This window comes from Oncorhynchus nerka, linkage group LG24 (assembly GCF_034236695.1).
Source record: "Oncorhynchus nerka isolate Pitt River linkage group LG24, Oner_Uvic_2.0, whole genome shotgun sequence".
Lineage (NCBI taxonomy): Eukaryota > Metazoa > Chordata > Actinopteri > Salmoniformes > Salmonidae > Oncorhynchus > Oncorhynchus nerka.
The window spans coordinates 38,506,646-38,611,645 of NC_088419.1; the positions used below are offsets into that span (position 1 = coordinate 38,506,646).

Below are 105,000 nucleotides of genomic sequence, written 5' to 3' on the forward strand. Positions count from 1 at the left end.
CATGGGAAAAACTAAGTGCTGCTGACTAGGTTGAAAGAAATGAAATACGGGTCATGCTATACCATACATTGTGGATGTGTAGGCCTATAGTAAAAAAAGAAACACACAGTTGTGACTGACAATAAATCTGACATGTGCTTTTTAAATCATTTATTTAAAAACAGTTTAAAAAATATATATTTTTTTTAAAGAAGAAAAAGCATTGTGCTCATTTAGAAATCTGTTTAGGCAATAAAAAAATAGTGATAAATAAAAAAATCTCTGCTGACTTCATTCACAATGGGACAGCAAAGAAAAACGTACATTATTAGATCACGCTAAAAAACAAGAAGACTCGTGTATCAATACATCTTCCAGCACCTTATGGGCTATTATCAACATTGTAAAACATTTATAATCCTCTCTTACTCAAACAGTAAAGCTACAGACGATTCAATGTCTTGGTCCAGCTCAGGGAGAATTAGTGAGGAACAAGGGATCATTCCTGAGGACCTGCAGCTCAATAGCAGAGGATTCTTCTATACAGAGAACAAAACAACAACACACACATCAGACATGTCAGACCATTCATTCTACAGCAGACTGTGAAGATGTAATAGTTAATATGGGTTTAGAAGGACAACATGGTTGTCAAAGGACTCTTTCTGACTTCATTCCATTTCAATTTACAGATCTGAAGAATAGAATATGTGAGAGCAGATAGTTGTATGCTCCAACTGGCCTATGGATTGTGGAACTGTCTGTAATGTTTAGGTCCATTCAGTCCTTTGGGATCTGTGAACACTGAATGTGTGGATCCTGGGGGAGCTTGGAACCTAAATTGAACTGGGGTGCATTCAGTTCGATGAAATGTTTGCTACGTTGTGTGACGGTTTGTACTGAATGACAAGTTTCCCCAAATCTTTCTTGAACAGACAACTCAACGGTGGAAGGCCTGACCAGGCCTAAAGGGGGGATGTCTGTGACCTGGCAGTGTGGTGATGGAGCAACAACCTCTCCCTCAATGTCAGCAAGATCAAGGAGTTGATCGTGGACTACAGGAAACAGTGGGGGTGAGCACGCCCCCGTCCACATCGACGGGGCGGCAGTGGAGCAGGTAGCTAATGCTACTCTCTGTTTATCATATACAGTGGGGCAAAAAAGTATTTAGTCAGCCACCAATTGTGCAAGTTCTCCCACTTAAAACGATGAGAGAGGCCTGTAATTTTCATCATAGGTACACTTCAACTGTGACTGACAAAATGAGAAAAAAAATCCAGAAAATCACATTGTAGGTTTTTTAATGAATTTATTTGCAAATTATGGTGGAAAATAAGTATTTGGTCACCTACAAACAAGCAAGATTTCTGGCTCTCACAGACCTTCTTTAAGAGGCTCCTCTGTCCTCCACTCGTTACCTGTATTAATTGCACCTGTTTGAACTTGTTATCGGTATAAAAAACACCTGTCCACAATCTCAAACAGTCACACTCCAAACTCCACTATGGCCAAGACCAAAGAGCTGTCAAAGGACACTAGAAACAAAATTGTAGACCTGCACCAGGCTGGGAAGACTGAATCTGCAATAGGTAAGCAGCTTGGTTTGAAGAAATCAACTGTGGGAGCAATTATTAGGAAATGGAAGACATACAAGACCACTGATAATCTCCCTCGATCTGGGGCTCCACGCAAGATCTCACCCCGTGGGGTCAAAATGATCACAAGAACGGTGAGCAAAAATCCCAGAACCACACGGGGGGACCTAGTGAATGACCTGCAGAGAGCTGAGACCAAAGTAACAAAGCCTACCATCAGTAACACACTACGCCGCCAGGGACTCAAATCCTGCAGTGCCAGACGTGTCCCCCTGCTTAAGCCAGTACATGTCCAGGCCCGTCTGAAGTTTGCTAGAGAGGATTTGGATGATCCAGAAGAAGATTGGGAGAATGTCATATGGTCAGATGAAACCAAAATATAACTTTTTGGTAAAAACTCAACTCGTCGTGTTTGGAGGACAAAGAATGCTGAGTTGCATCCAAAGAACACCATACCTACTGTGAAGCATGGGGGTGGAAACATCATGCTTTGGGGCTGTTTTTCTGGAAAGGGACCAGGACGACTGATCCGTGTAAAGCAAAGAATGAATGAAAACCTCCTTCCATCAGCAAGGGCATTGAAGATGAAACGTGGCTGGGTCTTTCAGCATGACAATGATCCCAAACACACCGCCCGGGAAACAAAGGAGTGGCTTCGTAAGAAGCATTTCAAGGTCCTGGAGTGGCCTAGCCAGTCTCCAGATCTTAAACCCATAGAAAATCTTTGGAGGGAGTTGAAAGTCCATGTTGCCCAGCAACAGCCCCAAAACATCACTGCTCTAGAGGAGATCTGCATGGAGGAATGGGCCAAAATAAATACCAGCAACAGTGTGTGAAAAACTTGTGAAAACGTTTGACCTCTGTCATTGCCAACAAAGGGTATATAACAAAGTTTTGAGATACACTTTTGTTATTGACCAAATACTTATTTTCCACCATAATTTGCAAATAAATTCATTAAAAATCCTACAATGTGATTTTCTGGAGAATTTTTTTTCTAATTTTGTCTGTCATAGTTGAAGTGTACCTAATTATGAAAATTACAGGCCTCTCTCATCTTTTTAAGAGGGAGAACGTGCACAATTGGTGGTTGACTAAATACTTGTTTTGCCCCACTGTATACATAGTCACCTTAGCCATATCTACATGTACATGCTACCTCAATCAGCCTGACTAACTGGTATGTATGTAGCCTCGCTACTTTTATAGCCTCGCTACTGTATATAGCCCCGCTACTGTTATTTTTCACTGTTTTTTACTGTTGTTTTTATTTCTTTACTTACCTATTGTTCACCTAACACCTTTTTGTTTGAAATTGCACTGTTGGTTAGAGCCTGTAAGTAAGCATTTCACTGTAATTTCTACACCTGTTGTATTCGGCGCACATGACAAATAAACCTTGATTTGATTTGAGATAGCTTCAAGTTCCTCTGCCTCCAAATCACTAAAGACTTAAAATGGTCCACACGCAACAGTCATGAAGAAAGGCTCCCCCTTAGGAGGTTGAACATTTTTGGCATGGACCCTCAAATCCTCAAAAGGTTCTACAGCTGTACCATTGAGAGCATATTGACTGGCTGCATCAGTGCTTGGTATGGCAATAGCACCGCCCTTAATCGCATGGGGCTACAGAGCGGGAATGGCGCTACAGTGCAGACAGCCCAGTACATCACTGGGGCCGAGCTCTGCCATCCAGGACCTCTATATCAGGCGCTGAAAATCGTTAAAGACCTTAACCACCCAAGCCATAGACTATTTTGTCTGCTGCCGCATGGCAAGAAGTACCGGTGCATCAAGTCTGACACCAACAGGCTCTAGAACAGCTTATATCCCCAATCAATACGACTGATAGTAAATAGCTACACAGACTATCTGAGTTAACCTTGTATGTTTATTGACCTTTTATTTCAGTTTTTGGACTGTCTCTATGCACACTCACAGGGCCCTACACACTCACACACACTGTGAATCAAGTGATCTGGATACCCTAATTGTGAAGAAGGTGGATTTTGTGGAATTTATAGCCACAGTGATTAATTGTACAGCACAAGTGTCTAAGAAGCTGAAGTCCAAGAAGCTGGATATCATTATATCTGCAGCCAAAAAGTTTGTGGGGCTCCAAGACTTCATGGTAGAAACACAAAAAGGACTATTGTCGCTGGGAAATGTTCTGCCCTCACAGGAGGCTTCTGAGCCTGATTAGAATTAGATTTTTTTTACAGAAAATAAGGTTCATTTTGTTTTGTTAATACATTTTTTGGTAGTTTGTATCATATTTGATTTATTTTTACCCAAATGTTTTCCTTTTTGGGATCCTTATTATTCACCAGCACAGTAGGTGGCGGAATGCACATGTAATTGTTGCGAACGCCATTATACCATAGAAGAAGAAGAAGCAAAATTGTCTGGAAACGGAAATAAGCTGCGTCTGTCCGTGTTGTGTCGACGGCCAAAGCTTTACGCAATTTTTGTTCTTAGATTTTTGTACGGAAAATATACAACTATGGCTATGCAAGCAGCTAAACGAGCTAATGTAAGTTCACATTTGTCATGTTTTTTTGTGTTCAAATGATAGCTACAATCAACTGAGTCAGGTTTTCTGTCTAGAAATACAGAACTAGCGTGGTACCTGGATGGCTGACGACGCGTACTGTCAGCTAGCTCGCTAACGACGTTAGCTAGCCACGTTAATGTTAAGAAACTAAATACCGGCGGGTGGCTTCATCGATTAATTGGAATTTTATTAAGACATTAACTATAAAACACAACTTAAATGTATTTTTTGTAGGGAAATGATAACTTGCCATTTTTACTGAAGTCTCGAGCTAGAAAGTCTCGAGCTAGAACTGCGAGTGAGCTAGTAGTAGCTTGCTTTCAACTGCGTAACTAACGTTAGTAACGTTGACATTACTGTTTATAACTTGGCACAGTTGTTGATATTTATTTTACTTGATTTTTTTTTATTTTTAAAAAGCCCCGTTTGCACCGGCACTTAAAATTAGGGCCAAATTAGAGTTGTAATGTAGAGAATGTAATTCTCAAATTCGAGCTGGGTCGAGGGAAACTCAGGCCTGCGCAACTGGTGCCAGCTCAATTAGAATTCGGGCTGGTGACGAATTTATTATGCTACCATCAAGCTGATCACTGCTGGATGCGCCACAGCAGTCTAAGGCACTGAATCTCCGTGCTAGAGGCGTCACTACAGACCCTGGTTCGATTCCAGACAGTATCACAAGTGGCCGTGATTGGGAGTCCCATAGGGCAGCGCACAATTGGCCCAGCATCGTCCGGGGTAGGCCGTCATTGTAAATTGGAGTTTGTTCTTAAGTAACCTAGTTAAATACATAACTAGTGGTGCATGACACTGACCCTTGTGATTGGAGTCGTAGGAGTCAACTCTGGCTCTACTCCCTAAGAGCGCTGAAACAATGTACACACAATACACCATCTCATTATGGAGTCCTACTAGGAAGACTCTATTTGCGTTCTAGTGGAATGACATGAGCATGATTCTGCCCATTTGCCCATAAAAGGCCTATTTTTGTTTGAATATAGAAGGTGATGTGTGAACTAGAATATTAGTGATATTTCTGCTGTGTGAAGCCTTGATGGATCCCATTGGATGATGTGTGCACTCTACGCTGATAAGCCTATTCTTTTCCATGTTATAGCCTTGTTCAGGCAGGCATTACCAGAGATGTTGGTTCTGTAATTATTATCCAAGCATGTGTGTTATTCCAGAGGATGATTCACACAGGATTTGTTTTTCCAAAATGCCCCTTGTAATGATTTTTCTTCAAATTGAATTGACCGACAGAAGCCTGGAGGTTATTGTCGGCGTGAAGATATTTCAAAGTCATGTCTAGATGATAATAGGCTACACTGATAGCTCGTGCTTGGCCGCCTAATGTATAGTTCTCCCATACTATTTACATTGATGAAGTGTGCTCATAATCATTTAGCAATCCATCCATGGTAGATGTCCTTCCTGATAACAATGCCCCCACATCCTGCTGATTTGAGCTGCTGAATCGCATTTGCGCTTGACTATGTTTATGGACGAGAAAGTGAACTTGCCATTTCCAACTAGTTTAGCGGGGATGCTGCTTTGTGATATATTGCCTAGGGCATTGCTCTCCAACCCTGTTCGTGGAGAGCTTCCATCCTGTAGGTTTTCACTCCAACCCTAATCTAGCGCATCTGATTCAACAATTAGCTGGTTGATAAACTGAATCGGGTTAGTTACAACTTGGGTTGGAGTGAAAACTTACAGTAAGGTAACTCTCCAGGAACAGGATTGGTGAGCCCTGACCTAGGACATCAACAGCCATCCAGTCTTTCATTAAATAAGCTATAGGCAATACTTTTTATTGCACATTTAGGCCTAATTAAACTGATGCATGTGGCAATGTTCAACTTCAATTCACTGGCACTATGAAGAATAGCTTAGCCATTCTCATTGATAGTCTAATATATACTTTTGGTAAATTTACAAAGCGTTGCTAAATACAGATTACCAAGATATTGTTTATGTGCACGGTTCTGACTGCCTGGCCTGATCCTCTCTCCCTCGCCTGCTCCGCTTTCTCTTTACTATGAAGAACGCTAGTGTGTGTTTGATCTTAGGTCTGTTGCGTGTAGAATAGCTCAGCCTACTCATTGATAGCCCCTACTTTAGTGAACTTGCGCAAGGCATTGCAAGCCAAGAAATACAGCATTGCGATAGCCTACATCTTTTGATTACAGATCGACAGTTCTATCTGACTGGTGGCCGACAAGCCTGACTGTCCCTCCAATCTCTTTCCCTCGCTAGCTCGTTCTTTCTTTGCTCTCCTGGTGAGGGTGAATTCAATTCTCCAATATCTTGCTAGCTAGCAATATTAGCAAAGCCAGCTGCAGTCACATATTGGCTATCTTTCAACATAACATATTTTATTTCTGGAGGCAGTGGAAATGCAATTTGAGCCAGCCCAACCTGGGGTGATTTCTAAGTGCCAATGGAAACATGGCTTAAATGGAGCTTATCAGTTATGAATTCTGTTTTCTTTGCAGATTCGATTACCACCTGAAGTCAACAGAATACTCTACATTAGAAATCTACCATACAAGATCACAGCTGAGGAAATGTACGACATCTTTGGGAAATATGGACCAATACGACAGATTCGAACGTAAGTTGAAGATTGGCTCTGGGTGGGATCAGCCCAATTCTAGGTATAATCTTCTCGTATGTAGTCTGCAGAACTGTGGCAGGTGTTCAACCACAAAGTCTCATCCTTGTCTTCTATGTCTTGTTGTGCCCTGTTGTCAGTGGAAACACACCGGAATCAAGAGGGACAGCTTACGTGGTCTACGAGGACATCTTTGATGCCAAGAACGCCTGCGATCACCTGTCTGGATTCAACGTCTGTAACAGATATCTTGTAGTTTTATACTACAATGCAAACAGGGTACGTAGATCTATGTATGATCTATTCTATCAAGGACTTGGCAAAGTCTCTTACCACTGTTGATAAATCATCTCAAGGGGTATCTGGTAGGGATTAATAACTTTCATCACTTTGTAGATGGAGAAATTATACTGAACAAACAGTGTAGTCAATGCTGGTACATTACATTTGACCCTGTAGGTGTCTGGCGGAAGAGTCCAGCTCTGTGATAATTTTATTTAAACTGAGACAAAGCAATTTGATGTGCCACGAGCAACAGGATGAACCACAGATATTGCAGACAAGCGATGCAAGATGATGCACTCACAGAGAGGATCTGCATGGGTGCGTTACTGCACTTCACTCTGCAATGTGAAGCTGCGGTACCAATACATCGGAGAAGTTTGGCCTCGCTCTTCGCACTTGTTATGACCAAAGTTGCAGCGTACCATCTCCGTAACGTGAGCCGCAGTTTTAACAACTCGCGCTGATCTATGAGACATGATATACCGCACGCAAAAGGCAGCATGTCTGCGAACCAAAGCTAGCTTGAAGTAGTTTTGCCCTTTTAGTCTATTTTTCTTGGCAGCCAGAGCATTGCGAGATGTAGCTTCACAGAAACACAATAGCAAATATGAATTCACAAATCTCTAATAGTACAACTAAATAGGAAAATGGCCCTTGGAAAATCCCTTTTGGGGCGGAGCCTTGCCGGCGTCTCGGGGAGGGTAGGGTTGAGCGTGGTGTAATTGTATCTAATGTCCAATGAAATTGGGAGTTAAGCAAGTGAAGTGATCAATAGAGCTAGCTAGATCATCCAATGTAGAATGCACTTTGTCTTGTTTTAAATACACGCCTAAAATGTTGAAAGTTTCAGTGTGCAGGCCAGGGTGAGTTGCCATTTTCCTACTAAATACATATATTTTTAAACCAGGTTACTTACCTGTAAAAGTTTTGCTTTGAGAAAAGTTTAATGTTTACTGTTAACCAGAGAAAATCGCAGCTATTGCGTCACTGACGTTTGTGGCCACATCTCGTCACGCTCCCAGTGCAGCACCCTGAAAACCACGTTGACGGGGGTATGACGGTACGCTCTCCTCACGCTGTTGTAGTTTCACTGCTCGTTGTTGTGGAAGTTGGCCCGATATTGCGGTTTACTGTGTACATCACTGACTCTACCATTAAGGCGCTAGGTAAATGTTTGCCGGACAAGTCTGCCTGTCTGATTTGTGGAAGAAAAAAAACAATGTATAGTTTTGCTCTTGAGCGTGTATAATTCATGGTTTCCATGTCACTCTTTCTCTCTCAGGCGTTCCAGAAGATGGACACCAAGAAGAAAGAGGAGCAGCTGAAGCTTCTGAAGGAGAAATACGGCATCAACACAGATCCCCCAAAATAGACTCGCCTTTTTCCCCCTCTTCCCCATTGTCCTTCCCTAGTACAGAATGTGCATTTCGACAAGTGTGAAGTTGTTTGTCGCAAAATTTAGCACGCAGGTCTTTTCTACTTTTGTTATATTTCATTGCGTTTGGCAGGCCTGTTTTTATTTTTTTTACATTTATTTTTAACTTTGTTTCTGTGGTGCATATTGAACACATACCATCTTTGAAAAATCTTCCACAAAATGTATGCATCAAATCTATTCATACAAATTCACTTTTAGATTTCAGATTCTGTCAAATAAATGTATTTTGGTAAAACTGTCCTTTTTTATTAAAGCTGCTGGCCATACGTCTTGCGTGAATGCACATCTGTTATAGCACTCTTGGTGAAAAGGTAACGAGTTCCAGGTCAAAGTAGAGGTATAGGTCACAATCGTTGCATACAGGCACACACGACTGCCTGCAGTTCTATTGTATATTATATTCACACACAGTCTTTCACACTATCCTGTACCGGGGATCTTTGCAGTCAGTATTTCACAGTATAACAGCCTGTTTTTATTTTGTCTCAGCTAACACCATATTTGTCATGGGGATAGTTCAGCTTGTATTTAGAGAACAGATGTTCTGGGAGTTGGTAAATCTATATCCAAGACATCAACAAGAGGACAATCTCTACCATTGGTTTGCCTGCGTATTCTAATATCACTTAACACAAGTGACATCTGGTGGCTATATGCAGTACACATTCAGAAAACAGACCATAGTTATTTTATTAGTTTAAATCACAACACGAGTAGTGCAGCCATGTTATCAGGGACACAATACATGCTACATGTACAAAATAATCCTTCAATTGACACTGTTGCCTTTGCTTACATTTGGTATCGGATTAATAATAGTTTTAAGTACAAGCATTTCTGGGCGAAGATGTTCATGTGAAGTTTCAGATTTCCAGACGGTCAGCCTAATTTATTGAGGAATGATGGTGGACTTGGTCTTCCTATCGCAGTCAATTTGAAAATAAATTAATCAAATAACTCCTCCCAAAATGTGCAGATGACATGTGAAACAAAATGGGTAGTTAGTTACAAATTGCAACTAGTGATTTCTATAAGCAGTGTCTGCAATCTTTCAACAAGGCAACAGTAAACATGTCCTCCCCCACCAATGATACAGCGCCCTCCCTTGGGCCGATTGGGATCGTGTGACAAACACATTTCTGTTAATTACTATAGCGCCTGCCTTGTGCCAATCGGTGTAATTTAGTAAACGCTGGATCTCAATGGCAAGACGCATTATTCACCCAAGTTTTGTACAAATCGGGCCAGAGCTGTCTGTGAGATTGCGTGTGACCATCGTACGGAGACAGATCCACAGTACCGGGACAACGAAGGTGTACAGGTGAATTACTTCATATTTCCAGTCAAACTGGGGTCTAATAGGCTGCTGCCGAATCTGTTTGTGCTGTCTTGCCAACTCCTATGTCGCGCCGTGACAAGATGGCACAAACCGATCTGGGACCAGGCCAGGGGGTCTCGGGCTATTTCTAAGCAGTTGTCTTAATGGGAGGACAGGATACACTGCACCTGAAAAGGAGCTACTATACAGTGTGTATGCTTCAGTGAGGGGAATAAAAAAGTACAAAAAGTTGATCAATAAAGAGGAGCGCGTCGTTGGGTACACATTGGGCAAACTGTATAGCCTACCAAAACATGAAGTGTTTTTGTCCTCTTGGCTTGGTTCATAAAGAATGGCATTCACTTTGTTCTTTCAACACATTGCTCCTTTTTTTACACTCCTTTTTTAAACTGAAAGAGACAAACAATATGAGATCATATCAATCAATGTCTAACACAATGTCGCTCTGGCCTTAGATCATTTCCTCTTTATATCTATGAGTGGTATTAATAAACTCATGACAGGAACTTCATTGAATTCAGCACATTGATATGCAACCTGTATCTTCATTGAAGAGATGGTGTGATGACATAGACCAAAACTAAGTGGAACAATAATATGTAGGATGAAATGCACTTAAAACCTCTACATTGTTATTGGGCTGAGCTAATTTTCAGATAGATGTTACATTGCCTCTCATTAGTTATGCCTCATAAGCTATACTTCCTCCAACAATACTGATGAGGTGGTTTTATTTCAATGTATTTCATTTCTTTCGGTCCAATTCAGCCAAATATTTTTCTTGTATTCATACAGACTTTTGGTTTTGTCATTAAATATGCCACATTCAATATCTCCTCATTCAAAATGGTTCTCATGAGATGGTAGATTTTAAATAGGGGTATGTTGACTATTATTATTATGAACTATCATTATCTACAAGGAACATGCTCCCACAAAAATAATGTCTTGACAAATCACAAACAATACATCCCATTCATCAATACTTGTGACTTATACTGTCATATGCTTTTCATATTCAAATATTGGATGTTTAACTGTTGAACGGCATTTCGTTGACAAGCTTTGTCTTCGTTATTCTTATAGGATGCAAAATAAGGGGATTATTTTTAAGGCAAAACCTAAAGGCATGCAAATGAACCCTATTTATATTCACCAACAGTACAAGCACATTTGGAAGGAAAACGTTTGTGATGAATAGGCTACTAATCCATCTCTTTATCTATCCAAATCTAATCTTTTAGAAGAATAGATACTTGGTTTGTCAGAAACAGTTACGTTACCATAGGAATTTGACTTGGTTGACATTGCTCAATATATGAAACACGTAGCTAGCGTCAGTAAACTCAGAATAATAAGTTGTAGCGTAATTCAACATAGCACATCACTGATGCTCAAGCTCCAGTGGAATGAGTGTATGGAAAATACTTTGCACACTTCACATTTTGGCAGTTGATTTTAAATAATTGAAATATAATATTTTATATATCTGTATATTTGTGTGTATTGTGAATATGTAGTGAGTGTGCAGTTTGTTTGTATCTTGTGGGGTGTGTGTAGCTCGTTATGTGTGTGTATATGTACGTATAAATTGTTTCTAGCAAATAACATTCTCATGCACACAAGTGTTTCAAACATCAAGAAGCGGATCCATTGAAAGGTAGTCCAAGCATATTTTTTTTCAGTGGAAATAGCTGCAAACTGAATGGAACATGAATCTTCTGTGCAGTCTGTGGCGGTTCTCAAGCTCTCCTTCTCCTCTATTTCTGCAGGTCACACTGCAGGAGTAATACAATGGAAGGGTCGCTCTTTGCTGCCTCTTTGAACTCGTCCAGTGATATCTGGTCGTCGTTGTTCTTGTCCATCTTGCTGAAGATCTTGTCCACTCGCTGCTCGGGCGTCAGGCCGTCCTCGTTCATCTTCATCATGATCACAGTCCCCACCATCTTGTAGATGGCCTTCACAGAGGAGGAGAAATTGTAGTTCAATCATCAAAGTAGAGACATTTATAGGTCAAACACGTTCTCCGAAAAACCCAACCTGATTTGTATTCAAGGCACCTACTGTACAAGGGCATAAAGGGCAAAAGGAGGAAATGTAAAAATTCAGATTGTGTAGAGTCAAATCTAAAGTGCAGAACAAAAGGAATTTTTTGAGAAAGACCCTGTAACCATGACTAATATTTCAACACCTTAAACTCATATGACAATGAATAGCTGAACCATAGAGATTTGGTTGCATCCTAAACGGTACCATATTCCCTATTGAGTGGGCCCTGATGGGCCTATGGGCCCTGATTAAAAGTGGTGTACTACGTAGTGAATAAGATGCCATTTGGGACACAGATTATGATTCAAGCTTAATCTGTACGGGCTGAACTCTACCTCAATGATCTCCAGCATCTCCACTCGTGTGATCTTGCCATCTCCATCCAGGTCGTACATGTTGAAGGCCCAGTTGAGTTTCTGTTCGAAGCTGCCTCGAGACGTGATAGACAGGGCACAGATGAACTCTCTGAAATCGATGGTGCCGTCCCCGTTCTTATCAAAGGTCCTGAATGCATGCTGGGCAAACTTTGAAGCATCTCCGTAGGGGAAAAACTGAAAGCGAGAGAAAAAGAACAGAAGAGATCCCATTTGTATTAGTTAGAAGGGGAACCCCAGCCTCACAAGCAGGTTCATCAATCATTCAAGACGATACCACATGTAGCTGTCTATACCTTTGATATTAGTTCATGGCACATACAGTACTGTACAGTACATGATGTGCCTGATCGCCATCCTACTAAGCAGTGTGTGTGTGTGTGTGTGTGTGTGTGTGTGTGTGTGTGTGTGTGTGTGTGTGTGTGTGTGTGTGTGTGTGTGTGTGTGTGTGTGTGTGTGTGTGTGTGTGTGTGTGCGCGTGCGTGCGTGCGTGCGTGTCCAGCCACTGACTTTAACAGTGCCTGCCTGCCTACTTTAGAAGCTATGTTGTCTGCAGCTCAAATGGCTCCCCACTAGGTCTGGTCAAAAGTAGTGCACTTTTCATTGCACCCTGTTCCCCATTAGGGTGGACCCTTCAGTGTTCCTCCGCCCAAACTCACAGCTGCAACAAATGCACCCAGTGATTAACAATACACTGTTGAGTGCAAACCCGAAAAGCTTGATAATATCATTTAGAATTCTACCTAAATCTTCCACTGCTACTTCCACTATAGTCCAATTACATTCATAATCACATCACAAGGACAGCATTAACAAATCATAAATATTTGTCATGTTTTTAAGGAGGATGATGTCCTTAAAAGCTAAAAAAAAAAAAAAAATCGTTCTACACAGCTCATTTTCACTGAAGCTGTTTTTATTGAGTGTTAAATAAACACATATTAGGATTTTTTTCAGATATCCTGGTTGAAGGATTCTGGATTTCCTGCTTATCCCACACTGATTCTGGGAATATTCAAACTGGGATTTCTGTAAAACATTTTTTTAAATTGGGAGAATTTTTGACACATCCATTTTCCTATTCCTGGACCTACTGTGGTTCAGACAGTGCATCCGTGGACAATACACAGACGGACAGGGTAGAGGCTAATGGGCTGTAAAGAAACACCATGTAAGATATGATGAATTTCTGTAGCTGTATTCTAGTTGGGAGGCTGTGGTTCAGTTGGGTTCTCCAGGGGGAAAAGGCAAATTCATTAGAGCAGACCTTCCACTTGCCCTCTCTGATAGCAGGAGTAGAGGTGTTGGAGAATATGAGCTCTGCTCCGCTCTCAGAACACATGCCTTACAATGGGATGTGCCACTGCCAAAGAAATCCCTACAGATCTAAACCGGTTTCAAAGTGTTGCCCTGGTTTGTCCTGTAGCTGTTTCTCACACTAAAAACAACAAAAACACTCACTCCTTTGAATATAATGAATGTATGAAATGCATGAAGTTCTTATGAAGGTACCCTTCAAATAAAAGTCTAACACTCGCTGCCTGTCTTGGCATAATGACACTTCCAGAACCCACACCCTGTTTAAAATCTGAACACAGAGCCCAGAGCACAGGACAAGGCTATGAATTCTAATGGCAGCTAGCAGAAGGCAATAGTCCTGGGGAGTGAATTCTGCAAACTGTCCATCTGCAGAAATGTCCTCCCATAAAAAAAATCTGCCGCAGTGGCAAACTGATCAGACTGCAGTTGAAAGTTAAAGGAAAGAGAGAGGGAAGCGGAAGATGGAGGGAGAGGGAGAGAGGGGAAGATAGAGGGGTAGAGAGAGGGAGGTGGCGAGAAGGGGGACGAAGAGAGGCAGATTGAGGGAGAAAGAGAGATGGAGGGATAGAGAGAAAGAGAGAAAATGACACAGAGTGAGTACAGTTACATGCACACAATAATACTATTATTGTAAATAGTCAGATTAATATAATTGTTTGATTGAACTTTTACATGCTTTGCAAGAATAACTATTTCCATTATTATCCTGTTTAAATTGATACACCCGAAGTCAGGCTACCTGATGGGACTTTAGTAAATGCAGAAAATCGTCATTCAAAATAAACGTTCTATATCACAGCGACCATGTTATTTTTGGGAAGCCTATTTGATTCTGGGTTTAGACATACTGAAAGTCTGTATAGTCTGTATGTGAAAACTATTTCTAAGATACATACTTATGCATACTTCAGTTATGACCTTATGCTGATGAAGATAACCAGAATAAAGTGTTAAGATGACTAATGTCATACTCGGCCTAGAGCCATAATCAGTTTAATATCGAATTATTACCGTGAATGCAGTCGTACTCAGTGAGAAACAGAGAGATAGCGAGAGAATGAAAGTGAGAGAAGAGGGAGAGACAGAGATAGACAGAGTGAGCGAGCCGTGAGCAGTTGTGGGGTCAGCCTTTCAGTTCCCAGAGAGCCTGGGTGTTCTCTGGGTGTTGTGGGTGTACCAGAGCCTTGGGCCAGGCCTGTGTAACCCTGCCAGGATGTAAGGCACACTGTGATACAGCATGCACAAATGCAAATTGACTCCCTCACAGGGCTGGGCCTGCTGATCCATATGGCTTGGCACTGTTTGGCTGTTCCTGCTCAGTCAGGAGGGACTGGAGAGACGGGAAGAAAGAAACAAACCAAAGTAAAAGTCCTGCAGAAGTGGAGAGGGGTGGGGAGAGTGAGAGAGGGGTGGGGGAGAGTGAGAGGGGGTGGGGAGAGTGAGAGAGGGGTGGGGGAGAGTGAGAGGGGGTGGGGAGAGTGAGAGGGGGTGGGGAGAGTAAGAGAGGGGTGGGGAGAGGGGTGGGGAGAGTAAGAGAGGTGGGGAGAGTGAGAGAGGGGTGGGGGAGAGTGAGAGAGGGGTGGGGAGAGTGAGAGGGGGTGGGGAGAGTGAGAGAGGGGTGGGGAGAGTGAGAGAGGGGTGGGGAGAGTGAGAGAGGGGTGGGGGAGTCTGCAGGGTGCCGCCAGAGCTGCCAGTCTGCAGGGAGCCGCCAGAGCCGCCAGTCTGCAGGGAGCCGCCAGAGCCGCCAGTCTGCAGGGAGCCGCCAGAGCCGCCAGTTGGCAGGGAGTCGCCAGAGCCGCCAGTCTGCAGGGAGCCGCCAGTCAGCCAGGAGCCGCCGGAGCCGCCAGTTAGCCAGGAGCCGCCAGTCAGCCAGGAGCCGCCGGAGCCGCCAGTCAGCCAGGATCCGCCGGAGCCGCCAGTCAGCCAGGATCCGCCGGAGCCGCCAGTCAGCCGGAGCCGCCATTCAGCCAGGAGCTGCCGGAGCCGTCACCAGCCTGAGCTACCCCTCGGTCCTGAGCTACCCCTCGGTCCTGAGCTACCCCTCGGTCCTGAGCTGCCCCTCGGTCCTGAGCTGCCCCTCGGTCCTGAGCTGCCCCTCAGTCCGGAGCTGCCCCTCAGTCCAGAGGAGTTTGTTTAGTCCAGTGGGGCCCTTTAGTAGGGTTGACAATCCTAGGTTGGCGGCGAGGGTCGCTGTTCCTAGGAGGAGACTAAAGCGGACAAAGATAATGGTGGAGTGGGGTCCACGTCCTGCGCCAGAGCCGCCACCGCGGACAGATGCCCACCCAGACCCTCCCCTATAGGTTCAGGGTTTGCGTCCGGAGTCCGCATCTTGGGGGGGGGGTACTGTCACGTTTTGACCATAGTTCTTTTGTGTTTTCTTTGTTTTAGTGTTGGTCAGGACGTGAGCTGAGTGGGTATTCTATGTTGTATGTCTAGTTTGTCTATTTCTATGTTTGGCCTGATATGGTTCTCAATCAGAGGCAGGTGTTAGTCATTGTCTCTCGTTGGGAACCATATTTAGGTAGCTTGTTTTGTGTTGGGTTTTGTGGGTGGTTGTCTTCTGTCTTTGTGTATATGCACCAGATAGGACTGTTTTTTTTTTTTTCACATTTGTTGTTTTGTATTTTGTAATGTTAACGTTTATTGTCCTTATTAAACATGTTGAATACTAACCAAGCTGCATTTTGGTCCTCCTCTCCTTCAACGGAAGAAAAACGTTACAACATATAAATGTGCCCATCTGGAGATCTGATAGTGTTTCTGATTGGCTTAACGCACCACCACTAATGAATGACCTGTGGAGCTTCTCAAAGTCATGTTTTCTTCACCTCAAACAGCAAGCAAACGAAGTCTGTTTTTACATCCATTGAGAATAACAATAGATCCTCAATGTATTTGAAAAATCATTTTAGCTCCTCTCCCTTTCGATAACCACTCAGCATGAAAGGGAAACATGTCATGCTCTGATCCAGTGGAAATGTCGTAAAATAGGCCTACCTGATGACTTCTTATCAGTGCATGACTTGGGCTGAAATAGGTTCCAGTACTCATTTTGGGTGCTGGTGGTGTTTATATTTAGGTGCATGAGCTCCATAATACTTTTGAGCTAATATTCTATAAGAAGAACAGGAGCTTAAGCACTGTGAAATTTTGAGGTGCCAGTACTCAGCCGTGGTGTAAAGTACTTAAGTAAAACTACTTTAAAGTACTACTTAAGTAGTTTTGGGGGTATCTGTACTTTACTATTAATATTTTTGACTACTTTCACTTTTACTTCACTACATTCCTAAAGAAAATGATGTACTTTACTCCGTTCATTTTCACTGACACCCAAAAGTACTCGTTACATGTTGAGTGCTTAGCAGGACAGGTCTCACACACTTGGTCATCCCTGGTTATCCCTATTGCCTCTGATCTGGGGGACTTACAAACACAAGCTTCGCTTGCAAATTATGTCTGAGTTGGAGCTTGCCCCTGGCTATCTGTAAATAAATAAAAAACAAGAAAATGTGACCATCTGCTTTGCTTAAGGAATTTGAAATTATTTATACTTGAAATGTGATGTTTCCTTCCATGAAGACCTGCAAAATGAACTGCTTTTAGTGTAATGCATCAAAGCTCATAGCCAACAGCTGTTTTTCAATCTTTTTTTATTTTTATACTCTTGATACTTAAGTACATTTTAGCATTTACATTTACTTTTGATACTTAAGTACATTTAAAATACTTTTAGACTTTTTTAGACTTACAAATACTTTTAGACTTTTACTCAAGTAGTATTTTACTGGGTGACTTTCACTTTTACTTGAGTCATTTTCTATTAAGATATCTTTACTTTATCAAGTATGGCAATTGGGTCCTTTTTCCATCAGCCAATGTGATTTATAGGATTTGTTTTATTTTTAATTCGGATATTTTCTACCTGTAGGCTGCAATATTTTTACATAGTTGGCAATGACAATAGAAGTTAGGAAACTTTTTAGGTTAGTATCATTTTCATTTAGATTTGGATGGAATTTTGATTAACCACATGACAATGATTTTGAGATATGAAGACGTTATTATAAATGAAATGAAAATGTTTCACAAGAGTGTGCACATGAAAACCATAACTGGCACGCAGATCAGTAGAGATGGTAAGATAAATTGGCATTCCACATGGGAATGGTTGCCGACTCCTTGTGTGGCCTATTACCGTCAACTTCAGGAGAATAATGGCAGAATCTGCGAAAGCCAGCAGGGGCGTGAGGAGAATAGTTGGGTCTGGTTACGTTTTATTTTCTTCTTTTGGTTATTTCGATCTCTGTCGCCATCTTCAGGCATTCGTCTTACTTCATCGAACAGAAAACTTTAAGCGTCAGACAAGCTCAATGCACATAGTTGCTTTTATTGAAACACACTGGGCGTGTCTATATATGGAAAAATGCAGGTAAAAAAAATTTGAACAATCAATTGGTTGAAAGAACAGACAACTTTCGGCAGCCCTATGCTGCCTATAGTGTGTGCCAAATACTGGTTGCGCATTGTGCATAATTAATTGTCTATTAAAACCATTTAAAAGTAAATGCTACAGCCAGCCCACATTATGCAAAAGACAAACTTTTGTCAATAGATGATTGTGTTTCTCCTGTCTTGGAAGAGGCTCAGAGATTAGACAGGCTATAATGAGGCACTCCTATCTGACAGCAATACTGCAATACCCCATAATGTCTTGGCAACCGGTCTATTACTTTTGAGTTGGCTTGGCTGTTGAATGAGCAATGAACATGCTAACCTCTCACCTTTACAATAACAGGGGAGGTTAGCATTTTTGGGGTATTTGTGCGTCTGTAACTTTCTCACTCATCATTATCCGTAGTCATGGTAGCATCCAACTTATTCTATTCTTATTTACAAAAAAAGTGACTCCAAAATGACACAATACATTATTTACCAGCCATTTCTGGATGAAAATACCCTCAAATAATTCAAGCTGACAGTCTGCACTTCCACCTCATAGTCATTGTATCATTTCAAATCCAAATAGCTGAAGTACAGAGCCAAAACAACAAAAACACGTTCAGTGTCCCAATACTTTTGCAGCTCACTGTAATTCCGTTTATGAGGTCCAGAAGCTGCCCCACCAGGCAGCAGCCGCATCCTAGCAGGGAGGCTTTAGTGTGTGTGTGTGTGTGTGTGTGTGTGTGTGTGTGTGTGTGTGTGTGTGTGTGTGTGTGTGTGTGTGTGTGTGTGTGTGTGTGTGTGTGTGCGTGCGTACTTGGGTGCGTGCATGCGTATGTGTGTGTGCATTCGTGTGCGTGTGTGTGTGTAGGCCCAGGCAGCCACAGCTGGCCTAATAAACGTTGATGTCTGTCGGGTAGAGAGAGGAACAGAGCAGTGATGACCAATGCTCCAAGCTTAGCCAAGAGCCCTCCAGACACAACCCAAATCACACAGCACTAAGTGGAACATAAAAGCCTTCATAATCAGAGTACAAGCTGTCACCTCCACTCTTTTCTGCTCTGTCCTCGCCCTATCTGAAAGAGAGTGGGAGAGAGAGAGGGATGGGTAAAGAGGGAGGGAGGTAGGGAGGGAGGGAGAGGAGTTGGATATAAGAGAGGGAGGGTGTTAGAGGAAGCGGTAAAAAGAGAGAGAAGTGGCGAGAGAGATGCAGGGACCTTGCTCGTCGTGGCCACATTAGCTATGCAGTCACACTCCCAACGGAGGCCATTTCACATTATCATAACAGCAGTGGCCATGATCAGGCTCTGGATGCAACAAGGCTTATGCAAGCAGAATGACAACAGCCCTGCCTGAGGCATATCACCCTACTCTCTGACACACACACTGTCTCATAACCACGATAAGAAGAGAACATTCTCAGAGTAAAAGCTTTTGCTGTTGCCTACATAATATGAAACAGTTATGATCTTTTCCAAATGCTATTTTAGTGGCATATTAAGTGGAAGAGGATCATACTGCCACAACCATTACTAGATATATACTGTAACAACAACAATAACAACAAAACAACAAACTAACATTTATGGAGACTTCTTACTTGCTTCTGTACAGGCTCCTATGATGACTCAACTCTGGCTGGCACCCTGTCCCACATTCGTCAGTGTATTTTGACAACCGACAGGACAGGGCTGGACTGCGTATAAGCCCTGATCGAAAGTAATGCACTATATAGGGTACAATTTGGGACGCACACCTAGGTTGGGCTGCCCAAATGGATGACCTGCCCTCTTTCCAGTCTCTGCCCTAATGGCCAATAATGCCTGGGCTGGATGGGTACCATGGCGACTCTCTGTCTCAGTCATACACAACATTTTCCATTGACAGTGTGTCACATGGAGACATGGAGAGGCAGGGCCTTCTAAAGCTGCATGAATGGGTCAGTGATATACAGTGCCTTCGGAAAGTATTCAGATCCCTTGACTTTCTCCACATTTTGTTACGTTACAGCCTTACTCTCAAATGGATTAAATTATATATTTTTTCCTCATCAATCTACAGACAATACCTCATAACGACAAAGTGAAAACAGGTTTTTAGAAAATGTTGCGAATTTGTTAAAAATAAAAAACAGAAATACCTTATTGACATAAGTATTCAGACCCTCTGCTATGAGACTCTAAGTTGAGCTCAGGTGCATCCTGTTTCCATTGATCATGGAAATCCGTGGAGCTCCGAGACAGGATTGTGTCCAGACACAAATATGGGGAAGGGTACCAAAACATTTCTGCAGCATTGAAGGTCCTCAAGAACAAAGTGGCCTCCAACAAACTTAAATGGAAGAAATTTGGAACCACTAAGAAGGGCCCTGGTCCAGGAGCTGACAAAGAACCCAATGGTCACTCTGACAGAGCTAAAGAGTTCCTCTGTGGAGATGGGAGAACCTTCCAGAAGGACAACCAATCAGGCCTTTATGGTGGATTGGCCAGATGGAAGCCACTCCTCAGCAAAAGGCACATGACAACCCACTTAGAGTTTGCCAAAAGGCACCTGAAGGACTCAAATCATGAGAAACAAGAGCCTCTGGTCTGCATGCCAAGAGTCATGTCTGGAGGAAACCTGGCACCATCCCTACGGTGAAGCATGGTGCTGGCAGCATCATGCTTTGGGGATGTTTTTCAGAAACGGGCTGGAAGACTAGTTAGGATCGAGGGAAAAGATGAGCGGAGCAAAACACAGAGAGATCCTTGATGAAAACCTGCTCCAGAGCACTCAGGACCTCAGACTGGGGTGAAGGTTCACCTTCCAACAGTACAACGACCCTAAGCACACAGCCAAGACAACACAGGAGTCGCTTTGGGACAAGTCTCTGAATATCCTTGAGTGGCGCAGCCAGAGCCCGGACTTGAACCCGATCGAACATCTCAGGAGAGACCTGAAAATAGTTGTGCAGCGACGCTCCCCATCCAACCTGACAGAGCTTAAGAGGATCTGCAGAGAAGAATGGGAGAAACTCCCCAAATACCGGTGTGCCAAGCTTGTAGCGTCATACCCAATAAGACCCGACGCTGTAATCGCTGCCAAAGGTGCTTCAACAAAGTACTGAGTAAAGGGTCTGAATACTTATGTGCATGTAATATTTCAATGTCTAAAAACCTGTTTTGCTTTGTCATTATTATTATTATTATTTGTTTCACCTTTATTTAACCAGGTAGGCTAGTTGAGAACAAGTTATTTTACAACTGCGACCTGGCCAAGATAAAGCATAGCAGTGTGAACAGACAACACAGAGTTACACATGGAGTAAACAATTAACAAGTCAATAACACAGTAGAAAAAAAGAGAGTCTATATACATTGTGTGCAAAAGGCATGAGGAGGTAGGCGAATAATTACAATTTTGCAGATTAACACTGGAGTGATAAATGATCAGATGGTCATGTACAGGTAGAGATACTGGTGTGCAAAAGAGCAGAAAAGTAAATAAATATAAACAGTATGGGGATGAGGTAGGTAAAATTGGGTGGGCTATTTACCGATAGACTATGTACAGCTGCAGCGATCGGTTAGCTGCTCAGATAGCAGATGTTTGAAGTTGGTGAGGGAGATAAAAGTCTCCAACTCCAGCGATTTTTGCAATTCGTTCCAGTCACAGGCAGCAGAGAACTGGAACGAAAGGCGGCCAAATGAGGTGTTGGCTTTAGGGATGATCAGTGAGATACACCTGCTGGAGCACGTGCTGACCATCGTGAACTGAGATAAGGCGGAGCTTTACCTAGCATGGACTTGTAGATGACCTGGAGCCAGTGGGTCTGGCGACGAATATGTAGCGAGGGCCAGCCGACTTTGTTGCGGAATAGAAAGCCGACTCTAGATTTGATTTTAGATTGGAGATGTTTGATATGAGTCTGGAAGGAGAGTTTACAGTCTAGCCAGACTCCTAGGTACTTATAGATGTCCACATATTCTAGGTCGGAACCATCCAGGGTGGTGATGCTAGTCGGGCGTGCGGGTGCAGGCAGCGAACGGTTGAAAAACATGCATTTGGTTTTACTAGCGTTTAAGAGCAGTTGGAGGCCACGGAAGGAGTGTTGTATGGCATTGAAGCTCGTTTGGAGGTTAGATAGCATAGTGTCCAAGGACGGGCCGGAGGTATACAGAATGGTGTCATCTGCGTAGAGGTGGATCAGGGAATCGCCCGCAGCAAGAGCAACATCATTGATATATACAGAGAAAAGAGTCGGCCCGAGAATTGAACCCTGTGGCACCCCCATAGAGACTGCCAGAGGACCGGACAGCATGCCCTCCGATTTTACACACTGAACTCTGTCTGCAAAGTAGTTGGTGAACCAGGCAAGGCAGTCATTAGAAAAACCGAGGCTACTGAGTCTGTCGATAAGAATATGGTGACAGAGTCGAAAGCCTTGGCCAAGTCGAGAAAGACGGCTGCACAGTACTGTCTTTTATCGATGGCGGTTATGATATCGTTTAGTACCTTGAGCGTGGCTGAGATGCACCCGTGACCGGCTCGGAAACCAGATTGCACAGCGGAAAAGGTACGGTGGGATTCGAGATGGTCAGTGACCTGTTTGTTGACTTGGCTTTCAAAGACCTTAGGCAGGGCAGGATGGATATAGGTCTGTAACAGTTTGGGTCCAGGGTGTCTCCCCCTGATTTGTACGGGTCCAGGTTTTGCAGCTCTTTCAGAACATCCGCTATTATGGGATATTGATGTGTAGATTGAGGAAAAACGATTTAATCAATTTTAGAATGAGTCTGTAACTTAACAAAATGTGGAAAAAGTCAAGGGTTCTGAATAATTTCCGAATAACATCAATCATACAGTATATAATTATCAAATAGTAAAATCGTAAACTAGCAAAACACTTAATATAATACATGTTAAAATATGCAATATATACAAGCCAACAATACCACAGCAAGGTTTGGGTGTCTGCTTTAGAAACTCCGTCTTTAGAGTTCTTAGGAAGGCCTTTCTAAGTCCCGGGTTGCCCGTCCAGTAATCTGCTGTCTGTTCAGGGGTAGCCAGTCTGCTAACTGGGAATTCTGCAGGGATTTATTGATAATTTATTGATCAGTAACTGTCAAATAAAATCCTCACATTGAGACTACAGGGAAGAGTATGCAAGTCGAGATTGTCATGAAACAAAGCCTTGTGTTCAGAATAAATGAATACACAATATGTAAAAACCAGCTCCTCTCTCGCCAGGGACTGATCATCTCGAAAACTAAAGCAGATACAATGCTTCGGGCCTATCACCTATCAAATCAAAATCACATTTTATTCTTCACAATACAACAGATGTAGCCCTTACAATGAAATGCTTACTTACAAGCCCTTAACCAACAATGCAATTATAAGAAAAATACCACAAAAAAAACACAAAAAAAATAGTTCAAGAGCAGCAGTAAAATAGCAGTAGTGAGTGAGTGAGTGAGTGAGTGAGTGAGTGAGTGAGAGAGAGAGAAGCCACCATGACTGTATCATGAGAAAAAAACAAGCTAATTATGACAGATTATACAAAAGGCTGTACACTACAGATATCCTCCAAAACAGCAGGGAGGATGGCAAGGAGATGTTGGATTTGAAACCACATTATTGTGTCAACAAATTGACTAAGGCTGAATCCCAAATGGCACGCTATTTCCTATACAGTTCCCTACTTTTCGCAGGTGCTCTGGCTAGGATTGGGGAACGAGATAGCTGATCATAGATCTCTACCTAGGAAAAACTTCACCCCAGAGCATCATCTTGCCACTATACTGTCAGTCTGTTTATCAACCAGCAGAGGGAGTCAGTGAGAGAGTACGTGGAGGGAGCAGGGCTAGCCTCCCTCCCTCTGACTCAGCTTTTAGTGGCTGCCAGGTAAGCCCGGGGACAGCCCTAGTCTCCCTTATCTGTTCAGGAGTGTTGATCTAGAATCAGGTCACCCCTGTCCATATCTTCTTATTCAATATGATCTAAAAGGCTAAACTGATCCTAGATCAGCACTCCTATTCTGAAATGATTTATTCATGCGGGCCCTGGGGTTGCCCCTAGTCTACTAGCCTAGACTAAATGTGCTCAGGTCACCATTGCTCCTCCATATTCTGTGACCCTGTTTGCGCTGCACTACTCACCACAGTCCAGTCCTCCTCCTACAGTATACCAGAGCATGGATTCCAAATAACAGCGATGGGGATGTCTGTGCGTGTCTAAAGGCTACACTGCTCGCTTAGTGAGTACTGCTTCCCCCTGACTGAGCTTATACTGAGGCCCTGACTCAGGACACTTGCCTCGCAAACACACCTGACCGACCTCCTGAAAATGCTTCTTCAATTGCACAAGGGGTGACACTTCAGGCTGAGTGAGTTTCACAGTTCCCTATCTTTCAGTCATAATATAGACTTGACTTATAAGCCACAAATTATTCCGCTTCCCCCTGACATAATAATGTAGAATAGTGTTGCTGGTTTGGTGCCCCCCCCATTGGGTTGTGCCGTGGCGGAGATCTTTGTGGGCTATACTCGGCCTTGTCTCAGGATGGTAAATTGGTGGATATCCCTCTAGTGGTGTGGGGGCTGTGCTTTGGAAAAGTGGGTGGGGTTATATCCTGCCTGTTTGGCCCTGTCCGGGGGTATCATCGGACGGGGCCACAGTGTCTCCCGACCCCTCCTGTTTCAGCTGCCAGTATTTATGCTGCAGAAGTTTTATGTGTCTGTTATATCTGGACTATTTCCCCTGTCTTATCCGGTGTCCTGTGTGAATTTAAGTATGCTCTCTCTAATTCTCTCTCTTTCTTTCTTTCTTTCTTTCTTTCTTTCTTTCTTTCTTTCTTTCTTTCTTTCTCTCTCTCTCGGAGGACCTGAGCCCTAGGACCATGCCTCAGGACTACCTGGCATGGTGACTCCTTCTTGTACCCAGTCTACCTGGCCATGCTGCTGCTCCAGTTTCAACTGTTCTGCCTGCGGCTATGGAACCCTGACCTGTTCACTGTGATTACTATTATTTGATCATTTATGAACATTTGAACATCTTGGCCATGTTCTGTTATAATCTCCACCCGGCACAGTCAGAAGAGGACTGGCCACCCCTCATAGCCTGGTCCCTCTCTAGGTTTCTTCCTAGGTTTTGGCCTTTCTAGGGAGTTTTTCCTAGCCACCGTGCTTCTACACCTGCATTGCTTGCTGTTTGTGGTTTTAGGCTGGGTTTCTGTACAGCACTTTGATATATCAGACGATATAAGAAGGGCAATATAAATACATTTGATTAGATTTTTTTTTCGTTCTTCTACTTTTTCCATACGAGAACATGAAAAACGATACTAGATCAAAAAATTCTAAATAAACTTTCGGTACTTCTGTCAAACGTCTTTCACATCATATACGGATTGAGAGGATCGAGTCTGTCTAATACTTTGTCCGAATCTCCTCAAAGGGGCAGTAGTAAGCTAGCCAATCTACTTGTGCTTGAGCATGCAGCTGAAAGCAACTTTTGCGAAGCAAGCAAAAAGAGAGAGAGAGCAAATGCTGTGACAGCATGGCTTCTTCTTACGAAGGCATAATACTTCCATGCCCGCAGCTTGTTGGCAAAACTGGCTCCAGAAGGGAAATGTGGGAAAAGTTGCTTACAGAGCAGATGAGGGCCACGCCCACTGAAACAGCTATGCAAAAGAGGTTACAAAGCAGTGCAGTGCAGTGCAGACATAGAAAACAATTTCACACATGGCATTTGCGTGGTAATAATATTCGACTAGCAACTCAATTCAAATTGTTTCTGAGTGACAATGACGTGAACATATATTCAGCATGACATTCATGGGAAGCATTATAATATGATTACAACGCAAAAAAAGTCATGTGAAATGCACTCCTAACTTAGCCATGGCAGCAATATACTTTGATTATTTCGCATTTGTCTGGGCTTGCTAGCAGTAGCCACTAGCCAGCCAGCAGCCCTGGGTGCGGAGTATTGCACCCTGGGAGTTGAAATGCACTCTGGGAATCGTATTATGCTGTGTAAAATCCATCATAAGGTGTGTAGACTATTGCAATATACACGCAGGGTCCAGTTTATTAGGTGCACCATCCGTTCACAAAAATGGATCACTCCTACAGACAGTGAGCCACATGGGCGTGGCTTGCTATATAAAGCAGGTAGACAGGCATCAAGGCATTCAGTTACTATTCGATTGAACCTTAGAATGGGCAAAACGAGTGACCTAAACGACTTTGAGCTTGGTATGATCATCGGTGCCGGGCACGTTGGTTCCACTATCTTAGAAACAGCCGGGCCTCCTGGGCTTTTCACACACAGCTGGTGTCTAAAGTTTACAGAGAATGGTGCGACAAACAAAAACACATCGAGTCTGTGGGCAAAAACAGCTCGTTGATGAGAAGTGGAAGGAGAATGGCAAGAATTGTGCAAGCTAACAAGCGGGCCAGTACAACAGTGGTGCGCAGAATTGCACTCGAAACGCACAACTCGAACAGGTCCTTGTCACGGATGGACTATTGCAGCAGACGACCACACTGGGTTCGACTCCTATCAGCTAAATACATGAATAAGCAGCTCTAGTGGGGATGCAATCACCAACACCGGAAAATTGAGGAGTGGAAAAACATTGCCTGGTCTGACGAATCGCAGTTTCTTTTGTGTCATGCTGATGGCAGAGGATTTGGCGTAAGCAGCATGAGTCGATGGTCCCATCCTGGGGCGATCCTGGTGTCTATGGTACATGCTGGTGGTGGTGGTGTAACGGTGTGGGGAATGTTTTCCTGGCCACGTTAGATCTTTTGACCTTGTTTTTTTAAACCAAATGAGCAACCATGCCCCAAAGAATTCGGGCTTTTCTGGAGGCAAAAGAGGTCTAGATGGGTGTACCTAATAAACTGGCCACCGAGTGTAGAAGCTTCAGAAATGAGCTTCAACGTGTTGGTTATGTCGTTTTGGAACTAAACTATTAGTTGTGATTAATAATTAATCATAGGTCTAGGGAATGTCATTTGACCCAATATTATGGCCATAGATGAACAAATTAACCCTGATATGTATCAAATTCAATTTTTAAACAGTTTAGATGTAATTGTAATATGATTTTGTTTGCTGAGAGTCTCAGATAGGGTTTTGCATAAGGATAATTTAAGATATTCTTCTGTTATTTAATATAGTGTTTTATTTTAGAAAGAAATTGAATATAGAATACATACTATTTGTTAATTTGGTTGTTCTACCAGTTATTTTTTACATATTGTTCAATGTAAAAATAAAAATAAAAGTTATTCTGTGATTTGAGCTAATACGCGTAATTTTTTTGTCGTCTTATCATTTTGGTATCGAGTATCGTTTTGGTATCAAGTATTGTGATACTAAACCTGGTATCGGTATCAAAGCCAAAATTCTAGTATCTTGACAACACTAATGTAGCATAACACAGAATTGTTGTCTCCTTACATAACACTGAACCATGTCTCCTTACATCTCCTACCATTGCTAAAAACAGACCATAGGGAGCACTAATTAAGAGAACATTCACTTTGTTATGTGGTGAATTAAAAAGAAAGAGTTCAGTTCACACCATCATCCTATTTAGTGTAGCATCTCTCTCTCTATCTCTCACACATTCTCACTTTCCCATCCTCTCAACCTCCCTCCCCCCTCTCTCTCTCGCTCTCTCTTTTTTTTTCTCTCTCTCTTTTTTTCTCTCTCTCCCCCACCCCCTTCTCTCCTTCTCTGCAGCCAGAGTCAGAGGAGCAGTGGACGGGCATGTTGCCCTTTCTCTAGTGATTGAATTAGATGGGCAGTTGGCCTGGGGGATAACAGGGCTTGGCTGGCACAACACAACCCCCCCTCTACTCTGCTGCTCTGCTACAGTCCCAGTCCAGCACACACACACTAGAGCTGGGACGATAAGATGAAAATGATCGACACAGACAATACCGATCACTTATCGGAGGCATTTGGCTGATATCATTCATTGCGATAAGTAGCCTATACTAGAGAAATTAGAAGTTTGAAATGAAATAAGTTTGCTAATATGGGTGATTGTTAATGGGACAATTGATGGCTACAATCAAATAGTAGTTTAAAGAAGAATAAAAAAACTTTAAAAAACTGTGGTGCACATCAAAGTTATAAAGGAATCCTTCTATTTATCATTATCGCATCAAGTTAGGAAAATTATCGCAATATGGATTTTTGTTTATATCGCCAAGCGCGCACACGCACACGCACACACGCACACGCACACACACACACGCACACGCACACACACACAGTCCCAGACACGGTTAGACCTACAGTATATAAAAGCTTTTTACACCTCTAAAGTGGCCGTAGCTGAACAAACTTTGGCAGGCAAAAGAAATGAATACTTTAATGATTTTCTAAAAATGTTATGGTCGGAAAAGTCATTGATGATTCCTAGATCGTTAAAGCATATCGTTTTTAGATTCATTTCATTGATTTAAATGAAGTGCCAATGTTTGATCATGAACTCTCTGGCTTTATTTTTACTTGATTGTTTACTCTCTATAACTGGGAGGGATGTATTATATATTGGGTCAATGAATGCAGCTAGTCACAATGCAGTCAGTCTAATAATAACACATTTCCTGCATTGGGGGATGAGTTGATGATTAACAACATGAACATAACCACAAGTTATTTTGCACAATTCAACAATGATAAGTTAATGCATTTTCTTAGCGGCTCAAATCTAATAACGAGAATTATAAATCCAAGTGAACCATGCAGTGAAGCAGTTGTATTGCTGCTCTTCTGTGAGAAAATGACATCGCTTAGAAATCTAGGGTGGGGCTCTATCCCTATGTAGTCTCTGGTAAATGTGATGTTTCTCACAACGCAGGCTCTCAGCCCCAGCTTATCTCCAGCCCTGACCCCAGCTCCAGCTCCAGCCTCAGCCTTAGCTCCAGCCCTGTCCCTAGTTCCAGCTCCAGCCCCAGCCTTAGCTCCAGCCAGTTACCCAGCCCCTAGCTCCAGCCCCAGCCATAGCTCCAGCCAGTTCCCCAGCCCCTAGCTCTAGCCCCAGCCTTAGCTCCAGCCAGTTCCCCAGCCCCTAGCTCTAGCCCCAGCCTTAGCTCCAGCCAGTTCCCCAGCCCCTATCTCCAGCCCCAGCCTTAGCTCCAGCCAGTGCCCCAGCCCCTGGCTCTAGCCCCAGCCTTAGCTCCAGCCAGTTCCCCAGCCCCTAGCTCCAGCCCCAGCCTTAGCTCCAGCCCCAGCCTTAGCTCCAGCCAGTTCCCCAGCCCCTAGCTCCAGCCTCAGCCTTAGCTCCAGCCAGTTCCCCAGCCCCTATCTCCAGCCCCAGCCTTAGCTCCAGCCAGTTCCCCAGCCCCTAGCTCCAGCCTCAGCCTTAGCTCCAGCCAGTCCCCAGCCCCTGGCTCTAGCCCCAGCCTTAGCTCCAGCCAGTTCCCCAGCCCCTATCTCCAGCCCCAGCCTTAGCTCCAGCCAGTTCCCCAGCCCCTAGCTCCAGCCTCAGCTCCAGCCAGTTCCCCAGCCCCTGGCTCTAGCCCCAGCCTTAGCTCCAGCCAGTTCCCCAGCCCCTGGCTCTAGCCCCAGCCTTAGCTCCAGCCAGTCCCCCAGCCCCTGGCTCCAGCCCCAACTCCACTCTCATCCTCCATGTCCATTCCTGAGCCCCATCACTAGACCCAGCACTCTCTCCCAACACCATCCTCCATCCCCAGCAGCAATAGATCACAGCCACTAGTGTTGGGATGGGGTGGACTGACAGGGCTGGTGGGAGACATTAGGGTGACAGTAAGAGTAGACCAGGGGAGGATGTGCCAACCGTAGTTTAAGTGGTGTAAGGTAAGCCTAAACTGGACTTCATCCCAAAATTGCCAACTGTAATTTAGAGAGGGAATCTGAGATTGGTACATCTATATTTCAACTTTTGACTTAATGACATGTAGCCATTGATTCTTGAAGACTATAACTCTCCATGTCTTCATTCCAGCACATGGGTTTCCTATTGATTAGGGAAGCAAGGCCAATTTATGTCTTTTAGAAAAAATGATAAAACCTTGTGTGGCTTTGACTTTCTATCTTTACTCTGCAACGCTGCTGCAACAGCTATCATTTAACCAATAGATAGTTCAATTCAGTTAGGGAGCTCAGCTAAGCCACAGAGGTCAGAGAGGAAGTTCCCTTGCCAATAGGTTTAAATTAGGAATGATATACAGTATGTATCTAATCTGCTTTGCATTAGCTAATTAGGCATTAAAAGTCTAAACATGGATGCACCAATCCCATATTCCCCCTTTAAATTAAAGTTGGCAATTTTCTGTGGTCTACCCCTTCACCAAGACGCTTCCACTAGCTTCCATGGAAGCTTGTGTCCCACACTGACAAGCCAATATCAAGATACACTTCAATCTCATCTAATCATAACTGAAAGAAATATGTAACCTACCGATGTTACCTCTGCTGATGCTGCCTCTATATTTATGCAGCATCTCACGCAAACATTTCCACTGCTGTACGAAATACTGAGAAATGACTCCAGTTCAGACCAAACGAAGTGAACAATATACTACTGTTTTCAATTCTCCCTCTGTTGTGACAGTGATGAAGCATGGCGTGTGAGCGCTCCGAATGACAGCCGCTATTTTTAGACCACCATCACTACAGACATACTGAGGCAGAGAGACAGGGAGAGAGACAGAGGGAGAGAGAGAGAGAGACAGAGGGAGAGAGAGAGAGAGAGAGAGAGAGAGAGAGACTCCAGGTTTGTTGTGGGGACAAGTATGAAGAATGTATGCACTCACTACTGTATGTCGCTCTGGATAAGGGTGTCTGCTAAATGAGAAAATATATACAGCTCTTTCGGAAAGTATTCAGACCCCTTGACTTTTTCCGCATTTTGTTACATTACAGCCTTAAAATGTATTTAATTGTTTTTTTGTCCCTCATCAATACCCCATAACCAAGCAAAAACAGGTCTTGCAAAAATGATTACAAATAGAAAACTGAAATATCACATTTACATAAGTATTCAGACCCTTTAATCAGTACTTTGCTGAAGCACCTTTGGCAGCGATTAAAGCCTTGAATCTTCTTCGGTATGATGCTACATGCTTGGCACACCTGTATTTGGGGAGTTTCTACCATTCTTCTCCGCAGATCCTCTCAGGCTCTGTCAGGTTGGATGGGGAGCGTCGCTGCACAGCTATTTTCAGGTCTCGCCAGAGATGTTAGATTGGGTTCAAGTCGGGCTCTGGCTGGGCCACTCAATGACATTCAGACATTTGTCCCGAAGTAACTCCTGGCGTTGTTTTGGCTGTGTGCTTAGGTTTTTGTCCTGTTGGAAGGTGAACCTTTGCCCCAGTATGAAGTCCTGAGCGCTCTGAAGCAGGTTTTCATCAAGGATCTTTCTGTACTTTGCTCCGTTCAAATCCTCACAGCATGATGCTGCCACCACCATGCTTCACTGTAGGGATGCTGCCACCACCATGCTTCACTGTAGGGATGGTGCCACCACCATGCTTCACTGTAGGGATGGTGCCAGGTTTCCTCCAGATGTGACGCTTGGCATTCAGGCCAAAGAGTTCAATCTTGGTTTCATCAGGACCAGAGAATCTCTCATGGTCTAAGCGTCTTTAGGTGCCTTTTGGCAAACTACAAGCGGGCTGTCGTGTGCCCTTTACTGAATAGTGGCTTCTGTCTGCCCACTCTACCATAAAGGCCTGATTGGTGGAGTGTTGAGAGATGGTTGTCCTTCTGGAAGGTTCTCCCATCTCCACAGAGGAACTCCGCAGCTCGGTCAGAGTGACCATCGGGTTCTTGGGCACCTCCTTGACTAAGGCCCTTCTCCCCCGATTGCTCAGTTTGGCCGGGCGGGCCAGCACTAGGTAGAGTCTTGGTGGTTCCACATTTCTTCCATTTAAGAATGATGGAGGCCACTGTGTTCTTGGGGACCTTCAATGCTGCAGACATTTTTTGGTACCCTTCCCCAGATCTGTGCCTGGACACAATACTGTCTCGGAGCTCTACGGACAATTCCTTCAGCCCCATTGCTTGGTTTTGGCTCTGACATGCATTGTTAACTGCGGGACCTTATATAGACATGTGTGTGCCTTTACAAATCATGTTCAATCAATTGTATTTACCACAGATGGACTCCAATCACGTTGTAGAAATCTCAAGGATGATCAATGGAAACAGGATGCACCTGAGCTCAATTACAAGTCTCATAGCAAAGGGTCTGATTACTTATGTAAATAAGGTATTTCAGTTTTTTAATTTGGGTAAATTAGCATGCATTTCTAAAAACCTGTTTTCGCTTTGTCATTATGGGGTATTGTGTGTAGATTGATGAGGAAATAAAACTATTGAATCCATTTTAGAGTAAGGCTATAACATAATAAAATGTGGAATAGGGGAAGGGGCTTGAATACTTTCTGAATGCACTGTATATTCTGGGGTAAGACAGTTATATTATACTAAGCTCATTAGGTACTATGTTATATTCTTCAAGAATCAATGGGTATACATCATTAATTGAATATCAATAAATATTTCAGATTGCACTTCTAAGTGTCTACGCTCCATTTTCTTCTTCATTTTCTTCATTTAGCGGACACTCGTATCCAGATCGACTGACAATTAGGTCATTCGTTGGGACCCTTTGTGTGTTTTTTATTTTTTGAACAGGTATTTTGATTCATTTCATCCAGAGCCACTTGTTATGAAAGTTGTCATTCATGCAAAGTGTTCTGTTTCTGTGGTACTCAGAGGCTGAGAGATGGATCATTGAGCTAATCTGATATACCGGTAGGACCTACTGTAAGATGGCCACCGATATGGGCGTAATAGGCGATATGGGCTCCGGTGCCATCAGACGTTTGTTTATCTCTAACTTTGTATCTGAAAGGTGAGACTCTAAACTTGGTATGAAGACATTGACTGGAATGTATTTATATTTTTCAGTTATTTTTGGGGTTATAGTGTCTGACACGCCCCCCAGGGGCCAAATCTGGGGTGGGTCCATATCTATATATTTTCAGTGTACATACAACTACCTTTGTGCTTTTATCACAATGTTTACTATTATGTCCACATTTTTCAACTTATTCGTAAACCACTAGTATACAAAAGAGATTATTTTCTTTTCTCCATATTAACACAGAACCCTTGGGGTCAAAATTGACCCCTGTTGGGGCTTTTATGGTTAAGATATCTAGGTGAGAACCACATATCACAGTCTTAGTAAGTACATGTTCCCTCAGTGCTAGTAGGAAAAGACAAGTGCAGGTAATTTTTTGGGGACCGGGGGCTCCGTGTTTTTTTTTAACGATACTGTACTCTTTGAAGAGGTATGGTTTCAGAAGATTTTTTGGAAGATGGGAAGGGACTCCTCTGTCCTGACGTAAGGGGGAAGCTTTTTCCGCCATTGAGTTGCCGGGACAGAGAAGAGCTTTGATTGGGCTGAGCGAGAGCTGCTTGTCATGTTATTGATTGCTGCTGCCATCGTCTCTCTCTGTCACTGATCATATGACTCTTTCCATTTGTGGAAATAAAAGCACCGACAACGTCATTCATTCTAAACTTGTGACAGTAATATTCCGACTGTCTGGGAGGTGTGGGGGGGGGTCACACACACACGCCCTCTGCATCAAACACCCTACAGCAATGGAAGTGAGAAGCTCCAAACCAGAACCTATCTATCCATCCCATCAATCCAGGTCAGCTTACTGTTCTGTCTCCTGGTGTGGTGCAGCGTGTGTGCATGTGTGTGCGTGTGCGCGCGTGCATGTTAGACTGAGTTGGATTGGGTTTTCATCAGCGTGTATGTGTGTGTGTGCGTGTTAGGCTGAGTTGGATTGGGTTTTCATCAACGTGTATGTATGTGTGTGTGTGCGTGTTAGGCTGAGTTGGATTGGGTTTCGATCAGCGTGATCCCCTGCTGTGTAGAGAGGCCAAGGTCCTGCAGACTACTGCATGGTGCTCTGTGGGGTGGCAGATGATGTCACTGCGAGCCTTTCATTGGAAACGAAGGCCGGTTGCCAATGCACATTGCCATTTATCTCTTTTCAGTTACAGTATTGTGTATTGTATGCTAGTGATGGACCGAGTTTCAGATGTAGTCATGTGTAAACTTTTTACACCGAAAAGATTGACAGTGTTGACCAAATCCTCATCTTCCTCTTCCTTCGTCCTCCACCCCCCCCACCTACTCCTCATCTTCCTCCTCCCCAGCAGCATACCACCGTGCACCCCACTGCTGGCTTGCCTCTGAAGCTAAGCAGGGTTGGTTCTGGTTGGTCCTTGGATAGGAGACTAGATGCTGCTGGAAGTGGTGTTGGAGTGTCAGTATGAGGCACTTTTTCCTCTGGTCTGAAAAAAATATAACATCCCAGTGCCCCAGGGCAATGATTGGGGACATTGCCCTGTGTAGGGTTTTGTCTTTCGGATGGGACGTTTTAAACAGGTGTCCTTACTCTCTGTGGTCACTAAAGATCCCATGGCACTTATTATAAGAGTTGCGGTGCTAACCCTGGTGTCCTGGCTAACTTCCCAATCTGGCCCTCGTACCATCATGGCCACCTAATTCTCCCTATGTTCAAATTGGCTCATTCATCTCCCTGTAACTATTCCCCAGGTTGTTGCTGTAAATGAGAATATGTTCTCAGTCAGCTTACCTGGTAAAATAAGGGTAAAATAAAAAATCCTCATCATTAGAATACAGCACATTTGCTCCCCCCTTCTCCCCCAGTGCATATGCTCCCCTTAGGCTAATTACAGTGTGAAGGCTGTATTCAGCAGGAACCATACATTAACTTCATTACTCTGCTGTTCATCACTGATGACTCGGCAACATCTACATCATCACAACAAGACCAAACACACACTGGCAACCCAGTCACTTACCTGACACCACTGCCATTACCCCGGAACCTAGATAGAGTACCGCAGTATGAGTCAAAATACCCATAAAACCTGGTGGTCAAACAAGGAAATGGTTACAATCGTATTTTTAGAAACACTTAAAATAAGGGCTGTGTTTCGTGTAGGCTTACCCTGGTGTGACGTTTTGATAACCGTGTAAATCTCTCTTGGACAAGGTGACTTTTATCTATTTATTTAGATAAAATGTTAAAATTGTGCACAACATGACTTGAACATATCTAGCTACAACCAGGCCTGCCTTGAGAATCGTCATGGTTTCCACTAATGCAATTCTTCATGCAGAGTGGGGGACAGAGAGACTAGCAACTAATGGAGGAAGTTATTTCTGATTTCTGCACGTAAAAATTAGCACGGGAAAGGAGTGGTTTTTATCAGGATCGGACAGAATAAATCCGGGGAAAATACGGAAAAATGATTTGACAGGACAAGACGGGACAGGAATGAATTTTCACTCCTTGGTCGACCTCGGGTCAACAACGTGGTAAGAAAATGCATGACATATTCTGCTATTCTTTCAGGCGTGCAATGATGTCAGAGGGGGAAAAAAACGGTGTTTGTTGTTTGCAGTAACTTTTTAGCTTTTGTAATATCGCAAACAAATGCAAGCTTCACGAATAAGGATTCCATCTTTAACATGGGAAAGGAGTGGTTTTTATCAGGATCGGACAGAATAAATCCGGGGAAAATACGGAAAAATAATTTGACAGGACAAGACGGGACAGGAATGAATTTTCACTCCTTGGTCGACCTCGGGTCAACAACGTGGTAAGAAAATGCATGACATATTCTGCTATTCTTTCAGGCGTGCAATGATGTCAGAGGGGGAAAAAAACGGTGTTTGTTGTTTGCAGTAACTTTTTAGCTTTTGTAATATCGCAAACAAATGCAAGCTTCACGAATAAGGATTCCATCTTTAACAATGCAACAGAACAGAATAACAGGAATGACATTTACTGTCTCGTGTGGCCAGAAACAACTGTCTGAAAGCCACGCTCGGACTAAACCAGTAGATGGTATAGAGTACAGTATATACATATGAGATGAGTAATGTAGGGTATGTAAACATTATATTAAGTGGCATTGTTTAAAGTGGCTAGTGATACATTTTTTACATCAATTTTTCCATTATTAAAGTGGCTGGAGTTGAGTCAGTATGTTGGCAGCAGCCACTCAATGTTAGTGGTGGCTGTTTAACAGTCTGATGGCCTTGAGATAGAAGCTGTTTTTCAGTCTCTCGGTCCCTGCTTTGATGCACCTGTACTGACCTCATCTTCTGGATGATAGCGGGGTGAACAGGCAGTGGCTCAGGTGGTTGTTGTCCTTGATGATCTAAGAAAACAACCCAACTAAGTGACCCAATGCCTGCAACCCAGCAGTTGGGTCATCCAAACAACCCAGCATTTTCGAGAGTGTAGGCTAGGTTGAAGCTACTGTAGTTGGCTAGCGATCTAAGCCAACAACTACTAATTATCATCATAAACAAATGTCATTACCATTACAAAAACTTTTCAGAATTAAAACAGGAGGCTACAGTAATATAATAGTCTGTAGTTGGCTTGACAGCCAATATTGTATTATTCAACATTGCTATTAAAATACTGTGCATTCAGAAAGTATTCAGACCCCTTCTCTTTTTCCACATTTTGTTACGTTACAGCCTATTTCTAAAATGGATTAAATAAATAAAAATCCTCATCAATGTACACACAATACCTTATAATGACAAAGTAAAAAAACGTTTTTTAGACATTTTTGCAAATGTATAAAATAAATAAAATAAAAAAAGAAATACCTTATTTACATAAGTATTCAGACCCTTTGCTATAAGGCTCGGAATTGAGCTCAGGTGCATCCTGTTTCCATTGATCATTCTTGAAATGTTTCTACAACTTGATTGGAGTCCACCTGTGGTAAATCCAATTGATTGGACATGATTTGGAAAGGCACACACCTGTCTATATAAGGTCCCACAGTTGACAGTGCATGTCAGAACATAAACCAAGCCATGGGTGCGGAGGAATTATCTTGTGTCGACTCACAGATCTGGGGAAGGGTACCAAAAAATGTAGTTACCATTGAACATTCTCAAGACAGTGGCCTCCATCATTCTTCTTATTACCCCCTTTTCTCCCCAATTTCATGGTATCCAATTGTTAGTAGTTACTATCTTGTCTCATCGCTACAACTCCCGTACGGGCTCGGGAGAGACGAAGGTCGAAAGCCATGCATGCTCCGAAACACAACCCAACCAAGCCGCACTGCTTCTTAACACAGCGCACATCCAACCCGGAAGCCAGCCGCACCAATGTGTCGGAGGAAACACCTGGCGACCTGGTTAGCGTGCACTGCGCCCGGCCCGCCACAGGAGTTGCTAGTGCGCGATGACACAAGGATATCCCTACCGGCCAAGCCCTCCCTAACCCGGACGACACTAGGCCAATTGTGCGTCACCCCACGGACCTCCCGGCCGCGGCCGGCTGCGACAGAGCGCGAACCCAGAGTCTCTGGTTGCTAGCTAGGGCTGCGATGCAATGCCCGAGACCACTGCGCCACCCGGGAGGCCCCTCTCCATCATTCTTAAATAGAAAATGTTTGGAACAACAAAGACTTTTCCTAGAGCTGGCCGCCCGGCCAAACTGAGCAATCGGGGAAGAAGGGCCTTGGTCAGGGAGGTGACAGAACCCAATGTTCCATCTGACAGAGCTCCAGAGTTCCTCGGGATAATCTTCCAGAAGGACAATTATCTCTGCAGTACTCCACCAATAAGGCCTTTATGGTAGAGTGGCCAGACGGAACCCACTCCTCAGTAATGGGCACATGACAGCCCGCTTGGAGTTTGCCAAAAGGCACCTAAAGACTCTCAGACCATGAGAAACAAGATGCTCGGGTCTGATGAAACGAAGATTGAACTCTTTGGCCTGAATGCCAAGCATCACGTCTGGAGGAAACCTGGCACCATCCCTACGGTGAAGCATGGTGGTGGCAGCATCATGCTGTGGTGAAGTATATCAGCGGCAGGGATTGGGAGACTTGAAGGATTGAGGGAAAGATGAACAAAGGAAAGTACAGAGAGATCCTTGAAGGTTCACCTTCCAACAGGACACCGCCAAGACAACACATAAATGGCTTCGGGACAAGTCTTTTGAATGTCCTTGAGTGGGCCAGCCAGAGCCCGGACTTGAATCTTATCGAATATCTCAGGAGAGACCTGAAAATAGCTGTGCAGCGACGCTCCACATCAACCTGACAGAGCTTGAGAGGATCTGCAGAGAAGAATGGGAGAAACTCCCCAAATACAAGTGTGCCGAGCTTGTAGCATCATACTCAAGAAGATTTGAGGCTGTACTCGCTGCCAAAGATGCTTCAACAAAGTACTGAGTAAAGGGACTGAATACTTATGTAAATGTGATATATGTAAAAAAAAAGAAGAAAAAAGGAATAATTGCTAAAAAAATCTAAAAACCTGTTTTTGTTTTGTTATTATGGGGTATTGTGTGTAGATTGATGAGGGAAAAAACAATTACATCAATTTTAGAATAAGGATGTAACGTAACAAAATGTGGAAAAAGCCACTAGCTTAAGTTGAAAACAAACATGCTAGCAGTTCAATGGGTTGGCGCCCCCCTTGAGTTGTGCCGTGGCGGAGAACTTTGTGGGCTATACTCGGCCTTGTCTCAGGATGGTAAGTTGGTGGTTGAAGATATCCCTCTAGTGGTGTGGGGGCTGTGCTTTGGCAAAGTGGGTGGGGTTATATCCTTCCTGTTTGGCCCCGGGGGTGTCCTCGGATGGAGCCACAGTGTCTCCTGACCCCTCCTGTCTCAGCCTCCAGTATTTATGCTGCAGTGGTTTATGTGTCGGAGGGCTAGGGTCAGTTTGTTATATCTGGAGTACTTCTCCTGTCCTATCCGGTGTCCTGTGTGAATTTAAGTATGCCCTCTCTAATTCTCTCTTTCTCTATTTCTTTCTCTCTCTCGGAGGACCTGAGCCCTAGTACCATGCCTCAGGACTACCTGACATGATGACGCCTTGCTGTCCCCAGTCCACCTGGCTGTGCTGCTGCTCCAGTTTCAACTGTTCTGCCTGTGATTATTATTATTTGACCATGCTGAACATTTGAACATCTTGGCCATGTTCTGTTACAATCTCCACCCGGCACAGCCAGAAGAGGACTGGCCACCCCACATAGCCTGGTTCCTCTCTAGGTTTCTTCCTAGGTTTTGGCCTTTCTAGGGAGTTTTTCCTAGCCACCGTGCTTCTACACCTGCATTGCTTGCTGTTTGGGGTTTTAGGCTAGGTTTCTGTATAGCACTTTGAGATATCAGCAATGTACGAAGGGCTAAATAAATACATTTGATTTGATTTGATTCATTGTGTTCACAATGACGCATCTCAATCTTTACAGCCGATCGATTTCTGAGTTCGGTCTGGAAAACTATTACTGGAAATCATTGGTACGCAGCTGCGCATGCAAACAGGGATAACAGAGAGGATCAATATAGAATCTACCACCACAGAGGCAAAAAAAAAAACCCACCAAAGCTATGCCTTCAGCATGCACTGATATTTTGATTCTGATATTTTGCTCACCCCAAAAAAAGGTTTACTTGATTCCTACAAAAGGATTGCCACTACAAATACAGTTGAAATGAAAAAGGAGTGATTTGAAAAGAAAGATTGAATGTAGTTTTAACTTAGCCTATTTGAGCACACTGGGACTCCAGAGAGTTGACAATAGAAGTAGAGATACTTCAGTATTTAGCACTGTGACAGAAATGGCATCTGGACAGTTGTCTCAGGTGGATGGTTTGTGAACCATTCAAAAGCATTATGTCATGGCCGACTGCCCCTATCCCCCGTTCTCTCACCCCTCCTCCCCCCCTTCTCACGATCACTGAACATACACTCCCCTACATATTTAGTTGAACGGTGATGCTGAAATGTGTACATTTGGCTCTATACTTCAGCATTTCATGAGGCGACGGAAGAGAATGTCACCTTTTATTTTAGGTTGTTTTCATACCTATAGTGTGGTCCAAAATGATTGGATCCCTTGATGAAGATGAGCAAAAAAGACTGTATGAAATAAATAACACAAATACTGTGGTATATTGTCTGCTCAAAATGTTTATTTTTTACAAATTATATTATTTTATACTATTACAATTGCTATTTATTTAACTAGGCAAGTCAGTTAAGAAAAAAATTCTTATTTTTCAATGACGGCCTAGGAACAGTGGGTTAACTGCCTGTTCAGGGGCAGGACGACAGATTTGTACCTTGTCAGCTCGGGGGTTTGAACTTGCAACCTTCCGGTTACTAGTCCAACGCTCTAACCGCTAGGCTAACCGCTAGGCTACCCACCCCTAAAAGTGACTCCAAAATGACACAATACATTATTTACCATTAATTTCTATTGGGCACAACATAATCAAAACACAACCAAAACGAAAAACAAATGCATCCAACAAGTTTGTTGCGTCACAAGCTAGATGTAGTCATTGTGTGCTAGGAATATGGGACCAAATTATAAACTTTTTATTTCCTCAGCAATACCAAGCCATGAGGTTGAAGCGATTGTCTGTAGACCTCAGAGACAGGGTTGTGTTGAGGCACAGATCTGGGGCAGGGCGCTAAAACATTTCTGCAGCGTTGAAGAACACAGTGGCCTCCATCATTCTTAAATGGAAGAAGTTTGGAACCACCTAGATTCTTCCTAGAGCTGGTCGGCCATCCAAACTGTGCAATCGGGAGAGAAAGGCCTTGGTCAGAGAGGTGACCAAGAACCCTATGGTCACTCTGACAGAGCTCCAGAGTTCCTCTGTGGAGATGGGAGAACCTTCCAGAAGGACAACCATCCCTGCAGCACTCCATCAATCAGGCCTTTAAGGTATAGTGGACAGACGGAAGCCACTCCTCAGTAAAAGGCACGTGACAGCCTGCTATGAGTTTGCCAAAAGGCACCTAAAGACTCTCAGACCATGGGAACAAGATTTGCTGGCCTAATAAAACCATGATTTAACTATTTGGCCTGAATTCCAAGCGTCACATCTCGAGGAAACCTGGCACCATCCCTACGGTGAAGCATGGTGGTGGCAACATCATGCTGTGGGGATGTTTTTCAGAAGCAGGGACTGGGAGACTAGTCAGGATCAAGGAAAAAATGAACGGAGCAAAGTACAAAGAGATCCTTGATGCAAACCTGCTCCAGAGCGCTCAGGACCTCAGACTGGGGCGACCCTAAGCGCACACAGCCAAGAAAAGACAGGAGTGGCTTCGAGACAAGTCTCTGAATGTCCTTGAGGGGCCCAGACCAGACTTGAACCCAATCAAACATCTCTGGAGAAACCTGAAAATAGCTGTGCAGCAACGCTCCCCATCCAACCTGACAGAGCCTGAGAGGATCTGCAGAAAAGAATGGGAGAAACTCCCCAAATACAGATGTGTAAAACTTGTAGCGTCATACCCAAGAGGACTCGAGACTGTAATCGCTGCCAAAGGTGCTTCAACAAAGTACTGAGTAAAGGGTCTGAATACTTGTGTAAATGTTTTATTTCAGTTTTTAACATTTTTCTAAATTAGCAAACATTTGTAGAAAACAGTTTTTGCTTTGTCATTATGGGGTATTGTGTGTAGATTGATGAAGGGAAAAACAATGTAATTCATTTCAGAAAAAGGCTGTAACCAAACAAAATATGGAGAAAGTCAAGGGGTCTGTGTCACGGCTCCCGTCGTAATGAGGACCGGACCAAAGCGCAGCGTGGTACGTGTTCATGATTTTATTTGATCACAAAACACTCAAACAAAATAAACAAGAGGGAAAACCGAAACAGTTCTGTAAGGTGCATAAACTATACAGAAAACAACTACCCACAAAACACAGGTGGGAAAAAGTCTGCCTAAGTATGATTCCCAATCAGAGACAACGATAGACAGCTGTCCCTGATTGAGAACCATACCCGGCCAAAACATAGAAATAAAGAAACTAGAATGCCCACCCTAGTCACACCCTGGCCTAACCAAAATAGAGATTAAAAGCCTCTGTCACGCCCTGGCCATAAAGTCTGAATACTTTCTGAAAGCACTGTATGTACGCAAAAGGTGACATTGTACTTTCTCCTTATATAAAAGATTCTATCTAAAATCCAAAATGGAAGAGTGTAGAGCAAAATTAAATGTTTTTGCTTATCTGTCCAAATAAATACGTAAGGGGAGGGTATGTAAGTCACATGGAACACACACACACACACACGTGAGCGCTCCCACGCATTTGCACAAACACACCGTTCCTTTTCACAGGAACAGTCTGTCCAGCTAACGTGACATCATCCATTTAATCACTATCTGAGATTTTGGATTGAAATAAAACCTTAACATTGATATCCTGTTGCCTGGGAACAAAATAGAATGCCACAATAAAAGGTTAACATGTCAGCAGCCATCAACCTTTAGAACCTCTGTGGAACGCCACTCTGTAGAATGTATGGTACATAATGTTCACCCACAGTGCACCCAATGTATTGATTGTGTTTTACAGTAAAATGTTCTCCAAAGTGTCGGAGTACAAAACCCTCTCAGCCAGGCACACAGAACCCCAATTGGGGCTAAGAGGGTGTACATGTCGTCCGCCTGCATGTACAGTCGAAGTCGGAAGTTTATATCCACTTAGGTTGGAGTCACTAAAACTCGTTTTTCAACCACTCCACAAATTTCTTGTTAACAAACTATAGTTTTGTCAAGTCGGTTAGGACATCTACTTTATGCATGACACAAGTCATTTTTTCCAACAATTGTTAACAGACAGATTATTTCACATATAATTCACTGTATCACAATTCCAGTGGGTCAGAAGTTTACATACACTAAGTTGACTGTGCCTTTAAACAGCATGGAAAATTCCAGAAAATTTTGTCATGGCTTTAGAAGCTTCTGATAGGCTAATTGACATCATTTGAGTCAAATGTAGGTGTACCTGTGGATGTATTTCAAGGCCTACCTTCAAACTCAGTGCCTCTGCTTGACATCATGGGAAAATCAAAAGACATCAGCCAAGACCTCAGAAAAAAACGTGTTCTGTCTCCTAGAGATTAACGTAATTTGGTGCGAAAAGTGCAAATCAATCCCAGAACAACAGCAAAAGACATTGTGAAGATGCTGGAGGAAACAGGTATAAAAGTATCTATATTCACAGTAATACGAGTCCTATATCGTCATAACCTGAAAGGCCGCTCAGCAAGGAAGAAGCCACTGCTCAAAAACCGCCATAAAAAAGCCAGACCTCGGTTTGCAACTGCACATGGGGACCAAGATTGTACTTTTTGGAGAAATATCCTCTGTTCTGATGAAACAAAAATATAACTTTTTGGCCATAATGACCATTGTTATGTTTGGAGTAAAAATGGGGAGGCTTGCAAGCCGAAGAACACCATCCCAACCGTGAAGCACGGGGGTGGCAGCATCATGTTGTGGGGGTGCTTTGCTGCAGGAGGGACTGGTGCACTTCACAAAACAGATGGCATCACAAGGAAGGACAATTATGTGGATATATTGAAGCAACATCTCAAGACATCAGTCAGGAAGTTACAGCTTGGTTGGAAATGGGTCTTCCAAATGGACAATGACCCGAATCACACTTCCAAAGTTGTGGCAAAATGGCTTAAGGACAACAAAGTCAAGGTATTGGAGTGGCCATCACAAAGCCCTGACCTCAATCCTATAGAAAATGTGTGGGCAGAACTGAAAAAGCGTGTGCGAGCAAGGAGGCCTACAAACCCGACTCAGTTACACCAGCTCTGTCAGGAGGAATGGGCCAAAATTCACCCAACTTATTGTGGGAAGCTTGTGGAAGGCTACCCGAAACGTTAAACAATTTAAAGGCAATGCTACGAAATACTAATTGAGTGTATGTAAACTTCTGACCCACTGGGAATGTGATGAAATAAATAAAAGCTGAAATAAATTATTCTTTCTTATTATTCTGATATTTCACATTCTTAAAATAAAGTGGTGATCCTAACTGACCTAAGACAGGGAATTTGTTCTAGGATTAAATGTCAGGAATTGTGAAAAACTGAGTTTAAATGTATTTGGCTAAGGTGTATGTAAACTTCCGACTTCAACTGTATATTTTAATGTGTGTTTATGCATATTAGCGTGTTCTAAAGCCTCAGCTAAAGCAGACTAGGCGTGCATCCCTATTCCCTTTATAGTGCACTACTTTAGACCTGGACCCATAGTGCTCTGGTTAAAAGTAGTGCACTATCTAGGGAATTGGGTGCCATTTCAGAAACAATCTAGAGCAGAGTTGGTATTTTGAGCCATGCCATTAGAACTCTGTAACATGGCTAATGTAATGGTCTTTCATTACGGGGCATTTCCTGAGAGGACTGACCAGGCTAATGATGTAAGTGACTATATATCCACTAATCAGAAATCTACCCTCATATGACACTGTACACATGGTCAATATTCATGCAGCATAGGAAACAAAGTGGTCTAAGGGAATAAGACCTTAATGTTCTTATTTCGATTCATTAAATAGAAGATTATAAAGATTGAACGTAGTTTTAATGAAATGTTAGCTATCTAATGTACTAAGAATTAAAACATTTATAATTCATGGGTTCTAATTGAATTGATTTCCTTTTTTGAAGACTTTTCCCCCGAGTAATAATATTTAAGGAGATTTTGATCAGTGCTCAGTTTCCTGCCCAGATACAAGAGGGAACGAATAACATAACAGATACAGCTGAGGGAACGAATAGGAGAGGAGTATGATATCGCGTACTGTAATGTTCTCGTTACTCATGACAGTACTTTCAGTGAGCTTGCCATAGTATCATGTTGGTTCGATTGCTCTGCCACTGCGATGACATACACTTCTGTTATCCTCACAAACCACCAAAACCTTTGCATTTCTGCTAGTTCTCAAAATGTCTGTAGAGTATTGAGTTATATGGTTTTAGAAAATGTGGACTTGTGGGGAAATTGAAACCATGTAGCACTGTGCTTCTCTTCTCCACTCCTCTACTCAACTATATAGAGACATTGCTGATAAAAATGTTTGTGTCTATGCAGATGTTGGCAAAGTGACAGTGATAGCCTGCATCCCAAATGGCACCCTTGTTCCCTATATAGTGCACTACCTTTAACCAGAGCCTGATGGGATCTTGTGAAAAGTTGTGCACATTATAGGTAATAGGGTGCAGTCAGATGAGGGCAGTGACAGTGTTCTGTAGCTACCTTCACATAGAGTTGTTGGAACTCGTCTAGATTGAGTCGTCCACTGGGGCAGTCTTTCAGGAAGCCTTTGTACCACTGTTTCAGCTCGTGCTCATTAAATTCCGTGCTCTTCACCAGATCCTCCATCACCTCCGGGGTCAGCTTGCTGTTTTTCGCTCCCATTTTGCCTGGAAAAAATGTCAGAATAATTATTTTCGAATGTCAGCGGGGGAAACAGTATGGGACGGTCACGGTGTTCTTTTCGAATGTCTGGATGGAAAGAATGACGCTGAACTATTTTTGGAAAGTCTGCAAAGACTGAATTCCAAATATTTTTCTTTACATTGCTTTTCTACCAGACCAGGTTAAATACCTGGGACAGTCTGGACAAACAATGACAGAAATCAGCAGAGTCATCAATCAGGCCTGCTTTGAACGAGGGAGAATACATTTTATTTTACACACCTACTCCACCTCTGTGGCTAGAAATGGCTGTAATGTGTCCACGACACCTGTAAAACTAAAATATCACCCTAATACATTATGTGATATTTAGCGTTGAACACTATGTGTGGATTTATATACTGTGTCTATATTTAGCTGCACCAGGGACAATAAAACACAGATGATCAATGGACCAAAGCATATTCTTGGATAGCTTCAATGATTGTCTTATTTTTAACCCAACAGGTTTGATACATTGGTAGAGTTTAGGCCTGCATACACTAGGGAGTAGCCTACCTACTAGTAGCTGGCTACTACATCAAAGCATACTGTATAATGCAAACAACAATGCAATCCATCACTTCTGCTCTGCCTAAGTACCTAAAATCACTCAACAACACACATGCACCAGGTCAGACCACTGGAGATTGGAGCAAATTAGTCTGTATCCAACAGCAATCCCTTGGGATTATTAGGCTGAGCGGACCCTAGTCGCTCGTTTTTATGTGATGCCATAACTGTGACTTGATTCATATTTTTGTTGTGCCTAATTTCCCCATCGGCCCACGATGCTTAGCCTTAGCCCTATCTCCACAGCCTGCAGCTGTTTTCACCAAAGTCCCTGTATCCGCCCAGCTCACACTACTTCACACACACGCACGCACGCACGCACGCACGCACGCACGCACGCACGCACGCACACAGCGCATCACACTGATTCTAATTCAGCCAGATGAGTTAATTAAGCACCATGTACTTAGCATAATTAGCAAATACATTTTAAAGTAAAACATCCGTGTCTCAGCATCAGGGTTGGGCTCAATTTGAATTGAAGGCAATCACTTCAGGAAGTAATTTGAATGAAAAATTCTGAAATCTTTAACTTTTGAAATAAATAGCTTTTCAGTTTATAGAGAAGTCATTGAAAATAAATGTCATTTTTTCGATTATTGAAGTATAATCTTAGTTTACTTCCTGAATTGACTGCCTTCAATTTGAACATCAGCCCAACCCTGCTCGGCATCACTCTGTTAGCTTGGAAGTGCCCAGATGTAATGGTTGTGTAATTCTTAGCGAGTTAGATTAATGTAAAATGGGGGAAGTACTCAATGTCGGAATTGCATAAAACAATGAGAAATAATAGGATACCATCGGAAAGGCCATATCAGTTAATTAATTTCCTCCTGTAGCAAACAAAGAGCAGCACTTTAAAGGATAAATTCTATTATTTCTGATTGAATTATCACAGATATGACAAAGAGTATTCTCTAGAAGATAACAAATGGCAAATTCTGATTTAATTACATGCAGTATTTTAACATTGCCTCTGCTAAGGGGTAAACAACCACATAAAAAGTGATTATTCATCCAACACCAACCAAATACTAATAACACAAGGAATTCAGAACTAAAAAAAATGATTATTTAATTTCATGGCTTAGAGGTGAAACCGAATGCATGACAAGCGGGACTCACAATCAAATTGCCATGCCAACAAACAATTAATAGGGATTGTGAGCTAGCCACAGAACAGAACTGAATAACAATGGCAAGACATCACCAAAAGAATACCTAACCTAGTGCAAGGTAAGGCCTCAGATTGCCTGATAAATGAACTGGATGTCAGCCTCTCTGATCTATGGGGTGAAGTGGATAGATGCTCTCTGTCCTTAGTGATTACCACAGAATGGCCTATTCCCCTGAGACATAGAGAGTACTATACACTCCCTATCATCTACGCCTTAGCTCACACTGCAGGCTAGGGCAAAACGACCCTGATGCCAAGTCAAGTCTCAAATCCTTTCATTGTACCGAGTGAGGTAGCTATGGTACAAATACTCTGTCCCATACTCTTTCATTGGACTGAGGTAGCAGCATGAGCCAACAAAGACTCCTTCATGACACCGAGTGTTTCTTGATATCTCAGAATGATATACAGGGCCTTCGGAAAGTACTCAGACCCCTTGACTTTTTCCATATTTTGTTACGCTAAAGCTTTATTTGAAAATGTATTGAAACAAATAGAACATCTCATCCATATACACACAATACCCCATAATGACAAAGCAAAAGAAATTTGTGCTAAATTATACAAAATAAAACAAATATTATTGAGTATTCAGACCCTTTACTCAGTACTTTGTTGAAGCACCTTTGGCAACGATTACAGCATCTTCTTGGGTATGACGCTACAAGCTTGGCACACCTGTATTTGGGGAGTTTCTCCCATTCTGGGGAACGTTGCTGCACAGCTATTTTCAGGTCTCTCCAGAGATGTTCAATAGGGTTCAAGTCCAGGCTCTGGCTGGGCTACTCAAGGACATTCAAAAGACTTGTCCCGAAGCCATTCCTGTGTTGTCTTTGCTGTGTGCTTAGGGTCGTTGTCCTGTTGGAAGGTGAACCTTCGCCCAAGTCTGAAGTCCTGAGAGCTCTGGAGCAGGTTTGCATCAAAGGTCTCTCTATACTTTGCTCCGTTCATCGTTGTCCCGATCCTGACCAATCTCCTAGTACCTGGTGCTGAAAAACATCCCCAAAGCATGATGCTGCCACCACCATGATTGCCCGTAGGGATGGTGCCAGGTTTCCTCCAGATGTGACGCTTGGCATTCAGAGCAGAGGATCTTCATCAGACCAGAGAATCTCGTTTCTCATGGTCTAAGAGTCCTTTAGCTGCCTTTTGGCAAACTCCGAACAGGCTGTCATGTGCCTTTTAATGAGGAATGGCTTCAGTCTGGCCACCCTACCATAAAGACCTGATTGGTGAAGGGCTGCAAAGATGGTTGTCCTTCTGGAAGTTTGGCCCGGTGGCCATCTCTAGGAACAGTCTTGGTGGTTCCTAACTTCTTCCATTTAAGAATGATGGAGGCCACTGTGTTCTTGGGGACCTTCAATACTGCAGACATTTTTTGGTACCCTTCCCCAGATCTGTGCCTCAACACAATCCTGGCTCGGACAATTCCTTCGACCTCATGGCTTGGTTTTTGCTCTGACATACACTGTCATCTGTGGGACCTTATATAGACAGGTGTGTGCCTTTCCAAATCATGTTCAATCAATTGAATTTACCACAGGTGGAGTCCAATCAAATTGTAGAAATGTGTCAAGGATGATCAATGGAAACAGGATGCACCTGAGCTCAATTTTGAATCTCATAGCAAAGGGGTCTGAATACTTATGTAAATAAGGTATTTCAGTTGTTGTTGTTTTAAGACATTTGCAAACAATTCTAAAAAACTGTTTTTGCTTTGTCATTATGGGGTATTGTGTGTAGATTTCTGAGGACGTTTTTTATATTCATTCCATTTTAGAATAAGGCTGTAATGAAAGCGTCAAGGGTTCTGAATACTTTGTGAAGTCACTGTAAAGTGAAAAAATTATGAATATATGACATCTAATGCTGACCCAAGTGAGTCTTAGTCTCAACAGAGAGGGCTTGAGTGAAGGCGACTGTTAGGCTACATCCAAGGAACATCAACAGGCCCCTTGCCACATTAATGTTACGGACACATTAGCAGTTCTGACAAGCACATACTAATTGCCTTCCTCACAAAACAACTCTATCATGTTATTCTTGGGGATCTTAGAACAACTGAAGATCACACTCCACTTAAACTATTTCCGGAACTTTCATGTCATGGCATGAAATGGAATTAGATTGTGCTCTAATTACAAATCATCAAAGGGAACATATACCAAGGTGTTGGAGGTAGTTTGGAGAACATTGCTTACGTGACGAGTAGCCGTAGCTATACTTTAGCTCAGTGGGCTATCAATCTGGCCATGGCACAGGCCTAGTAAAGACCATGATACTGTAACTGTCTCCATACCTCTGATATTATTGTTGTTGGCTCCTTCTTAACTAAAGCGCAAGAGGACTGAACACACCCACAAAAGGACCATGCTATGAACCCCAAAAAAAGGGTAGTAGCCTGGCAGTGTATGAAACCAACATCAGACTATCGATCTCCTGACCCAGCAACGCAGCAACCAGTTTGGTAGTGAAAGTCAACACACATCTCCAGAAGAAGCTGTGTTGTTGTGAGCATACCCATATGACAAACATCAGGCGATGGATGGATGGGGCTGGATTGTCGACGCAAGCAGTACATTCTGACACAAATTTAAGGGAGACTCCAATGAAGTAGACCCCAAAACAACAGCAGCAGCAGCAGACCGACCTGTCCCATTAGAGCAATGATGAGCATACATCGTCCACTACCGGGCTACTACCCATCCACTCTGAGAGGTGTGACACTTTAAAAGCTCCCCCATTCACACCCTGCGAGCACAGCGAGTCTGATAATGGGTACTTTCTTTGCAAAGCTCTCGAACACAGCACCGTTGCCAAGAGCCGTAGTCGGGAAACTAGGCTATCCGCTGATGACAAAACTGTACATATTTCCAAAGTACAAGTTCAGTTCAGAGCATCAGCATCAGCTATCCACAGTGAGTGACTAGATGTGACATGCAGGGATGTGGTGCTGCCGTAGCACGGGGGAGCGGCGCTCCCTCACCCTTTTCAATTTGAGAATACATGGCAGTGGCTGTCAGTGAAGTTTAAGATGAGGGAGGACGATTCTTTTATGTAGTCTACTTCAGAAGAACAGAATAGCATACTCTGAGTTGTCCGTATGTTAGGCCCTGATCTGTCTATATATACCATATCATATGAATGTTGGCTACACTAGATCATTTAGCAGACAATATTTGCTTAGAATTTCGTGGAATTATTTTATATTCTTTTATAGTATGAAGAATGCAATAGCTGAATGAAATAGAAAGGATATTTTATCCAAGTGATTTGAGGGAGTGTTCTGTGTTGAACGGTTAACAAAGAAACAAGTACTCCAAAACGCTTAATTTAGACTTACTTATGTAACTTCAGTTGTGATACAAACGTTGGGCTTCATGTTTTGATTTTTAATACATTCGAAGGTCTGAGTGATGCGACTCTAATGAGCTCTAAAGTCGCACGAAAGGCATGAGCTCTGCTTAGTTTTTTTTTTGCGCAGGCTGTACACACTTCATCAGTCTTTCATTCACAATTTGACAAGCGCTTGATAATGCCTCTCATTTCCCGGCGGCATCCCCTTTGTGTGGCCCTACAAAAAAAAAACATGCCTTTTGCGGCTTTGTGGCAGTTGTGGCCGTTGTGCCCTTGGGCTAAATATAATCATCATAATTCCCTTCTCTCAGCTGCATGCTCCAAGGCACTTCTCACTCACATGGCACTTGGTCGCCTGATCCAGTCGTTCTCATAGGCTACAGGTGAAGACAGACACATCGGGATGCAACGGCGCGTGTCCTTATCCAATTCTGAGGTGCATATTGAAGATATTGGAAGAACTATCCACATTTACTTTTCGTCAGCCAACAAGATGAGTAGGCCTAACGAACAGCAAAAGCACTAGCCTATGTCAATGTACTATCCACCAGAGTACAAATGTTGACCTATTCTATTCTGTGCGAGAAATAAATATTCCAAACATAGTCTGGGACAGTTGTGGGATGCGATAGATCCCAAATGAATACAACCACTGGCATAAAAAAAAAGGTTTTTAAGTAATGAGGCTGACACAACAGATCAGAACATTTAGCTTAAAATGTTGATAAACGAACAGGCTATTTCTTCGCGTTATAAGCACAGCAATGCGCACACAGCTGTAGGCTACAAGCACGAATGTTCAATTAGCAGGAAAACACCATTCTCAAACATGACTGCAAATGCGATTATGCATGTATTGCTTTTATTAGAAAGGTGCATTTTTATGTTGAAAATTATATTCCACAAATTTAAAACTCAAGTGCTGTATGTGTTTGCCAGTTAGGCTCTACACCTTTTGTAATGTGGATTAATGTGTTTCATTTTAAGTTATTCAATTAAGTTATTTGGCCACTTTAGTCGTGATACAAACCTTATTAAACCATATAGGCCTATGGGCTAGGCTACATTAGGTGTGCGGCTATAATTTGAAAAAGTCGCAAAAAAGGCATACTCTGTTTCTTTCCTTAAGCTGGGCATCATTCAGAAGTGATAATGTATCATTCACAAGCGATGCACAAGTGATCAGACACACACATCAGACTATTCCTGATTTAATCTTGTCTTTACATATACTAAATATTACATGTAAAACTTGTTTGTATTTAGAATGGACCATTATCATGCACCTGTCTCAAAACAGGGGCAGGGGAAAAAAGGACGAATTGAGGACGCTATTCCCGCAATGTGCTTAAACTTAGGAAAGATGAGAAATAAATATAGTTGGCCTAGCCTATAGAAAGGTGATGAGAACCTCCTCTTTCTAATAGAGGCCATCACTCTGTTTTCTCACACAATTGCATAGCCTATAGAAATGTTGCTCAACATGAGCTCATGGGCTCTCATGAAGTGTTTGATTTGATTTTTGATTGCATTTACATTGATGGCAGAGTGATTAGAGGGATAATGGAGCCCTGAGTACCAGGCAGTTATCAAGTTTGGTAGGCTACTAATGGCCATCAGCAGCATCAGAACTTGGACAAACCTAATTACCGTGACTAAACGGTCATGTGGAATTTGACTGCCGTTTCTAATACAAAATATTGAATGACTGTCATTCATATTTCATTCATGCAGCTCAATGTAACATTGATAGTCTTAGGCTACTACATGATACTCACATTTTCCCGGCACCCATCATGAGGTTGCTACAACCTAGCCTATGAATTAAATTTTACAACGTAGATGCACAGGTCGAGAGAAATTTGAGTATTCAAGGTGGCAGACGGTGACACATTCAATACCGCCTTTTACAATCTTGCCTGCATCTAGCTGATCTAGGGTGTAACCATTAGTACAACAGTTGCAAACTAGTGTTTCTACTGGACAAATTCAGTTATGTTTTATCCCCGTTTTGCTCTATTTGCTTCGTTTTAAGATTTTATTTTACAAACACAGTTCACCTTCATAGCAGCCACATACAACCAGTGTGATCCCTTTGATCGTTAAATAATTTATTCTCTCATCCACGCTCTCTCATCCTTTCATCTTTTCCCTTTGCTTGTGGACTTCAGTGCACAACACATCAGCTGTCTGTGACCAGTCGAAAAAACCTTCCAAAGCCAAACCTTTACATCATAACCGCTACACACAGCCTACATCGTTGTCACATATTCGCTAACGTCAAGTTAACATAGCTACAATAACTAATTTGCTAGTGAACCCGCTACAATCATGCAGTACAGTGTATAGTTAAAAAGCAGTTTAGCAGTGGCACTACATTAATAAAACCAAAAGCTTACCTTGACTTGGAAGAATTCCATCATTGGATAGCCATAGCCAGATAGGTAACAAAGATCCCTCTCTGTTTGAGCTGGGTGTTTGAGTAGGCTAAACTAGCTAGCGGCATTGGCTAGCTAAGTAAGTGAAAATATTTGTATTTGTATATAGCTAGCTCTCTCTCTCTCTCTCTCTCTCTCTCTCGCTTCTCCTTCATTTTTTAAGAACATTTATTTTTCCTAACTGTTCAACAATTGTCTTTCTCTCTCTTTGAATCAACTACTCACCACATGTTATGCACTGCAGTGCTAGCTAGCTGTACCTTATGCTTTCAGTATCTAGATTAATCAGTTGTTCCTTTGAACAACATCTCAGTTCAAATCAAGCGCTTTGATCGGTTGGAGGACGTCCTCCGGAAGTTGTCATAATTACAGTGTAAGTCTATGGAAGGGGGTGAGAACCTAGGTTTGTATTGAAGTCAATGTATCCAGAGGACAGAAACTATCTGACCTCCAGCTATACCATGGTGTCACCCTACAGAGTGCTGTTGAGGCTACCTTAGACCTTTATTGCAGAACAGTGTGTTTTAATCTATTATTTGGTGAAATGTGAATATATTTAGTAAAGTTTTATCTGAATAGTTTTCACTATTTTTATTTCTATGAAAATCTCTGAGGAGGATGCTCCTACCCTTCCTCCACTGAGGAGCCTCCGCTGATACACCCAGTCACTACAAAGATACAGATATCCTTCCTAACTCAGTTGCCGGAGAGGAAATAAACTGCTCAGGGATTTCATCATGAGGCCAAAGTAATACTGAAAAAAAATATGGCAAAGAAATTAACCTTAAGTTCTGAATAAAAATAATTATCTTTGGGGCAAACACAACACATCACTGAGTACCATTCGACATATTTTTAAGCATGGTGGTGGCTGTATCATGTTATTGGTATGCTTGTCATTGGCAAGGACTATGAAGTTTTTTAGGATAAGAAGAAACGGAATAGAGCTAAGCACAGGCAAAATCCTAAAGGAAAAACTGGTTCAGTCTGCTTTCCAAAAGACACTGGGAGACAAATTCACCTTTCAGCAGAACAATAACCTAAAACACAAGGCCACATACACACTTGAGTTGCTTACCAAGACGACATTGAAAGTTCATGAGAGGCCTAATTACAGTTTTGACTTAAATTGGCTTGAAGATCTATGGCAAGACATGAAAAATGGCTGCCTAGCAATGATCAGCAACAAACTTGACAGAGCATGAAGAATTAAAAAAATAATAATGGGCAAATATTGTACAATCCAGGTGTGCAGCCAAAGACAGAAAACTCTACCAGGGGTTGCTAAAACGGCTTTCCTCAAAACATTTTGTGATGGACTTGGGGCTCATGTACGACGCACTTGAACTCGCTCTCCTGCCCGAGTGCTTATTGCGATTGCAGACAAACTGATCCACCGCATGAACCTCATCGTCACTCCAACGAGGTCTAGGATCCAAATTCACAGCGTGTCTGCCTTAAATCACTTAGTTAGGGTGCTGTCCTTTCAGCACCACGATTAGAAGTGCGCTCAAATTGCTTAGAATAACCCTCATTAAGATCTGCTGCCGACACCTAATAGTCATACTCATCACTTATTATTATCATTATTACAAATACAAGATTAGCACTTCTCACAGTGGTGCTTGTTTAGTAAAGTTAGATCAAAGCTGAATCAATGTCTTGCAAGATCACATGATTCATTTGCATTTTACATAACAAAACCAAATAATAGCATATACTGTAGCATAGTAGGCCTAAAAACACCAAAAACACCTCCTCAGCAGGGCCGATCTATGCTGTTCTGCCGCCCTAGTTGGTTCTGAATGAAAGTTGAAAATAAGTCATTTATAAACCTGTTTGGACCAAATCAAGGCTGGTCCAGACCAGACAAAATCTGAACCAAACATAGAAGTCTATGATTCCGGACCGGACAAAAAAAATCAATGTCCGTGGACGTTGAAATCAAGGCCTGTCTGGACCGCACCAAATCTGAACCAAACATGACATACAAAGGTTTGGACACACCTACTTATTCAAGGGGGTTTCTTTATTTGTACTGTTTTCTACATTGTAGAATAATGTAGAAGTCATCAACACCATGAAATAACACATAAAAGGCAAAGGGTGGCTACTTTGAAGAATCTAAATCTAAAATATATTTTGATTTGTTCAACACTTTTTTTGGTTCCTACATTATTCCATATACTGTATGTTATTTAATAGTTTTGATGTCATCACTATTATTCTACAATGTAGAAAATAGCAACAAAAAAAATCAAGAAAAACCCTTGAATGAGTAGGTGTGTCCAAACTTTTGACTGGTGCTGTATATGATTGGTTCAGAGATGGTCCGAACCAGACCAAATACCAATGTCCGTGGATGTGGAAACCAAGGTTCAGTCTGTACTGCACCAAAAAAAGAAGTCCAAAAGGCGTCGCCGTCAGTCCGTGCTTACAGAGGTGTAGCCTACGGTGTTGCCTGAAATTGAACCTGACCTCGCTTAGGGCCACCAAAAGACTAGAGGTGGCACTAGAGGGAGGAGGAGAGACGTTTCAAACTGAACTTTCCAAACTGGAAGGCAGCTAACAAACATATTAGCCAATGCTTTAACTTCATCGTGACTTGTTCCAGTTTATCAAATCATTCCCTGAAATCATTTTCTGAATCTACTGCTGTAGCATTAGTCATGTTATTACAAAAGACCCAGATAGTGCAACTCTGCCACATGAGGTCTGTCTGCAGGTCATTGCAGAGAGAGATAAGCATGTTGACTTATTAAAACCTCTTGTCAGTACACTGAGGCAGTACCGAATTGCATACAGTGTGTTTCTAAGGATCTGGGGCCTATTCGTAAAGAATAGTCACTGGTTGATTCTCTTACAGTATATGAACTAGCAGACCTCTCTGTACATTGGCCAGGCGCATTATGTAACAGCATGTCCCTATTCCATCATTTTCCAATAGGGAATGACCTTGAGTTAAAACCCAGGACAATACCAATAGCCATGTATACATGAATAAATGCTTAGTAGTTGTACTATAGGCCTACATAAAATCACTATCTATGACATGTGTCATATGCACTGCAGGTCTTGCAATCATGACCTCTTAGCACCACCACAAACAAGAGCAAGGCTTCAGGAAAATATATCCGTTTCAGATGTTTAAACAACATAATATGATTTAAACACATTGTACAAAACAAAAACTGTTTTCATTGGTTGGATTGTTTCTATCGTTATTTCACCACACATGCTTTGTTTCTAAACTATTATCATCGGCCAAATAGTTCCCTGCGTGCAGCCCAGCAAGCGCATACCGACCTGCCAGTCGCAGGGCAGCATCTCCTAAACACATCAGAACCACAGTGGAGGAAAGCTGAGAGGAAAATGTCATATTACAGCTGCATTTAAAAAATGTCATATATTGCATTTGACAAATGAATGAAAACGACAACGCACACACCTCAAACTGGATACTATTGACATGTAGCCTTTTTCTTGTTGGACTCCTGATACTTTTGTTTTTGAAATATCCACCAGTGGACTAAGCTAACCCACTCCCTCCCCATACAGTATCAGGCTATTTGTTTGGGTCACAAAGTGCCCTAACTGACGTAACTGTTTTCTATAGCCTAAATGACAAAATTATGATTTGTAGTCGTACTGATGATCCATTATGATTTAGCATTTTCAGAAGATGGGCAATGCTTCCCCAATGTTAATGCTGCAAACGTCTTTATTTATTTCCAACTTTTTTTTAAAGACAACTAAACCAATTGTTAAATACATTATACTACATACTATGCAGTTGAGTCTAGCAATGAATGGCGTATCTGAATTCCGTATACAAATCATAATGGAATAGAGGGAGGGTTTCCCTAATGCATTTGACTATTATCCATAATAAAGAAAACATATTTACCTTGAAAGAGTGCGAAGTCAATGGGGCTTTGCGCTCTTCTTCAGAGTGGGTTATGTGTGGATAGACACGCTATTAGTCAAACGTTTACTTTTCTGTCGACCCCTGTGGTGAGGTTTTCTTGGGAAGAAATGAGCCTAGTCGGAATTCACTGATGCAGTTCCGAGGATGCTACAAGCAAGCAGGACTGTCTACACACACTAATACACTCGCTGAGGATACAATGAAGCGCAGCGTCAGACCGTGTGCATCACGACTCTCTCTTTCCCTCTTTGTTTCTATCTCTCTTTGTTTCTCTCTCTCTCTCTCTCTCTCTCTCTCTCTCTCTCTGTCTGTCTCCCTCACACAGAGTGGTTGATAATTGCAGAAGACTACTGTTTTGGTGGGGTGCTTTTTGAGTTTGCGCAAGATGAGGAAAGAAACAAGCCTTCTGCTGCACCTATGTTATGCAGAACTATGAAGTAGAATGAGCAGGTGGATTTTGATGTGGATTAAATGTACAGTCTTACAAGGGTCATTGTCAACAGATATAGGCTATGCTGTGAATATAAAATGCCTACGGCATGCAATCAATCTGCTAACATATAGTGATTATATATCTGCCAGCAATTGCTATCCAACCAGTCCTACTTTCTACAGAAACAACAGCAATTGATTGGAAAGGGAAAGGGGGATACCTAGTCAGTTGTACAACTGAATGCCTTCAACTGAAATGTGTCTTCTGCATTTAACCCAACCCCTCTGAATCAGAGAGGTGCGGGGAGCTGCCTCAATCGACGTCTGGGGAACAGTGGGTTGACTGCCTTGCCCAGGGGCAGAACGACAGATTTTTTACCTTGGAACAAGTGATAATGTAACTAAGCATTTCTTTATGCTTTTCCTTTTTAAAGGCTACCAAAATTTGGGCTGCTTATCTATCCTGTTATCATGGCATATCTGGTGTAACCAAGGACCTAGTTTCACTCTCCCATGCTTGTTTCGCGCGAAACAGCTGGTGGCAGCAGCATCAGCACCACACAGAGAGTGTTCAGTAACTATTTGTAGGCCAATTTGACGAAGCTAGCTGAAGTTAGCTTGCTAGGCTAGCTAGTACTTTCTCAAAGTTGTCTGAGAAGCCAAGTGACCTTGCTAAAGAATCTGTCTAAAACGGCTCATGAATTTGGCACCATCCCAGCGAACAACAAACATTCCCACAATGTTTGAGAACACCTCCCTTAAGAGGTTTAATAGGAATGTTCCCGTGATGTGCAAGACATTTTTCCCAGCGGCCATTTCCTCAATGTCAAATAGAACGTACCCAAAACATGGTAACCATGTTCTCAGAACTAACAGTCTTATTGTCCTAGACACAGACACGTTTCATGGGAACGTTGCAAGAACATTAATGTGTCCAGTTTTCTGTGGCTTAGGAGAATGTTCCAGCAACGTCCCACCAAACACACACAGAACAATTGATGTAACTATCAATGTTCCTGAACAGATTTCACTCGCTTTCCCAAACTAAACACTGGGTAGCTGCAGGAAAAATGGTTGGAGAGCCCATGGCATACAGAGTTTGGGTGGAACATCACCTGTTGGGCAGCGAGAGCATGCTCCTTAAACAGTGTTTTATGGGTGGAGTGAAATAAATGTTGTTATATTTATTTCTCAGCTGTTCATAAACCCGATGTAGCCTACAATTGAAGTTCAATGTCTCACCTGTGTTGAAATGTTTTCCAAATACATAGCTATGTCTAGCCTACTTGGGCACCGCGTCCCAACATTTCCCACTCTCCCACAACAAATAGCCTGAAGCCACAGGGCTGTTCTCGCAGGCTCTAATTCCCTATGTGGGAGCATTGCAAACCATAAATCAGGATTTATTTTAACCTGGCTACATGTACATTGAATAACACAGCAGCTTTTTGGAATGTTTTGTTATTTTGGTATAACAAAACTCTACAGCGAAGTTGCCTCTTTTACAATGGGGGTCCATAGGAAACAATGTTGGTTTTCCACAATTTGTGGGCGTGGTCGAGGGGAATTTATTGTTGTTACGTGAATATTGACTGGGACTATGTTCGGAGTAAGTTCTGTCTGGCATCAAGGGAATGGTCTCTTGGAAGCAGTCTTTGCACAGCACTGGAACATTCCTATGAAAACACTAGGTAATGACATGAAGAGACTCTAAAGAGAACGTTCTCTAAATGTGTGTGAATGTTTGTTGTTAGCTGGGTATATCTTTGGTTCTATACTATTCGCTATCTCCTAGCAACCCTGAACAAAAATATATATTCTACATGCAACAATTTCAAAGATTTTACTGAGTTACAGTTCATATGAAGAAATTAGTCGATTGAAATGAATTCTTGAGGCCCTATTCGATGGATTTCACATGACTGAGGATACAGACATGTAGCTGTTGTCTACTGAACTTTTGGCATACTAACTATGTATATCCATGCTATGAACAATAAGCATACTATATACTCAATTTACATCACAAATAGTATGGTTAGTGCGGTTAGTATGAGTATTCGAACACAGCCTATATGTATATCATCAACCATATTGAAATAAGAAGCTACAAAATATTCCCTTTGCTTTTAAATCATTAACTCATTAGTCAGTCTATTGGTGTTTGAATCTCATGTGAAAATGCATCTTTGATATGCCAAACACTCTTTGTAGACAACATGTCTTATCCAATGTGTGTTCTCAGAGTAAAAACATGGGTTGACGGTAAATCTGTCTTCACTTTAGGTTTAGTGGATGATAAAGGAATGGATAAACACACACAAGATAGCTGTTTTCCGTTTGAGGAAGATGATGCTCCTTTGTCTCCTAAACAACCACGGACAGATTGCACAATAACAAACAAACACAGTGGCAAATCCAAATTTCGACATCCCACAACTGTTGAGTTTCCAGAACATTGCCGGTTTCACGTCACTTCAGTGTAGACCTATTCTTCGGAACGATACAACACATGGAGTTGAATATGTCAAACACACAGATGTGTCAAACACACAGATGGGTCAAACACACAGATGGGTCAAACACACATGGGCAGGATTTCATTGTGAAGAAATGGGAACAGAGAAGAGTCAAGCTCTCAGAGATAATCAGGCAAGTGCAGGGTTGTGTGTCGTCAGTCCTCACGTTACAGAAGTGGACGCTCAAGGCCTACGTCAAGGGGAAGATGAGAGCAGCATCCATTTAGTCAAACAGGCACGTCTTCTTACAGCGTTCACCCTAGAGATGAAGCAGGGTGTGCGTCAGAAAAGTCTCACACTTCTGATGACACATCAACGGGTACATCCTCAAGTCATGGTTTCAATCAGTCTGGGAAATCACTTGAATGCACTCGCACCGCTACCAGTCCCTCAGTAGATAAAGCAGCAGTGACAGAACAAAATGGTGACAGCCACGACCCAAGTAACCGACCACAGCTCAAAGTGTGAGTGACGGCTCTGAAGGACCCGATTACACCTGTGAAAGCCTGCCTCTGACTTCAGCCGTTTACAGCATGGCTTCAGTATAGTCTCTGCTGAAGGTGAAAACAATCATCAGATTCAGAATGAGGAAGAACATGGATTTAATCAAAATATCAGCAATGAGAAAGATGCCGGGTATTACTCATTCCCCAGTGATTAGAGAGACGTCTTTACAGGAGGGGGAGGGAGGCGGGGAATGTAGCCAGATTGGAGAAGTGAAAGAGAAGGTTTGTGATAGAGAAGGAAACGCCCAAGTTAACAAGGAGGAATTAATGCATAATGACAGCTCTGCCACAGCTGAGACAGTAGTTGAATATGTAGATGGCTCGGTCACTTGTTATGCGGTATTAGACAGTACTATGCTGAGTGATGGGGCGATCAATATGGTTCTTAAGCACAATGATCTCTGTGAAGCGATGTGGGGGCACACTGTTGGCACGGTGACAGCTGAAACTTTGTGTGAACTGAGGGATTATTACAACACAGAAACTGCCAGTGTCAACTGTCCTCAGTCAAGAGCCAGCTGATGATGATCGCAATGAGTTTAGCCGAACATGCAGTTTGCTGTGACGTTGACAGAGTGTCATTAGAAACTTCTGATAGGACTGCAGACATTGGATCATCTCAACCAGTTGAAGAAAGTACGTCTCCTCTCCACCCACCATAAACACAATATTTCCCCTTGAGGCCCGCGGAATATGTCAGGAATGCTACGTTGGAGCTCGTCATTTCGATGCTCAAAATAGAACCTAACTCAAATGTGAATATGAGGACACCTGTCAGTTATCGGTGGAACAGCTAGGGGATCCATTATTGAGAGACACCTCTCAGCAGCACTCCTGGCCCTGAAGAGAGTTCTGATGCTGAAGAGGGAAGTGAAACATGTTCTGACACAGCAAAACACACGTGTGAGGAATGGGACCCAGCTGGCCAGGTTCCTACCAATCAAGACCACCTAAAGACACATGAGATTGTTATTTTCCCATCTGAGTGCGCAGGTCTGGATGGAATAACGGTGGAAAATAGTGACAATGTTACAGAAACTGACCTGCATGTTGATTCGGTGAACCAGGAATGATACCTAGAAGTGACATGGTAAACACAGGTATCAATAGGAGCATTGACTGGTGAGTGGATCAACAACTGGGCTGAAAGAGAACTCTGCAAAATTGACAACCTACCAACACTCCACCTTCCTGTAGAAGCTACACCTGGAACTGTTCTCTTGCAGGCCGCCAAGGAGGGTCCTGCATTTGGTCACAATGGCAGAACAGAAGCACTTCTCAAGATTGAAAACCATCATGCTGTCCCTTTCACCTCAGTACCCAACAATGCTGTCGTCCCAGGATCAGATTCAAACCCAGAGCATGACACAGTACGGGACTGAGAGGAGGACCGATCAGCCTCAGTCATGCCATCTGTGGCACATATCCTGTCTGACTGTGTGCCCGTTGGGTTTGAAACGTTAGAAAATATCCAGCTCTCTCCCCTTGACACCAATAACCTGGAGCACAGCCCTCTCCTCAGCAGTTTGCCCAGTGAAGCGTTTCAAACTGAGTTCCAACTTCACAGTGCTGGTGGCACTATGCCATCAGGAGAGCGTTAACAAGGACACATCAGAGGAAGTAGAGGACCAACGCCAAGAGAAAGCTGAGGGGTGCTTTTTCAACTGTGGAAAAACCAGGTTAAATGAAGTCCCTGTCCCCGACTTCATCCCACCCCAAATCTCCACTCCATCATTGAGTCCAGAAAATCCTGGCCAGACTTCTACTCTTCTCTATGGAACTTCCGAGTTTGATTCTCCCCCTCAGGCAAAACCCCCCACTTTCACCTCTAACAACAACATCCATCCAGTCTCTGAAACCCATGACTTCCCAGAGTTTGAAATGAAGGAGAGGTTCGACGTGGTCATGGAATAGCTCTGCTTGTCTTTCGAGATCAGTGACGGGCCAAGTGAGAATTCATCCGGAAGAAGCAACATCTGCACTGTGGAGCTTTAGGGATCCTGGAGCTGAGGACAACGCTGCTTTAAAATGACCTGAGTGTTTCTATGGAATTTATTACGGCTGCAGTATGGCAAACTCATTTCCCCCTGGGGATTAATAAAGTATTATCTCATCTCTCATCTTCTAGACAGAGCAGGAGTGACCGTCCAAGCAGCCAGGATGCAGGCACATCACTGGGAGATGACAATGCCAGACGGAAAATATATCAAGCTGAACCAGAAACCACATGTACCGCTGGGGGCCTTGACTGTGAGCAGGAGGTGTCTCTTGAATGCAGCCATCACTGCACAGAGGGAGAGAAGTTCATGTACTCTTCAGTCAAGCACAAAGGTTGGTGTGATTTGTAATTGAGCAAAAGGCCCTGGTCTGATACTTCACTCATTAGTCAACTGTCTTGCATAAAGACGTCTCAGAAAACAAGCTAAATGATGTAACCCTAACAAGAACGATCACTGAGTAGTTAGATTTTTTTTGTTGCATCAATCAGACACAAATATATATATTTTTTTCTCACATCTTGTGTCAATTTTTAGACAATCAATACATGTTCCAAAATTATTTACAGCTATGGCATTACAACACTATTATAGAAATATTTTTTGTGGGGACAGTGATGGTCTATCTCAGGAATTAGCAACAGGCGCCATGCGGCCCCCTTTTGAAGGCCCTCGGATCAATGCCCCCTCCCAATTAGTATTATTATTTTTCAGAACTCAGTCGGGGTATGAACTTACTGTTGCTGGTTAAAATAGTAGAATACACAAGGTGCAATTTCAAAATTTGGTTGTGCATCAGCAGTTTTTCTCTTGTTATGTCAGTCACTCAATTATCCCATGTCAGCTATATATTTTTTTATTGTTAAGTTAGTCTAGCGGCCAGCTATCTAAACTTGGTAATCATGGTCGAATTACAGATCGGGGGACCCCCATTGATTTTGTTAGTCAGTGTATTCACAGATGCCAGGCTTCCCTGAAACATTTACCAAGAAAAAAACATAGACGATAAATTATCTTTCATCTCTCTGCGTTTCATAATTTTCCTTCAATTTGCAAGAAGCTGAATGTATCTCACCAGAGAAAGCATCCGAGTGAGGAAAAAAGCGCCCCTCTTTCTACGTACTGTATGTGTAGCCCATCTATCTGATGCTGTCTGGTCAAAAAGAATATCACATTGTTCCCGCCTGTAGCATTGAATGCAAGGGAAGCCAGTGAGCATTTGGCCTCCCTTAATAAATAAAAATATATAATAATAGCCAATCAGCGTTGCGCTAAACTGAGTGAGCTCAATTGTGGATGGCCCTGGAGCACCAAAAAACAAGGGAAGGTGATTTGGTGATGTTGAATTAGAAATGGTGTTGAAATTGTGGAGGCAGGACCTGTTATCGTTTCGACTTGCAGTAACTCTCCGTGGTTCTAAATCAATGGTTGTTTAATTGTCAAAAAATGGCATTAACTTGCTTGACCGTGCTCTATGCAGGTCATGTAACTGTTGCTCTCTGGTTTTGTGATGAAACAAAGGTGTGGTTGAATTTATTCTGTCGCTGTGTCTTCTTATTGTCTCGGCCATTAGGCCTATGAATCACATTGGCAAGGCAGATGAACTGACAGGTTATAGAGCAAACACCACAATTATCACAACACATAGGTTGTAACATGCCTTTTTTTGAATGGGTTGGCTTCCCCAGTGATTTTACCCACACACCGCTAATGTTAGTCAGTCTCACTCAGATATTTTATTAAAACCTACAAACATTTCTCTACACCCTATGGAAAGATTTGTGGAATTGCAGGAAATTAGCTGTAAAACAGCACATTTTCTTCTCCACCCCATGGCAAAATAAGTAGAATTGCATGAAATGAATTGTGAAATTGCTAGATCTTCTCTCCACCCCATGGCAACATGTATAGAATTGTGGCAAAGCTGCTTTAAAGCTGCAAAATGTAACTTTGTTGGCATCCCGACCAAATTCCCATAGAAATTTCTATGGCTCCCTTTCCTAAGTTTTGCTTTTGTGTTTTTTACTTTCGTTTTTGTACACAAGCTTCAAACAGCTGAAAATACAATATTTTTGCTTATGGAATATATATTTCACAGCGGTTTAGATAGTGCAACGATTCTCTACATTATACTATACATGGTGGTTTTGTCACCTAAACTGAAATCATGCGAACTATTCGAATTTTAGCAACCAGGAAATTGCGGAGCGATTTCTGCGTAGTGCTTCATTTGGGTACGCAGAGCAACTGCGGCCCCTCATGATAAATTAAAATTGTTTTTGTGGCCCCCACCCTAGCAAAGTTACCCATCCCTGGTCTATCTTATCTTAACATGAACGCCTTAACATGAAGGTTTTGTTATTGGATTGGCAATGTTTGTGTCTACCCCAGGGAGCAGACAAGAGATGCAATATGTGGTCTCCTGCCTTCATGTTCCTCCCATGCCTGGACCAGTTAAACCGAAGTAGGTAACACACACGCACGCACGCACACACACACACACACACACACACTATGGAAATGAGAGTTAATAGCAAGCCACTCTCAGGAAGTCTTTTGTAAAAAAAAATATATATATATATATATATATACAGTATATATTTGTTGAAGGAGTTTCAGTCATTGTTACTGAGGACTTTTACTCCTCTTGGAACATCAGGCTATCAACAGTAGCTCTTTAACATATCTTAGCCCAGTAATTGGAGTTTGACCTAGATATTGTACACGGCAGGGGGTAGCCTGTTCATACACATATAAGTACAGTTCAGTATACAATTTGTATCCTTATCTTGCCTTCAGAAATTTGCATACAGAAATTTGCATCCTATAGCTCTAACTCCCAAAAGTTTTGGGACACTGTAAAGTCCATGGAGAACAAGAGCACCTCCTCAACAAGAGCACCTCCTCCCAGCTGCCCACTGCCCTGAGACTAGGCAACACGGTCACCACCAATAAATTCATGATAATCGAACATTTCAATAAACATTTCTCTATGGCTGGCCATGCTTTCCTTCTGACTACCCCAACCCACCATTGTTGCAACACCTATTACCAGTCTGTTCAACCTCTCTTTCGTATTGTCCGAGATCACTAAAGATTGGAAAGCTGCCACAGTCATCTTCAAGGGGGTGACACTCTAGACCCAAACTGTTATAGACCAATATCCATCCTGCCCTGCCTTTCTAATGTCTTTAAAAGCCAAGTTAATAAACAGATCACTGACCATTTCGAATCCCACTGTACCTTCTCTGCTGTGCAATCCAGTTTCTGAGCTGATCATGGGTGCACCTCAACCACGCTCAAGGTACTAAACGATATTATAACCGCTATCGATAAAAGACAGTACTGTGCAGCCGTCTTTATCGACTTGGCCAAGGCTTTCGACTCTGTCAATCACTGTATTCTTATCGGCAGACTCAATAGTCTTGGTTTCTCAAATGACTGCCTCGCCTGGTTCACAAACTACTTCGCAGACAGAGTTCAGTGTGTCAAATCAGAGGGCCTGTTGTCTGGACCTCTGGCAGTCTCTATGGGGGTACCACAGGGTTCAATTCTCGGGCCAACTCTTTTCTCTGTATATGTCAACGATGTCGCTCTTGCTGCGGGTGATTCCCTGATCCACCTCTACGCAGACAACACCATTCTGTATACATCTGGCCCTTCTTTGGACACTGAGTTAACTAACCTCCAAACGAGCTTCAATGGCATACAACACTCCTTCCGTGGCCTCCAACTACTCTTAAACGCTAGCAAAACCAAATGCATGCTTTTCAACCGTTCGCTGCCTGCACCCGCCCGCCCGACTAGTATCACTACTCTTGAAAGTTCTGACCTAGAATACGTGGACAACTACAAATACCTAGGTGTCTGGCTAGACTGTAAACTCTCCGTCCAGACTCATATCAAACATCTCCAATCCAAAATCAAATCTAGAATCGGCTTTCTATTTTGCAACAAAGCCTCCTTCACTCACGCCGCCAAACTTACTCTAGTAAAACTGACTATCCTACTGATCCTCAACTTTGGCGATGTCATCTACAAAATAGCTTCCAACACTCTACTCAGCAAATGGATGTAGTCTATCACAGTGCCATCCGTTTTGTTACCAAAGCACCTTATACCACCCACCACTGCGACCTGTATGCTCTAGTCGGCTGGCCCTCGCTACATATTCGTCGCCAGACCCACTGGCTTCAGGTCATCTATAAGTCTATGCTAGGTAAAGCTCCGTCTTATCTCAGCTCACTGGTCACGATAACAACACCCACCCGTAGCACGCACTCCAGCAGGTGTATCTCACTGATCATCCCCAAAGCCAACACCTCCTTTGGCCGCCTTTCCTTCCAGTTATCTGCTGCCAGTGACTGGAACCAATTGCAAAAATATCTGAAGCTGGAGACTTACATTTCCTTCACTAACTTTAAACATCAGCTATCTGAGCAGCTAACCAATCGCTGCAGCTGTACATAGACCATCTGTAAATAGCCCACCCAGTCTACCTACCTCATCCCCATATTGTTTTTATTTACTTTGCTGCTCTTTTGCACACCAGTATCACTACTTACACACCATCATCTGCTCATCTATCACTCCAGTGTTAATCTGCTAAATTGTAATTACTTTGCTATTATGGCCTAACTCTGTGTTGTTGTTTCTGTCGCACTGCTTTGCTTTATCTTGACCAGGTCGCAGTTGTAAATCAGAACTTGTTCTCAACTAGCTTACCTGGTTAAATAAAGGTGAAATAAAAATGGAAAAATAATAATAATAATTAAGGACAGCCTGAGCAGCAGCAGGAGCCTCTAAAAATGGACACACATCTCATCAGGGTTGGGCTCTCCTCGAAGTCTAAGACTAAACCACTTCACCACTGCTCCAAGTGAGCACTTGATGACATGTATTTATGGTGGATATGATGCCTCATTAAATTGTATTTAATCTTCAGTTATACAGGAAAGTTCACATTGAGACCCGGGTCTCTTTTACAAGTGAGCCCTCAACACATGAAATACCATCAGGTTTATGGTATAGTATTTCTGGGTTGAACTACAACGCCATGCTATTTATTGAAAGTATAAGATAGTTTTTATTGCTTTATTTCAAATGATCACTTCATATAATGTATTGATGTAGTATTTTATGAATAGTGTGTTACCGTTTGCTATTTATTTCAATTCTCAGAGTATTAATTGATGGAAGTTTTATGTATTTTAAAATTCATTTCACATTTGAATTTTAGAAGACGCTCTTAAAATGTACATATATTTTCATACTGGCCCCCACGGGAATCAAACCCACAACCCAGGTGTTGCAAACATCATGCTTTACCAACTGAGCCACACAGGTTATTGAATGATTGTGCTACATTATTGTATGAGGCTTGGAGTTAAGTTATGAAAATACATGTTCACCAGAGGATATTTATGTACATTTCAAATAGAGAAAGTACTTAATACCCATGCAATTCAGGTACTTGATATATCCCTAGGTTAAGCTCTTCTCTCTTACATATGTATGGTTATCACATACTGACAAAATGTCTCATTCCGTTCACACTACCCGAGAACACGCAAATCATTTTTAAACAAGCCAATCTCGAATCAATGTTTTAATTTGTCTGTTTTCGGATAATGCGCCACAGACTCCACTGTAATCAAGATTTTGTGGATTTTCCAATGTTAGTCTGGGATAGGCCACACGGGTGATGAGGCTGGCAATGAAAGATGTCTGTGGGGAAATGTAATGGTGGTAACAATAATGGTCGAGTACGCCTCAGGGGTTGGCAGTCGTTCCTTCCAGGCGCCACAGTCTGCCCGCCGCTCCTGAACAACCGAGACAGACTGTGCATGACGTTGCAAAATGAGGTTGGTATGGATTTAGCAACAAAAGTTCAAATATTTCATAATGTTCACAATCGGGAACTTACCAAACCGCCAGGGAACAGAAGAACCTATGGTCATTTTAAGTCAAATTACTTCCCGATGTGTATCTATCGGTGTAGCTATAAATTACATGGGCATCGGTGAGATGTTGTAGGTTGATTACTTTGTCACCTTTAAGGTACTGTAGCTGGAGAGATATCTGGTTGCGTAATTTGTTCAGCATCCGTGTAAAATAATCTCCTTGGTGATATAAGTATACTCTTTCACCAGACTCTCTCTCTCTTAACTCTCTCTGAAACATCTAATGACAGCTTTTCATATTCCTCCAAAGCACAAATACAAGAAAAGTAGGATTCATCTGACAGGCTATCCCACTTCCATACAGAGACTCTGTGGGTTAGGTAAAAATCTGTCATTCTTCTCCTGAACAAGGAAGTTAACCCACTTTTTCCCCTGGTAGGCTGTCATTGTAAGTAAGAATTTGTTCTTAACTGACTTACCTAGTTATATAAAGGTTACATACAGGCCTAAAACTGTCTGTTTCTGGTCAGTACTCTGCCAGGTTTTCAGTTTTCTGGTTACATGAATGGTCAGGTTTGTGCTTAGTTAAAGCCGCTGAGTCTGGTGCCTCTGACTGTGACATGAAAGAGATATTACGACTCTGGGTGGGAGTGAGAAACACGTCACAGAGCCAGAATGTATCTCTGTCTTTTGAAGTTCTTCGAAAATTACTCCTTTGAATTCTGAGAAGATGCTCCCCCCCCCCCCCCCCCCCCCATGTAATTAATTTACTGCAATGATGAACTCCAATAGTTATGTAACCCAGGATCCAGGATCTTAATGCTGACAATGGAACTTGGCAGGCGGTATTATGTTCTTTCAAGGCCAAACATGTAAGGATTAGACACACTTAGATTTGTTTGTTTGAATTCAAATGGATATGGGGCATTCAAGGCACCAGTAGACTCGAAACTGCAACATGCAGATAGAGACTTTGCATATGCCGTATAACAGTCGAGAAGTTCTTTCCTCCAATGTTTTTTTTTCTTAATTGATAATGTAGTGGCAATCGCCGACAAGTCGCTAAAAACGAAGACGTCATTTAAAACGAAGACGTCATCTCACCTGTTCCCTATTTTCATGGTTGTGAATGACAAGGGAAAGCAGCCTTTACATAGATTTAATTTTACACTTGAAAAGGATCTATTTAACCTTCATATCCGGCCCCCTTGCAGATAGATGTCAACTGTATCACAAAAATGGGACCGCGTGTCTTTAATGAGTATAGAAAGGCCTAGCGAAGACGGATAGATCACAGATTGTTTCTTCAATGGAAGAAGGACGAGTGCATCATCCGCTTTATCTCTTCTTTCAACCAGCAAAACAAACTACAGCATCTAATGCGCACAAATCTAAACCATCGGGTATCTGTCATCATTAAATGGCTGTTGGCATGGTTGACAGAGTTTGCAATAGTTGATGCATCTCATATGTCAAGTATAACAACAACTAAAATGTAACTGTACCTTAGTGTGGTTAACAGTGAGTTTCTGACCATGATTCATATGATTTAGTATATGTAACAAAACAGCAACTGTGTAGACTTGTACGTTATCATGCCGTTTCTGACCATAGGAATACGAGAATTTGTGCCAAACTCTGATCTATAGTGACGGAGTGGAATCATAGAATTCATTGGAATTCTGAATCACATAACATATGAAACAAAGCAATATACTGTATGATCATTGATCACATAATATAGATGAAACAAAACAGTAACAGTATTGAATTGTTATTGAAGTTTCTAGCCCATGAGAATCACAGTGTACAGTAGTTCATGTGGAATAGCTGTACAGTACATTGGTGTTAATAGGCCTAGCCTTCAGCCCAATAACAATTTGTGTTCCACAGTCCCTGAATCAGATCATCGACTCGACATCGAAAAATACACACTGGGTTTACCTCAGCGCACAAGTTGATTCTCAGGGCAATTTAGCCATGCAAAAGAAGAACAAACCTGAATGAATGACTGAATGATACTGCATCTCGTCCAGCTGCGTAATGTTGGCTGTAGAGAGTAACCTAGGTATGGAACAATAATAACCCCCATCATATTACTGTATGATATTATGATATTCAAGCATGATGTGCTCTTTAAAAAGCATCTGGTTGGTAAGAGGACTTGAACAGAGCATTATACACTATGATAGTATTATATTGCATTCAGAGTTGGCTTTGATTCCAAAAGCCCTGATTAGTATGTGGGAAGGAAATTAGTCATACAAAAAACTACAAAATCAGCACTATCCATAAGCACTCATATTAGCATATACAATTAAATAGGTTATTGTGTTCAGGGCAGATTCTAACCTCAATTCTACATTCTAATTTTGTATGGATTGTACAATGTGTTCAATAAGGCCCAGCTGCCAGCCAAATAGCTGACTGCTAACCCTTATGTGACCGGCAACTTAATTGACTTCAACAAATTGGGGTGCATCAGATGCCACCAAATTCGATTTTGTATAGGGCAAAACATATCCGGGGCGGGGGCATTCCCCCAAGTGCCCCTACACCCCACTAGCTGGTAACTTATTTCATTACACTGGCTACTTCCAATTTGCGGGAACAAACTGATTGTAATTTCAGTGAGGCAAGAGGCCAGATGAGGTGCATTCAGTCTGAATTAGGTAACCGATGAACCGTTACTGGTTAGCGGCTGGAAATACATTTGACCGGTGATGCTTATCGGTCTATAGGTTCATTTGCATAATGCTGTGAATTCAATTGGCGCTGGTGTGTTTTTTCATTAGTCGTCATGCATCTTATTTATCACACTTGCACAGCATACAGAGCCTAGTTTCCAGCGGAAATATCACCTGTCAGACAACAATACAGCTGGATGCTGCTGGAATGAAACATGTGTAAGAGTCATTGCAGCAACAATTCTAAAAGAAATTGCGTGTTAAAAACCTGGTTTTGATGGCCACGATTAAAAAGAGAGGACGATCCCAGCTTTCTATTGCCTACGCATTCGCCCTTCCAGTGCATAGGCAAGGTAGGCAGGCTATCAACGCCTCCCCACCACTTTTCAATAGGAGCTGGAGGCTATGGACCTATGTATTTTGAAAAAAAAAACATACTTCATTGTTTGAAACCTGAAGGTGTAACTTCATATTATGAGGCATGTCTTACCTTGTAGCCGAGCCAAAATCCCACCATAGAAACGCGGAGGCAATTATTTAATCGTTTTATAATTGAAACCACTTTCCAGTTCTTATGGTTTTCATATCAACTTTCTTTCATTGTTGAGAATAAAAGGGATCACTGGCATCAGGTGCGCTGTTTAGAACGGTGTTTTCCCAATGGATTGCATTTTGGCAAATGTTTGAAAATGACCTTTTACATCGGCTGCTTCTTTACAGGAGTTACATGTTCAATAATATCGCCGTTTAGCTGTGAGATGATAGGCTTGCTATTGTTGCAAGTTTCCATTAAACTCTTGATGAAAAATGTAATTTCCTTGTATGGAAGTATGTATAGTATATTCTGTTGATCATGTAATTTTACTGTTAGGAACTGTTTGTTCACCTGTTAATGAGGGTCAGTTAGTCAGCAGGTAAATTGACCGAAATGTGCATCCCTAGTCTGAATCAAAGGAAGGAGCGTGGGTTTGATAATTTAGCACTGGCCTAGGTGATAGGTGCGAAATCACCTATTAAGCCACTGTAATTGTTTAGTACAGACGGTTGTATTATTTTGTATGCCACCCACCCACACATTGTGCATCATTATAATTTATACACTTTGTATTCAAGCTGTGCTGAATGACTCATATCTGGAATGCAAGATGGATTTCAGATCAACATGCTAAGTATCTTATATACTGTCAGCGTTACCTGTTAAAATCATTCAAAGATGTGACCTCATGTAGCTAAGACATCCATGTTACATCCATAAAACAATGATGTTTTAATGTGTAGGACCAATAGTTAGTATTTAGGATGGGACACATAACTCTCAACGCAAGTCAACAGTCACATGTTATTATTGATGATACATCATAGCCGACCGCTACAAACTTGATTTAGTCATACATTCTGCCTGGAGTTTTTTTTTTAAAGAACTTGAGACGCAGGAATGGAGCACTAATCTGTAAACGACTAGTGGTAGAGGGAAATTACATTAGGAATCCCTGCTCTTTCCGTGACAGATTGACCAAGTGAATCCAGGTGAAAGCTACAGCTATCCCTCACCTGTTGAATCCACTTCAATCAGTGTAGATGAAGGGGAGGAGACGGGTTAAAGAAGGATTTTTATGCCTTGAGACAAATTGAGACATGGATTGTGTGTGTGTGCCATTCAGAGAGTGAATGGGCAAGACAAAAGATTGAAGCACCTTTGAACGGGGTATGTTAGTAGGAGCCAGGTGCACCGGTTTGAGTGTGTCAAGAACTGCAATGCTGCTCGGTTTTTCACACTCAACAGTTTCCTGTGTGTATCAAGAATGACCCAAAGGACATACAGCTAACTTGACACAACTGTGGGAAGCATTAGAGTCAACATGGGCCAGCATCCCTGTGGAACACTTTCGGCACGTTGAGTCCATGCCCCGAAGAATTGAGTATGTTCTGAGGGCAATAGGGGGTGCAACGCAATATTAGGAAGGTGTTCCTAATGTTTTGTCCACTGAGTGGAGCTAGATTAGTTTAATTTGTAATCTATTTCAATAACAAATGACAGAGAGAGAGAGAGAGCAAACTATATTAATGAGCTGGCTACACTGTGTCACCGCAGGGGATTATGTCTGTATTCATGCTGGGCCAAGACTGCAGGGCTGTAGGCTACTGCTAGCTACACTATCAGCTAGAATAATATAGTCAAGACGGTTAGTTGGGTAACAATGTGTCCAGCCAGAAGCACTATGCCATTTGGGGATATCATAAGGTGACCAGATTTCTGAAATTAAAACCTAGGAAATTTCCAGTTCAGCGGTCAATATATCATTAAAATATCCAATGTTATTATCTATGAAAAAAAAAGGGGGACATTTCCGGTTTCATGTATTTAGTCTAACAGGCACACAGTGACAGAGGAAACAACTATACTACAGAAACACTACAGACAAGACAGAACTGTCCGATCTAAACAGCCATTCAGTGGTCCTGACAATAGTCTATGTGAAATACTTAACATGTATAAAGAAATAAGATGCTGATGAGATTGGTAACTACATAATATACGTATACGAACCTAATCTGTATATTTCTCAGAAGAATGTATTTTCTTCAGGATTGCTCTGCCTTTAGCCAGCTTCTCCATTAACTCCTGGCAGGGGAGGTTGAAGTTATTGTCTTCACAATAAGCATGGCCTTGATGGTAGGAACAGTGAACCTATTTCCTGCTGCTGTCCATATATCATTCATTTGGGAGAACACTCTCGACTGGTGCATTACTTTCAGGTAAACACATGACAACAGACGCTAATCTAGCCAGGTTAAGGTGTGGGATATCATTCTCTTTGAAGTGGGTAGCCACCGTGCTCTGACTAAGCGGTGTCTCAGACATTTTCCATTCTTCAAGTGATCCCCCCTTTAGGAGCTCTTGCAGGCCAGTAACCTCATCACACAATGCATCCTCATTGATGGTCACATTGGGGTATTTTTCCTGCAGTGTGCCTGCTGCCTTCTGGATCTCTTCACGCAGAGGTTGCCTTTTTAAAAGGAGACAATGTAAATCTTTTAGATTATCTGTGTGCTTTCCCCATGCTTGCAAGTAGTTCACAGCCGTAGTGAAGAATGATTGGGATGTTTTGAGAAAGCTCTCTTTAGACATTGCTCCATTTTCCTCTAGCTCTCTCAGAAGTCCTCTGACCAAAACTGGAATGAAGCTGTCATCGCGTCTTGCAGTCAATTTTGCCTCAACGTTTCTCAGAATTGTAGCTGATTCCACCGCACAGCGGTCCGGCCTTCAAGCATCTTGATTGTGTCACTGAATAAGGTCAGGTTTATATGGACAAAGGCCAGCCAAAGTTCAGTCAGTGGTTCTTCGAACATTGTTCGCAGGACAACAGGGCATTTGTCTTCAGAAAGAAAAAAGGATTTCAATGACATACATTTTTAGCACTCTTTCTAGCCTCTAATGACTCCCCATCCCGCATGAGGGAGCGTAATCATCGACTGACACTAATTAGCATAACGCAACGGACATAAATATTCCTAGAAAATATTCCTATTCATGAAAATCACAAGTGAAATATATTGAGACACAGCTTAGCCTTTTGTTAATCACCCTGTCGTCTCAGATTTTCAAAATATGCTTTACAGCCAAAGCTAGACAAGTATTTGTGTAAGTTTATCGATAGCCTAGCATAGCATTTTGTTCAGCTAGCAGCAGGTAACTTGGTCAAGGAAATCAGAAATCAGAAAAGCAATCAAATTAAATTGTTTACCTTTGATGAGCTTCGGATGTTTTCACTCACGAGACTCCCAGTTAGATAGCCAATGTTCCTTTTTTCCCAAAATATTATTTTTGTAGGCGAATTAGCTCCGTTTGTTCTTCACGTTTGGCTGAGAAATCGCCCGGAAATTGCAGTCACGAAAACGCTGAAAAATATTCCAAATTAGCTCCATAATATCGACAGAAACATGGCAAACGTTGTTTATAATCAATCCTCAAGGTGTTTTTCAAATATCTATTCGATAATATATCCACCGGGACAATTGGTTTTTCAGTAGGACCGATTGGAATAATGGCTACCTCTGTATTTTACGCGAGAATCACTCTGGGAGCCATCAGGTGACCAGTTACGCAATGTAGCCGCTTACGGGTATTCTTCAACATAAATGCGTAAAACTACGTCACAATGCTGTAGACACCTTGGGGAATACGGAGAAAAAGTAATCTGGTTGATAGCCCATTCACTGCTCAATAGGGACGCATTGGAACGCAGCGCTTTCAAAACATGAGGCACTTCCGGATTGGATTTTTCTCAGGCAGAGAGTGTTTTCTATCCTAAATTGCCAATTATATGCATATTCTAGCATCTTGTCCTGACAAAATAACGTTATTTTTCCAAAAATGAAAATACTGCGCCCTAGTCACAAAAGGCTAGAGCAGGGAAAATGGACAGCCAGGCGAACATTGCTGTGTCCTAAAATGGTACTCCAGGCCAACAAATTCACAAAAACCTTTCAGTCTTTCTACTCTGATGGTGAAAATATGAACATATCCAAATATCTTTGTGAGCAGGTACTCAACATCACATCCAAAGCTGTTCTGGCCGTGTTATGAATGATGTGGGCAGGACAACCTAAGTCAATCACCTCCCACTGTAGAGCATTTTTAACTTTGGTATGGACATTGACCCTCCCCAGCCTATTCAGTCCTCCAAAGTTGGTATTTGTTGTCGGCAGAGACTGTTTTCCAGGTTACATTTTTGGATGACCACTAGGACCTTAGCTGCAATTTCCTCTGCTGTTTCTCTGTTCAATTCAACAAAATCAAGCAGTTTTGTTTCCACAGGTGTGCTGCCATCATATATCTTACAATATCTGACAACTATTGGCAGCAGCTTTACATGTCAATGATTGGACGCATCAATGGACAGGGACATAAATTCAACCTGGTCTAGGTCCTGTGTTACCAAAGTAGTTGCCCATGGTGCTAACACTATGGCTTCACATATTGTCCTATAACCTATAACTAACTATAACTTTGACTCATAAAGCTTCCGTGTCAATTGTGCTGTGCAGTCCATAGATCTGTAACTATGACTGTGTCGCATAGTGTGGTATGCAAAGACACCCTCCTGCACAGCTAAACCATATTCTTCTTGGGAAGGCGCTACCTTCTTGAAGAATGTGGTGACAGAGGGCATACCAACACGGCCAATCAGAGAGGCTTTATGCTTTTTGGTCTGTTGATGTTCTACCACTGCCGTTCTTCTCCGGCTGCCAATTGAAAGAGAGGAATTACAAAGGGTGCAGTGAACCATTCTAGCGTCTTGACCTGAGCGTATAAATGGAAATTCTCTCATCATGTTTTTCGTAAGTGCATTTCCGTTTCTTGGAAAGAGTCATTGTATCTCCTCTGTCTGCTCTTCTTCACTCTCCTTGTGTCACTCTTCTTACTCTCAACTTTTTCTTCTCCTCCAATCTTTCTCCTCCTCTTTTCTTCACTCGTCTTCCTTCTCTTCACCTTTCCACCTCACTCTTCTACACTCTCCTTGTTTCACTCTTTTTACTCCCTTAATTGTTCCTTCTCCTTCCTCTCCAATATGTATTAATAAATAGCATACTATTAGATAAAATACTTTGGTTAACAGATTCCCATTGCTTGCCTCATTTTGGTATTTTATCTTAAAAACATTGTTTGGGATAATAAATTGGCAGGCTCTGTAACTATATCTTTACCTTTCCTCCTGTCTCCTTCACTCTTCTTCCTATCCAGTCTTCCTCCTCTCCTTCCTCTCCACTGCTAATGGTATCCATGAACATTTCTAAATATATTTTCACACTACTTATTATAATGCCAAACTATTAAAATTGTAATCTACAAAAATATTCTAGTAATTAATTGTGCATTAATTTAATATAATCATATTTTCAAAATAGCCCGTCCACTGCATGTTTACATGTATGTCTATGTTTACATAGCTAACCTAGCTAGCTAACTTAGTCTACATAGCTCAAGTTAGCTAGCATAACCTGTTTAAAACCTTATAGAGCAGATCATCTATCTATATAATAAATGGTGACATTATAACATCACTAGCTAGTATCTCAAACGAGTGTAACTTACCTGGCTTGAAAAGACGTTTGTGGTGGTGTTGTGGATTCACTTGACACTTTCTAGCTTCTGGCAGAGTTTTCCACAGCAGTTTTCTCTAAAACTATCTTGAGCAAGTAGTTAGTAGAAGAAGAAGAGTGAATGAAGCTGCTATAGCGAGCAGCCCCCTCTGCTGAACAAAACAAGCACAATGCGATTGAGACGTCAACCGGTAGGCTCTGCTACCCGGTCTTTCTTGCCAATAAAATATTTCTGGGGACAGCTCCAGCCGGGGACAGTCCCCATGCGATAGTAGAGAGAACAGTCTATGACTGGGGTGGCTGGGGTCTTTGACAATTTTTAGGGCCTTCCTCTGACACCGCCTGGTGTAGAGGTCCTGGATGGCAGGTAGCTTTGCCCCAATGATGGGGACATCTGGTCACCCTAGGATATCATGCAAAGTAGCCCGCATAATGAAAAAAGTTGCCAGCCAGTGTGGGGGCAACGCCCCCTGGAAAATGTTTTCCCTACTAAATCGATGCACCCCAATTTGATAAACTCAATTAAGTAGCCGGCCACATTAGGGTTAGGCCCTAGTAGTTAGCTATCTGGCTGGCAGATTACAGTTACGGAACACACTGAATAATATTGGACAAAATGAAGTCCTTCAAAATAAAATACCTTAATTCAACTCTGAATGAATCATTTTTAGGTTAAAGGGTTACTGTGAGATTCTACTTACCCAGAGAGATGAACTCGTAGATAGCATTTTTATGACTCTGGAACCAGTATGAAGGAATTTTGAGATAGTTTTGCGAGCCAATGCTAACTAGCGTTAGCGCAATGACTGGAAGTCCACAGGTACAGTAGCATACGCTAACATACCTGTAGACTTCCAGTCACAGTTGCCAGAATCTTGTAGTTGTCATGTATTGTCATGTTATGTCTTGTCCCTGTTCTTTCTCTTCTCTTCGTTTCCCCCTGCTGGTTGTATTAGGTTACCTTCTCTCCCTTTCCTTCCCCCAGCTGTTCCTCATCTCCTCTAACTACCTCGTTTACTCTCTCCCACCTGTTTCCTTTTTTCCCTCTGATTAGGTCTCTATTTCTCTCTCTGTTTCGGCTTCTGTCTTTGTCAGATTCTCGTTTGCTTCACCCTTGTCCTGTCCTGTCGTAATCTGCCTCTTCATCAGATGCTACGTGTGATCAGGTACCTCTGTCCTCTACAACCCGCGCCTACCCGGAGAGACCAGCAGTCTGTCGGCGCTAACCCTGCTATTCTCCTCTGCTGCTAGAAGGGGACTCTCCTGTTAAGATCAGAGGACTTTATAATTTGTTTGTCGCCCTCTCTGCGGGTTGTCTATGTTGTATATCGATACATCTGAAGAGGATCTATGTCTTCCCTGTGTTTTGACATTAAAAGACTCTGTTTCTGTTAAAGCGCTTTTGGGTCCTCACTCACCTGCATAACAGTAGTATCCCTTTAATATTGTCTTATATTATTTCCTTCTCTTTGGTGCTTCCTCACTCTGTTTCTTAACCAGGAATACAGTGGCTCATGCATAGCTACATTTTCTCCATTGTTATTTGGCAAATGAGAGATACACCTTGAGATTACACAAGATTCAAGTCAAGACATTTTTCAATCTGCAAGCAATTTCAGGGCATTCAGGCTGTTTTAGTAGTGACAGTTATCTGACATTCTGGGCATTTTGATTGCATTAGGAGAACTCATCTCTGAGTTCATGACTGTTCTATGGTAGAAATCTAGTAAATGTCATAGTGTAAATGTCAGTTTTTGATTATTGAGCCAAATCAATATGATCATTTGATTTGCAAATCATATCATCTCTATTTCACACTGTATGTTTGATAGGGATCTCTGAGCAGATATAATGGCTAGGATGAAACAAACTAGACTTTATTAGCTATATTCATTTCAGTGCTGCTTAATAGGCCAGAAGAAGGTTGCTGTCAGTGAGTTTGTGTATAGTATATTGATCTAAAACTCTAGATACTAATTCACATTCCACACAAACCCCTGAAACCCCATTCATCTTCAGGGTGCCACTCAGCCTGCTGTTGGGGTGATGCTGCTCATTGGTGCTGCTCATTGGGGATTTCATAATTTTGTTTTAGCCTGTTAGACTGCATTGCATTGTCTTGAAAGTAAACAAATAGACACCATTTGAAGGGTTATAAATGGTAACGTCCTTTTGTTTTGGGTGTAAACAAACAGCCACACCATGTAAACTGTTGTTTGAACGGCTGGTAATGGCTCACATCAACACCGTTATCCCAGAAACCCTAGACCCACCCCAATTTGCATACCGCCCAAACAGATCCACAGATGATGCAATCTCTATTGTACTCCACACTGCCCTTTCCCACCTGGACAAAAGGAACACCTATGTGGGAATGCTGTTCACTGACTACAGCTCAGCGTTCAACACCATAGTACCCTCAAAGCTCATCACCAAGCTAAGGAACCTGGGACTAAACACCTCCCTCTGCAACTGGATCCTGGACTTCCTGACAGGCCGCCCCAGGTGGTGAGGGGTAGCTAGCAACACATCTGCCACGCTGATCCTCAACACTGGAGCTCCCCAGGGGTGCGTGCTCAGTCACCTCCTGTACTCCCTGTTCACCCACAAATGCATGGCCAGGCACAACTCCAACACCATCATTAAGTTTGCTGACGACACAACAGTGGTAAGCCTGATCACAGAGAACGACGAGACAGCCTATAGGGAGGAGGTCAGAGACCCGGCCGGGTGGTGCCAGAATAACAACGTTTCCCTCGACATAACCAAGACTAAGGAGATGATTGTGGACTACAGGAAAAGGAGCACCGAGCACGTCCCCATTCTCATCGACGGGGCTTTAGTGGAGAGGGTTGAGAGCTTCAAATTCCTTGGTGTCCACATCAACAACACACTAGATTGGTCCATACACACCAAGACAGACGTGAAGAGCGCACGACAAAGCCTATTCCCCCTCAGGAACTAAAAAGATTTGGCATGGTTCCTGAGATCCTCAAAATGTTCTACAGCTGCAACACCGGTTGCATCACTGCCTGGTACGGCAATTGCTCGGCCTCCGATCGCAAGGCCCTTCAGAGGGTAATGCGTACGGCCCAGTACATCATTGGGGCAAAGCTGCCTGCCATCCAGGACCTCTACACCAGGCGTTGTCAGAGGAAGGCCCTAAAAATTGTCAAAGACCCCAGCCACCCCAGTCATAGACTGTTCTCTCTACTATCGCATGGCAAGCGGTACCTGAGTGCCAAGTCTAGGACAAAAAGGCTTCTCAACAGTTTTTACCCCCAAGCCATAAGACTCCTGAACAGGTAACCAAATGGTTACCCGGACTATTTGCACTGCTGCTACTCTCTGTTTATCTTATATGCATAGTCACTTTAACTATACATTCATGTACATACTACCTATATTGGCCCGACCAACCAATGCTCCCGCACATTGGCTAACCGGGCTATCTGCATTGTGTCCCACCACCCGCCAAGGTTAGAGCCTGTAAGTAAGCGTTTCACTGTAAGGTGAACCTGTTGTATTCGGCGCACGTGACAAATAAACTTTGATTTGATTTATTAGTGTTTGTTTGTATCACTTAATCACACTTGGTTTTTGATGGGATTGTAATAAACAATGCTAGGACCCATCAAGTCATCCATCCCCTTAATTCTTAGTTGGTGACAGAATTGTACAGCCGCTTAAGCGATGGTGGGACCAGGTTTAAAACGTTCAAAACGCACCCTCCCTATTCCCTATGTAGTGCACTACTTTTGACCAGAGCCCTGGTCAAAAGTAATGCACTACTTAGGGAATAGGGTGTAATTTGGGACATGGACTCAGTCTTATATTATCTATATCAGTGTTTCTCTGCTTTAATTGCCTCAGATAAATCTCTGTCTCTCTGTCTGCTTTTGATTTATATTGAATGCTGCTGTACGTGGTGCAAATGGACCCTCCTTTTTCTGCAGACTGTGGTGAAGCTCAGGGAACACTTTGCAACATTTACTCCACTTTGATTAAAGTGGATTTTCTATAGACCTTCCTTGCATATTCAGAAATTCAGTTAAATCAAATATGGTCATTATTATGTATTTGGCTACAGTATTATTATTTTTTAACCATTGAATATTTTAAAATAAGTTATTTGCTTGAGTGGAATAATGCAGCAAATGATTACAAGATGAACAAATGTCCATCTATACCTTGTCTACACACAGTCAGGTCAAAAATGATTGTCATTCTTGATAATCATGAGCAAAAGACTGTATAAATTAAATCATACTAATAATGAGCTATAGTGTATGCTCCAAAAAATGTTTAACAAGTAAATACTTCCACCCCCGAACACACACAGACAAAAATAGAGGTAATACCCAATGGATAGTCGAAGAGGGGCTGTGTTCTATGGAAAATAATGAACGACGTAAAAAGGTGTTCCACGACGTGCTAGCAGAGTGGAAATAACCTTCCACCGAGTTGCATTATTTATTTTCCAGAGAACACAGAGGCCCAAGTTGATTATTATCCCTTTTATACTATGGCTATAATTTAGAAATGTGTTCATTTGCAGGTTGAAATGTGTTCAACATCCACTGAAGTAGCTAGCAAGTTTACTAGAATATCTACAGTAGTTGCCTTGGTAACCAAACAAACATACTCGCTAATTTAGCTAACCAAACCATCCGTCAAAGCTTGCTACTATGAACATGGAATTCAACCGTGCCAATAATGTTTTCAATCGACTTTTCTTTCTAAATCAGCTAAAAAATAGAATAAAAAGATGAACGACAGCCATTGAATTCTAACGTGCTGATATACCGTGCGTTATAGAGAAATAATGCTTGCTCTAGAATGCTGTTGTGGAAATTCCTACCCATGTCGTGGAAAGTACCACCAGGGACACTCGAAGTTAATCTTAAATTAATCATCCTTTATTATCAGGGTGCTGGAGAGGTTCCAACCAACTGCATGATTTAACATAATTCATTAATTAATTTAATTCATGTGACCGACCAATACTGGTTCATTAGCATCGAATAGCCCCCGTGATATGCAACTTTTCAGGGAAGTTAGGAACAAATATACACAGGCAGTTAGAAAAGCTAAGGCAAGCTTTTTCAAACAGAAATTTGCATCCTGTAGTACTAACTCAAAAAAGTTCTGGGACACTGTAAAGTCCATGGAGAATTAGAGCACCTCCTCCCAGCTGCCCACTGCTCTGAGGTTAGGAAACACTGTCACCACCGATAAATCCACTATATTTGAGATTTTCAATAAGCATTTCTCTATGGCTGGCCATGCTTTCCACTTGGCTATCCCTACCCCGGTCAACTGCCCGGCACCCTCCACAGCAACCTGCCAAAGCCACCACCATTTCTCCTTCACCCAAATCCAAATATCTGATGTTCTGAAAGAGCTGCAAAATCTGGACCCCTACAAATCAGCCGGGCTAGACAATATGGACCCTCTCTTTCTAAAATTATTTGCCAAAATTGTTGCAACCCCTATTACTAGCCTGTTCAACCTCTCTGAGATTCCCAAAGATTGGAAAGCAGCCGCGGTCATCCCCCTCTTCAAAGGGGGTGACACTCTAGACCCAAACTGCTACAGACCTATATCTATCCTACCCTGTCTTTCTAAGGTCTTCAAAAGCCAAGTTAACAAACAGATTACTGTCCATTTCGAATCCCACCATACCTTCTCCGCTATGCAATCTGGTTTCAGAGCTGGTCATGGGTGCACCTCAGCCACGCTCAAGGTTCTAAACGACATCATAACCGCCATCGATAAGAGACATTACTGTGCAGCCGTATTCATCGACCTGGCCAAGGCTTTCGACTCTGTCAATCACAACATTCTTATTGGCAGACTTGACAGCGTTGGTTTCTCAAATGATTGCCTCGCCTGGTTTACCAACTACTTCTCTGATAGAGTTCTTTGTGTCAAATCGGAGGGACTGTTGTCTGGACCTCTGACAGTCTCTATGGGTGTGCCACAGGGTTCAATTCTCAGGCCGACTTTCTTTTCTGTGTACATCAATGATGTTGCTCTTACTGCTGGTGATTCTCTGATCCACCTCTACGCAGAAGACACCATTCTGTATACTTCTGGCCCCTCCTTGGACACTGTGTTAACTAACCTGCAGACGAGCTTCAATGCCATACAACTCTCCTTCCGTGGCCTCCAACTGCTCTTAAACGCAAGTTAAACTAGTTTTACACAAGTAAAACTTATAATACGTGGACAACTACAAATACCTGGGTGTCTGGTTAGACTGTAAACTCTCCTTCCAGACTCACATTAAGCATCTCCAATCCAAAATTAAATCTAGAATTGGCTTCCTATATCGCAACAAAGCATCCTTCACTCATGCTGCCAAACATACCCTCGTAAAACTGACCATCTTACTGATCCTCGACTTCGGTGATGTCATCTATAAAATAGCCTCCAACACTCTACTCAACAATGGATGCAGTCTATCACAGTGCCATCCGTTTTGTCACCAAAGCCCCATACACTACCCACCATTGCGACCTGTACGCTCTCGTTGGTTGGCCCTCGCTTCATACTCGTCGCCAAATCCACTGGCTACAGGTTTTCTACAAGTCTCTACTAGGTAAAGCCCCGCCTTATCTCAGCTCACTGGTCACCATAGCAGCACCCACTCGTAGCACGCGCTCCAGCAGGTATATCTCACTGGTCACCCCCAAAACCAATTCCTCATTTGGTCATCTTTCCTTCCAGTTCTCTGCTGCCCATGACTGGAACGAATTGCAAAAATCTCTGAAGCTGGAGACTCACATCTCCCTCACTAGCTTTAAGCACCAGCTGTCAGAGCAGCTTACAGATCACTGCAACTGTACATAGCCCATCTGTAAACAGCCCATCTATCTACCTACCTTATCCCCATACTGGTATTTATTGATTTATTTTGCTCCTTTGCACCCCAGTATCTCTACCTGCACATTCATCTTCTGCCGATCTACCATTCCAGTGTTTAATTGCTATATTGTAATTACTTCGCCACCATGGCCTATTTATTTCCTTAACTTACCTCATTTGCACTCACTGTATATAGACTTTTTGAGTGATTCCCACGGCCACCCCTAATCTATGTCGGCTGGGTAGTAAGGACAGTGTGTGCGTAGGATAACTAATGGTTGTGTGTGGAAGTGTGTGCTTAGGATCCCTAATGTTAGTGTGTGAAGGTATGTGCGTAAGAAGCCAGTATAAAATGAATGGTTTTGTACAACTAACCGGCTCTCTCGTGAATAAACCTTATTGACTATTTTAGCTGGGCCTCCGTCTGTTTCATTTCAATCAGTATCTTACAAATCCTGATTAGCAGACTGAGTAGTTTAATTTATTTGGTTTATGAACATTTGAGAACGTAATTCTCAGAACATTATCAAGACTGTTTCAAGGACAGCTTTTTACATCTACATAACATTGCAAAAATCTGAAACTTTCAGTCCAAAAATGATGCAGAAAAATGTTTCCATGCTTTTGTCACTTCTAGATTAGGCTACTGCAATGCTCTACTTTCCGGCTATCTGGATGAAGCACTAAATAAACTTCAGCTAGTGTTAACCAAGGCTGCTAGCATCTTGACTAGAACCCAAAAAATCCTTGATTATATTACTCCAGTGCTAGTCTCTATACACTGGCTTCCTGTTAAGGCTAGGGCTGATTTCAAGGTTTTACTGCTAACCTACAAAGCATTACACGGGCTTGCTCCTACCTATCTTTCTGATTTGGTCCTGCCGTATGTACCTACACGTACGCTACGGTCACAAGACGCAGGCCGCCTTACTGTCCCTGGAATTTCTAAGCAAACAGCTGGAGGCAGGGCTTTCTCCTATAGAGCTCAATTTTTATGGAAGGGTTTGTCTATCCATGTGAGAGACTCAGACTCGGTCGTGACCTTTAAGTCTTTATTGAAGACTCATCTCTTCAGTAGGTCCTATGATTGAGCGTAGTCTGGCCCAGGAGTGTGAAGGTGAACGGAAAGGCACTGGAGCAACGAATCACTGTTGCTTTTCTCTGACTGGCCTGTTCCCCTCTCCCCACTGGGATTCTCTGCCTCAAACACTATTACGGGGGCTGAGTCACTGGCTTACTGGTGCTCTTCCATGCCATCCCTAGGAGGGGTGCGTCACTTGAGTGGGTTGAGTTACTGACGTGATCTTCCTGTCCGGGTTGGCGCCCCGCTTCTGGTTCGTGCCGTGGGGAGATCTTCGTGGGCTATACTCGGCCTTGTCTCAGGATAGTAAGTTGGTGGTTGACGATATCTCTCTAGTGGTGTGGGAGCTGTGCTTTGGCAAAGTGGGTGGGGTTATATCCTGCCTGTTTGGCCCTGTCCGGGGGTATCGTCGGACGGGGCCACATTGTCTCCCAGCCCCTCCTATCTCAGCCTCCAGTGTTTATGTTGCAATAGTTTGTGTCAAGGGGCTAGGGTCAGTCTGTTATATCTGGAGTATTTATCCTGTCTTATCCTGTGTGAATTTAAGTATGCTCTCTGTAATTCTCTCTCTTTTTCTCTCTCTCTCTTTCTCTCTCTCTCTCTCTCTCTCTCTCTCTCTCTCTCTCTCTCTCTCTCCCTCTCTTCTTCTCTGAGAACCTGAGCCCTAGGACCATGCCTTAGGACAACCTGGCCTGATGACTCCTTGCTGTCCCCAGTCCACCTGGCCGTGCTGCTGCTCCAGTTTCGACTGTTCTGCCTGCGGCTATGGAACCCTGACCTGTTCGCTGGGCATGCTACCTTGTCCCAGACCTGCTGTTTTTAACTCTCTAGAGACGGCAGGTGCGGTAGAGATACTCTGAATGATCGGCTATGAAAAACCAATTGACATTTACTCCTGTGGTGCTGACCTGTTGCACCATCTACAACCACTGTGATTATTATTATCTTACCCTGCTGGTCATCTAGGAACATTTGAACATCTTGGCAATGTTCTGCTATAATCTCCACCCGGCACAGCCAGAAGAGGACTGGCCACCCCTCATAGCCTGGAATCTCTCTCGGTTTGTTGCTAGGTTCCTGCCTTTCTAGGGAGTTTTTCCTAGCCACTGTGCTTCTACACCTGCATTGCTTGCTGTTTTAGGCTGGGTTTCTGTACAGCACTTTGACATCAGCTGTTGTAAGAAGGGCTTTATAAATACATTTGATTGATAATAGCAATAAGGCATCTCCGGGGTTTGTGATATATCACATCAAATCAAATTTTATTTGTCACATACACATGGTTAGCAGATGTTAATGCGAGTGTAGCGAAATGCTTGTGCTTCTAGTTCCAACAATGCAGTAATATCTAACAAGTAATCTAACAAATTCACAACATCTACCTTATACACACAAATGTAAAGGGATGAATGAGAATATATACATAAACTCAGCAAAAAAAGAAACGTCCTCACTGTCAACTGCGTTTATTTTCAGCAAACTTAACATGTGTAAATATTTGTATGAATTTACCAAGATTCAACAACTGAGACATAAACTGAACAAGTTCCACAGACATGTGACTAACAGAAATTGAATAATGTGTCCCTGAACAAAGGGGGGGGGGTAAAATCAAAAGTAACAGTCCGTATCTGGTGTGCCAACCAGCTGCATTAAGTACTGCAGTGCATCTCCTCCTCATGGACTGCACCAGATTTGCCAGTTCTTGCTGTGAGATGTAACCCCACTCTTCCACCAAGGCACATGCAAGTTCCAGGACATTTCTGGGGGGGGATGGCCCTAGCCCTCACCAGGTCCCAGACCTGCTCAATGGGACTGAGATCTGGGCTCTTCGCTGACCAAATTCACCAACTTATTGTGGGAAGCAGAGCCAAGCACGCGCTAGCAATATCCTATTGTATGCATCTGCATATTTCCGTTAGGGAACGCCTACTATGTGAAGTGTGTGAATTTGGGAAGCTTGTGGAAGACTCCCTGTAACTTTTGACCCAAGTTAAACAATTTAAAGGCAATGCTACCAAATACTAATTGAGTGTATGTAAACTTCTGACCCACTGGGAATGTTTTGAAAGAAATAAAATCTGAAAGAAATCATTCTCTCTACTGTTATTCTGACATTTCACATTCTTAAAATAAAGTGGTGATCCTAACTGACCTAAAACAAGGAATTTTTACTGGGATTAAATATCAGGAATTGTGAAAAACTGAGTTTAAATGTATTTGGCTAAGGTGTAAACTTCCGACTTGAACGTACAGTTCTTCCCGGCTGTACGTAATAACACTTGAGATTTTCTGGGCTAAATATGTAAAACATTTTTAAAAAACAAATAACTGCATCGTTTCCTAAGGATCTGAAGCAAGGCGACCATCTCTATTGGCGCCATCTTGTAGGCCAATATGGCCAATATACCATTACGTGTTGCTTTGTGCTTAAGAACAGCCCTTAGCCATGGTATATTTCCATATACCACACCACCTCAGGCCTTATTGCTTTAATACTCAGCATGCGAGGATAATGACAAAGAGCTCATTTTAGAAAAATGCTCAATTTTCATGTCATCTGGCCATAACACCAGTTCCAACTCAAGTGTCAATACCAATGCCAATGCTATTTGCATTTTAGAAAAAAGGCTCAGTGCCAATATTCTCTCAAGGTGAAGTATTGAAAGGTATTAAAAACGGGTGCCAACAATTTTGACCCCTAACTTTTTGCAGGGGGGGGGGGTTACTTGTTATCACAAAATCTATTTCTCTGAGCAATTGTACTGGTATAAAATAATATACTTCGTCAATTACTTTGAGCGTGCAATATAGAACATTTTTCGGGTGACGTATTTTATGCAGTCTTTTTTTGCTCATCTTTATCAAGGTTACAAAAATGTTTGGAACAGACTACCTTTATGTTGTGTCATAAGGTACCTCCCCCTTTCTCCGGGCAAAGCTGTTATCACAACTGTATTATTTGTCTAAATACATTCTGTATATCCTCTGGGAGGGATTATCACTCCTCTGACCCTGGCCAGGCCACACTTCCCTGGTCAACTATCTCCCACCAGGGCTATTGACATGGTTTGGACCCTCCCATTTAGTGCACTACTTTTGACCACAGCCTTATGGGTACTAGCAAAAAGCAGTGCACTACAGGGAATATAGGTGCTATTTTGGGGGGCGAAACCTTTGACTATACTTGCTGCGGAGATAAAAAAAAGAAGGGTGGAGATCAGATGGGACGAGCTTCGAGTTAATATTGATGTCTCTCTAACCGTCTGTTCACATTCATCTTCTTCAGATGGGGGATCATCCCTCCTGATCGTTTCAGTGAGGGGAAATATTGGAGGAGAAATGTCATCAGCGTTATTAATGAGTGGATGGTTATAGCGCCGGTATTCTGGACTAGAGAGTTAATGGAACCAGGGAGGAACTGTCTCTCCTGCGCTTCCTACAAGGCTTTATACATGATGAGGATGTTGCAAAATGATTGCCAGTCATTAGATGGAGAGGTGTGTGTGTGTGTGTGTGTGTGTGTGTGTGTGTGTGTGTGTGTGTGTGTTTCTGGTTTGTCTGTGTTGGACAGTCATTTATTATTCCTCCCCACTCCCGTCGAGGGAGAGGGTTTGGTGGGAACAAATACTGCAATGCAGCAAAATAAATAGAGAGTATCAGTTAAGTGGTCCTGATTGCAACGAGAGCCCATGGTATGTTTCCAGTCTGACTAGCTCTGCATGTGGTCAACCTGAACGTTAATGAACGGCATGAGATGAAAGGAATCAATCATTACTCATTTGTATTTATATTCAGGAAAATAACGTATATTTGATTGATGGGTTTAAAACTACCCAATGATGTTGTATGTATTTTGCAATGCGTTCCAGGAATTTCTGTTAGTTGCCTATTTAGTCGCCTGTCTGAGAAGTATGTGGAAAACTGCCTCAACTCAATAATGCAGCCTTTATCCAGAAACCATGAAAAACAGGAACTCCATCAATAACAGAAAACATGTTCAAAACAATTTATCACATTGGCTATATCACATGTCAGATGTTTCGCCAGCTCTTCATGTGTTGGTCGGTACAATAACCAATATTAATCTGAGGTGTTCCCTTATACGGAGAGAAATGATACAAACACTCACAGACAGGATGAAAAATGACCAATCTGACAGAAACAAAATGACAATGGGATTAGCATCACAGTTTACACCCAGAATAAACTGCTCATCGTGGTTGCTAATGATTTGACACAAAGAACACTCCTTAGAAGAGCATGATATTTCAGAGGAGAAATAAGGCCGAGTGTGAAATCAATGGCTCTTTCCTTGATCTCAGTGGGCTGAGGTCGCTGCGTGCCTATATGTGCCATGCTGAGGTAGTCGATATTCCACTTGCTTAAACGCTCTCGGATGCCTGAAGCTCTCTGGAGAAGAATGAAATAATACTGTACAGTAACAACCACAAACTAAACATTATGACTGAATTTGTGCTGGTAGGGATGGTGAAATACCTGTATCGAAGTACATCTAAATGTTTTCACCTTCTCGCTAACCAATTATCATTCAGGTATGGAAAATACAACATTGTGAGTGTTGACGTTACGGTGACATGATGCTGAACACAAAATAAGTGATTAGCTATACATAAAATAGTCTTCATTCAACATAAAGGTTGATTAATGTTGTACGCAGTACAAGTTAGATCTGACTCGTACAACAAAGACATTCGATATTGTAGCAGACTTCAGTATGAGCTTTCTGCACGCTCATAACAATCACTATACAACTAGCTATAGCACTAAGCCTGTATCATAAATCACAAATCCCGAATCTTGTCAACTATCATTCACAACATCTTGTGTAACTATGGCAATGGCCATCCTGTCATCGTCATACTATAAAGTGTTGAGTGGATTGACAGTGGAGACCTATCGCTAGGGTAACATGCCATGCAGCACACCACCTCCCTCCCTCCCTCCCTCCCTCCAGGTGAAGATTCCAAGCAGTGAGTTTTGCACTGCAAGCCAAGGCTTTGTTGTGGAGGCTTCATACAGCTGAGTCACTCTTCCTTTGGTTACAGAGTCAACCAGATACTTGATCCTCTTATTGCAGCAAAAGCTCAAAGAGAGATATCTATTGGACAAACAGAGAGTTCAGACGGTATTTATTGGACAGTTCCCTACGCCTTTGCTTGCTCAGCTTCGACTTTTCACTAGAGACTGGTGCCATTTCTTTCGAAGGGTACCTCCGAGAATATTCCTGTGAAGGGAGTGCGGTTCGGTTGCCCGACTTTGGCTGAAGATCAGAATAGAGGGCGAGTTTCAAGGCGATTATATTTCTTTAGGTTGTCTTGAGTTGCGAGCTGAGTAGGAATATTTTACTGTAGAAGAGCCTCAGGGCGAGAGTGACAGAAAGAGAGAGAAAAAGGTGGAAGGCAGGAAGGCAGAGATCGATAGCTGGTAGCTGCACTGAGAACAAATCCTGACCTTTGAGGACACAAAGCTGAGCGGTTGGTTGAGGAATAAAATGGCTGCTCAATCTGCAGAGGCAGACGGCGACCCAGCACTTGGTGTATCCAAAATGTCCGCCTATTCTGTATACAGTGCAGTGCACTACTTTGAAAGGGCCGTATAAGTAGTGCACTATACAGGGAATAGGGTGCAAGATCTAGTCAAAAGTAGAGGATGAGGTATAAGTAACCCCAGCTCAGTACCGCTAGCTGTTTCAGTTCTGAAAAGGGACAAGAAAGATTCATAATGATACATGTTGTGAGAGAGGTTCATTTATCAGAGATGGGGTGGCTCTAGCTTTAACCCTATGGACACAGACGACTTTGTCATTAAAACACCAGACCAGACCTGGGTCGAATACATGTTTGAAATATTCAGAACACCTTTGAGGTGTGCTTGATTTAGCTTGTCAGGCACAACAGAACTAATGCAAACTCTGTATGTCAGGCACGCTACGTCAAATGCTTCTCGAGTATTTAGAATAGGTATTCAAACCTGGTCTGATATATGACACTATACAGGTAAGTCACAACCCTCTACCACACTAAGACTTAGAGCTGCACTGCAGTTGGGTAACATAAGCTGAAATAAGGCGGAGGTTAACCGTACAATGAACTCTCCTCACCCCTACTCCACAATAATGTGAATTATTTATCAAAAAAACTGGCAGAGTCTTTCATCTTATCAGGAAGGGAACAAATCAGACATGGCACCTTTGGTCAACGGCTCTGCTACCTGGAAAATAAGCATCATTACGGCCTGGTCTGTTGCGTGGCTAGGGTACTGTATGTGTGGGTTTTTCTCTCGCTTTCAGTTGAGTGATTGTTGAAAAATGTACCCCCCGGGCCCACTCCAACCAATCCCCTTCTCTCTGTCTCTCTGGCCCTGGAGAATTCACATTACCATGCTGCAGTGTAACTTCATTAAACTTTCATCACCATCTTGGAGCGCAGCACACTGACTGGTCTCAAATGGGTCTCTCTCTAACCGTTTCCCTCTACTCTCTTTTCCTCTCCCCATCTCTCTCCCTGTCTCTCTCTCCCTGTCTCTCTGTTCCTTCCCTTCTCTCCCTGTCTCTCTCTCTCCCTGTCTCTCTGTTCCTTCCCTTCTCTCCCTGTCTCTCTCTCCCTGTCTCTCTCCCTGTCTCTCTGTTCCTTCCCTTCTCTCCCTGTCTCTCTCTCTCCCTGTCTCTCTGTTCCTTCCCTTCTCTCCCTGTCTCTCTCTCCCTGTCTCTCTCTCCCTGTCTCTCTGTTCCTTCCCTTCTATCCCTGTCTCTCTGTTCCTTCCCTTCTCTCCCTGTCTCTCTGTTCCTTCCCTTCTCTCCCTGTCTCTCTGTTCCTTCCCTTCTCTCCCTGTCTCTCTCTCTCCCTGTCTCTCTCTCCCTGTCTCTCTGTTCCTTCCCTTCTCTCCCTGTCTCTCTGTTCCTTCCCTTCTCTCCCTGTCTCTCTCTCTCCCTGTCTCTCTCTCCCTGTCTCTCTCTCCCTGTCTCTCTGTTCCTTCCCTTCTCTCCCTGTCTCTCTCTCTCCCTGTCTCTCTCTCCCTGTCTCTCTGTTCCTTCCCTTCTCTCCCTGTCTGTCTCTCCCTGTCTCCCTGTTCCTTCCCTTCTCTCCCTGTCTCTCTCTCTCTCCCTGTCTCTCTCTCCCTGTCTCTCTCTCTCCCTGTCTCTCTCTCCCTGTCTCTCTCTCCCTGTCTCTCTCTCTCCCTGTCTCTCTGTTCCTTCCCTTCTCTCCCTGTCTCTCTCTCCCCTGTCTCTCTCTCTCCCTGTCTCTCTCTCCCTGTCTCTCTGTTCCTTCCCTTCTCTCCCTGTCTCTCTCTCCCTGTCTCTCTCTCTCCCTGCCTCACCTCTGCTCCTCCTCGCTCTCTCGCTCTCCCTTTCTCTCTCCCTCTCTCTTCCTGTCTCTCTCCCTGTCCTTATACCCCTTTCTCTCTGTTTCTCTCTCTCTCTCCATGCATGATGCTGGCCTCCAAACGATCAGAAAAAAAGGCAATCCCCATAGGAGAACCCTTTTTGGTTCCAGGTAGAACCCTTTTTGGTTCCAGGCAGAACCCTTTTGGGTTCCATTTAGAAACCTATGTGAAAAGGGCTCTAAACTTTGACACAAAGTCTCGAACACCGGTCCACGCTGTTGGCTGTTAAATAACAAGCATCCCCCTGAGCCTGTCTAACTTATTAGAGGGCTGGAGCTGGCAGGTTGAGGCTGAGGACTTACTTACTGACTTACTCACTCACTTATAGCCTCCTGTCCTCTGGTATTTGCAGTGCCGTCTGGACTCTGAGGAGAACATAGAGGGAAGCGCCAAGGCAATTGCCTCCGTGTGGGTGGGATAAAGGGATGAAAAGAGAGAGTAGAGTGGGTGTGAGAAGAGAAGGAGAGCGCAGCCGTAGCGGCAGCACCTCCTTTACCTTGGCTCTGACACATTCCCACAAAACCTGCCTCTATTATTCAAAGTGTGGCTGTTTCTTTGAGGCTTCCACAGCTGCTCAGAGAGAAGAAGGAAGAGTGAGGGAGAGCGAGCGAGCGAGAGAGGGAGAAAGAGAGGTGGAGGTAGAAAATCTGACAATGTTGCTTGCTTGCAGTCATCAAGTCTTATTGCCTGACTGTATGTGATTCCTAGAAGTTAGTAGGCTACTTAGAAAAAAGGTACTATCTAGAACATAAAAGGGTTCTTTGGCTGTTCCCATAGGAGAACCCTTTGAAGAACCCCTTTTGGTTCTAGGTAGATTCCATTTGAGTTCCATGTAAAAATCCAAAAGGTACCCAGAATAGTTCTACCTCGAACCAAAAAGGGTTCTCCTATGGTGACAGAGTGTATTCTGCACAGCAAAGCACTGGGAGATGTATCGGTCGACTTGAAAATAGCCTTTGTAAATGTTATCTGAAATCAATGAACTCAGCTTGTGGCTGGATTTGTACTTTAGACTCATTTATTCTTGTTGGTTTCCTCTTTTTACTGTAAATTGTGTGCAATGTTATCCTCTTGTTAGCCTCTCCTATATTCTAGATACAGACAATATTCAAATGAGTTCTATGATGTCACCCACTCCTTTCCTTAAATGATAGTGTACTAAGGATCCGTTCCTGAAATAGAAGAGAAATGTGTTGATTCATTTCACTTTCAATTATCTGGTCATTTAACACAAACAAGATGAACAGGGATGTCTCCAGACTCTCCGCACAGTGGCCACCGTATCCACGGCAACTAAATACTCAATGCTCTGCACTGTGGACACAAATGTCTCCTCCTCAACGAGCTTGTCAGTCGAGCTCTCACAGGCTGAAGGCCGGTCGGATTGTAGCGGGTGGCAGGGTCCATTCCAAAGGCTGTTCTCTCTATCAGATGCACCCCCTGGACTATAGCGGGTGTCTATTCCCCAGACTCACTCCGCCTCTCTCTGTATCACCGGGGGGGGGGGGCAGATTCGAACATGCAGTCCGTGAGAGGTTAAACCGCTCATTAAAAGGCAGAGATGACATTGGCAATTCGTACTTCACCTTTATACGTAGAAACATCCCTATCTTAATCATATGAAATGATGACTAAAGGTTATAGGCTACACCTACGCAGCTACTTTCTACTCGAGACACTCTTCCCAAGGGACCTACCTAATTCTGAATGATATATCTCCTTTAGCTTTTGAACACTGCTTAATCATACACGCAATACATTTTTTATATATTTTTACCTTTATTTAACGAGGCAAGTCAGTTAAGAACAAATTCTTATTTTCAATGACGTCCTAGGAACAGTGGGTTAACTGCCTGTTCAGGGGCAGAACGACGGATTTGTACCTTGTCAGCTCGGGGATTTGAACTTGCAACCTTTACGGTTACTAGTCCAACTCTCTAACCACTAGGCTACCCAGTGGTAGCCTGGGGGCGGCTAGTGCTATGGAGTGACTACCCAGTCGTCTCGGGCACTTACTTGACGACATGGCGAGTTGTGTAAATAAACCCTGGTGTGTCGTTACCCAACCATTTCACTTCTCAAGAGTGCTTTTTGAAGTCAGCGAGGGAAGCCACAGTGATGACGCGGTCGGAGATTGCACTAAGTAGATTTGTCCACAGCCATGGTTTGGGAAGGTAGCTCTAGTCAAACATGGTCCTTAGGGCCTCTCTTACGCAACTGAAGATGAAAGGTAGGTTTTGACACGTGGAAATATGCTGAGGACGGCGCTGCTTTTGTCCCTGCTCGTAAAAGTTCCAAGAGACACGTCGAGACAAGCAGCGAAACTTCAAATGAACCACTAAGACACTGGAGTTAGTCAACGTTTTTTTTTTGTGTGTGTGTTTTTTTTTTCCACAGAGAAAGACGAGGCACGTTTTGATCAAAACATCAACATCAAGGTGTCAAAGGTCAGAGCAGAGTTACGGACAATGTTAGCGTGCCATTAATACACATGGCTGTTGAATCGCATATCCCATTTATTTCTAATCACAATACTGTCATGTCAACCCCACCATTTACCCAAGTGCAAGATTCATATGTTGCAAGGAGTTGCTTTTTTTTCCAAGCAAAATGGGAGCCGAGGAGAGGTGTGCGCCGTATAGGGATCAGCCAATAACATGGTTCCAGCAGCAGTCATTAGAATAAGGTGGGAGGTTGATGCCATGGCATCGTGAACCTAATGGGACAGACTATCATTCATCCTGGATGGTTGACACTTCATTTATTCCCAGCTATCGGGAAGAGAAATAGGAGCGCAGAATGAAGATGCAACTTCGGGGTCCATTGTTGATATCTCACTCGGGTCTCTCTCTACCACATGTTGTGAACAAGATCATTTAGCATGAAAGCATGTGTGCTTGAGTGTGCAACGTCGGATACCCCAGTGACCTGGAAAAACATTTTAGGTGAAGACACTCAATGTGGCCAGTCTACCCATCGCATAGTAATGAAAAAATGCGGGGCCTCCCGAGTGGCGCAGCGGTCTGAGGCGTCACTACAGTTCGATCCCGGGCTGTATCATAACCGGCCGGGATCGGGAGTCCCATAGGGCGGCGCACAATTGGCTCAGGGTCATCCGGGTTAGGGGAGGGTTTGGCCGGGGGAGTTTTACTTGGCTCATCGCGCTCTAGCGCCTCCTTGTGGCGGGCCGGGTGCCTGGAGGCTGACCTCGGTCGTCAGTTGAACGGTGTTTCCTCCTACACATTTGTGCGGCTGGCTTCCGGGTTAAGCGGGCGGGTGTTATTATTATTATTTTATTTATTTATTTTTCTCACCAATTTCAATCTTCTCTCGTCGCTGCAACTCCCCAAAAATGCCAAACGTGGTTCAGAAAATGGAGGGCCCAAAAACACCAAACGTGGTTCAGAAAATGGAGGGCCCAAAAACGCCAAACCTGGTTCAGAAAATGGAGGGCCCAAAAACACCAAACGTGGTTCAGAAAATGGAGGGCCCAAAAACACCAAACAAGGTGCGGAAAATGGAGGGCCCAAAAACACCAAACGTGGTTCAGAAAATGGAGGGCCCAAAAACACCAAACGTGGTTCAGAAAATGGAGGGCCCAAAAACACCAAACAAGGTGCAGAAAATGGAGGGCCCAAAAACACCAAACAAGGTGCAGAAAATGGAGGGCCAAAAATCAGGTAATGACTCTGCCATTAAATGGCCTGGCTCTGCGGCTCACCGAGATTGTGAATATGAAAAAAACGAGAGAAAAAACATCTGTCTTCTGTTCCTTTGAAAATAAAGGAACTCAGTTCTTCTTCTTCTTCCTTACTCAGTTTTTGGGGGTTTGTCAAGAGGAGTGTGTCAGTGATTATACTGACTGACTGTAAGCCTACCAGTGAATATGAATGTACCGGAAGGTTGTCACATTGTAAGGGTCAGCAGTTCCCTTAGTGGGGGTTTAGAAATCACACTTATTGTATTACATGTTGAGGCTCATTTTACTTGGCCCCAAGTCAGGGAAGAGCACAGGAGGGAGAAAGAGAGAGAGAGACATAGAGTGTGTGTGTGTGTGTGTGTGTGTGTGTGTGTGTGTGTGTGTGTGTGTGTGTGTGTGTGTGTGTGTGTGTGTGTGTGTGTGCGCGTGCGCGGGCAAGAGAGTTCATCAGGAGATTGGATGAGTAAAGTGAAATGAATATGACATGACTTGAGGAAGAACGCGTTGAGGATTGGGACATGAGGATGGGAGGGTTCCAACGCACCAAAAACATAAAACTCATCACTCAATGACAAATATGCACAAAACAATAACATTATGTAATGAAAACGTTGCTTACATCTCCCCATCTCCCTTTGTCAGAAACCAAGCTGAAACAGCCAACTGACTGTCCCCATATAACAGTTAGTGTCTGTTCTCTTGGTGCCTTTGTGTTCGAGAACCCTATCAGCTGCTCCTGTCGAGAAGAATGGAATGCAAGGAGGCGTCGGCGGCGGTAACGGCTGGGCAACCCCCTGACGGCTGATTGGTCCCTCCCTCCGCCTGCAGTGAGAGCATCATGACCTTCTCTCAATCTCCTTTTGTTCCTGTCTCTCTCTCTCCCTGTCTCCCTCTGCCTGCCTCTCTCCCCCTCCCTCTCCTTCTCCCTCTCCCTCTCCCTCTGTCTGTCTCTCTCTCCCTCTGTCGCTCTCCCTCTGCATGTCTCTCTCTCTCTGCTTGTCTCCCTCTCCCTCCTGCTCTGCTCCCCCCCTCCTCTCTGCTTGTCTCCCTCTCTGCTTGTCCCCTCCTCTCCCTCTCCCTCTGCTTGTCTCCCTCTCCCTCTGCTTGTCTCCCTCCCCTCTGCTTGTCTCCCTCTCCTCTCCCTCTGCTTGTCTCCTTCTCCCCCTCTGCTTGTCTCCCTCTCCCTCTGCTTGTCTCCCTCTCCCTCTACTTGTCTCTCCCTCTCCCTCTCCTCTGCTTGTCTCCCTCTCCCTCTGCTTGTCTCCCTCTCCCTCTCCCTCTACTTGTCTCCCTCCCTCTGCTCCCTCTCCTCTCTCTCCCTCTCCCTCTGCTTGTCTCCCTCTCCCTCTCCCTCTGCTTGTCTCCCTCTCCCTCTCCCTCTGCTTGTCTCCCTCTCCCTCTGCTTGTCTCCTCTCCTCTCTCCCTCTTTGTCTCCTCTCCCTCTGCTTGTCTCCCTCTCCCTCTCCTCTGCTTGTCTCCCTCTCCCTCTCCCTCTGTCCCTCTCCCTCTCCCTCTGCTTGTCTCCCTCTCCTCTCTGCCTCTCTCCCTCTACTTGTCTCCCTCTCCCTCTCCCTCTGCTTGTCTCCCTCCCTCTACTTGTCTCCCTCTCCCTCTGCTTGTCTCCCTCTCTGCTTGTCTCCCTCTCCCTCTGCTTGTCTCCCTCTCCCTCTGATTGTCTCCTCTCTCCTCTGTCTCCCTCTCCCTCCTCCTCTGCTTGTCTCCTTCACCCTCTACTTGTCTCCCTCTCCCTCACCCTCTGCTTGTCTCCCTCCCTCTCCCTCTGCTTGTCTCCCTCTCTCCTCTCCCTCCCTCCCTCCCTCTCCTCCCTCTCCCTCTGCTTGTCTCCCTCCCTCTCTGCTTGTCTCCTCTCCCTCTGCTTGTCTCCCTCTCCCCTCTCCCTCTGCTTGTCTCCCTCTCCCTCTGCTTGTCTCCCTCTCCCTCTCCCTCTTGTCTCCCTCTCCCTCTACTGCTTGTCTCCCTCTCCCTCTCCCTCTGCTTGTCTCCCTCTCCCTCTCCCTCTGTCTCCCTCTCCCTCTGCTTGTCTCCCTCTCCCTCTGCTTGTCTCCCTCTCCCTCTGCTTGTCTCCCTCTCCCTCTCCTCTGCTCTCCCTCTCCCTCCCCTCTGCTTGTCTCCCTCTCCCTCTGCTTGTCTCCTCCCTCCTCTACTTGTCTCCCTCTCCTCTCCCTCTGCTTGTCTCCCTCTCCCTCTGCTTGTCTCCCTCCCTCTCCCTCTGCTTGTCTCCCTCTCCCTCTGCTGTCTCTCCCTCTCCCTTGTCTCCCTCTGCTTGTCTCCCTCTCCCTCCCTCTGCTTGTCTCCCTCTCCCTCTCCCTCTCCCTCACCCTCTACTTGTCCCCTCTCTGTCTCCCTCTCCTCCCTCTGCTCTACTTGTCTCCCTCTCTCCTCTCCTCTGCTTGTCTCCCTCTCCCTCTCCCTCTGCTCCCTCTGCTTGTCTCCCTCTCCCTCTGCTTGTCCCCTCCTCTCCCTCTACTTGTCTCCCTCTCCCTCTCCCCCTCTGCTTGTCTCTGCTTGTCTCCCTCTCCCTCTCCTGCTTGTCTCCCTCTCCCTCTGCTTGTCTCCCTCCCCTCTGCTTGTCTCCCTCCCTCTCCCTCTGCTTGTCTCCCTCTCCCTCTCCCTCTGCTTGTCTCCCTCTCCCTCTGCTTGTCTCCCTCCCTCTGCTTGTCTCCCTCTTGTCTCCCTCTCCCCTCTCTGCTTGTCTCCCTCTCCCTCTGATTGTCTCCCTCTCCCTCTCCCTCTGTCTCCCTCTCCCTCCTCCTCTGCTTGTCTCCTTCACCCTCTCCTTGTCTCCCTCTCCTCACCCTCTACTTGTCTCCCTCCCTCTCCCTCTCCCTCTGCTTGTCTCCCTCTCCCTCTCCATCTGCTTGTCTCCCTCTCCTCCCTCTCCCTCTGCTTGTCTCCCTCTCCCTCTACTTGTCTCCCTCTCCCTCCCCTTTACTTGTCTCCCTCTCCCTCTCTCCTCTGCTTGTCTCCCTCTCCTCTGTCTCCCTCTCCCTCTGCTTGTCTCCCTCTCCTCTGCTTGTCTCCCTCTCCCTCTGCTTGTCTCCCTCTCCCTCTGCCTCCCTCTACTTGTCTCCCTCTCCCTCTCCCTCTGCTTGTCTCCCTCTCCCTCTCCCTCTCCTTGTCTCCCTCTCCCTCTCCCTCTCCCTCTCCCCCTGCTTGTCTCCCTCTCCCTCTGCTTGTCTCCCTCTCCCTCTACTTGTCTCCCTCTCCCTCTCCCTCTACTTGTCTCCCTCTCCCTCTGCTTGTCTCCCTCTCCCTCTCCCTCTGCTTGTCTCCCCCTCCCTCTGCTTGACTCCCTCTCCCTCTGATTGTCTCCCTCTCCCTCTGCTTGTTTCCCTCTCCCTCTTCCTCTGCTTGTCTCCCTCTCCCTCTGCTTGTCTCCCTCTCCTCTTCCCTCCCTCTACTTGTCCCTCTACTTGTCTCCCTCTCCCTCTCCCTCTGCTTGTCTCCCTCTCTGCTTGACTCCCTCTCTGACTCTCCCTCCCCTCTCTGCCTCTCCCTCTACTTGTCTCCCTCCCTCTCCCCCTCTCCTCCCTGTCTCCCTCTCCCTCTCCCTCTGCTTGTCTCCCTCTCCTCTGCTTGTCTCCCTCTCCCTCCCTCTTGTCTCCCTCTCCCTCTCCCTCTGCTTGTCTCCCTCTCCCTCTCCCTGCTTGTCTCCCTCTCCCTCTCCCTCTGCTTGTCTCCCTCTCCCTCTCCCTCTGCTTGTCTCCCTCTCCCCTGCTTGTCTCCCTCTCCCTCTGCTTGTCTCCCTCTCCCTCTCCCTCTGCTTGTCTCCCTCTCCCTCTGATTGTCTCCCTCTCCTCTGCCTTGTCTCCCTCTCCCTCCCCTCCTCTGCTTGTCTCCTTCTGCCTCCTACTTGTCTCCCTCTCCCTCACCCTCTCTGCTTGTCTCTCTCCCTCTCCCTCTCCCTTTACTTGTCTCCCTCTCCTCTCCATCTGCTTGTCTCCTCTCCCTCTGCTTGTCTCCCTCTGTCTCCCTCTCTCCCTCTCCTCCCTCTGCTTGTCTCCTCTGCTCTCCCCTCTGCTTGTCTCCCTCTCCCTCTCCCTCTACTTGTCTCCCTCTCCCTCTCCTCTGTTGTCTCCCTCTCCCCCTCTGCTTGTCTCCCTCTCCCTCACCCTGTACTTGTCTCCCTCCCTCCCCTCTGCTTGTCTCCCTCTCTCCCTCTGCTTGTCTCCCTCTCCCTCTCCCTCTGCTTGTCTCCCCTCTCCACCTGCTTGTCTCCCTCTCCCTCTGCTTGTCTCCCTCTCCCTCTGCTTGTCTCCCTCTCCCTCTGATTGTTTCCCTCTCTCCTGTCTCCCCCTCTGTCTCCTCTCTCCCTCTCCTCTGCTTGTCTCCCTCTCCCTCTCCCTCTGCTTGTCTCCCTCTCCTCTCCCCCTCTACTTGTCTCCCTCTCCTGCTTGTCTCTCCCTCTGCTTGTCTCTGTCTCCCTCTCCCTCTCCCTCTGCTTGTCTCCCTCTCCTCTGCTTGTCTCCCTCTCCCTCTGCTTGTCTCCCTCTCCCCTCTACTTGTCTCCCTCTCCCTCCTTGTCTCCCTCTCCCTCTCCCTCTGTCTCCCTCTCCCTCTGCTTGTCTCCCTCTCCCTCTGATTGTCTCCCTCTCCTCTGCTTGTCTCCCTCTCCCTCTCCCTCTGCTTGTCTCCCTCTCTGCTTGTCTCCCTCTCCTCTACTTGTCTCCCTCTCCCTCTCCCCTGCTTGTCTCCCCCCTCTCTCCCTCTGCTTGTCTCCCTCTCCCCTCTACTTGTCTCCCTCTCCCTCTCCCTCTGCTTGTCTCCCTCCCTCTGCTTGTCTCCCTCTCCCTCTCCCTCTGCTTGTCTCCCTCTCCCTCTGCTTGACTCCCTCTCCCCTCTGATTGTCTCCCTCCCTCTCCCTCTGCTTGTCTCCCTCCCTCTCCTCTCCTCTGTCTTGTCTCCCTCCTCTGCTTGTCTCCTCTTTGTCTCCCTCTCCCTCACCCTCTACTTGTCTCCCTCTCCCTCTCTCTCTCCCTTGCTTGTCTCCCTCTCCCCATCTCCTCCCTCTGCTTGTCTCCCTCTCCCTCTGCTTGTCTCCCTCTCCCTCTACTCTCCCTCTCCCTCTCCCTCTGCTCCCTCTCCCTCTCCCTCTGCTTGTCCCCTCTGCTCTCTCCCTCTCCCTCTGCTTGTCTCCTCTCCCTCTACTCCTCTCCCTCTACTTGTCTCCCCTCTCTGCTTGTCTCCCTCTCCCTCCCCTCTGCTTGTCTCCCTCTCCTCTCCCTCCCTCTGCTTGTCTCCCTCTCCCTCTGCTTGTCTCCCTCTCCCTGCTTGTCTCCCTCTCCCTCTGCTTGTCTCCCTCTTCTCTCCTCTACTTGTCTCCCTCTCCCTCTCCCTCTCTTGTCTCCCTCTGCTTGTCTCCCTCTCCCTCTTGTCTCCCTCTCCCTCTGCTGTCTCCTCTCCTCTCCCTCTTGTCTCCCTCTCCCTCCCTCTGCTTGTCTCCCCTCTCTCCTCCCTCTGCTTGTCTCCCTCTCCCTCTCCTCTACTTGTCTCCCCTCTCCCTCTCCCTCTGCTTGTCTCCCTCTCCCTCTCCCTCTCCCTTCCCTCTACTCTCCCTCTCCCTCTCCCTCTGCTTGTCTCCCTCTCCCTCTGCTTGTCTCCCTCTCTCCTCTGACTTGTCTCCCTCTCCCTCTCCCTCTGCTTGTCTCCCTCTCCCTCTGCTTGTCTCCCTCTCCCTCTCCCTCTGCTTGTCTCTCCTCTCCCTCTGCCTTCCCTCTGCTTGTCTCCCTCTCCTCTGATTGTCTCCCTCTCCCTCTGCTTGTGTTCCCTCTCCCTCTCCTCTGCTTGTCTCCTTCACCCTCTACTTGTCTCCCTCTCCCTCACCCTCTACTTGTCTCCCTCTCCCTCTCCCTCTCTCCCTTTACTTGTCTCCCTCTCCCTCTCTCCATCTCTCCCTCTCCCTCTGCTTGTCTCCCTGCTTGTCTCCCTCTCCCTCTCCCTCTCCCTCTCTCTCCCTCTACTTGTCTCCCTCTCCCTCTCCCTCTACTTGTCTCCCTCTCCCTCTCTTGTCTCCCTCTCCCTCTGCTTGTCTCCTCTCCTCTCCCTCTGCTTGTCTCCCTCTCCCTCTGCTTGTCTCCCTCCCTCTCCCTCTGCTTGTCTCCCTCTCCCTCTGCTTGTTGTCTCCTCTCCCTCCCCTCTGCTTGTCTCCCTCTCCCTCCCCTGCTTGTCTCCCTCTCTCCTCTGCCCCCTCTACTTGTCTCCCTCTCCCTCTACCCCTCTGCTTGTCTCCCTCTCCCTCTCCCTCTGCTTGTCTCCCTCTCCTTGACTCCCTCTGCTTTGTCTCCCTCTCCCTCTGCTTGTCCCTCCCCTCTCCTCTGCTTGTCTCTCCCTCTGCTTGTCTCCCTCTTCTCTCCCTCTGCTTGTCTCCCTCTCCCTCTGCCTCTCTGCTTGTCTCCCTCTCCCTCTCCCTCTCTTGTCTCCCTCTCCCTCTCCCTCTGCCCCCTCTTGTCTCCTCTCCCTCTCCTCCCTCTCCCTCTGCTTCCCTCTCCTCTCCCTCTGCTTGTCTCCCTCTCCGCCTGCTTGTCTCCTCTCCCTCTGCTTGTCTCCCTCTCCCTCTCCCTCTGCTTGTCTCCCTCTCCCTCTGCTTGTCTCCCTCTCCTCCCTCTCCTCCCTCTGTCTCCCTCTCCCTCCTCCTCTGCTTGTCTCCTTCACCCTCTACTTGTCTCCCTCTCCCTCACCCTCTACTTGTCTCCCTCTCCCTCTCCCTCTCCCTTTACTTGTCTCCCTCTCCCTCTCCATCTGCTTGTCTCCCTCTCCCTCTGCTTGTCTCCCTCTGCCTCTCCCTCTACTTGTCTCCCTCTGCCTCTCCCTCTACTTGGCTCCCTCTCCCTCTACTTGTCTCCCTCTCCCTCTCCCTCTGCTTGTCTCCCTCTCCCTCTCCCTCTACTTGTCTCCCTCTCCCTCTCCCTCTGCTTGTCTCCCTCTCCCTCTGCTTGTCTCCCTCTCCCTCACCCTGTACTTGTCTCCCTCTCCCTCTGCTTGTCTCCCTCTCCCTCTCCCTCTACTTGTCTCCCTCTCCCTCTCCCTCTGCTTGTCTCCCTCTCCACCTGCTTGTCTCCCTCTCCCTCTGCTTGTCTCCCTCTCCCTCTGCTTGTCTCCCTCTCCCTCTGATTGTTTCCCTCTCCCTCTCCCTCTGTCTCCCTCTCCCTCCTCCTCTGCTTGTCTCCTTCACCCTCTACTTGTCTCCCTCTCCCTCACCCTCTACTTGTCTCCCTCTCCCTCTCCCTTTACTTGTCTCCCTCTCCCTCTCCCTCTGCTTGTCTCCCTCTGCTTGTCTCCCTCTCCCTCTGCTTGTCTCCCTCTCCCTCTACTTGTCTCCCTCTCCCTCTACTTGTCTCCCTCTCCCTCTGCTTGTCTCCCTCTCCCTCTCCCTCTACTTGTCTCCCTCTCCCTCTCCCTCTGCTTGTCTCCCTCTCCCTCTCCCTCTCCCTCTCCCTTTCCCTCTCCCTCTCCCCCTGCTTGTCTCCCTCTCCCTCTGCTTGTCTCCCTCTCCCTCTACTTGTCTCCCTCTCCCTCTCCCTCTACTTGTCTCCCTCTCCCTCTGCTTGTCTCCCTCTCCCTCTCCCTCTGCTTGTCTCGACCTCCCTCTGCTTGACTCCCTCTCCCTCTGATTGTCTCCCTCTCCCTCTGCTTGTTTCCCTCTCCCTCTTCCTCTGCTTGTCTCCTTCACCCTCTACTTGTCTCCCTCTCCCTCACCCTCTACTTGTCTCCCTCTCCCTCTCCCTTTACTTGTCTCCCTCTCCCTCTCCATCTGCTTGTCTCCCTCTCCCTCTGCTTGTCTCCCTCTCCCTCTCCCTCTCCCTCTCCCTCTCCCTTTCCCTCTCCCTCTCCCCCCTGCTTGTCTCCCTCTCCCTCTGCTTGTCTCCCTCTCCCTCTACTTGTCTCCCTCTCCCTCTCCCTCTACTTGTCTCCCTCTCCCTCTGCTTGTCTCCCTCTCCCTCTCCCTCTGCTTGTCTCCCCCTCCCTCTGCTTATCTCCCTCTCCACTGATTCTCTCCCTCTCCCTCTGCTTGTTTCCCTCTCCTCTTCCTCTGCTTGTCTCCCTCTCCCTCTGCTTGTCTCCCTCTTCCTCGCCCCTCTACTTGTCTTGTCTCCCTCTCCTCTCCCTCTGCTTGTCCCTCCCTCTGCTTGTCTCCCTCCCCTCTGCTTGTCTCCCTCTCCCCTCTACTTGTCTCCTCTCCTCTCTTGTCTCCCTCTCCCTCTGCTCTGCTTGTCTCCCTCTCCCTCTCCCTCTCCCTCTCTGCTTGTCTCCCTCCCTCTCCCTCCCTGCTTGTCTCCTCTCCCTCTGCTTGTCTCCTCTCCCTCTCCTCCCTCTCCCTCTCCCCTCTCTCCTCTCCCCCTGCTTGTCTCCCTCTCCCTCTGCTTGTCTCCCTCTCCCTCTGCTTGTCTCCCTCTGATTGTCTCCCTCTCCCTCTGCTTGTCTCCCTCTCCCTCTGCTTGTCTCCCTCTCCCTCTCCCTCTGCTTGTCTCCCCCTCCCTCTGCTTGACTCTCCTCTCCCTCTGATTGTCTCCCTCTCCCTCTGCTTGTCTCCCCCTCTCCCTCTCCTCTGCTTGTCTCCCTTTTCTCTCCCTCTCCCCCCTGCTTGTCTCCCTCCCTCTGCTTGTCTCCTCCCTCTACTTGTCTCCCTCTCCTCTCCCTCTCTTGTCTTGTCTCCCTCTCCCTCTCCCTCTGCTTGTCTCCCTCCCTCTGCCCCTCTCTCCCTCTCCTCTGCTTGTCTCCCTCTCCCTCTCCTCCCTCTCCCTCTCCCTCTCCCTCTCCCTCTGCTTGTCTCCCTCCTCCCCTCTCTGTCTTGTCTCCCCTCTCCCTCTCCTCTACTTGTCTCCCTCTCCCTCTCCCTCTGCTTGTCTCCCTCTCCTCTCCTCTACTTGTCTCCCTCTCCTCTCCCTCTGCTTGTCTCCCTCTCCCTGCTTGTCTCCCTCTCCTCTCCCTCTGCTTGTCTCCCTC

General features: G+C 44.2%; 2 protein-coding genes across 2 annotated transcripts; one reads left to right on the top strand and one right to left on the bottom strand.

The window, feature by feature from the left end:
- The first annotated feature begins 3,975 nt into the window (after positions 1-3,975).
- Positions 3,976-8,734, top strand: sf3b6 (splicing factor 3b, subunit 6). The gene is made up of 4 exons (XM_029650384.2): positions 3,976-4,107; positions 6,627-6,745; positions 6,886-7,024; positions 8,313-8,734. The coding sequence occupies exons 1-4, from the start codon at positions 4,078-4,080 to the stop codon at positions 8,400-8,402; spliced, it is 378 nt and encodes a 125-aa protein (XP_029506244.1). The 5' UTR covers positions 3,976-4,077; the 3' UTR covers positions 8,403-8,734.
- Positions 8,735-9,140: 406 nt separating this feature from the next.
- vsnl1a (visinin-like 1a) lies at positions 9,141-57,140 on the bottom strand. Its single transcript, XM_029650382.2, has 4 exons — positions 56,809-57,140; positions 45,156-45,322; positions 12,192-12,407; positions 9,141-11,765 (listed from the first exon to the last, which is right to left on the bottom strand). The coding sequence occupies exons 2-4, from the start codon at positions 45,315-45,317 to the stop codon at positions 11,568-11,570; spliced, it is 576 nt and encodes a 191-aa protein (XP_029506242.1). The 5' UTR covers positions 45,318-45,322; positions 56,809-57,140; the 3' UTR covers positions 9,141-11,567.
- Positions 57,141-105,000: the final 47,860 nt, after the last annotated feature.

Bases quoted from the DNA above. Each gene is read 5' to 3' on its own strand.
- sf3b6 (XM_029650384.2), top strand. From the start codon at position 4,078: ATGGCTATGCAAGCAGCTAAACGAGCTAAT. The intron at 6,746-6,885 runs GTAAGTTGAAGA...CCCTGTTGTCAG, and splicing joins CCAATACGACAGATTCGAAC to TGGAAACACACCGGAATCAA. The intron at 7,025-8,312 runs GTACGTAGATCT...TTTCTCTCTCAG, and splicing joins TATACTACAATGCAAACAGG to GCGTTCCAGAAGATGGACAC.
- vsnl1a (XM_029650382.2), bottom strand. From the start codon at position 45,317: ATGGGAGCGAAAAACAGCAAGCTGACCCCGGAGGTGATGGAGGATCTG. The intron at 12,408-45,155 runs GTAGCTACAGAA...TCTCGCTTTCAG, and splicing joins TCCAACAACTCTATGTGAAG to TTTTTCCCCTACGGAGATGC. The intron at 11,766-12,191 runs GTAGAGTTCAGC...TCCTCTGTGAAG, and splicing joins AGATGCTGGAGATCATTGAG to GCCATCTACAAGATGGTGGG.